At 38.4% G+C, this 109,486-nt stretch overlaps 14 protein-coding genes, 3 long non-coding RNA genes and 1 pseudogene across 22 annotated transcripts; 8 read left to right on the forward strand and 10 right to left on the reverse strand.

Moving 5' to 3' along the window:
- The first annotated feature begins 5,196 nt into the window (after window positions 1-5,196).
- LOC136266390 (peroxiredoxin-6-like) lies at window positions 5,197-7,037 on the forward strand. The gene is made up of 5 exons (XM_066061401.1): window positions 5,197-5,285; window positions 5,475-5,769; window positions 5,822-5,895; window positions 5,959-6,031; window positions 6,824-7,037. Exons 1-5 carry the CDS (start codon window positions 5,197-5,199, stop codon window positions 6,947-6,949), a joined length of 657 nt encoding a protein of 218 aa, XP_065917473.1. The 3' UTR covers window positions 6,950-7,037.
- A 5,851-nt stretch (window positions 7,038-12,888) lies between these two features.
- LOC136267187 (peroxiredoxin-6-like) lies at window positions 12,889-14,266 on the forward strand. Its single transcript, XM_066062275.1, has 5 exons — window positions 12,889-13,093; window positions 13,271-13,565; window positions 13,621-13,694; window positions 13,746-13,818; window positions 14,027-14,266. Exons 1-5 carry the CDS (start codon window positions 13,005-13,007, stop codon window positions 14,150-14,152), a joined length of 657 nt encoding a protein of 218 aa, XP_065918347.1. The 5' UTR covers window positions 12,889-13,004; the 3' UTR covers window positions 14,153-14,266.
- LOC136267185 (uncharacterized) lies at window positions 14,031-15,546 on the reverse strand. Its single transcript, XM_066062273.1, has 6 exons — window positions 15,295-15,546; window positions 14,879-14,951; window positions 14,797-14,825; window positions 14,689-14,746; window positions 14,535-14,637; window positions 14,031-14,483 (listed from the first exon to the last, which is right to left on the reverse strand). Exons 1-6 carry the CDS (start codon window positions 15,544-15,546, stop codon window positions 14,264-14,266), a joined length of 735 nt encoding a protein of 244 aa, XP_065918345.1. The 3' UTR covers window positions 14,031-14,263.
- Window positions 15,547-15,628: 82 nt separating this feature from the next.
- On the reverse strand, window positions 15,629-18,066 carry LOC136267183 (transcriptional adapter 1-like). Its single transcript, XM_066062271.1, has 8 exons — window positions 17,636-18,066; window positions 17,491-17,545; window positions 17,374-17,436; window positions 17,233-17,324; window positions 16,980-17,180; window positions 16,268-16,425; window positions 15,983-16,097; window positions 15,629-15,933 (listed from the first exon to the last, which is right to left on the reverse strand). The coding sequence occupies exons 1-8, from the start codon at window positions 17,735-17,737 to the stop codon at window positions 15,760-15,762; spliced, it is 960 nt and encodes a 319-aa protein (XP_065918343.1). The 5' UTR covers window positions 17,738-18,066; the 3' UTR covers window positions 15,629-15,759.
- Window positions 17,731-25,498, forward strand: LOC136267178 (axonemal dynein light chain domain-containing protein 1-like). Of its 2 annotated transcripts, none has more exons than XM_066062264.1 (29): window positions 17,731-18,090; window positions 18,165-18,271; window positions 18,320-18,386; window positions 18,429-18,523; window positions 18,781-18,837; window positions 19,031-19,067; window positions 19,127-19,279; window positions 19,428-19,522; window positions 19,584-19,676; window positions 19,726-19,830; window positions 19,902-19,963; window positions 20,011-20,069; window positions 20,151-20,264; window positions 20,315-20,410; window positions 20,550-20,605; window positions 20,652-20,733; window positions 20,783-20,863; window positions 22,687-22,880; window positions 23,031-23,093; window positions 23,144-23,251; window positions 23,410-23,503; window positions 23,588-23,669; window positions 23,720-23,825; window positions 23,943-24,033; window positions 24,087-24,218; window positions 24,538-24,690; window positions 24,738-24,798; window positions 25,055-25,136; window positions 25,184-25,498. In XM_066062264.1, the coding sequence occupies exons 1-29, from the start codon at window positions 17,833-17,835 to the stop codon at window positions 25,401-25,403; spliced, it is 3,003 nt and encodes a 1,000-aa protein (XP_065918336.1). In that variant the 5' UTR covers window positions 17,731-17,832; the 3' UTR covers window positions 25,404-25,498. The 2 variants fall into 2 exon arrangements, with proteins under 2 accessions (XP_065918336.1, XP_065918337.1); XM_066062265.1 differs by having other exon boundaries at window positions 24,541-24,690.
- On the reverse strand, window positions 25,448-26,638 carry LOC136267182 (lysophosphatidylserine lipase ABHD12-like). The gene has a single exon (XM_066062270.1). It carries the CDS (start codon window positions 26,599-26,601, stop codon window positions 25,558-25,560), a length of 1,044 nt encoding a protein of 347 aa, XP_065918342.1. The 5' UTR covers window positions 26,602-26,638; the 3' UTR covers window positions 25,448-25,557.
- LOC136267184 (surfeit locus protein 4-like) lies at window positions 26,619-27,953 on the forward strand. Its single transcript, XM_066062272.1, has 3 exons — window positions 26,619-27,036; window positions 27,088-27,131; window positions 27,394-27,953. The coding sequence occupies exons 1-3, from the start codon at window positions 26,719-26,721 to the stop codon at window positions 27,845-27,847; spliced, it is 816 nt and encodes a 271-aa protein (XP_065918344.1). The 5' UTR covers window positions 26,619-26,718; the 3' UTR covers window positions 27,848-27,953.
- On the reverse strand, window positions 27,949-29,495 carry LOC136267181 (peptidyl-prolyl cis-trans isomerase sig-7-like). The gene has a single exon (XM_066062269.1). It carries the CDS (start codon window positions 29,411-29,413, stop codon window positions 27,995-27,997), a length of 1,419 nt encoding a protein of 472 aa, XP_065918341.1. The 5' UTR covers window positions 29,414-29,495; the 3' UTR covers window positions 27,949-27,994.
- A 131-nt stretch (window positions 29,496-29,626) lies between these two features.
- On the reverse strand, window positions 29,627-31,829 carry LOC136267179 (serine-rich adhesin for platelets-like). Its single transcript, XM_066062266.1, has 3 exons — window positions 30,782-31,829; window positions 30,679-30,718; window positions 29,627-30,623 (listed from the first exon to the last, which is right to left on the reverse strand). Exons 1-3 carry the CDS (start codon window positions 31,738-31,740, stop codon window positions 29,631-29,633), a joined length of 1,992 nt encoding a protein of 663 aa, XP_065918338.1. The 5' UTR covers window positions 31,741-31,829; the 3' UTR covers window positions 29,627-29,630.
- Window positions 31,796-35,091, forward strand: LOC136267186 (surfeit locus protein 2-like). The gene is made up of 4 exons (XM_066062274.1): window positions 31,796-31,943; window positions 32,011-32,153; window positions 32,453-32,556; window positions 34,382-35,091. Exons 1-4 carry the CDS (start codon window positions 31,875-31,877, stop codon window positions 34,729-34,731), a joined length of 666 nt encoding a protein of 221 aa, XP_065918346.1. The 5' UTR covers window positions 31,796-31,874; the 3' UTR covers window positions 34,732-35,091.
- LOC136267180 (phosphatidylinositol polyphosphate 5-phosphatase type IV-like) lies at window positions 34,708-40,064 on the reverse strand. Of its 2 annotated transcripts, none has more exons than XM_066062267.1 (11): window positions 39,207-40,064; window positions 38,781-39,003; window positions 38,383-38,502; window positions 37,974-38,063; window positions 37,807-37,913; window positions 36,041-36,083; window positions 35,529-35,644; window positions 35,236-35,330; window positions 35,098-35,151; window positions 35,002-35,048; window positions 34,708-34,942 (listed from the first exon to the last, which is right to left on the reverse strand). In XM_066062267.1, exons 1-11 carry the CDS (start codon window positions 39,954-39,956, stop codon window positions 34,800-34,802), a joined length of 1,788 nt encoding a protein of 595 aa, XP_065918339.1. In that variant the 5' UTR covers window positions 39,957-40,064; the 3' UTR covers window positions 34,708-34,799. The 2 variants fall into 2 exon arrangements, with proteins under 2 accessions (XP_065918339.1, XP_065918340.1); XM_066062268.1 differs by lacking the exon at window positions 39,207-40,064 and adding an exon at window positions 39,065-39,205.
- Window positions 40,065-48,638: 8,574 nt separating this feature from the next.
- Window positions 48,639-51,132, forward strand: LOC136265566 (85/88 kDa calcium-independent phospholipase A2-like). The gene has a single exon (XM_066060440.1). The coding sequence runs from the start codon at window positions 48,660-48,662 to the stop codon at window positions 51,027-51,029; it is 2,370 nt and encodes a 789-aa protein (XP_065916512.1). The 5' UTR covers window positions 48,639-48,659; the 3' UTR covers window positions 51,030-51,132.
- Window positions 51,133-55,832: 4,700 nt separating this feature from the next.
- On the reverse strand, window positions 55,833-58,013 carry LOC136265570 (uncharacterized). Of its 4 annotated transcripts, none has more exons than XR_010705600.1 (5): window positions 57,586-58,013; window positions 56,913-57,537; window positions 56,671-56,853; window positions 56,528-56,617; window positions 55,833-56,129 (listed from the first exon to the last, which is right to left on the reverse strand). It is a non-coding gene; the product is annotated as an uncharacterized lncRNA (long non-coding RNA). The 4 variants fall into 4 exon arrangements; XR_010705602.1 differs by having other exon boundaries at window positions 56,913-57,210; window positions 57,259-58,007; XR_010705601.1 differs by having other exon boundaries at window positions 56,913-57,210; window positions 57,255-58,006.
- Window positions 58,014-63,648: 5,635 nt separating this feature from the next.
- On the reverse strand, window positions 63,649-64,042 carry LOC136265571 (uncharacterized). The gene is made up of 2 exons (XR_010705603.1): window positions 63,828-64,042; window positions 63,649-63,781 (listed from the first exon to the last, which is right to left on the reverse strand). It is a non-coding gene; the product is annotated as an uncharacterized lncRNA (long non-coding RNA).
- Window positions 64,043-66,044: 2,002 nt separating this feature from the next.
- LOC136265569 (cytochrome P450 3A24-like) lies at window positions 66,045-67,807 on the forward strand (annotated as a pseudogene).
- Window positions 67,808-68,251: 444 nt separating this feature from the next.
- LOC136265567 (85/88 kDa calcium-independent phospholipase A2-like) lies at window positions 68,252-70,801 on the reverse strand. The gene has a single exon (XM_066060441.1). The coding sequence runs from the start codon at window positions 70,646-70,648 to the stop codon at window positions 68,384-68,386; it is 2,265 nt and encodes a 754-aa protein (XP_065916513.1). The 5' UTR covers window positions 70,649-70,801; the 3' UTR covers window positions 68,252-68,383.
- A 47-nt stretch (window positions 70,802-70,848) lies between these two features.
- On the forward strand, window positions 70,849-78,666 carry LOC136265568 (prostaglandin G/H synthase 2-like). Its single transcript, XM_066060442.1, has 9 exons — window positions 70,849-70,945; window positions 71,009-71,122; window positions 73,558-73,701; window positions 75,160-75,303; window positions 76,312-76,574; window positions 76,978-77,224; window positions 77,321-77,607; window positions 77,954-78,098; window positions 78,157-78,666. Exons 1-9 carry the CDS (start codon window positions 70,891-70,893, stop codon window positions 78,528-78,530), a joined length of 1,773 nt encoding a protein of 590 aa, XP_065916514.1. The 5' UTR covers window positions 70,849-70,890; the 3' UTR covers window positions 78,531-78,666.
- A 10,636-nt stretch (window positions 78,667-89,302) lies between these two features.
- Window positions 89,303-90,153, reverse strand: LOC136265564 (uncharacterized). The gene is made up of 3 exons (XR_010705595.1): window positions 90,073-90,153; window positions 89,941-90,014; window positions 89,303-89,358 (listed from the first exon to the last, which is right to left on the reverse strand). It is a non-coding gene; the product is annotated as an uncharacterized lncRNA (long non-coding RNA).
- Window positions 90,154-109,486: the final 19,333 nt, after the last annotated feature.

The following is a 109,486-nucleotide window of genomic DNA, read 5'->3' on the forward strand; positions in this document are numbered from 1 at the left end:
GACATACACAGGCAGAGTTGTTAAATATTTGGGCTTTTATGTTAAGTGTGTATGGAAGTGTGATATTTTATAAGGATGTCGGTACATGAGTCTGATTGTATATCTTCTATATATCTACAAAAATTTATCATTAGCTAACTAGTCATCTTTATATACATATGTGGAGTGGTGAAGAGCTTATGATTCTGCTGCATGTCAGTGCGGAGATGTTCTCACTGAGAACAAGGAGATGCCGCCAAGTTGTTCTCTCAACATGTTGTGAAGGAGCTTTCCTATAGCTATATATAGCTCTGAGAATACATGAGATTCACACCACAGGACCAGTTAAAAAATCACAATATTCATAACTGCATCAGTGAAATCCCAGAATGCTATATAGTCTGCACATGATGCAGTATATCTGGTCATTGTATTTCTTATATATATATATATATAGGGCATATTTCTTATTGGGCAGCCCAGCACTATATAAATATGAGGCATTAGCTATGTAGATTTAGACAAGTAGGTTTAATCAGGTTTGTGAACCTTAGCCTTATGCTGGACAACCAATTAATCTTCCCCGGTAGACCCTCTCCAACATCCGGTCAAACCATAAAACTATATAACCATTAGCTATATATACTGGCATGGCCTGCAATGGCGGATCCAGGATGGGGCATTTGGGGCAAATGCCCCCCCCCCCCCCCCTTCAAGAAATTGCATACAAGATCGAGATACTCTAATAGAGCAGTCAATTACTTTAATAAAGCAGTCACAATGTTAATGAGGCAGTGTAGCTTACCTATGAAGCTATATATAGGATTTTATTTTACATAACAGACGTGATATATTTGGTAAAGGATAACTAGCTATTACTGTTGTGACCTTTTTTTTTTTTTTTTTTGGTCTTCAACTGTTTTTCAGCAAGGTGCCCCCCCTCTTTTCAAACTCTGGATCCGCCCCTGGCCTGCAGTACATTTCAATGCAAGGTCATAACCAGGATTGCTCAACAGTAGTTCAAGATTTTTAGTGTATATATATATATATGATGGGCCATAGGCGTCTCACTCAGTGGCACATGAGTGCAATTTTGAACATTACAATGCATGAGATTTTAAAATATAAATATACTTAATTGGTTCTCTTTCAGTCTGTTATGGCCTAAGGGTGGTCATGAGATATATGTATAACATGTCTGTGGAGATCTATATAGCTAGAGATCCATCCAAATTCATGATACAAGTACTTTAATTGGAAATGAGATATAGCTATAACCAACCTACATTTTATGCTCTTCTTAAGTGTTCTGCTCCCATTTAACTGAGTAGTCTCACATGCCTTTTTTCTCTTTATCATGGAGGAGGGGGGGGAAGGGGTGTTGTGTGTGTGTGTGTGTGTGTGCGTGTGTGTGTGTGTGACATAGCTTTGTTCAAGTTGATGAGGAAAGTTGTGATTATGCATCATAGCAGGGGCAGATCCAAGGTTTGGCAAGGGGGTTCACCACAGACAGTGGCAGGTATAGGGAGTAGGGGGTGCCCCCAGAAACTAAATGTAATTCAGGATTAAAATTTTTGACAAAGAGCAGTTTTATGCACAAACAACATTATGGTATAATAATCAATGCCAGTCGTAAGTAACATGAACCAATTGTCATATAGAATGGCTGTTAATGCATATGGTCTGGTGACTGTTCTATTAGAGTATTTGACTGATTCAGTGCTTTATCTGTTTTTTTGTTTTTTTTTGGGGGGGGGGCTCAGGGGCGGATCTAGGATTTCAGAAGGGGGGGTGCTAACATAATGGTTGGTTAGCTAAGAAAAGTGACAACTGGTTAATACAACTAGCTATAGTGTGCAAAGCACACTCAGCATGCAATGTGTACTCTATCTAGGGGGGGATCTGGGGGCATGCCCCCATAGAAAATTTTTGCAAATTTAGCCTTTTCAGTATTAAAATTTGGCAATATTTTTGACTGAAAAATGATGCCACTTTGTATAAGTGATTCATAATACTTTCACACTGCTTGTAAAGTATTGTGAGTCACCTAAGTGTAATAATGATGAAATGACACGGCTATTATTCCAGAACAGCTGTAATACTAGCTGTCATATAAGGGCACAGCCAGTAACTAAAAAATTTAATATTCTTTACATAAAAGTTATACATGATCAATACTTGTGATTAATTGTTTGAAATACTGTAATTTAGAGGTACATTAAATTTAGCAATTTTAGAGTTTGGTTTTTTGCTAATTGATTACATCAATTCACGAATTTAGCTATATGGTAAATTCATCAATATACAAGATCACTAAATTTAGTGTATTGCTTGGCTTAAGGTATAGCATGTGCTTTACAGTCTCTTGGCTCAAACTATAACATCCAAAAAGTAACGATGAAGAGAGGGCAAGTATACACTCACCATGCGGTGTGTGAGAGTATGCATACGTAGAATTTTCCAGATGCTTCCTCTGGAAATTTTTTGAATATAGCTATCACAAGATTGAATCTGGAAGCTATTTTTAACCAAGTATTCTATTGTACTGAAAGATTGTGGGGTACAAGATGGATGAGTTCAGTTGTAAGCAATTTTAGAAAAACAGAACAACACCTTTAAATGCTATTGGATTATAATTATTATTAAATAGTGTGCAGAACCTCTAAAGAGTGTGAGTGCACAACACAAATTACTACGATGCAGTGCATGGTGAGTGCAAAAATACAAAAGTGTGGTTACTTAAAATACAATTACAGTGCATGAATATGTAGTGTAATCTTAAACTGTTGTAAGGAAGATTTATTAACTAATTCATGATCTAAGCTGTTCCAAAGTTGAAGTGTTGATGGAAAAAATGAGCACAGATGGCTGTTTATTCTGGAGTAGGGTAGTTGATAGGTGAAATTGTGATGTCGTGTATTTGAGTTACTTGGGACGAGGTAATGGCTGGGAATAGATACTAAGTTATGAATTATTCTGTACATCATTATCACTTTTAGGGTAGATCTTCTTGACTGTAAACTCTGCCATTCTAAATCATTTATAAGACCAGTTACAGTTGTATGCCATGAATAGTCATTTTTAACAAATCTAGCTGTACGTCTTTGAACTTTTTCAATCTTGTCGATGTCTTTATGAGTATGCGGATCCCATACTGTGTATCCATATTCAATAACTGGTACCACTAAAGATTTATAACATGAGCTTTTGATATGAGGAGGGCAGTGTTTTAAATTTCTGATTATAAGGCAATGCATAATAGTGGATTGTCAAAGACTTGGATCTTAAGGTCATTGCCTAGAGATTTAAAATGCACACAAAAATAACTTCAACTTTGTGGTATATATAACCACAGACTGTTCTGTTACTATATCAATCAGACTTTTTTTTTAACCAGGCGCGCGCCCACAGCCGGCTGTGGGCGCGCGCCTGGTTTACTGAATAAAAAACGTGTGTGTGTATCTATGACCTATCTATCTACCTATCTATGTTTGTCCGTACGCACCCACGTGAGCAAAATCGTTACTGAAATAATGGTAACAGCAGCTTTTACGTAAGGAGTAAAAGCGAAATGAAGTCTGTATTAAACTTCTGTACAAGTCAACTTTGCTCTGAGGTGGTTTCTTTTCGGCGGACTGAAATACGGGTGTGGCGACTTTCCGCAGACTTTGTAAACTACCTTCCCTTTGAGGTTTTCAGGCGTTTAACAGCTAAAAAACAACGGTGCAGGCCTCGTACACTACCAGGAATAGCCTATCCATAGATATACTAACCCCAGGTACCTGGGGTTAGTATATCTATGGCCTATCGCTTCGAGTTGAAAGGGGGCGTATCCCTTACGTACGCGAACGAAAATGAAGAGTAGCTTTGAGGCTTTGTCAAGAGAATTTGAGGGAAAAAAACACGATAGTCAAACTATAAAACAGTTTAGAAGATACTTCTGTGCATAATATGTTGATAAATGCGGTTTGTTTAACAAGCGCTTCCTTAGCAATGCATAGCAACGTAATTGAACGAATTTCATGAATTACGAAATACGAGAATTAGCTAATAATATTGCACAACCCAAAATTACCCTATTGTAAAATGGTAATACATAGTTGGTTAATTCATAGTAGCATATACTATCTATAATCCCAGATGATTTAGCTAGCTGCATGGCGTCTGGTTTTTAGAAGTAGCACAACACCAACTTGTTCAACTATATATTATATAGTGGCCCCATCACCTTAATTATTATTTTTAAAACCAGAGTCAAAAGTCACTTACCAGTTTTTGGCCACAACTAACCTCCTTATAAAATGACAGCATAAAAGTTGTGATATCATTTGAGCTTATAAAGTTGAGCTTCAAGGGGTGTGGGAGTGCAAACCTTATATTAATTGTAGCTATGACATTAAATTTTATTAGCTTCAATTGATGCTAGATTCAGATAAATGCAGCATGGAACTTTGGTACTGATAAAGCAAAAACAAACAGTTCTCAGATGCTACAGCCTTGTTAACTGTATACACGCATGCTAAGAAATTAACTGCTTTACTTAAGTATGTTAACCCAAGCATCAATGTAGCAACAACTGAAAATATACCCATATAATATTAAACTATTTGACAAAAGTTGTTCTCAGAAAGTGATTAGTATTTGGCAGGATGTTTGGAGCAATGGTAAGATAGCAGTGCACAGGTCAAGAAAACACACTGTATGGCAACTTCTTGCAATTGAAAAAAAAACAATATATGATGGATGTTCTATTAGAGCATTTGACTGTTCTATTAGAGTATTTCGATTTTTAGCAGCTTTTAGGTTAAGTCTCACACCAAAAGTATAATTTTAAATAAAGATTAGCCATTCTCTCTTCTATTTCCATCTTTTCATTTCCCATGTAACATATAAGATGCAATTGCATCTATACTGCAACTTCTAGAAGCTTCCTAGCTTGCACATGGTAAACTTTTGGAGGGGGTGCTTCAGCGCCCCACTGAGCACCCCCCTAAATCCGCCCTTGGGCCGCTTAGATCCGCCACTGCATAGTGCTACTTGGACTGTTTTCCTACTGCTGCTACGAAAAACATACAAGACCCTGTGCTTTCAGATTTCATCAGAGATGCTAGCTGATTATATGAAGGATGTCGCATTACACCTGGATCACGTGATGCGACAGCTTGAAATTTCACAGTTAGCTTAGTACGCTAGTTGTGATCCTAGTGTGAAATTGCAATGTCGATTTGGTTGGGAGATTTCTTTCCAAACTTTGAATGCGATACTACAGAAGGGAGGCTAAGATTGCATGATTACTGGGGAAATGGGTGAGTCATTCAATGTCTTTCTTCTATATAGCTGCGCCAAACCATGGATCTATGGCCAAACTCAGATTGCTCCTACCCTCGGCTCCTACGTAGGGCTTTAGCTTGTCTTTATAACTTTGCATACATGCATAACTACTTCCATGCATCCTTTTGGATACTGCATGTGAGCTATTACATTTCCATGTGCAGGTGGGGTATGCTGTTCTCACATCCAGCTGATTTCACTCCAGTCTGCACCACTGAGCTGGGAGCATTAGCTGCACTCATCCCTGAGTTCACTAAGCGTAATGTGAAATGTATTGCTCTGTCCTGTGACCCAGTAGAATCCCACAAGGAATGGATTAAAGACATCCAAGCCTACAACGACATCTCAACTTTTGATTACCCAATAATTTCTGATCCAGAGAGAGACTATGTCATCAAGCTGGGAATACTGGACCCTGCTGAGAAAGACAGGATTGGACTGGCACAGACTGGCAGAGCAGTGGGTTAAAACCTGTTAGCTGTATAGTTGCATGTTTGTTGATAATATTCAGGTATTTATTGTGGGACCAGATAAATGCTTAAAGGCATCCTTCCTTTATCCAGGAACTACTGGACGCAATTTTAAGTGAGTGTCCTTCATGCATGATAGCTCTATAGCTAGGCTAGTTGTTGTTTTTGTGCTATGTAGTGAAATATTAAGAGTCATCGATTCTCTTCAACTGGCTGCTTGCAAGAAAGTGGCAACACCAGCAAATTGGAAGGTGCTATATTTGTCACCCTTACATGTTAATTGAAATATCTGTGAAGTAAAAGAGAGTGTGATGATACCATATATACCAAATGTTTCGTATCTCCATAAATCAAACAAGCATTGTCTTAGTGCAGTCCATGATTTGGCTTTTAAATGGTAGCTATATATAGGGAACAAGAGAGATATTGCTGTGTAACAGGAACCTTTGACAGAAGAAAGAGTTGTTGAAGACTGGCACTGACGAATCAGTACATGAACTTGTAAACCTTTAAACATTAAACTATCTACGCAAGCCCTTCAACACTATTAAATATGCTGTATAGAGATATAAGCAGTCTGGTGTTGAGTGAAGCACACCATACAGGGGTGGTTTTAGGGGGGTTTCTGGGGTTTCCAGAAACCCCCTATGAAATAGTGCGCTCCCCTACGATTCGTCTGGTTGATAAAAAATTACAAAGAGTTATACATACTGTATTATATTATGGCTTTTTCTATTGGCAAAACTTCATACTTTTGCCTTTGAAACTAGATCCACCCCCTGCCATACCTACTAGCCACTATGTGACTCATCAAATTTAAATTGTTGAAAGCTGATGGAGGAGGATCAGTATAATTATATAGTTTATTTCTGTCAAAATTTCCTGTACTGTGGTAGTATATATCTAAGGCCAATTTTTATAAGGTGGGTAGGACTATTACATGTACTATGAAAGTGCACAAAATAATGCCATAGATACAAGGGAATAATCTGAGGAGCATTCAGCTGTTTTGCATATAAATTAATATGATTTCTCTTACATAGAATGGTGAGGAGTGTATGGTTTTGGCAAGTGTCAGCAATGAAGATGCTGCCATGATGTTCCCCCAACATGTTGTAAAGGACATTCCTTCTGGGAAGAAATACATTAGGCTCACGCCACAACCTTGAGAAGGGCCAAGCCAAATATTAATTCATTATACACTCACTGACTGTACTATAATTGTCAATATGCACTGAAATACACATATTATCTTTTCTCAAGAATGAACCTTATATTATTTACTATTGGTATATGACATGCATGCATGTTTAGAGTTAAGAGAGAGAGTTTAAGTTCTTAGTTATACCTGACTATTGACAATACTATTGTCAGAGTCTCCTGAGCAATGTCACAAAGTTCCATCTACCTTCTTCTCTCTCACCATCTACCAATAAACACACATAATAATTATCACTAGTTACCATTTAAATTAAAAATTTTATTTTTTTTTCCCACTGCATATGACGACACGGATAACAGTCTCCTGGATGTTTTTTGCTGATATCATTGGTGAGACCCCCACTAAGAAGCCAACATCTCCACGGTCATTTACTAAGGACGTTGTTAAACACCTTGCTATAGTAACACCAACCTCAGGTATAGTTGATGGCCACAAAACCCTTAAGATTTAATAGCCAAACAGTACGAACTCTTGTATAATGAAGTGCACTGTAGTGGTAAGAAATTAAATTTCAGTAAATCTCTAAAACCTCTGAAGTGCTCATTGGTGAAAAATTATACATTGGATGTTGCAAGATGATGTTACAAATAACTGCATCTTGTAAGCTAGTGTGCCTGATATGTAGAGATGTTCTGCAGGGTCAGTATGTTAGATTGTAGAGGGTTTGCTTTGCTGAATAGAGTTGCAGCAGTAAATGAAACATAACAATAATTATATGTATACTATATACTACTGACTTTCATCATGCTGTGTCTGCATATATAGTAAATATATAAGCTAGTTGACATGATATATAGCTAATCGTGATTTTGAGCTTACCAATTTACCATGCATCTAGATAAATGCTACAACTTGTTAGATATTCAAATACAAATACACATATTATTATTAATGGTTTACAGTGACCAGCGCTGAAGGTCTGACAGCAACTTGCACAAAGGCCCAACAATTATTGAGCATCTGGAGGCTATATGTGCCAACCCATTTAACTTTTCTTAAGCTTGCTAACCCAACAGCAGCAGCAGTATAGACAACCCATGAGAATTAAAAGACAAAGATGGATATATGCAAATATATTTCTGTTGTAATTCTATTTGCACCAATGAATTTACTTTAGTGAAAAAAATCGTATTTAAGAAAACATAGCAACACTATAATTTATATAGCTGTATAGAATTCTAAGCAACACATCATGAAACTCTCAGCAGCTATAAAGTAGTCAACTATTTTTTACAATTCACAGTAACCCTCATACAATTGTAGGTATTAAGAGCATTAATTGATAAACTCAGGATCAGGTTTTCAGCTATACATTTACAGTATTAAAATATCTGTGTCTGCAAGCATTAGAAATGGAAAACCATGAAATTGAAAAAACTCAATGCACCAACAACAGAATTCCCTCCTTACTTAATTAGATGTTAAAGTATCCTTGACTGCTCTATTAGAACATCTCACTTTTAAAAACTTTGAGAGGGGTCATGTCCCCTCTCTAGATCCTTCCCTGAGTGAAGAGTGAATACTGGGCATGCAAGTTTCATATAAATTGCTGCGCTGTATGGTATTACTCACTATATACTTTTCTATATACCAAACTAAATGGTGTGTTCAGTTCTTGCAGTAAACTATATATAGCTAAGTAATCTATAGAACTTCAAAGGAGGTATCCTGACCCTTGGAGCCTACCTCCTTCCTATATAGTATGGTCAAAAATTGTGGTTTCATGACCAACCTCTGGCTAACAAAGTTTGATGGTTTAATATTTTACTTTAGGGTATTTTAAACAAAACGAGCTCCCACGCCACTTTTTTATAAAGTCCGGGGAAAGTTTAGTAGAGCCAAAAGTCTAAAATGGCTACTAGTTGACATGCACAAAAATTAATAAAGGTTCTTTTAGACTAATTTGGGGTCAAGGAATCCATTTCTGATGTTATTTTTGTGATTGGATGTTCCTATAACCAAGAAATCTAAGTTTGGTAGCTACCGGAACAAACAACTAGCTAGCTGTTTACAGTGATTAAGCCTTGTTCTTTCAGCTCCACAGTCAGTAGTACCTTTCTTGTACAGTGCACAACCTCCTTGACAGAGTTAGCTGACTAAAACTAGCTGACTGTCAATTCTTTGCAATGAGAAGCAATTAATGGCTGATACCAAAAATTGCCAACAACATTGGTCGAATTCAAGCTGCTCAAGTGAATAGAAAGCAACTCTCTCAAAGGCATGAGGAATATACTCCAACATGTATGCTCAGAGATGGACAAGCTGTACAAGATCTAACATCATGCTTAGCATTGGTTTCCATTTGATCCAGCATCACCTGCTCTAAGAACCTTACAATTATAGCTATTCCAGCTACACCTGAGCTCATTTGAGACTTCAAGAAGGCCAAGCAAGATGGAGAGACCCAGCCGATAAAACTTTTCATGGATGAGTGCATCTATTCTAAAGAAAAATCCATCCATGATCGCATAAAATGTAATTCGCATCTCACCTTTGCAGGGATTCAAGAAAAATCTCTGAAAAGACACTACTGTCTCTACCTGAGCTCATGAAACATCGTATATCTGAAGAATACCTAACCGGCACTGTTCAATCCCAATGGTACTTTCAGAAAGACTCAAAAGAGCAGAAGTTCACATTAGAGCCCTTTGATATAAGTCCTACACAACATGATGTAGCACCTAGCATCACCTACGGGTCAAGAGTGATGGGTCTCCATACATTTGGGGTGACTACACCAACAAAATAGGGTCTGTGATCCTTGCACAGCATGTCAGTGTTACCACCATCATCTGCATCAATGATCCCATGACTATATGCTGAGTCCATCAAAGATGATGCGTGTGTTGAATTGCGTATTCACAGTCGAGGTCCTATACCCAATTTATATGAAGCCAGCTGATCTGTTTCCCATGGCCTACAAATCCAAGACAATTCTCTGCACTGCTGGCAACAAGAAACACCTCCAGGCTCTCTCATCAGCTCTCAGAACTGTCTAAGTCTATCAGTCAGGAACTAATCTACTATGTGGGTGAGGACTGTGTGAGTCAGTCAATTGGTGACACCAAAGAAAGCCTGAGTTTTAGCCAGGGTGAGGTTGATACAATTATGCTACCTGTGTATGCAGCTATAAGATCGATATCACCTGGCTATAGCAATCTCATAGTAATTGATGCAGAAGACACAGATGTGTACATTCAGGCTGCAGCCATTTCACATGACACTCCAGGTATTATAATACCTCTAAGAAGCAATTTTTTTCTGCGGAGGCATGTGTACTGAAGATTTTGCCAAATCTCTTATACCTTTGCATGTCTTGACTGGCTGTGATGCCAACAGCTGTTTTTCTGGGCACAGCAAGATATCCCTTTATGAGAAATTGTCAAAAAGTACTGAGGCCTGTAGCAAGAGTTAATAATAAGAGAGGTCTCTTATTATTAACTCTTGCCTGTAGCCTTATCTTCAAAGTGTAGAAAAGGCCTTCTGCTGAGTGATGATGTCTTGAATGACCTAAAGTCCTTTGTTATCTGCTACATCGATGGAGACACACAAAATTCCTCGTAGAAAAGACTAAAGAAAAATCTTTGATGCGTTTGTTTCCTGATGATGACAGTCTTGACAGCATATCAAATGTGCCAAATTTTTAGCCTACATTCAGTGCCACCCTGACCTGAGAAAACATCCCTCTAGGTCATGGTTGGGAATTGGTGAATGGCTGTTGCAGACCAGTGCGCCACACAAATCTGCCCACTTCCAGTACCATCAGTGCAACAGGATGGCTATGACTCTGCAAATTCAAAGCTGTATTTGAAGCTGCATTTGAATCTGATTTTGATACTGAACCTGAATCATCAAATCAGTTGGAGTCATTGGATGAACCTTGAATTAGATCTAGACTTAACACACTATTTATATGCATTACATTGCACTTATTGAGCAAAATTCTTAAAATTTTACATTAACAGAACATCCATGCAATCACAAAAATAACATCAGAAATGGATTCCTTGACCCCAAATTAGTCTAAAAAGAAGCTTTATTTGAATTTTTATCATTTTATTTTTGCGCATATCAGCTAGTAGCCATTTTGGATTTTTGGCTCTACCAAATTTTCCCTGGACTTTAAAAGGCAGCATGGGAGCTCATTTTGTTTAAAATACCCTATAGTACAATATTAAACCATCAAACTTTGTTAGCCAGAGGTTGGTCACGAAACCACAATTTTTTTTATTTTTGCTGCCAGTGCTTGCAGTAACTGACTGTTTTATTAGGATATGTTTGTTAGAGTATCTCGATGCTTACGTTGAAGCCTTTCTGAACTAAAAGTGAGCTAGGGGCTACAATGGTCTATGATTGCTTGCACATTATATCCAGGAGTCTATACAACAGCTATATTATAGCACATTTTACTGCAAACGGTTTATCATGTTTTTCTAGTGTTGCAAAAGCACTGACCGAGGCACTGCATCTGTGAAAGATAACATTATAAATTAGCATAGCCTTAATATCAGTGTTGTTGACAATCAACAGATGGTTTCCCTCTATATAGCTATAGTGATCTCAATAATAGACTACACTTGTAATGTCTAACATAGTTTCAGTGCCGGCAAAGAAGGCAGAAGCCCTGAAAAGCACTAACTCAACTAGTTGTCACCTCATGTTATAGTGTAAAACGGCAAAATATGATTTCAGATTTCATAATCTAAATAGCAATTTCAGTGATGACAAAATAAGATCTGTGATATAGCCAGTCTCCTCAATAATTTCAAGAGACAATACACAGTATGCATGTCTCAAGCGTAATGCTGCGTGAGAGAGTTGAAGTGACTGAGCAAAGGCAAGATTTTTTTTTTCTGTGGAATCATTACCTTTGACACTATAGCTAGCCAATAATTGTAACTTACCTTCGCATTTTTATGTCGTTATAGCTTTAATATTTTGTAGTATATAGCTATCTAAGTAAGGCAAGGCACTAGTGACCTTCAATTTTTCCCTTTTAATCTAAATGTAGCTATATGTGTTAATTGATTGATCTGTATAATAAATTTAGTGTGGTGGTGCCAGTGGCTGGCGCCGCCAGTCTTAAGTTTTGTAATGTAAACTTATAGCTTACCAACGTTAGATCGGTGGAATCTCGTCACAGTTACACACACATGCAGTACTTGTATGTGTATACGTAGCCGCAGACCAGCGCTAGTCTCGTGCCCAGACCACTTTTTTCTTTTGTGTGTGTGGGCGGGGGGGGGGAGATCCCCCGCCCCCACACAAAAGAAAATAGTGGTTTCCGCCCCCACACAAAAGAAAAGTGGTCTGGGCACGAGACTAGACCAGCGCTCGAGAAGGGGTTATTGCATAAAGCGACCTTGTGGCCTATGGCCCTATGGCTTTATGGCCTTAGATCTTGATGATCATGAGAACATTAGTAGAGTGTGACCTCGAGTGTGACACAGCTACTATGCATTATTGTTGCCTCGCATAGGCTTGTGTTAGACTCCATGCCAGCATAGGCTTGTGTTAGATTCCATGCCAGCATAGAACCATAAGGGAGATCGATACTCTCTAATACAACAGTCACCTACATGTTTTTATAATAAATACTCAATAGAGCATTCGCAAATTAAGCGTGACATACAGACCATGTGATATTTCTAATAATATGGTTGGCCCAGCCTGCTTGTTTCATGGATCATTTGGTAGCTAGCTACAGAGCGTATATGGTATGTACATTGTGGAGCTTTTCTGAGGTTCAGTATAAGGTAGTCCACAGATTATATCATAGATATTAGAAGTCCTCCGTCCGGGATAGGAAACGACCGTATTTTAATATCTATGAACCCCTCGAGAACACGTGATCTACACACTGCAATTGAACACGTGATCTACACACTACTATTGAACACGTGATCGGTTGACCTTTTCTTTCGGAAATCAGTCAGTCATCTACTCGGTCTTCACCTCGATCTTCACCTCGGTCTTCACTGTGCACAGTTATCGTAGCTACAATGGGTATCAACTTGGGAGAAGTGTTTCCTAACTTGGAATGCGATACTACTGTGGGACACATTAAGTTGCACGATTATTGGGGCGACGGGTGAGTTTTAAGGACCTTTTACACGAGGCGCCTCCCATCGCTTGGCTTGCGACAGTTAAACATATTGCAACCCATCAATATTGACAGCTGCTTTTGCAGAAGTCGATGTGTGCATTGTAGCCTTGTGTATGTGTATTATTGTATTTAATATAATTAGCTACTACAAGTATTCCACAGGTGGGGTATTCTATTCTCACATCCAGCTGATTTCACTCCAGTCTGCACCACCGAGCTGGGAACAGTAGCTTCACTCATCCCGGAATTCACTAAGCGTAATGTGAAATGTATTGCCCTGTCTTGTGACCCAGTAGAATCCCACAATAACTGGATCAAGGACATCCAGGCCTACAGCAACATCAAAAGTTTTGGCTACCCAATAATTTCTGATCCCAACAGAGACTATGCAATCAAACTGGGCATGCTGGACCCTGCCGAGAAAGACAAGGCTGGCCTACCACTGACTGCTAGAGCTGTACGTGAACGTGTGGACTTTTTTTATTGTAACCTTTTGGTTGTATATGTTACAGGTGTTTATTGTGGGACCAGATAAGAAGTTGAAGCTGTCCTTACTGTACCCTGCTACCACTGGCCGCAACTTTAAGTGAGCATTTTTCTCCATCATAAATACTTGTTTGTTTAAATAACCATTTAGTGAAGTTTTGAGGGTGATTGACTCTCTTCAACTAACTGCTTACAAGAAGGTTGCCACACCTGCAGACTGGAAGGTATAGATATAAAAACTATGTTATATGATTAGGGCTTGGACCCTATCACCTATGAATGAGTTATAAGGTAGAGCTTTGTCCTAACCTTGTTAGGTTAGAGGTGAACTGATTATATAATGATAATGTAGACTTTTATGGGCATATTGTGACTTCCTGTGACACACCTTGTATTCTGTGGTTACTGGTGGTTTTTATATTGTTACAATAGAGTGGAGGAGACTGTATGGTTTTGCCAACTGTTAGCAAGGAGGATGCTGCCAAGCTGTTCCCTAAGCACGTTGTAAAGGATGTTCCCTCTGGAAAAGAATACATAAGGATCACACCACAGCCTTGAAAGGGACTGGAGTCAAGTTAAAAATTCCGATCTTTAACTGTGTAGGTATAGTAGTTGACTAGGCATGTAGTAATCTTTGATTTTATGAATTCAAAAAAAAATGTTTTCAGTTTATAGTGTTGGTTCAAGATGCCAGTCAGGATGAACAATAAAGTGTGATGGAGGAGGTACTCCTGTTCTGACATAGATGGCACCTTTGTTGCTAACTGGCTGCAAATTCTGATGATGTAGAATAAGCCCGTTAAGTAGCTGTGGAGACACATGGGATGAAACACTTGGTGGTCTCTTTCGTGCCCGTTCCTTGCTGTCTGGATAATGTCCTTCATAGTAGCTGCAAGATATAGAGTGGTCATTTGTGACTCTTAAAGTCAGAACTCACCACCTTTCAATGGTCTTCTTTAAGTTATTGTATTGGTCTTTACAAGGGTGAGCTACTATTTTGGGTTTTGGCTGAGGAGTTAGTGAGACTGAAGTAACACAAGGATCTGCATAGTTGAAAAAGCAACTTGCTGCCATCTTTTAGATTATAAACCTACCGACAGTCCGCGACAGCCATATTCGCTTTCTTTGTGGATCATGAAGTGGAGAAGTTGTCTAGAAAAGATGACGCATGAAAACTGCATACCCAAGTATCAGTTTCTTACCCTGGCTCTTCTTACATGTGAAGTTAAGGCTGTAATGTGATAGGTACAGATTGTATTATGTGAGGGAACGTATAGTACTTACCTCTGGGTACTATTGGAGGAAGGTGTTGACTTCTTTCATTATCCTTTAGTACTCTCCATTCTAGGAACTGAGCCTACAGGTTAATATTATACACAGTTAGGTAAATATTGTACTTCAATGTGAAACAGAAACAAAAATAATAGGTGTGCCTGGCCACAGTGAATTCCGATTGCATAACAATACCTAATGCTTGCTATCACCTGCAACATTATATTATCAGCAAGATTGATACTACATACAAGCAACATTATATGTACAAGGCAACAATTTAAATTACAATAAACAACTAAATAAAGTTCAGTTAATTAGACACCAGATGTTCAATTATTTTTGAAGTTACACCAATGAACCTTTTTTATATTTAGATCATATACAGTTGAGGTTTTGTTCATAGGTCTTTACTATTACAAACTTACTCCAATTGTGCTCATGTCTTTTGGCTTATTTTCTTCACCCAATACAAGTGACCATTGTGGTTCTGTACTACTGCTACTATAAGAAGCAATACTATAGCTGTCTTCATCTAGTCTGTTACTGGCAAGACAGTTGTTCCTCAGAATGGGGAAGATTCGGTTGTCAGACCGCTCATTTCCATGGTACATCTTCACATGTGCTTTGTAGTTACCGGGCAGGGAGAGAGCTGAATCACAGACCACGTTTCTGTACATGATGGACCCAAACTACACAGCAAGCTAGAACACAGTTATAACTAGATGTACTACTTGTAGAGTGAGATTTTGTCACTTCATCTGTGAAAAACAGTTGTCAAGTGATAATTTTTAGATAGTTTGACACATTAACAACTTTTAGCCCACACGCCAACTTCATGTACAGCAATGAAAAAAAATGTTCATTAAAAAAATTAAATTAAAAAAAAACTGCTATGTTGTGACAGAAGGTTTATTTTTCAAGTGTTTTTCTTTGTACTTGCATTCCCATTGGCTCACTGCAGTCATGTGATCCAAGTCTTGATGACTAGGGTGCCACATGGTACACAGAATTGTCTCCATTGCTGTAGCGTAGACTGTGTGTGACGGAATAACTTGCTGATTAAACTGGTAAAGAAAGACATGAATACATGTTAATAAGAGAAAGGTTACTAACCTGTAAAGTGTTACGTAGTTCAAATAGGTCAATTGGACGATCAGTAGTTATATCATTATTGACGGCTGCTGAAAATGCAACATCTGTCTCACTCAGAACAGCACTACTGTGTAGTCTGTAGGAGAAATGAACTGTAACACACTTCACAAAAATTGTAGAGAATAAAGTTATGTGTATTGGTTAAATGCCACAGCTACAATTAGCCTAACGTCAAAAATTGGTGCAGATATATTCAAGGGTGGCTACTATTCGAGGGCAGCGTACGTTTATAATAGTTCAAGGAACCTGTTTGGTGTTTCTGTGTGGCTGCTGCCTCCAGCACTGACTGAAACAAACTTGCTAGGTACAGCTCCGTGACCGAATGCATGTTTGAATCCTTTAACCCCTGTTTTGTAAGTCTTCCTTCTTTCAATAACAGCTGTAATGACATTCTTTAGCAGAAACTGCAAAACATGGTAAATGGAATTAAACAATGAACCATGCACATAAAAAAAGGTGTAGAAACACACATACCACACAAACACACACACACACAGTGTTAGGGCAAGTTACTTGGTCAATGTACACATTACTCTTTACTTCTGCAGTAATATAAGTTACAGCTACTTATTAAAAAGTACTTAATGCGTTACTCATATCCAACTAGCCAGCTACAGTAAAGTACCCTTCATGCTATAAACTGGGCTGACCTTTAGCTCAACTCTATAATGGCTAGACTGGGCTCGTAACGCATTCCTAACTTATAATATAACTATGAGCTCAGTAATATTGCTTTGTTGTGTAGTAATATTACTTTTAAAACTAGTAATGGCTTCTTCAAAAGTATAACCACTACACTATGAATATAGTAGAGCTAAAATGAATAGTTGTTATAGAGCTAAAATTTCATTGCTATTTTCATTGCTATTTTCATTGCTATTTTCATTGCTATTTGCTTAGAAGCCCAATGCATTATTCTTAACACTACAAGCACACACACACACACACACACACAAACCTCCACTGCAGTTGCCATTAACAACACAGTTTCTTCAGGAACAGTCTCTAGTCCTAACTCCCAACAGTTGATCAACATTCTAACATGTAATATGGGAACACTGGGTATCACATGATCCTTTGAACACAACACTAAACACTGATCCATTATTGGCTGTGCCTTAGCCACTCCATCAAATGGATTAGCACGAGAAAACTCTCGCTACAAAATTAAACACAAATTACACACACACACAAGCTATACTTGTACTCACAGGTGAAACCAGAGAGGAATCATATTTTCTCTTCTTAGCCTTAGGCTTCCCTGATAGTGTGAACTGAGTACTACTAACTGAATTGCGTCCACCTGGGAATAACAGTAAATATATTAAGTCTAAGAGTCGTTGCCCACTGACCTTGATATAGTCCAGTTTGACACTTGATCAGAATAGCAAACATGAAGTTATTGTGAAGGCATACTAAAAACATCAATTGTACATCATTTTGTTACAAAATCAACACTTTAATTATACCATTTCCACTGCCTAAGAGAATCTTTGCTTTCGCGTCAAAATCTTCTTTTGTAATCTGTAAAAGTAGTATGTTTATTGTTCTGCACTTACAAAATGTAAACAATGCGCATTAATTGGAATAAGTAAGATCACACGAAAAGCATACCTTTTTCCTGTACCAGTTCTTTATCAGTTCCCAGTAACGTGACGCTTTGTCACCTAACGCTTCAGCGATGCTTTTCTTAGCTTCCTGCACGTCTAACGCCATTTTCTATGTTGTCATAGCGATAGTAACTAGGGACGCGTCTAAGGAAAGAAATCTAATGTAGTGTTTAAACCTCTCTGTTATAACTGCAGATCACAATGTCTTCTGCTACCGATAGCATCGTGCCTGTAGCAGGAACAGTTAAAGCTGCAGGTAGCGGCTGTCTGCTGCCATTCATTGAGGGGACAAAGAAAGATGCGACAGCTACTACGAAAGGAGTACCAAACGATTTTATCCCTTCTGATTTGTTACTAAGTTTGAAGAGATTTACTGGTAGTGATCTGTCTACACCTCCAAAGGGGGCTACTGCCTTACCACCTTCAAGAAAGAACCCAACTCTACCTCCAACTAACACAGTGAGCCTAGCACATTCTCATAATAGTGGTGGATGTACAGGGCTACATGGTCACTAGTTACTGTTTCTTTGTAGTCTCCTATGCCTGTCAGACGTCCCGCTAACATGTGGAACTTTCCTAACCGACGGAGAAAGTTTAAACACCTCACGGGTAACACACCGTGTATTTGTGGTGCTGGAAAGTATGTCTAATTACTATGCTACTTGTAGAATTACACTTTCACTTTCAGGGATATTTCTTTTTTATACGACATCCAAGGTGAAGAGGACGATGATGTAGCCTCAAAGGATGATAATGTATGTAGGGTTAGAGGGTGTAATTATGTGGTCTTGTTGTAGTCTACACTAGCACAATCCATACCAGCTTCACTCATTCCTGAAGAATACCACATTGTTAAACATCCCGGTGTAATAGGACTTGAATTCCATGATGAGTAAGTTGTAAACCACGTGTTCTTTAAATTCTGAAGCAAACACACTTTATAGCAAGTGGAACTGTTATTTAAGGGCATATGTGATCAATTGTTTTTTGGTATTCTAATAGAAATTTCAATTACTCTAATAAAACAACCTTTTGTGATCCAGTCAGGTGTTTGGTTAATAACTTATATAATTAGGTTCCACTATAAATTAAGTACCCCCATATAACAAGTTGTTAAGCATACTGTGATGTCTCTGATGGTGTTTACAGCTCCTACTCATCAAGACCAGCGGATCATGATCATCACATGACTGTGTTCCCATCCATGTAAGTACTCTATTAGAGCAGCCAGTGATATACTGGAGTGCTTGTAAATGAACTAATTATATACATTGGGACCTGTTAATATGGACGCATGAAAATAGGACATTTAACATAGTCCAGACACTAAGGTCCTAAGGTGTCCCTAGAATCAGCAGCACTCTGGTTACTTTGCTGTATTATAAACTTTATTTGTTAGGAAGCCTTCAGGCCGACATGAAGTAGTAGCATTAAAGGTGAGAGCAGCTAAGCTGTCATAGACTACTCACTACTAACACTATTGCCCCACACACAGCACACCATGGATGCCATGTTGGAGAAGGCTGGTATAGGGAAGATGGCGTCAGATGAGGAACTCAGTGGACCCACCAGTATGCATAACTTGTTACAACTGGTACAAAAGGAACAAGATATCTATAATATCATATTTCATGAGCTCATCAGACAAGTACGTGTTGTAATTCACCTATACATCCATGCATGATAGCTCTCTTTTATACCGTAGTGTTTAGTGTGTGTGCGTGCGTGTGTGTGTGTGTGTAGTGTATAGTATATGCAACTATACATGCACATATAATACATTGTTATTCCCACAGGTTAGTGTGCATTGTGTTGAAAGAGGTGGGCTATTGTCAGAACTAAGGACAAGATACAGTAATCTGTTAGACCGGATACCACGCCAAGTGAAGGAGTAAGTAACACATCCACATCTCACCACATACACACACCAACTAACATATATAACCATGTAGTCTCCACAATGAAGTCACTGCACAGCGAGCACTGGACAGGCGACTCACTAGTGAATTGAAAAAATTTAAGACCACAATTACTTCTTTAACTCGGTATGTCTTAAGTGATCTAGTAGTCTTCATTGTAATTGTGGGCGTACAGGGAGTTAGCTGATGTGAAGGAGCATGACATGGCCATCACAGAAATGGCAGACACTGCCCAAGAAGAGTTAGCCACTGCTTTAGCTGACTCTCAGAGGAGTTCACGGTAAGGTTTAGTTAGCTAGCTTGTGTAACAACTTCTGTCACTTTGTGTCACTGAATGTGTCACTACTACAGTACCCTAACTGAGTACCATGAACTGTATGAGCTCCAAAGGAAGAGACTAGAGTCACAAGTTGGTAAGTGAAGGCATGGTGTTAGCCCTAAATATAAATTGTGTGTACAGCCACTCTGAACCAGGAGAGGAATGTATGGCAACAAACTGCATATGATCTGGCATACAGGGTAAGTAAACTGAGCATAATATTTTATCTATTACAGACATTACACAAACTATGCTATGCTATATTCTACACAACACTGCAGGTAGCAGAAGAACACAACTTACACAGTGTCAGGAAACTACAGTTGTACGAGAAGTCGTGGGTAAAGTTATCCACACACTTTTCACTAGTACTGAGCAGCAAGGAAACTCATCAGGTACCACCCTCACTACACTCCACAATCACTTGTATATCCACCTACTACAGTTAAATGAGCTACAGTACAGTGTAATGTTATGGAGAGATGACATCATAAAATTTTCTACTGAACTTGTGGACTTAGAGAGTACAATACGAAACAAGGTAAGATGAAAATCAGCACATAATGTAGTGGTAATTATAATGTGTATGTGTATATGTGCATGTTGCATGTGAGTGTATGTGTTCATGTGTGCGTGCGTGCGCACGTGTGTGTGTGTACATACCATAAAATGTATTACAGCTGATGATCATAAGGCAAAAACTACAAGGCTGGATAGCAGAATTTGAAACTATGATGTAAGTCTATACTTGTATAATTAATTGTCACGACAGTTCTATACAGGGATGAAGAGACAGGTATCTTTACTGCACCAGATGATAAAGTGGTCTTCCAATTGTGGAAAGACATACAGGGGTTTCAAGAGGTATTTAGTAATTACAAAATATAGTACTATATCCCTTGGTAATTCATAGACATTTAGCAAGGAAGGTGAGCATTTTGCTGGAGAAGTATTACTAAGCAAACAGGAGACAATTAAGTCATTAGCTGAACTGGTAAGCTATGAAACTCAGATGGTACACAATTATGCAACTTTTTTTTGTATCTGCATAAAAGTGATTGTTTTATTAGAGTACTTCAAAGGAAACACTGTATGGCTGTTGCTGAGGCAACAAATGGGACCAAAAGTGGTTTAGTAACAAAGTGGTCTTATTATTAATGAGTTATTGAAGTATGTCTTATTTGACCTTAGCAATTTATTTTTTATTATTTATTTATCAAGACACACAGTAGTGTGTCGTGACACACAGTAGTGTGTCGTGCGGCCCAAGAAGCCAGCGCACCACACCTTGGGTATATTGACAGGTAGAAAAAATCATGATTTTCACACATGTAGCTCTGTGATCCCTTAACCAATTGGAACCAATTTTGCTGTACACTTAATTTGAAGGAAATTGTCCCAGCCATTTCCGAGATGCAAACGGCCAAAGTTTCGGCTTTTTTTTCTTTTTGCATACTTTGCAAAATCCAACATAAAACACAAATGCGTACACCAACACGAAGATACAATGCATAAACAACAGTGTGTAACAATCACATGATCAAGTTTGTTAATAAAAAATGTTTAGCTGCCACACCTACTAGGCAAACAACTTATAATTATCGTAAAGTAACTTTTCATTGGTTTACAGGAATTCATAATAAAAAAATGCTGCGGACACCAATTACGTGTGTAACAAATGCTTAATAAAAAATACTCTAATAGTACAGTCACCCTATTAGTACATTCAGTAAGTAGCAAGTCTTCCTGTAGAGAGATCAGTGGGCTCTACAGGGTGACTTGTTTCTTGCTCCTAATCGATCTCTCTACACAGTAGCTTAACTCTCTACTGGGTAATTTGTTTGTAGCTGAACTCTCTACAGAATGACTTGTTTGTAGCTGAACTCTCTACAGAATGACTTGTTTGTAGCTGAACTCTCATTGTTGATTGTATGTAGTGAGCTCAGCTACATTTCAAGTCACCATGTAGAAAGTTCAGAAACAAGTTTCCCTGTAGAGAGTCCAGCTACAATAAAAGTCAACCTGTAGGAAGTTCAACTAAAACAAGTCATCTTGTAGAGAGAAACAAGTCACCCTGTAGAGAGTTCAGCAGCAAACAAGTTACCTTATAGAGTGTTCATCAGCTACAAAAAAAAAGTCAACCTGTAGAGAGTTCAGCTAGAAACAAGTTACCCTGTAGAGATCAGCTAGAAACAAGTCACCCTGTAGAGAGTTCAGCTGCAAAAATAACCTTGTAGAGTGGTAGAGACTTCAGTTCTGTTACCAGTCACCCTGTAGGGAGTTCAGCTACAAAAAGTCATCCTTTAGAGAGTTCAGCCACAAACAAAGAGAGTTCAGCTACAGTTCAGTTATGTAACAAGTTACCTTATTACCCATATGATAGTCATTTTATTTACGAATATGTAATTAGGTACAAAGGTATGCACATAAATACATAGAAAATTCTTTGTCTTGTTCAACAAATTACTGTATAGTACAGAAAAAAATGCAAAGCACCTTATGGCAAGCGATATATCTAATCCAAAACAGCCAAGCTGTATATAAAACAAGGGTGCAGCCTTATTCACCTGAATGGTCATTATAATTTTTGCCATTAACTTACCATCGCAGCCATTTCTTGGCCTCCACTTTGATTTTTCGCAACTTTTTTTAAGGGGGGGAGGTGCACCTTTCTTTTACAACTTGGCTGTTTAGTTTAGATAAATATTTACTTGTTACAGTGCAATGTTTTGACATAGTTACTAAATACATAAAGAGGTGACCACTAGTTTCACTGTACCCGTCTACATACTGTTACTTTAAAGTATATATATACAGGTTGAACGGTGGACAGATACAGCAATCAAGATGTTCTCAAGACATCGGATTGATTCGAATGCGGAGGAGTTTGAAATGATGCAAAATGTCAATGCAAATATTGATGAGCTGCTGGCTGAGTATGGCGTCAGGGTGAGCGGTGAGAATGGCATCGCGACCAGCTTCCTGCACCTCTTGACTCCCATGGAGACTTGGTATGGGTTGATTTGTCTGGATCTTATTGTTAATCTAAGCATGTCATCTTTTGATCTGTTGATTGCTCCTTTTATGTTATGATCTCATGTTGATTAGCACAAACATCCATTGATTTGTCTTGATTGCTGCTCCTTGATCTAACACTGTAGGGATACAAAACTGAATGCAGTGTTAAACAGTGGTAAAACACTACCGAATTCAGACTGGCTCAAGTATGTATGATGGTCTTTGTTTACACTGTGATGTATTTGGTGCTTTACAGGCTGCATGTTCTGATGGAGGAGTGGCTGGATAAGGTGGAAGACACAATTGGCTTGATCGGCAAGCCCACTCCCAGTAGCATGAGCATTTCCAGTATCACCAGCACTGCGTATGTTACAATGGAACCCCAAAAAATTTTGTAGACACCTTTTGTTCCTCATTTATTAAACATGTCAAGACAGCTCACTCATAAGTACATATTTAAGATGGCCTCAAAAATGATGGGGTACCAGTGTAGTATATAGAGTGATTGTGTGTATGGTGTAGTTTACCTGTGGAACAACTGACAAAAGATGTTGACAAGTGGAAGAACACACTGACAAACAGCATAGACTCTCAGAATGCTAAGATTGCAGAACAAGTGTGTAACGCTATCAGTTTGTACATGTAATTTAGTATTTAGCGTGCATTACATTGTAAGGATTATTACAAATTACGGTCCTAGGTTTTACAGACACACATGTCACTGGTGCAGTGGATGTCCAATGTACTACTGAGGCTAAGTCATGCCAAACACGTTGATCAAGGTGCGGCCTCTATGTACCGTGTAACACACTGTGATGATGTTTCACTACAGGAGTAGAGGAGGATGGTGAAGAGGATAAAATGAAGCTGTCTGATTATGTAACTGAGTGTGATGCCCTCACTAGCTCAATGGAAAAGTTTACCAAGCATCTCATCAGGTGATCAAGCTGTATTGCTCTTTACACCTGCCATTGTGTGCGTGTGCATGCAGATAAAGACTAGTGTGTGTTTGTGTGTACACATCAATACACTTGACTGTCTCCTATTCTCTGCAGTTGTTGTGAAGATGTAGTACCACCAACTGAAGATACAAGTGAGGAAGAGTCCACTACAGGTGAACCACAGAATGAGCTCAAAAGAATGATGGTACTAGCAACATTAGATAATTCAATAACACTGATATCTGTGTGTATTATTAGAGTGAATGTGAACAATGGATTAAGATGGCCAAGCTGTTACTACAAGAACTGGGTGCAGTCGACATCAATGTGAACAAGCAAGCTTCACCCACTACTGCAGCTAGTAAACAAGACTCTGGCAGTGCTGCTGGGGTAATTAACAGTATATATGTACAACACACACACACATACACACACAAATGGTTTGCAAGGGATCATCTGAACATTTCAAACAGTACACCCTGAAATTAACGACCTTGGAATCGGAATTTCCACCAAGGTGCCTGATTTTAGAGGTTCAATTGTACAATTTTCAGTGCCTTCTTGTTTATTTCTTTAAAACTCGAAGGACAATGAACGAATCCAGACATTTACTTTGTCCTTGTCATAGTTTTCTATAAAATTCATGGAGAGTCCTTAATAAGACATTCCATTGTACTAGTACCACATGTCACACTTGTTCACCTTTTAGCAGCAGAAGGATGATGACAATGCCACGACCACAAACAATGAGACAACAGAACAAAAGCCACCTGACGATTCGAGCAGCACTCGAGACAATGTACAAGTCTTGGGAGAAGATGAGAATGTACGAGCAAAGCCAATGGAAGAAATGATAACCAAGGTGATGCCTCCATTTTCTTTCTTTCTTACCATTTAGAATACACACAGACGTCAAGTGATATTGCAGCTGTGGCGTCTACAGCTAAACTAGAATTAGTAGAGGAAAATGGTAAGTCAGTTAACTGTACCCATTGCCTCCACAGAGTAACTTATTGTTAACTGACAAACATCAGAGCAAAATACAGAAGAAAAATTCACGGGCTTAAACATTCATTGCCTTGTGATGAGGTGAATTGTATTATATACAAAGATTTTGGTCCCTTGGTCCTAACATGTCTTGATGTTTCAATCTACTTTTGCACAAGTGATGTAACCCTATAAGTACTTTGTGTTGTCTTTCATCTCAAATGTCTACCTTTTCACAGAAATTCCAGCACACAGCCCTGTATTACAAGTGGATGCTGAGAAATTAGTTATGCAAGTTGATCAACTAGAAGCAACCGTCAAGTTAGTTTGATTTAATTTAAGAACTAATGATCCTTCCTTGCCTATAGACAACAAGAAAAGAGGGTACATGATGCTGAAGAACAAGCTAAGGAGTCGAAACAGCAACTCATGCTAGCTACAGATCGCATTAGTGAACTAGAAAATGAACTAGCCGAACTGAAAAGGTCGGCCGAGAAAGATGGTAGATCTAGCACTTCAGGTAAAACAAAAAAATCTGCTGTCCGAAGAACCACAAAACAAAATGAATCACCTCTGAAAAAAAGATGACAGTCTTATCATCATTTGTAAATTCATTACCGACATCAATGCCATTGAAATTTTATTTCTGATAGACCAATATTTATTAATAATCAGAACTATTACACTACTCCAACAAATAAATAAATAAATAAACACACGCACACAGAGAAAATAACCCACTTTAACTATTGTCAATAAAACTTGTTAGAGCATCTGGGAGAAGTGGAGAGAGGTAGTTTGTTCTATGCTGCTGAGGTCCACAGTCTAAAAACAATACGTCGCCATCTTCAGGTTTACGATTCTTTACTGCATGTTCGTACAATTTTTTGCCAAGCTCAAAAGGAATTATGATGTCTTGAGTACCATGGATGATCAGAATTTTACATGATACTCCAGAAATCTTATCAATTGTGGAAAATTTTTCCTTAAGGTGGGATATGCATGTGTACTGTAGGTATGAAACGATAGGCCAATAAGGTGCTGAAATAATGTGATTAACAGCAGCATCTTCCATTTTGGTGAATGGTGCATCCAGAATTAAGCCAGACGGTGGGTGGGGCTCACTGCAGGTATCCTGTAGCAAATGTGTAGCAGCAGCTGAGCCAAGGGAATGTCCCCACACAAACACTTTTGCATTAGGAGCATGTTTTCTGATCCATTTCCACACCAAATACCCATCTTCCTTCATTCCTAGCTCAGTAGCTGACCCATCCGAGTCCCCATAACCTCGATAGTCAAAGGTAACACAATGATACCCTCTCTTAACCAACATATTGTACATTCCAATACGATGCCTCATCGCTCTGGTACCTGTGTTCCCATGCATGTACAAAATGATAGGCCCACCATCGGATAGCATCTCCATATACTGCCTATCACTGATCGTGTCCATTTGGTGGTATTTATTGGATGCAATTTGCCATACACCAACACGCTCACCATGTTTGTGGTGGAGATAAAACGACCTTGTGGCATTTAGGCCTAGTTCTTGAGGAGTTGACAGATTAGTGAACAAAGGAATATCAATAAAGTTCACGTATATTAGTGCACTCTGTAATGGTCGTATGAATCTTATCGCAAATGGTATCGAAAAGTAACTGATCACCAGAAAAATCAACAGTTTTGATTTCCATCCAAATTTTCTTCTCATTGGCGAAGGTTTGTCTTGATCAGCTGATTCAGTGGCGTCACTAAGAGTACTTTTCTGCTGTTGTCTGTTTCTCATCGTCACACCTTCAAAACACCACGTGCTACCGTTCACGTGAGCATATTCTATTGTGTTCGGCGAAGAAAACATTTGTTGTGTTGTGTAAAACACGATCGTGTGCAACTTGGTGTAATCATGGCATCAGGTTACGAGAGGGCTGTCGGTCAAGCCGAGGATGTTGCAGACACTATTCTAAGACATTCCAAAGTTTATCTGCCGCATATAGCACGTCTCTGTCTAGTTGCGACCTTCATCGAAGATGGAATAAGGATGTGGTTTCAATGGGGCGAGCAAGCTGATTATATTAACATCACTTGGGGCTGCGGGGCCTTCCTTGCACACTTGTTCGTGGTTATCAATCTGGTTGGCCAATTGGGGGCGTGCGTTACTATCTTACTGAGAAAATTTGTACCACCTTCAGTTGGAGTTCTGTTTGGCATAATCCTGCTGCAGGTACAATTGTATACTAGTGATAGTGCATATGTCATGTTGTTTTATTTGTAGACTTTCGTGTACACAGTACTCTGGGATATGAGGTTCTTTTTGAGGTAATGGACTAACACGTGTATTGTATTTCAAGTTGGTATTTTGTCTCCATGTAAATAATGTTGTGGTAATATTTTATAATGTTTGCACCAACCCAAAATTGAAAGACCATTGTTACAACAATTGTTTATATTAACTTGTTGCGCTAAGGAAACAGTTGTCTACCACAAGAATTGCATTTTGAAATGAATTTACTTGATTTTCTGTCTAATTAGTCCCTTCATTTAACTTTTGTTAACATGTTGTGTAATTTTCTTGCTGTAGGAACCTCGCCCTTAGTGGAGGATTATTGTTATTATTTGCTGAAGCCACTGGCGAAGTGAAGACGATGTTTGCTGGGCTACCGTCCACAGGAATCAATACAACACAGAACTACATTCAGCTAGCTGGTCGTCTTTTGGTCATTTTCATGTTCTTGACCTTGTTCAATTTTGAGTTGTCATTTTTGCAATTACTGGAGCTCGTAATTGGTTCCGTGCTAATGGTTGGCGTAGCTGTGGGTTACCGTACCAAATTGTCTGCACTACTCCTTGTAGTTTGGTTGGCTGTTTTGAATTTCCTGATCAACGATTGGTGGAATGTGCCCACTAACCGTATCATGAGGGATTTCTTGAAGTATGATTTCTTCCAAACTCTTTCAGTTATCGGAGGACTGTTATTTGTTGTCGCACTCGGCCCTGGAGGTGTCAGTTGGGATGAACACAAGAAGAAATGGTAGACTCAATTAGATTGTATTGTAACATTAGGAACTAGATTATTACAACTTACTATTTGTGGAATTGTACATCTCATTACATTAGTCAATGGAAAGTTGCAACATTCAAGTTAGTATTATTACTAGTACAAGGTATAAGTATTATAAATATCAATGGTGTTGATGCTTTTTGTGTGTAGTATGATGCTGTCTGTGTGAACTAGTGTGGTGTGATTTCTTGATATGGTCACTGTCTCTATCATGTCGTCTTTGCTGTTCCCTCTCATCTCTGTAACGATGTCTGTCATGATCTTTGTTGTAGTCTCTGTGTTGTCTGTTGTAATCTTTGTCTGAATCTCTGTGATGGTGTCGGTCTCTTTCGTGTCTACCTCTGTGGTGGTTTCTGTCATGATCTCTGTCACTGTTATGTTCTTTGTCATGACGCTTGTCTGGTTGATTGTTGTTTCTGGACTTGTGATCTGTTTTTGATTTCTTACTACTTTTGATTTTTGTTGAGATGTCATTGTCATCATCAAACACCAGTTCATAGCCATCATCTCTCTTCTTACGTGGAACAACAACTACATCGTCTTCTGCTTGTGGCAGAGCACGTTTCCTAGCTCCACGCACTTTGGCTAGGGATTGACTGAAATCTACATGGATCCTGCGATCATCGATCAACACATTGTCCATCTTGAAGAAAGCACTGATGCAATCCTCTTCACGTTCAAACTCAATGAAAGCATATTGTAGTGAGTCATTAGTCTTCTGGTCCTTGATAACTTCACAGCTAACAATGGAGCCAAACCTGGAGAAAATGATTTCCAAGTCTTCTGCAGTTGTTACTGGATTTAATTTACAAACAAACAAAACATTTTCCGGTGGTCTACCATCTGCGTCAGGTATATCTCCAACCATCTCCAGAATTTGTGCATTTGATTTGCTGTCCCTACTCTCAATAATTTCTCTCACTTCTTCATGGGTTTTTCCCTCAAAGGGATTCACATCTTCATCGTATCCAATCCGATCACTGTCTGTGACTGCTGGTGGCTCAGGAGATTTATCAGGCACCTCTAGTCCCTTAGGATCGTCCAAAGGGTCGTCTAAAATGATTGTGTGGAGAATTCTTATATCTTTGTAAGGTCTGCCTTGTTTATCACAGTAAGCATCATTGATTTTCATCACAATGTCCATCCCTTCTGCTACCTCACCAAACACTGTGTTGTTTCCGTTAAGGTAGTCTAAATCATCTGAACAGGTTATGTAGAATTGTGAGCCATGTACCCCTGTGGTTCCACCCGCCATTGAAATTAACCCGCGTTTCGTGTGTTTGATCTTTGGCACCAATTCTGGTTGCATGAATCTCTTTTCTTCTCCTTCCAGAACACCGTGGATGGACTCCCCGCCATTTCCAGTGCCGCTCGGGTCTCCAGTTTGAACGATGAAGTTTCGTTGTACGTCGTGAAATAAGCAAAAGTTGTAGTACTTGATCTTACATAATTTGAGAAAATTCAGCGAGCAGTTTGGTCTCTCGTCTACATACAAATCGACAACAATGTCTCCAACGCTAGTTTCCAGTAACACGGACATGTTGAGTTCTCAATTCACTAGGACGTTTGTGCACGAAAACATTAGAAGAAAACTTTCTAATAGAACGTACGTGTGTACAGTTTTTTTTTGATTGTCAGATTGCTAAAAGAGGATTGGGTCAGTAATTACAATTGTACAATACCGTGAAACTACATTTACAAAAATGTGTAAAAAATATACATTCACAATTAGCTAAGAAATATACACTGGACATTGATCATGTAGAAGTCGTAGCATCTTGCAGAGCAGAAATACTTACGGTCGGTGATCCTTCCTGTTTTACACTCAATATTCCCTTAAGTTTCTCATTTATTTGGCCAATATAACTATCACTTGATTGTCGACTGCTTGCCATACTGGAATGGTGTCTCTTAGGCTTGGACAGTTTGCTAGCTAGAGCAATACACTGCTTTCTGCTTTGTTGGTGGTTTTGCTGTGTGTTGGCTTTCTGTAGCCTGCTACCATGGCTGGTGTTAATGCGTCTTTGCTTTGGTGAGGTTTGTCGATGAACAGCTGCTCCAGCAGTCTTTAATCTATTATGAATAGTATCCGGTTCTGTGGCATATGACTTGGAACGGTTGCGTGACTTTGTTTTAGAATTCCGTGCCTCTTCTTTGGTATAGTTCTCCTCAACATCTGCTAGTATTGGAGTGTATGAAGCATTACTGTATTCCTTACCTCGTCTACCAGCAGGTGAACTTTTTAGTCTAGTCATGGGAGGACTAGCAGATTCTACCTGTGGTGTGTCATTATTTATCACTCGGCCACTGGTCTTTGTTTTACTCCAGTTCTTTGACATCAGCCCCAATGCATGTGCTTTACTAGATAGCAACTGTTCACGAGTCATTCGATCATAAAGAGAGGGAGCCGGGACCTGAAAATGTGGGTAAGGATACATCCAAGAATCCTCATCTGTGTTTGCACGGTTGTCATCATTATGATGTGCACCCTCAAGCTTGTCAGACGACGATTTTGATTGTAAGTGTATAGAAGACGAAGATAGTAAACAGGGCTCTGACTCATTGCCAAGCTCATCTGGGAGATAGCTTCCAGTTTCTTCCTTGGCTGAAAACAACATTGGCCGGTGCTGATGTGATTTAATGTGAAGATAGTTAGCCAAAGAGATTGATGAATCGCTTGAGCTGTGATGAGTGCTGTTGATTGGTGGCAATTCAACACTATCATTTGCTGGTTTAACACAACTGGTCTCCTATTAATGAAAAACAATACTTAACACATTAAAGTACAGTAACGTAACAACCCACTTTGCTTTGATTATGCAAAACAACATCATCTTCTTTAGACCTACACAAACATGTAAAAACGGTCAAACTTAAACAACCATTATGCTGAAGTAGTGTTACTAACTTCTCGTTGCTGCCGGTACCGCACAATATTATACTTGAGCTTTCTTTGTTTACAATTGAGGGAGGAGTAGGTTTAGGGACAAGGGTGAATGGTTTTGAGGGAGACAATACACTTGCTCTTAAATTCAACCTGTTTTCCAATTCTGCTAACCTCAACGTGTGTGTACTAGAAAATATTTGCTGCTGGTATAGTCCATTTACTGGCCTGTCGGATGTAGTTCTTTGGTATTGCTCGTCTTTGTCAATGGTACGATAAACACCTTGAGCCTGAGTCTGTGGCCTTGTGGTAGGTCCTTTATCTTCCTGTTTAGTTGTTTCCTCCAGTTTAGGTCTTTCTTGTTTGTTTCTCCATCGGGAATGTCTCAGTGATGTATTCGACAAACTAGTTAGCATACAATGTTTACGATAGTACCTCATGTAGTCTGATATGTTCTCATAATGGTAGAAAATATATTCCTCACTTTGTTGTCTTCTAGTTCTGGTACTTTCCTTCACAGTTTTGCCACTTGAATATTCTGATTTTGACATGAAAATGCTGTTCCAATGCAAAGTTGGATCATTTTGCAGCCAACCATGGAAATCACCCTCCAGAGACTGCGAGCATCCCCTACACTGCAAGAGGCTTGACACTATACACTTCATATCCCTGCAAGTTCCTGAGTTCTCTATTGTAGCATAAGTGGAGGGCACTATGCCACGCCCACCTTCTTCTGCTTGCTGTTTCTCGCAGTAGTTACCACCAGTAGTCGCAACACGAGTAACATTAGTGTCTACCGTAGGCGTCCTGCGTCGTACTATCTTAGGCTTCGCCTTTACTGGTGTTGCAAGGTAAGCTGGCTCCGTCAGTGGTTTTCTGACATCGGCCCCGCTCGAGATCCCGCCTGTCGGCTGCGTGGCCTGGGGAGCGGGTAGGTCTCTCACAACACTTTCACTCGGACACCAAATATTTCTCGCTGACATTGCTGCTAAATAACGACATCTTGATCTTGCTAAATATCTGTAATTGGTAGCTAGGTGCGCATTGATTAGAACCTTGATAACTTATTTGTAATTACCACGTGCTGTCTAGTAAATACAACAAGAGTAAATACGAAATGGACGAAGGAATGAAGCGACTGTTAAAGCAGTACCCGGAGCTGGAATATATGAAAGACAAAGGAATTGTAAGAGTTTGTTAAAATGCAAGTTGTTTGGATGGTGAGATTTTAACCACGTGTATTTTTTACACAGATAAAGTGTAAATTGGGTGGTCACGAGATGCAGTGCAAAACCGAAGCCATAGAAAGCTACGTGAACGGAAAGAAATTCAAGAGATTACGGGACAACAATCAAGATAAGTTTCTGGAGCATCTCTCATCCAGCAAAATCCATCGGTACATATATATAGTGGCGTGTGTTTTTTCTGACAATACATCACCTATCAATTTCTGTGTTACTTTAGTGAGTTAATGTTTGTCACTTTTCTTCACTGTCAAAACTTATTTTGTATGCTCAGGGTTGAGGGTTCACTGGTTGCATGAGTGTTGCATATTATTTCTGTACCAATGCAATGACAATAATGTGAGGAAATAATTACCTACAGTGATGCAATTAATTATAGGAAAATTTTATCATGATACAGTGGAACCTGCCTATACATAAATGATGTTTGGCATTTCATTTACTCTTTTAGGGGCTTGTTATTTTGCTCTCTCACCAACTGTTACATCAACTGCTCATCCAGTAACATTGACAGACACATCACTGGAAGAAGATACCAGCGAGCACTTCAACAGTGTAAGTGGCATACCGTAGGCGGGGAAAGTTACGCGTGGGAAAAGTTTCGCGAATTGCACTCTACTTTGTATACTGGCGTAAAAGTTTCGCGATGCTGATTTTGCATACTAATTTATTACTGTACAAATACAAGCATGTAGAAACTAACTGGCGTAAGTTTCGCGATAGCTACTGCAATCGCGAAATTCGCGAAACTTTTCCCACGCGTAACTTTCCCCGCCTACGGTAATTATAATGCTTGTATCCCTTAATCTTCTAATAACAGCCTCAGATTAGGTATACATGTTAAGTTGAAATTAGAGAGTTGATTATCCGAATGTCGATTAACCAAGCAGTCAATTATCTGAGAAATGCAGAGCCCTACCCTTTACTCAGTCCCCATCTGTTAGTACAGTGGAGAGTTTGTAAAATTCATTTAGGCACTTGCCTAGGTTGCAAGCAGAAGCTACCTGTCTGGATCAAGTCACCACCTGGTCTGGGGTATTTTTCTGTTTTCAAGAGAGTTTTAGTAACAAGTTTCTGACTCGCTGCTTCATTGGTTTTCTGTAGCCTCTCTAGAAAGATAGTAACTACAGTGCAGAGCTCTGTTCAGTTGCACTAATAGAGTGTACACTTGTCAGTAATATACTAGTCATTTGGTGATAAGGTACTTTAACTTTAACCTGGAGTTTTGTTAAACATAGTGGCTATTGATACTATCAACCTGTGAGTAAGTGCTACTCTCCAGCTATTGATACTGACCAGAACATCAAGTACACTAGTTCCAACCTTGCAAAAGCTTACCTTGTGAAAGACATCATTATGTGTAACAGGCAAACCTCAGGGTTGGTTAGGGTCGGGATCAGCTTTGGCTTCTTAGGTTCCTTCTCCTTCTTCATGGTTTGCATTTATACAAAATTTTCATTTTACTCTACATGTTTTTCCTCCACCTGTGTCAATAGCTGTTGTGTGTGTGGTGTTACTGACACTGGTCAGTGTAAATAATCAATCGCTGGCTGTTATTTACCACTGTACCTGTTTGCTGGTGTCAATAGCAATGGCCTTTGTTAATGTCAAGAGTATATTATAATAGTAACCAAGGGTATCGAACGGGTGTATTACCTGTGATTAATGATTGCGTAAAGTAACACGAATATTTATCCCAATTCAGCCACTAAACCAAGTGAAAACATGATAGCATTAAACAGAAATGGCTAATGTTAAAGTTCTGGAACTGCCAAGTGGATACCCGAAGGTGCTTGTTTGTGCAATTTTTTTTTTTTAGTGAGCTGGAGTTATCTTGGGTCCTTTCTACACTTTCCTTGTACGATAGCTGTTAAATACTGGTTGAATAACACGGAAAACTGGTGAACAAATACCCGTTGCCACGTACGCATCGCATAAACAAACAAATACTGAAATATCTCTGTTATTTTATACACTCATTAACCACAGGGTAACACACCATTGACACTCTTGGTTTCTATTATATACTCTTGTTAATGAAAATGAGTAGTTGAATGGTGTATCAGTGTACCTTTTCAATCACACACTACTTTACTTTTTGTATAAATTACGTTCATAATTTTAAAGTTATAGTCTGAGTTATCAGAACACCAAAGTGGTCTCCAAGGGTTTGGTTAACGAGCCATTTTCCAGTGACTGTTCAATTAGAGTATTTTGTATTGTACATTCTATTAGAACAATAGCAAATGAACAGACTTCATTTGTTTGCTTATCTAAGCACTTTTGTAAACTTTGCTGTGTTGTTAAACTCTGGCACATATATATGCAGCAAGATATGTTGTTATAGTTACTATTTGATTATTTTACATGTTGTGGCCAGTCCAACAGGGTAGTTTAGAGCTATACAAAGAGCAACAGGATGATCAAGAAACAGCTGATCATGATCAACAACCAGCTAGTGATTCAGATATCAATCAAGATGTCTCCTTTCAAGATGATGATATAATTGATGATCAAGTTGACAGTAATCATGATAAAGATGATGTTCAAGATGGTGTTGATCATCAGGGTCATGATGATGATCAAGATAATGAGCATCAAGAAGGTAGTGATGGTCAAGGTGAAGTCAAGGTTGGGAGGTCATCATCAAGGGTTAAACAGAACAGAAAGCGTAAAGCTATTCGTAAACCCACCAGTAAACACAAATCAAAGAAAATAAGAATTCAATGATGATGAATATTTTACATAAATAAATTTATTTACACTTATCTCATTGTAATAAAAGTGATCGGGTTCCCTTACAATAGTATACAATATGCAGAGGATACTTGTCTGTGGCCAGTTGATGAGGTCGAAGATGATGGAGTTCTTGTACTATTGCTAGTTATTGTCTTTCGTAGCTCCTGTGACTGTTCAGCAGTGACCTTCCTTCGTCTATTGGCTATAGAAAATAGCACAAAGCTAGTACAGTGAAAACAAAGACATGTTGACTCAAAATACCTTTGTTGTAAATGTCAGCATTGAAACTGGTCACTATGTCATGTATCCTAATATTGAAATGATTATGTCATCTTGCATCACACGATGTCAACTCACCCGTCCACATCATTACAAGGCTTTAGACTAGCTTTGAAGTAGGCATAGACTGGTCTATAAGGAATTAGGAATAGCCATTAATTGTAAGAACATAACTGCACCACATGTAGAGCAAGTACACACACTACATACACATACCTGTGATCTGAGATACGAATGTTTTCACAACAGTGGTACCCATGACCTGTAACACTAGCACTCCTACTGTCTCTTGACTGGAACAGGATTCGATCCTACACAACACATTGGACAAACAAAATTACAAGCAACGTGCACTATATAAAGGCAATGTAGCCAGAGTTCAAAATAACTAATAACTGGTGGGCAAACTGTAGCACAAAACAGACTGTTGGGTGATTACCATGTTTTTAAAAATAATAATAGGTACTCAATTTTCCACCCTTTTATTTTGAACCCTGTAGTTCACTCACAGTCCATGAAGGTGTACGTCTCTTCTGGGATGTGTCATAAACATCAGAATCAAGATCAAATTTGTACGATGGGTTAAATGTGATTGGCTGTTCAGAGAAGTGATAAAATGTATTGCCTATTGAATGAAACAAATACATGACTGAGCTGTACTTTAAAAACTGTACAGTGGAACTCCAAGACACCTTGGAACCATGTCCCTATTAATAAGAGATGTCCTTATTTGTGTGTGTACACAAATAGAAATGGGACCATGGACAAGTGTCCTGATTATCAAGGTGTTCTGAAGTGTTCATATCTTAGGGTGTCCATTTTGGTGAGGTTCCACTGTATCTAGACAATCATCAAACCCATTTTCCATACACGATGAAAGTTTGGCGTGACTTAAGTAAGCATCCTAAGTACATTAGCAAATGAGTGAATTTACCATGCAGAATAGCTAATTGGCAAAGAAAGTCCTTCAAATTTGCCAAACTTTTGTCGTTTATGATAGTAGACCTGGTAATATACTTACCTGCTAGTATTTCTCTTGTGAGTTGATCATTGAGTAGTAATTCCTGTTAAATAAATAACATTTCATAAAGCATGCTGGCTATACATGCAAGTTCCATTTTTTTAGTGAATTGAAACTAAAGTCACTTATCTTTTCCTAACAGTTCTAATTATGTTTGTGTAGACAACATTATTGAAGTTTTTTGTGGTGTTCAAAAGATATACTATATTGGAATGACTGTTCTATTAGAGTATTTCGAGTGTATGTTTCATTAGAGTAATTCAAGTGTTGAATAGGCCCTCAGTAATGTGTTACTTTTATGTAACCGAGGTTCTACTCGTATTGCAAGCTTTTAGCCATAGACAATTACTGCTATTTCATTTAGCTAAGTCATTGTGTTGAAGTTTTGAATGCAGAGGAGGTTCCAGACCTGCAGAGGAGGTTCCAGACCTTGTGGCCCTTTTTGATGCATTCCATGTGGTGGATGTTGGTGGAAGAACAAGTCACCGCCTATAGTATGGTCACGTTGAGCTGAATCCTGAAAAACAGCTAAAAATTAAAAGTGGATTTTTTCTCAACAGAGTTAACATTTCAGCCAACCAGATGATTATTGGTAACAGCAAAGGTGTCAACAATAGACACGTACGGTTTGGCTCCATTACAAGTTCGGGAAAGGGCTATAATGGATACTGTACTTAAATGGCTTCCCCATAGGAAATGTATTGTGAAAATTTTGATTAGCCGTAAACATTATGTCAATCAATTGAATAACAAGATTTTGAAACATTTTTAGCGGGTCAAGCAGTACTACAAATGAGCCAAATTTCAAGATTGTGTGTAATTGCATCCATGAGTTATTAAATGTTTTTGAGGATCCAGCTCAACGTGAACATACTATATAGTCTGGGATATTTTTCTACTTTAAAATTCCTTTCCCTGTCTTCTTTTGTAATATGATTATGACCGGTTAATTTGTGCATATACCACATCAAAAGAAAGAATGGCTCCATAAAATAATTTAATAAATTTTGCTTCTAAACACACACCCCAACTATCAAGTACTGAAAAGTGTAGTGGTCATTACGTTTCATTTTCAGAGCTATTTTCAGCCCTTTACGCAACAAAGAACAGGACAAGTCAAGAAGCACCTCTGCAATCAATCCAGTACTATGGAAAATACAGATTTTAAATGTAATGGAAGCCAAAGAATGCTGCTGTGAATAGACACCTTGATGCTGTCAGTGAAAAAAAGGGATATAAAGGAGAACAAAGGCATGTGTGTACGGCAGCAAGCCAAAAAGCACCTGTTGGGCTGAAGTGATGTCTAACAGTGAAAAAATGCTTAGCCGTTATTGCTGTCTGGCAGGCAGACAGTTAGTCAGTAAAAAAATCTGTTACGGTAGCAACTTATTGGAAGTGTTTTTGGCCACTCTGAAGACACTATAGGGCTTGATTATACTTCACCAATACTGCCAAGGCACCATGAAAATTGGTTTCTGGTCGTTATATTTTGTGAGAAAGTACAAACTTCCATGATTCCTAATATAGTACTACTGTACTGTATGATGAGGTCATGAAGTACACCTTAGTTATGTTTAGGACCTACTTGACATGGTCGCGTTAATGAAGTCATGAAGTACACTTCCTTGTTGAGATAGCGACTATAACAAACTGGTTACTGTGGTCTTATCAAAGAGGTGTTTTACTATGTGAGGCTTAACAACACACACAACTACATTGAGTCCAGCAATTGGAAACACCAATTGGAAACACCAATGGACACTTACCAAAATATTTGAACGTGTTAGCAGTTCATTGCACTCTTCCCTGCTCAGCTCAACACGATAGTTCAAGTCCCCAAACCAGAACACATAATCATATTCCATCACTTCAGCTGAGTGGAATTAGAGGGATAAAGTATAATAGTGTACATGTGCTGGTTGGTTGTGAATACCTTTGTTCTTGGCGGGAGTATCAGGCAGAGCAAAGTAGGATGAAATTCTCTTATAGTCTGAGTTGCGTTCTTCGACTCTTTGTTGATGTGCTACAATTACAGTATTTGAAATCAGCTGTGTGCTGGACACACACACATATACCACACACACACCACACACACACACATGCAAGCATGCACAAGCACACACACACACACTACATGCACAACACAATACACACACACACTACACATGTATGCACATACACTTACACACCACACACACACACACACACACACACACACACACACACACACACACACACACACACACACACACACACACACACACACACACACACACACACACACACACACACACACACACACGCATGCATGCACACTATACTACATACACTACACAACTAACCAGACAGATGAGATGTAATGAAAAGGAATGACGTTCCAAACAGGTTAAACATCAAACCAACTGCTCCTTTTGTTTTGAACTGGCTCAAAGGTCTAGTGGCAAAGTTAGCTGATTTCACACCTATGAAATAATATTAGATAATACATAGGGTTTACGAAGTTGCTTTTAGCATTATGTGTTTGTACAGTTTACAGAAAACGCTTTATTCACATCCATAGTAGTTGCAGCAAACTTGTACAAGAGCTAGCAACCACTGGCATTCATTTAAATCAGTTATAGTATAGAGCAGACTTCCCCCAAAGTTTTGAATAATACAATTATAATTGTAACACAAAGGGTCAGACTTCGTACACTTTCTCATCCAAAATTTATGGCATTACACTCCACTTTTCACACACCTGAGCAGTACCACAACAGGTCTCGATGTATGAACAACACTAGATGAAGACTGCCGAGTGATGCTGACTGCAATAGTATGTGTGACGGGCCGATTGTCTGCTGAATGAGGATCTCCCATTCTTTCTTATTACTGCTCGTCTCTTGTGTACCAATGACATATAACTCAGGCATTGTATAGCTAGTCTGGGGGAGGAGAAGGTCGTCTATTGATGCCGGCAATTCCTATCAAATAATTATAACAGAGAGTACAATGTGGTACAGTAAGAGGTACAGTGAAACGTACTCGACTCAGGCCACTCTATCATAAGGCCACCTGTTTTACAAATTTCCAAAGGTGTCACTAGGAAATCTTGACCTAAAAATGACCAGTTTCACTGTACCAAAGTCCATGTGGTAATCCACACGACCTGTGCATTTTATTATACCTTTTCATTGTGCATGTTCCATGTGGCAATATAGATGGAAATCTGTTTGTCAGGAAATAAACTTTCTAGTTGTGATCTGCCATCAAAAGACCAGTCGGTGTCTGCAGATGGGATCCTACCACCTTTTCTAGCAGACGCCGTGAGCAGTGGTTGTAGCGGCCCTGAGGCATTGAAGTCTGGTGACAACAGAAGGCTTTGGTCGCCCATATGGCTAAGGGGGCTGTTGATAGAATGTAGTGGCTCGTAGCTAAATCCTGGCGTGCTGGCTGTAGTGTGTGACATAGCAATTGGGGGTAACTTTTTTTGGAGGTTGAATTGAGGCCATGTCCGTTGATCTAAGTTGGTGGGACTAGCTTCAAAAGCATTGTGAGGTGGAGGTATTTCAATTGGATGTACTTTATCACTCAGCTGCCTTAAACTGGCTTGTGGTTCTGTGTCTGAAAGGCCTTCATGTTTATAAGGTGCCACAGTGATTCGTTGAGCATCGCTGACGTTGATTTTAGTTACAGTATCTCGCACTACACCAAGTTTCTGAGATGACGTATCGTCCACTCCTCCTACGTTTCTACTGATAACTGTCCTAGTAGCGGTGACATCTTTAGAATAAACGGCTTCGTTGAACGGCACTTTACTTATGCTCCCTTCTAAATCGCTGTCCGAGCTGTTGACAGATACCTGGTGCCTTTTACCGTTAGCTCTGAGAATGACGCGCCTCTTTCTAAACGAAGGACCTGGTTGATCTGCCTCCATATCATCTATCCTTCATGTCTGGTCATCTCATTTCTCATTAAACTCTTTGGTGTCGATACCGTCATTGTCAGAAATTGTTTACTTCTCGCGTAACTAACGAGTATTTAATTTGTATTTCTAAATCTACTTCAAATACATTTTAAAATACAATTACTCATTCTCATTATTGAGGGCATAGGTAAGAAGGCAAAAGTCTGAGGTGATTGCTGTAATTATATTTTTCTTTGGCTAGCTAGGCTTTTTACTGCTAGGCCTTTTACTTAAGTAAAAAGCCCATATTTTGCCAATCCTATGGCCTTCAAAATCAGTTCTTTCAATGTGATTCGAGGCACAAAAGATGCCATACTACACCCATCTCATGAGCTGCAACAAGAATACAGACATCATCAAGCTTACTTGTATTATCTCATCTGAAGTATGCTTTGCCTGCATGGCATATTTCTGAGCATAGGCGGATCTGAGGGGGGGCCAAGGGGTGCTGTGCCCCCCCCCTGGCCCTTCTCTGGCCCCCCTTGGACCTACAGTACCATATGTATACCAGAAACTAGAATCATGCATTCACACTGCATTTAGAAGTATAGAAAGCCAATTGGCAAATAGAAGACAATGCTTATAAATGTGCCTAACATTTATAGTTAAACTGTACACCTTAAAGAAAGTGAGGCAAATAAATTTGAATTTTGTGCAAAGATCGAGATACTCTAATAGAGCAGTCACTACTCTAATAGAATAGTCGCAATTCTGATGTCATCAATTTACAAATTTTACAAATCGTAACAATGTTAGCTACTCCTTATTTTGATTTGGTATACACTTTACCATCAAACAGGTTATTTCAGATAGGCTAACCAATCTTTGTACGCATTGCAAATCATACACTTTTTAAGCTAAGCATTATCAAAAATGTTCTGAAATTCAAACCTGGGAGGTCTGATTTTTAAAATTTTCTCCAACTACAGTTTTACAAACTGTATGTCCATTGTTCATCCAGCTATATGCTGAATAAGGTTATGCAAATGAATATAACTTGTGTTCTAGAATTTCCCCATAGCTCATAGTAGAATAAACACTGTTGTGCACTAAAACTTCTTGCCCCCCCTTGGCCCCCCCTGACAGTGTCTCCTAGATCCGCCTATGTTTCTGAGTACTATTTTAAAGTTTCCTCACCTTATTATATTACTATATTTTATTACTGTGCAAGACCTCAAAATAGAGTATAAGAGCACACTATAGTTATAAATTAAGTAAGGATTTATAATGTTCTACACTTGATGAATTAATTACAGATTCCGGAAGATTGTTCCATTGTCGAATTGCTGAAGGAAAACAAGGAGTAGTGGTAGGAATTGACTCTGGTGGGAGGTATAGTAAAAATCTCACCTTATTCATCAGTAGCTAATTCAGTGCGCACTGGGAGTTCCACTTCACCTTCCAATTCAGTTTCATAATCAGATTGGGGACCAATTACCATAGCTACTAGAACCCCATCATATTTTGCCAATTCTAGTAGATGTCAGTTGACCTTTACGCAAAACTTTCTTTAGTTCAATGTGTCACAAGGTGGAATTCTTTTCCAGCTGACCTTATAGATCTGCATGCATTCCAATTTTTCAGTTTCTGAATTTTTTTGCTGTGCAAAATGTTGTTGTTGTTGTTGTGTGTGTGTGTGTGAGTGCATGCGTGCGTGTAGTGTAGTGTAGTGTGGTGTAGTGTAGTGTAGTGTGTGTGTGTGTGTGCGCAGTGGCGATTCTAGACCTGACCTACAGGGGGGGCCCAGTAGGGAACAGCATAACTATTGTTGTTTGGCTATAGTATAAAGTAGAATTTTCAGGGGGCCTGGGGGTGCACATGGGGGTGCAACCCCCAGAAGCTGCAGGATTTTTGCAATTTAAAGGCTTGAAAACAGCCTAAAATTTGTTCTAAAAACATGAAAAATGCTAAAAATAACAATGCCAATCTATACAGCAACTTTTCCCCAAGATTTTTTAAAAGTTATTTTTTAACAGGGGGGGCCATGGCCCCCCCTTAGAATCGCCTCTGTGTGTGTGTGTGTGTGTGTGTGTGTGTGTGTGTGTGTGTGTGTGTGTGTGTGTGTGTGTGTGTGTGTGTGTGTGTGTGTGTGTGTGTGTGTGTGTGTGTGTGTGTGTGTTTATGCTGTGCTTGTATTATGTTTACATGTACTTAAGTTTGGTTTTTGTATTACTCCAACAAGGCATTGTGCCAATTGTTGAGGGTTTAAAATAACGAATCGATCAATTCACAAAGTGACAGTCTTTCAACATAGCTGGCTATGATGAATTGTCAGCTCCTGTTATAACAATGTCTTTGTCTGCCACTATTAAAAGAAAGCAGTATATATACCTACTTCACTGATACATTTAATCTTTTGCGGAATGAGTGCTCAGCTGTACAGTAGACCCTCAGTTATCCAACCCTCATACTCGCGTTTATCCGAAATTTGAAATGATAGTTCTATCAGAGCATTTTGAGTTTTTATTAGAGTATTTCAGCAGTAAAAATGTATGGGCTTCAATTATCCAAACAATTCATTTATATCTGAACACTTTTACAATTGTCTGCAAACTTTGGGGTTCAGATAACTGAGGGTCCATTGTGTGTACATCAATTCTGAATGACTTATGTGCAAAACTGAACTCTCATTCAACAACATCGTACAGCCCTGTGTCCTAGCAAGACCTTTCACTGAGTAAGTACATTCTTTAGTTCTCATTTCACTTGTGCTATTAAAATCTCATCGAGTTTGATTTGGAACCCTTCTAAGACAGACACCATTGGGGAATTTGTTTCTGTCTTTTGTAAAGAGGTGTCCTCAGTTAAGGGTACTGGTATACTGTTAAATTGGGACCTATACAGATTTCCAACTTTATCAAAAGGTTCAGGGATGGTCAGTCTTTAAGAGGGGCTCCAATGCATGATGAAATTACAATGCATGGATGATAGCTACCCTTTTTTCTACTGTAGCTTTCAACACAAGCCGCATCTCAAATATATGGGTGGAGGAGTATTTAGTCACTTGAGATAATAAACACTGCAAGCTACAGTTGCTGTCACTGGCCTTGGTCACATGTATATTTCTATGAGGTAATGCTGAACATCATACTTAAAGATTTGTATAACTTGTAATGAACTTAGCACTGTTTTCTTATACCATAATTATATGCATGGTTGTCCCAGTTTACAAAATGTATTAGCTATGTGCTATACCCCTAGCTTATTTGCAGAAGATAATATCTTTCCATGCCTGTATTTGACCTACCAACCAATGACACTGAGCCACTAAAATTATACATATTCACTAATACGTGGTGAGATACGTACATACAAGATCACACCTCTTTAATATTGAGTTGGGTTGCATTCAAATTCATTGGAACTTGCTGGTCATTTGTTCTTACTTTTAGTTCAATATGTTACCGTATTTCCAACCTGTTCACTGACTGCTCTATTAGAGTAATTTATATATAACATGAGTGCCTATATATATATACATTTCATTAGAGGAATTGTATTGTGGTATAGCTAGCTAGATTGTTAAGAATATTTAGCTGATTTATGAACAAAAATTACATATAAAATTCTAGAATATGCCAGCAGGGATCACAATAGTTTGCATTTTCCCACCAAAACATATTGACCAGAAACAAGCCTCACAATTATTGCTTCCATTGCATCTGCTAAGTTAATACAAAATTACTGACTAACCAACTTACTCTTTAGTGGTGTCATGGGCTGACTGTAATTAGTAGTAAATCTAGAAGTTTTCATATAGGGTTTTTTTTAAGGTTAATGCTTGGGTAAACCGCATCATTTACAAAGTACACAGAGAATGCTCATGCTCCTTACAAGAAAAACTCTCATGAGATTGCATTTAGAAACTCATAATTGGCCCTTTTAGTTCCTGTGACTATATAACTATACCCAAGCACATGTCCCATTACATTGCCTTTGAGGTTTCTACAACAGAGCATCAATAATTTGTTCTAGACTACTGATGCAGGAGTATTTGACAGCTCATAAGCTCCTGACCAGACTAAACACTAATTAGTGTTTGGCACACGGTGCATGCTCAAACAAGAGCACCTGACATACAAGTTTATATCCTACTTTTTCTGATACAAGTAATAATAAACTAACTACTGAAATTTAAATAAACAAATTATTCTCAACTTCAAAATTTAATGAATAGCCACACCGCATCACTCTCATGTTTTCTGTTTTCTTTTTGTAGTGGGACGAGTTAGTTATAATAGCAACTTTATTCTCCCGGGCAGAGCCTTTTCCAAGCAGAGCCCTCTTCAGTGTAGGCAAACCTGTCTGGTCACTGGACTCTTGAAATCTGGGTAGGCCAATTGACATTTCTAACTGCAGTAGTTTTTTCATGTAATATTATAGTGTTTTCTCAAACTATGGATGGCCTACCTTGATTTCTGAATAATGTAATTGCAATTGCATTGCATCGCTTACATGTATAGTCATGGATTTTGGTTCAGATTCCTCAGACTTTTTAATGCGACAAATGATAAGGGTCTGGCATGTGAGACTACAGTGACAATCACTGATTGCTAGCATATAATATCGTGTAGTAACATAGGAAAATCTTGTATAGCTAGTAGCTACAACTACTGTGAGAGGTTCACACAATGCGAATGGTCAGCACTGCTAACTAATTTTATGCACAATGCATGCATACATTAACAGGTCTACAGACTGGTGCATATACCTGAGAACACTCCATGCCATGAGCGAAGTTTGGCACCATGCACATCCATCAGTTCATCTCACATCTAATCTCCACTCCACACTGCTTCTAAAATAACCTGAAGTACTGGTAGGTATGGACTGGGATACAGTCACTATTATTACTGCAACTACTAGCATTCATCTGAAAGAAAACAACTGCACATGTACACAAGGTCACAGTAGTAATGGAAACTTCACAGATCATTAATTTTTATGCTTTCTACTTACAAAGCATGGAATCTCTTATACTAATTAACACCAGCTGAGGCCACCAGGTACCCATTATACACCTAGGTAGACTGAGTTAAGTTTCTTGCTCAAGGAACAACAATAAAACCAGCATCAAACCTGAATTGTCAGGTTGGTGGCCTAACCACTTGGCTATGCTGCCTAATGCACACACTATAATATACACTAGCTACACACATGTACACTGAATCAGATGTACAATTGTAAAAATCCATAAAATGATAAGGCGACCTGTGTGCAGAAAAGGTCTGGCATGCAAGACTATAGCTCTAAGCTCTAGCATATGATAATTGCAACACTTTTAATAGCAGGTAGTTAAACAACTGAGTAGTCCATACATGCACACTTTGTTGCACACAATATCATTACTGGGCAGGCAGTTACTGATTAAACCCAGGAGGAAGAGAAATTTACAAGGGAGGGAGAATTTATAACACTACGTACACATTATTAGTTCCAAATGATTATTTTAAAATAGTTTCTTGTCAGCCATTTCAATATTGAAATTTTATAGTACTTGGAAAATAGCTGTTTTGATATGCTGTGGTTTTTATGTTTGGATATATAAAATGAAGTGGTGAGTGGTGGTGGCGAGTATGTCTGGTTGTCTTCAAGAAATGTTGGAGTATAACTATCTACTACACTAGATCCATGTAAACAGTATCATGAAAGAAGGACAGCCTTGCAACTTTACAATGCTCTCTAAAGTGACCCAGTTCAATGATTCTAACATGAAAGTTACACTACTATATGTGCTGTAATTCTAATATATAGTTACACTGCAGGGCAGGAGCCCAGAGATTTTGAGTGGTCCGGCCATGCATGGGCTAATGATTTGATTTGATTTTTATTAATTTGTGAAAATTCACAGGGGAGAGTAAAAGGCTAAAGAGCTAGCTACAATGGAGGTCATAAGCGTGCACACTATTAGAGATTATCTGTTTTCATGTGATAGCTCAACTGCATGTGCTAAGCACACACAACATGCCAAGCTAGAGGGGTCTGGGGCATGCTCCCCCAGGGAAATTTTTGAAAATAGATGTTCTGAAATGGCATCTGGAGGCTATATTTTACATGCAAAGTCTTTTGTTAACATCTTTAGTTCTTTGAGATACGATTGTAACTGCTAATGCATGACATATATGATCAATTAGCCCAATACAATGCCATGCACAGATGACTCACTGGAACTTTGAGTAATTTAAAGACAATCATACCAGAGATGAAATAGCTTACACAGCAGTGTAATTAGAACAGTGGCTATATTCTATACCGAATGCTTTATTAGAGTGTCACAATGACTGCTCTATTAGAGTATATTTGATGACTGCTCTATTAGAGTATCTAGATCTTTTTACAAATTCAAGTAGCTGAAAAGTGGTCCGGCCAACCATGGGCTCCGGCCCTGAATACGCTGTTAAAATGAAGTGTGTCTAACACACCAAAATTGTTAACAATATACACACCATTTGCACATGGTGTGTATATTGCGACATTTTTGGTGTGTCAGACACACTTTATTTATATAGGGTGAACATATGTTTTTTTCCTTGATTTTCAGACTTGATAGATTACGCTTCAAGAAATTTAGTAGGTAATACCCAAGTAAGTATGCTTGGTTCTAATTTCCAATTCGTGCCGATAGTTATATATACAATATTTGATGGGCTACACTTCATGATCACGCATTTATTAACAGACTTGTGCCCATTGAGTTAACTGGTCTAGACCTGATTGTAACTGGATGTGCATCAGCTTCTATACAAATTATTCTATAAAGTAAACAATCATCATGCAAAGAGACGTGTTGGAGATAACACCTGCTCGGAGATTTTATTAATATAAATGAGAAACATCAAATGGCCCTAGAACAATTCCTTGTGAAACACCTGACAAGGCAGAAGCAAGTGGAGAACACTCACCATCTACCACACATAGTGAATGGACTGGTCAACACTACCCACCAACCAATTCATGGATGCATGCATGCAGACTGATCCAGACCATGAGTGGAATTTGGCACTACATCGATCAGTCCATCTACAATGAGTGATCACTTCCATACCACCATTTGATACACTTGTGACTGGGATCAAGAGTTTTGATCATCGAAATATTGCTTGATTTCACCTATAAAAGAGCCTTAAATGATATTTGATTGTCAACTTAATAAATTCTTGTGTTGTTAGAAGTTCACTTTCAAAGGTGCTTGATAGCTACTTTTGCAGACATCCTGATTGCTTGATTTACTGTGCAAAGCCCCGTGATTGCTTGATTGAATCTTAATCTCAGTCATAAATGTTTCAACAGACAGTGACCACCCCTTGACCTCTCACCTGTAATCATCTTGACCCAGAATGAAAAGATTCATTATTTTTCTAACTTTGTGTGTGGCTTTTGTGTACTTAATTGACATGATATTATATGACAGGACATAGCTAACCTGTCATAATATTATATTTCCTTTTCAAAAGGTGGTCTTGTATTTAGTAGAAAATAACTGTCAGTTATGTCCCGTCATATGATATCATGTTCTTAAATTATTAAGGCTGCTATTTGGCAGAAAATTCCAAGTGTAGATCTAGAGTGAGGGAAGGCGTGTCATTACCATTATCCATATAGTACTTGCCACAATATAGCTACCGTATTGTCTCAAATAGTGGCCCAGGCATTTATTTCTTTCGAGAAACTTTCTTTCAGACCAAGTGGCCTGGGTGAAAAGCTACTTCAGTGAAATAAATGTGTAGGCAACTTTTACCCAGACCATTATTCGAGACCAGGCCACTACTCGATACCTGCCACTATTTGAGGCAATATGGTAGCTAGACTTATTTTCATAGCTACAATTTGCTAACTTAACTCAACATAGCTAGTTTGGCAACTATCCTCTTTAGATGTAGCTAGCTACATATAGTCGCCTTTGTCACGTGATCAGGTATCAACTTATTACTTGTAAACTTCCGTCATTGCATCAATCTTTCACATTCCCTTGGAAGGTAGCTACTGTATGAGTGGAAAATTGAGCTGCACATCCTCAATGTTTGGTTAATCAGGTGAAATAATGGGAAATATGTGTGGCAGTAAAAATACATTTGGGTGCTAATGAATAACAGAAAATCAATGGTGCCTACATTATTAACAGAAGTCTGTTAACTAGCTAGTTGCTGTTGAACCAGAGCTGTAGCCCGTGCCACAACAGGATTATAAATATCCTGGACTTGACATTGCAATGAATGGATTCTGCATGAGTGGAAGAACTGAATGGGTGATGCTGTACGGGTGGATGCTGTATGGGAATTTAATCCTCATCCTCATTGTCTTCTTGTTTCTGTAGGCATGCTGCTTCAAAACCAGAAACATGCTAATGCTCAACGTATTCACGAAGTGGAGCATGCTTCTTTCACCCTGCATGGTCATGTCTGCTTCTGAGGCACAGTCTGAGCCATGGTGTAACTATTTTTATCAACTGACACTTGGCTTCTTTGCTAAGTAGGGTGATGACTACTCTGTTGACATGGGCTGGCAAAGATGCTGTTTGTCTTTCTTCCTCAATACAGTGCAATATGGCATCTGTGGAGCCTGCTCTGCCGATTCACCTACTTTGAGACTCCCCCATGCAGTTATGGAGTTGATTAGGGAGGAGTCTCAGTTTACCGGCGCTTATAGATTAGAATTATAAGGGCATCATTCACCATGCCCTATTTTTCTTTTAAAATTGCTATATTGAGACTACCTAGGAGACTACGCGCATCGATCAGTGCAGATCGACTGCTATCTTCTGTTCGCACCAAGTTGATCACAGTGCCGTACGTTGCTCGAACCGTGGATGATCTGCCAAATTCACCACCTGCGCTGTGTATCAAAGGCGTCAAGTATCCACCGTCCGACGTCGACGTAGATGCAGAAAACGCTGTCACCTCAGAGATAGGCTTATGGGAAGTCAACACAAACGTTGGGGAATATTCCAGATCCTACTGGAAAAATTTATTCCGTTTCAAGAGGGACTACAACGTCATCCTACACCAATGCGACCCATATACTAAGGAAACTCGAACCTTTGTTCTATTTGAAAGTCCAGAATTTCAGGAAGCATCTGGTGCCTTCGACAACATTTGCAACACTCTGGAGCCACTGATCGATGACTGCACTTTAGTTTTAACTAGGGGCTTATTGCAAGGTGTTATTGTCCCATCTCCAACGGATCCCAATGATCTCAGCCACGATATTCTTGAGCTGATGCAAAGTAACAAAGATGCACATCCTGACTGGGTACGAGTCCTCAACGCACTTACTCTCGGCGCTCTGAAGAACGATGACGATGAAAAGGAAGTGGAATTGGATACGTTACTGAATCACATTGACTTTGGTGCCACAGATACGAAGGGAAACAACGCTTTACATTTAGCTGCTTCTGTGAAAAACATTGGAAAGGTAACAGCTAAAGCTACCGAGAAGATGACAGAAGAAGAAAGAAAGAAATTCATAAACAAAACTAACAAGCAGGGAAAAACAGCATTACACTCAGCTTTTGAAAAAGACAGTCCCGAAGCAGTTAGCACACTAATCAAGGCCGGAGCTGATGTATCAATGGAAACTGATAGTGGAAATGCTTTTCACTTGGCAGCACAGAGTGGGAGCTCCAGGAGTATTGGTGCAGCTCATTTTGGAAAGGATAACTTCCTAAAGAGAGAGTCATCTGATGAAAAAAAGCAACTGGTGAAGCAATTAAACATGCCTAATAAGGATGGGTATACACCACTGATGCTTTGTGCTCGTACCAAACAAATAAGTAGTGTTGTTACCTTCCTTCAAGCAGGAGCTGATCCAGATATAAAACATCCTGAAACTGGTAATACTGCTTTCCATTTTGCTGCTGAAAACAATGATACCCACATTGTAAAAGCCCTAATTGCATTTGGAGCTGAAATTGAGTTGCAAAACAACAAGAAACAAAAACCTATTGATTTAGTGACTGATAAAGACTGTGCGAAAGTTATCAGAGACACAGTCCAGAAAATGACTGAAGCCAGATCCAAGCTGTCAAATAAGTTTATTCCAAAAACCATTTCTGATGATTCCATATTCCTCCTTGCCATGGACGGGGGTGGTACTCGTGGGCTACTTCATACTCAAACGCTAATGGCAGTTTATAAAAGGATGAAAGAACTTCAACCAGACTGTGGTCCACTGTATAAATACTTTGACTACATTGCTGGAACAAGTGCAGGAGGTCTTGTTACATTGTCCCTGGCCTCTGATGCTACATTAGAGGCTACCAGAACATCACTGTTTAAAGTGGCCTGCGAAGTTTGTACAAGACCAATTACTTTTCCTGCTGATATAGTAACATATTCTGCAATGCAAGCATATGGGGATGATGCTGTGATGTCTGACCTTAAGGGTCCTCGAATAATTATCACTACCTCTCTTGGTGATCGAAACCCTCCAAAGCTTCATCTGATGACTAGTTATGGGGAAGCCAGAAATAATGAGAAAGGACCTAGTGAACTGAAGGTGTATGAAGCAAGCCTTGCTACAAGTGCTGCTCCATTCTATTTTCCATCCTTCCAGGACAAGTTTCTAGATGGCGGTTGCATGGCAAACAATCCAACTTTAGACGCCATGACAGAAATACTTGAACAAGCACAAAGAGAGAGCAAACCTGTCAAGATATCTATGGTGGTTTCCCTTGGCACTGGAGAAGTGCCAGTTACAAAAGCAGATAATGTTGGTGTCTTTGTTCCAAATCTTGCAAATGCTGCACAAACTCTTCCGAAACTTCCCAGCCTATTGTCATCAGCTGGAAACATCTTAAGCTTTTTCATAGTACAGTCCACTGCAGCATCTGGGCAAGAGATAAAGCGTGCTAGAGAATGGTGTAAATCTGTAGGAGCTTCTTACTTTCGGTTGTCAGTTGGCCTTAAAGGGAACATTGATTTGACAGAAAGTGACATGAAAATCCTTTCAGATATGCTGTATCAGTCCACAATGTACCTGCTGGAGAATGTGGAAGATATTGATACCATTGCTCAGAACTTACTTTCCCATGGAATTCGTAATTGAATGAGAACAATTAGTGACTATTCTAACTCAGCAGTAATTACACTTAATGCACAAACATTCATTTACATGTGTACTTATTGTATTACATAATTTTTTGTAGCCACACAGTTTACTTTTCTCCACAAGACCTGCATGGACAGGCCTCCTACAAGAGTCTAGTCCTGCATGCCCCAGGGAGGATTTGCCTGCACAAGACTTGAGTGTCTTGAGTGCTGCACAGGCACTCCAGCTAGTTTGCTGGGTTGCAATAGTTGTTTTGCCCTGAGCGCGTGCACACACACGCACTACTACTACTACTATATACACACACGTGTGCGACACACACACATACAAGCAAAGCCTCTGGCAGCTGTTTTATTTATTGCTTTACAATACCAAACAATGTATCAAGATTATAACAATTGTTGTGTACAAAAATAGGGGTGGTATTGAGGGTCAGATGGCCACATGTGCCATCTGCCCAAACTAATTACCTACGATTACTTACTACTGTGATACATGTAACAACATTCAAAGATGTTTACTTAGCTACAATAACATTGAAGTTAACAGGACAGGAGAGTTTAACAGTGTATATCAGCTTCTTTCAAATAGCTATAGTAGTTTCTGATAATGTACACAATATGTTGGACTGTTATCAGCTCCCTAAGATCCCATCCACTGTCACTGTGTGGTTCCATGCCATAGTGCAAAACAATGCGTGTATATAGCAGTAGCTGAACCTGTATAAATACATGTGTAACTACTGCAAAGTGCAAACACTTGTGTGTGTTTCGAGGGTCAGTCTTGTTATAGGTTGCGTCAGCCGTGCGGTGGTGACCCCTCTGGGCAGTGTTTATTTTCCAAAAGCTGGCTACTCTAAGGGTCTAGTTTCTTGTGGTTTCTGATATTGATTTAATCAGTGGCCACTTGAATCCTTGGAGCTGTGCACTACAGTGGTGTGGTGAGCTCTTTCATGAGTTTGCTTCAGACACTATGGCAAAGCACTCTGGCACTTTTAACTGCCAAAGGTTTTTTACATGTGGAATGCTGGAATGTTAGCAGCCTAGTAGAGATGGATGGTGGTACAAAGACTGCTACTGTTTGACCTAAGGGTCATTCAGTTTCTGTTGACAAGAAGATTAACTTACTGGTACAAGAACTGAATGACCAGAGGGATGACAATTCATTATGTTTAGAAATCATAGGTAAGATTTACCTCTTTGCAGCAACAAACCAGTCAGGTTGTTTCCTTCCACCCCTGGCCTCTCATTGCAGGTCTGCAACATGACCATTGTCAGCCTCCTCATTCTGTAGTTCAGTCACATGATGTACAAACTTCAGCACAAAGCAAGGGGCCAACATTAAATGCCCACATGATGTCCGTATCCAGAAAACTGGCTTAATGCAGTACAAACCAACCTATTATTAGCCCAACACTCAGCTGAACGACACACTGTAGCATCAGTGTGATTCCATCATTGTGAGTGGAGCATCAATATAGTCAATACAATGCCACATCTTGGTTCCTGGATACAAACCCATGCACCCCTTACTTCCATTCTTGATGAATCTGCATCTTCTCCACATCCAACTCTTGCATTAAAGTCTCCCATCACCATCAGGAGAGGTTGAACTGATCACAGTTTGCAGATCATCAAGGAACTGACTTAATTTCAACAGGTGCCTGATGGGTTGGGGCATAAACACTAATGATGGAAACATTCAATTTCTTACAGTAACCTAAACACAGTTGTAAACAGCATATATAATTCTACAGTAGACCAAATCCCTTCCAAATCCCTCATGCCATTTAAGGATCCAACACTGTAACAACTCCTTCACCACACTGGATGACATCACCAGAGTACAACCACTATAAATCTGCAAAGGCGGATTTAGGGAGGGTGCTTGGGGTGCTGAAGCACCTAGCACCTCCCCTCCAAAATTCTACCATGTGCAAGCTAGGAAGCTTTTGAAGTTGCAGTATAGATGCAATTGCACCTTATACGTATACATGGGCAATGAAAGAGAAGGGAGAATGGCTAACCTTTACTTAGAATTACTAAGAGGGGTTCAAATTATACTTTTGGTGTGAGACTTGATCTAAAAGCTGCTAAAAATCGAAATACTCTAATAGAACAGTCAACTACTCTAATAGAACATCCATCATAATGTTTTTTTCTCAAGAAGTTGCCAGTGTGTTTTCTTGACCTGTGCACTGCTATCTTACCATTGCTCCAAACATCCTGCCATATACTAACCACTTTCTGAGACTTCTGTCAAATAGTTTAATATTATAGTGGTCCGGGTATATTTTCAATTGTTGCTACATTGATGCTTGGGTTAACATACTTAAGTAAAACAGTTAATTTCTTAGCATATAATACAGTTAACAAGGCTGTATCTGAGAACTGTTTGTTTTTGCTTTATCAGTACCAAAGTCCCATGCTGCATTTATCTGCATCTAGTATCAATTGATTTAAGCTAATAAAATTTAATGTCATACAGGGTTTGCACTCTCAAACCCCTTGAAGCTCAACTTTATACCACAGCATTTATGCTGTCATGTTATAAGGGGTTAGTTGTGGCCAAAAAACTAGTTGTATATGTAAGTGACTTTCGACTCTGGTTGTAAAAAAATAATATGGTGATGGGGCCATAATAGTTCAAAAAGTCAGATTGAAATAGTAACAGAACAGTCTGTGGCTTAGCCACTATATATACTACAAAGTATAGAAGTTATTTTTGTGTGCATTTTAAATCTCACAGTGACCTTAAGATCCAATCCTGTGTATGTCTTTGACAATCCACTATTATGTATTGCTCTATAATCCAATAGCCTTTAAAGGTGTAGTTCTGTTTTTCTAAAATTGCTTTCAACTGAACTCATCCATCTTGTACCCCCACAATCTTTCAGTACAACAGAGTATTTGGTTAAAATAGCTTCCAGATTCAATCTTGTGATAGCTATATTCCAAACATTTCCAGAGGAAGCATCACCCCAGACCCCCCCCCCCCCCTAACTGGAAAATTCTACATAATTATGCATACTCTACACATTGCATGGTGAGTGTATACTTGCCTTCTCAAGCCCTCTCTGCATTGTTACTGTTTGGTCATTATAGTTTGAGCCATGAGGCTGTAAAGTACACTAGCTATATTACCTTAAGCCAAGCAATACACTAAATTTAGCGATCTTGTGTATTGATGAATTTACCATATAAATTTTATTTATTCGTGAATTGATGTAATCAATTAGCAAAAAACCAAACTCTAAAATTGCTAAATTTAATGTACCGCTAAATTGAGGTATTTCAAACACAAAATTAATGGCAAGTATTGATCATGTATAGCTGCATCCTTCTCCTTCCTGTTCTTTATGTAAAGATATTTTTAGTTACTGGCTGTGCCCTTATATGACAGCTAGTATTACAGCTGTTCTGGAATAATAGTGTCATTTCATAATCATTACACTTAGGTGACTCACAATACTTTACAAGCATTGTGAATCACTTAAACAAAGTGGCATCATTTTTCAGTCAAAAATATTGCCAAATTTTAATACTGAATAGGTTAAATTTGCAAAATTTTCTGTGGGGAAATGCCCCCAGATCCCCCCTAGATAGAGCATGCTCCGCATGCTGAGTGTGCTTCGCACACTATAGCTAGTTGTGTCACTTTTCTTACCTAACCAACCATTATGTTAGCATCCCCCTTCTGAAATCCTAGATCCGCCCCTGAATCTATATGTTTCATAGACATCATCACCACCAAATCACTTGGTCTCGCTTAATGCATACTACACCTTTATGGAAGCATTAGTGTTGACAGACAAAGGTATTTGTCTCGAAGCATTGTGTGGATAATGCTGTTTGATGTAGTAAGAACAAGTGGCTCCAGGAAAAGGCTCAGTCAATTCAAGATGTTTTAGCCCACAGTAGACCTAGTGCTGTGTGGCAGCTGGCAGGGTATTCAAACTATATTTGTAAATGTTGGACTGGTATTCAGTCAACCTGGTGTTGTGGTATTATAGCTGTGTGTTTGATCTGGAATACAGATCTACTGTGGGATTAGAAACTTTGTGTATATGGGGAGACCGAGCACTTTGAAGGGGTTTTAGATGTAATATGTTCCTTTGAGCAGATAGCACTTGATGATGTGGATCAGTTGCCATTGAGGAGTAAGCTAGCTGAGCCTCCTAGGGCTCTTGGATGTCTTGCTGTAGATAAGGCTGGTGGTATCAACGGTCTATTGTCTGATGTTCTGAAGTGTTGTGGTGGGCCTTATTAGACTATATTCTTAAGCTGTTTCAGACTGTTTAGGAAGAAAGATGCATGCCCTTAGAGTGGAGAGATGCTCTGCTGGTCCCTGTGCCAAAGAAAAGAGACTTGTGCTGCTGTGATAATTGGAAAGGCATTAGCCTCTTGGATGTGATGGGTAAACTATTTATGCATGTATCGTGTGAGAGTACAGGTAAGATCGAGCTTGGAAGAAATAAAGCCAAGCTAATATGTTTTACAAAATCAATAATCTTATCTTAGTATTCCACATGACCATCTTATCCAGTCATCTTCAACCACCCAAAGTCACAGTATGAGATACATACAGCTAGAAGCCAGAACAAACACATACACAGTTAAAAAAAGGTTCTTTATTAAACACCCCAAGTTATCTACAATTGTTGTCAGGCTCCCCCTTAGGGTGTCCCAGTACACCCTTAAAGGAGTTTCAGTAACACTCACCAACGGTGTTCCAATAAACTTTAAGGTGGTATACATAACACCCCTAGGTGTTTCAATAACGTCTTTAGCAGTGTTCAGTAGTCTTACAATTTTATTAGGGTGATATTAAAAGAACAAGCATTGAAAACTGCTATACATAATGTATAAACTTAAAATTCATAAGAGTTTATTGCTCTATACACATTTTCTCCAGATTGGAATAACAGTCTCCAGTTGCAACAGCTACTCATCTTTGAGATTAAACACTTAGTACTGGAATGGAACTAGTGATGGAAGACTCAGCTACCCTCATCTTCAGGATTGCGTCCGGTAATAACCAGAAATGGTTCTGACTGACAATTCGAAACTGCACAGAGTCTACATCGACATCACGTCACTGCAAATGAAAGAATAAAAATATATAACATATAACAAGCATGACAATAGGTACATATTTCAAGGAACTATAGTCTTGGCTGTATACCGCACAATACAAAATTTTGGTGATTTTACTCGAGAAGGAATTTGGTGGATAATATATTGGCGAATAGTTGTGTCATATTCAATTTTTGGCGAATCAAAATCATTTTGCCAAATTAGCCAAAATTTCTCCCACCGTACAGTAAGTAGTACTGGACTATTATTGATTTTGGATGCCAAGAAGCACTACAGCCTATCTAGAGTTGTGAATTTATATGCTAATACATAATTAATGCTTCATGCAGTGAAACTATTAGAGGTTTTATATGTCAACCAAACATAACTTTGTTGAAAGTACACTACAGGTAAACATACCTCAAAATTCTTAAGTAAAACACTATCCTTGCAAACCATCTTGGATGTAACAGATGACAAATCAGCTTCCAAGTACACAATCAGTAACATCTGAGAAAATAAGACCTTGTTACATACATTCAGTATTCTTAATTGTTATTTACCATCTGGGTGGACAAAAATCATTAGCTACATTCACCAAGAAGTCCCAATAGCTTCTTAAATTATGGCCTGATCTTATACTAAAATGTTGACATCAATTTTGTTCTCCACATAGGCCAGTTGATAAAAATGAAGTCCTTTATATTGTCGTCAATTGGAACAGTTGCTTTAAACTTGTTTTGTATCTATATACCAAAAGAAAACATAATTTTCAAACTATAACAAACTATTATGGTACACTTACCCAAGTACTTGAGTGCAAAGAGGGGAATTTTGATCAATGACCTCTGACAAAAGTGGACATTCAGTCACTATTAAAGCCAGGCGTTCAGTAGGGTTAAATCCACTTATCTTCGAATTGTACAGTTCCTTTGCTACCCTCTTTTAATAGTTACCCGTCATGGACTGAATAGTGTCCTCATACTCAGCCATCAGAAATTTCCAATCCATTGTCGTTGGACTCCATTCTCAAGTTTTTTAGTTGGTTCATTACTGATACTTTGATCAATTTGTTTGCTACACCCTCCTCTGAATTCTTAACTCTAAAATAAACCAGTATATCAAGGTTTTACACTGAACAACATACTGACACAAGTCCACTGTCCATTGTCATCCAGGATCTAGCTGGGTGCTGCTTTTGAACCAGTTCAAGTTCTGGCACACCACATTGTAAGCCTCTGACTTTGGATGTGCAATGATGCATGTTCTTGGCATCTGAGCTATCTCCTGTCTGCCCTGCCAGTTGTCAAACCAGTGGAAATGGCCTCTAACATTGTCACGAGAATGTATAAAGTTCTACTGAAGATACCAGTCTCATTACGCTGTTCAGAAGTGAACACTTCTAATCGTCGCCAGTTCTTTCTTCACAGCTATAGATCATGTTTTATTCACGTCAAAGTTGCCAGGCCGTTACTCACATTTTCCCACTCTGGGCGCCCAAGCACTGACAGCCGCTGCAGCCGGGTACAAATCGTCTTCCACGTTCCCGCCGTCGATGCTGTTAAATTTTGGTACATTTCTTTACTATCGAAAGCTGCTCGCACGTTATCGTCTCAACTGCTTCTTTCGGTGGCCATATTACTGATATTGTGCACCTGGTCTCGCACCTGGTACACGCTATATAGTGCGCACTGCCGTTCAAAAGCTGGGCATTCAATGGAACACAATTGGATCGTCAAGTCATCACTTATTTCTTGGTATATTTTGACGTTCTGGAAGGTATGCGTGCCAACACACGGGCCTAGGACTGCAGGGAGTGTAGCTCAGTATCCGCTTGAATTGTCCATTGGCCTTGTCACAAACAACTTTCATTAGTGAACATGTGTTGACATCCATTAGTTCTTGCAATTTTAAAGGTCGGATCAAGTGTATGAACAATCTCGATAGCTGAGCTTGATGTATAAATTGAACTCACAAACAGGCATTTTGAATCACGTCACAGTGTATGATGATGACCACAAGGCTACCCGCCAGCATCACAAAGGAAAATTGCCTTCCATTTTGAACATGATATGGAGTCTCTTAATGATATTATTACATGCCCAGCTGACGACTGGAGTGATTGAAAATCTGATTATGAAGTAGCATTTAATGTGTAGCCTTGTATCAACACTGACATTACCATGCTTATATAATGGATTGCAATCGTATGGCTGACAAATTAGTACGGCACACAAAATTATTTACTTTATCGACTGCACGTATATTCATGCTCATATCTGTGACCTCTGCCTTTTTCACAGTGTACAATTTATTTTAGATGTCTATAATTGTACGGAATTGAATTATTATTAATGCACACTAAAATCAAATATACAGAATGTACAAATACTATTAGTACTTGTAAAAGCAGTTATTGACATGTACAATCTAGCAAGCTACAGTATGTTGATGGATTGAGCGTGGATATAGTATTGCTGATCTGTTCGTCTGCATGCTGAGCTCAGTGTAACATTGTTTGGGCTTCACTGTTGCACTTAACTAAATCAGCAACACTGTATGAGCTTATAATCCTATAGCATCACTGTATGGTGTGTAGACTCATTCCTACATAAAAAGAAATTCATTTCAAATGTATCAGTATAGAGTGTACAATAACACCTTTAATACACCCCAAAGGTGCTTCACTACACCTATTACAATCCAATAACATTATAGGCGTAATATAACACTCCTGGGTGTATATGTACACTTTTAAAGGTGTAGGTGTTCCATAAACACCTTTGTCAGGGTGTAACTGAACACCTCTGTTTTAACAGTGTATGAGTCTGCACTTCTTCCCATCCACCATCAAACTATGGAACTCCTTCTCAGAAGAAATTGTTAGCTTACTGAACAACTACACTTTTAGAAAATCATCCATATATTCAATCAATTGTATCTGTACGTGTACGCTATACTCAATTCTGAGTCCTGTACATTAAAAATAAATAATAAGTGAACTACTGAAATTTCAGTGCAATGGACCTGTAGTGATCTGAACCCCAATGTTCATGGACAATTGTAAAAGTGTTCAGATGAGTTAACTCTTCAGATAACTTAAGCCCATACATGCTCTGCTAAAATACTCTAATAGAAATTCAAAATACTCTAATAGAATAATCATTTCTAATTTCGGATATACAAGGTATGGATAACTGAAGGTCTATTGTACTAAAAGTTGTATAATGAAAAAGTTGACTTTCTCTATCTACATGACATCTAGGTAACATGCAATCTTGTAACATAGTGTTGGAAGGTGCTTGACATAATTAAGTACTGCTGTAAATAAAGCTACTGCAGAAATTTTACCAAACAACTTTTGCAAGGAGACATATGAGGATTCAGTGCACAGAACCAACATTTAAAAAAAGCTTTTAATACCATGTACTTATTATTAAAAACCATATCATGTAATAGCAGAAAGCAGCATACCTGGAACCGTGTAGCTTGTTACATGGTACATTATTTTTATGTTTATGGATATAGTCAACAAAGCTAAACTACAACTACAAATAGCTATGGACACCACCATGACAGATCTGTGTATATACTTTTAGGTCAGTACATAGTATATGAAAGTCGCAAATACCATCACCAGCTACAGTGACAACAGATCCGTCTTGCATAACTCTTTAACTATTGATTACAGTGTAGGTGTGACCATGCAATGCAGCAGTGTATTAGCAATGTTAATTGAGAAGATGAAACTGCATGTCATAACATGTAGAAGAGTAGATACACATGCACACACACATGCACACACACACTATGCACATATGCACGCACACGCGAGACAGACAGACACACACTGTATGCATTCTTCACAGCAACTATATAGGGTACAAAATGTTTCATAGTTTTATAGTTATAATTGGCAGACCCACTGTAAAATCTGTTTGCACTTACAATAATGATATAGTGGAACCCTTCTAAGATGGACACCATTGGGGAAATTCATTTTTGTCCTCTGTAAAGAGGTGTCCTTAGTTAAGGGGTGTACAAACTACTAGTACTATTTAGTTGGGACTTGGACAAATGTCCACTATAAAGAGATTGTCCCATGATTCAGGGGTGTCCTTTAAAAGGGGTTCCACTGTATGATATCAATGTACAAAGCTTAGTTATCAATATTCACAATTAAAAGTTGACTATGTACCATACATGCGGTTTACTATATACCACCATCAGTGCACATCATGACAAAACATTGTAGTGATTTGGCTTTGCTCCTTCAGCATTATTTGTTATCAAGTGAGTTGTGTGTCTAGTTTTTCAGTGCACTTTTGTAAGGAATAAAGAGAACAGGATATATGTCAGTTACAGCACACTTTCAAGCATAACTTGCAGGGATATATAGAGAAGTCTAACATTTTTAATGGATGTTGAGATTCTGCATGCATTTATAGTTTGACAAGAGTGACACCATCAATTTGTGCTGGTTTGATGGTTGTACAAATTACCCGTACAAGCACTGCACAACTACAGTAACCATTACTCACATAACATAGTAGCAAGACTGGATAAAGCTAGGGCGATCCTCTCAGTCTCAAATCAGTTAAACATTCATTTTGATACATTTTTAGCACCACAAGTAAAACTAAGGGATCGTACAATGACCCTTCAGATGTTTGGAAGTGCTAAGTGCTATCCCACTAGAGACCTATCAGAGGGTTATATGGTAAATTCAAGGAATCAGAAACACTCTGAAACCCAGTGTCGGCTTTATCCTCCAAACATGCAGTCTAGGCATGTGCTAAACAAGCTACAACAGATGGGGTCTATTTTTTCTGCCGTATTCAACCTAAAATGGTTATATTATGCATGCCTTGAATACAACCATAGTGAAGTCATCCTACAGCATGCATGTTATCTTATTGGTTGTATTGCTATTGTTCTTATGGGTCCTTATGGGATGTAAGCCAGTATAGAGTGTAACATTTACTGGCCATAAGAAGAAACCTATACACTTTGTCCTACATCATAAGGGGTCTTGGGGCATGCATCCCGGAAAAATGTTCAAAAATACAATTAATCTGGATGTATATTTATTCAATAATCACAGTAGCAGCCAAGAAAAAAGGCACCTGATTGTTCGTTCTAATAGAGTATATCTCATTTACAATACCCCATTCCATTCTAATTAAGTCATCTACAAAGAATTTATCCAAAAGAATCATCCAGTTTGATTGCTATAGGGCTGACGTTGGGGTTGTTGGGTTGAAACATGGCCAAGGAGGGTAAAGGTTCTCAAGTACAAATACGTTTGAAGCCATCCTACAGCGTGTCCTTATTAGACGAGTTCTGGGATACAGAGACAACTTAATTATTAGTTTCTTGTCCCTGTCCTTTCCTTACTGCATCAAGGATTTTTTGGAAGAGTGCAGCTATCCAGTCAATAAAAATAAATGAATAAAAATCTGCTCTCCCACACTTGTATTTTGAGTACTGGAGGATGATAAACTAATAATTGAAGTTAAGTACACAGTATCATTATGCTAGTAAACTATTGCTCAGGAATCCCTCTCCATGCAGGATGAAATAGAAAGTTAAACCATGCATATAATAAATAGCCAATTATAGAACATACTTAACACATCAGGGTGATGTAGTAAAGATTCCCATGGTCACAATGGTGTTCATTAGCTAATACCAATTTACGCCACTAATCAAAGGAAATCAAAGTTGAAGAATATTAGCAGTGTTAATGGCACATGATGTTACTGAAAATTTCATGCAAAGAATTCATAGCTACATCAAATGTGTGTGCAGTATTGATCATGAAACCTCACAAAGATGCTAACCAATTTAAAAAAAATCAAAGTACCATGTTTGAGGTCATTTATATATAGACCATGTGTGATCTCAGGTGTGGTCCGGTAACAGCCAGGAATAATTATATCCAAGTAAGGTAAGCCAAATTAGGCACACTTCATATATACACTTAGACTACTACCTAAACAATTAACAGTATCAATATTATACCTGTACTGTCATGCAGATTATACCTGTACTGTCATGCAGATTATACCTGTACTGTCATGCAGATTATACCTGTACTGTCATGCAGATTATACCTGTACTGTCATGCAGATTATACCTGTACTGTCATGCAGATTATACAGTGGTGTTGTGTACTTCCATACATTTACATGAAACTGACAATATTCTGACTGCCTGGCAGACTCCTGTAAGTGTTCGAGCGTAAATCGGATAACTGCAGGTTCAAAGCTGCAGGCCCAGTCATGGATTTTTTTCTCCATTCTTCTGCAACTTTTCAAACACATTCAATGTAACATTTTAACAGGCTGTAGGTGTCCTACAGACCTTCAGCACTTGTGTTGTAAATCCTTAATAACTAAAAATAAAAATGATTTTTTCTACATAATGTAAAAACAAAAGTCACAATACTGGTTGAAAACTAACTCTATAGATCTACCACTACAAGCTATACATACTACAAGCTATACATCATGTGTATACAACATTGTAGGTTACACCTGTCACATTACACACCTCATGAAGTGTGTACAAACTGGCCACATCAACAAACTAATCATACTTGAAATATAGGTTAGATATTATGTAAGGATGTGAAATCTGAATTTCAGGCACAATTGAAAGTTCTCAAAGAAATTTATCTACCTACTCAAATACAACTGATACTCAGTGCATATGTAACAAATGTGCAGACAAGTGCTGCCCATACATACCCTACCAATAATATAACAGTTCCAAGGTAGTCTATAGCTACCAACATTGAAAAACTATATGACCATGCATACTGAGAAGTTAGTATATAAAAATAATTGTACACAGAGGAAGAAAAGTTCTCACGTGAGCAGAACTTGAGTGTATTATAATATATATTTTTATTTTTGTAATGTTATCTGCATGCCGTATGGTGTGTGTAACTATTAGATCTTGCATCAGTTCACGTTGCTGCGAATCCATCGTTTTCTGTACTTCTTCACTAATAGACACTCTATTCTTTTATGGCACTACTTTTATTAGGCATATTTGATCCAGCCATGCACAGTATCAGATATAACAACGGAATCGTCTATTATGGTCTATGCGTCTTACCTGCATGATCTAAATTAATTACGGCGCGCGCAGGTACACCGAAGCGATTCCGCACATGCGTAAGTGTTAACGCTTGTACTGTACAGGGCAAATGCAATAAGTCGAGGTAATGCCACAATGGTGAAAATAAAAGGCTGCTGTCACCACAACGATTCAGTATCCATTACCATAGATAGTATATTCTACGTAGAATACAGTACTGTCATTACACCGATTTTCTTTGTTCTCTCAACCATAGATTTATAGTGGCGTATCTAGACTTCTTACTTCACCCGGGCACTGGGTGGGCAAGCCACTCAGCCACATGAGCATACACATGCCCATCTTCATATGGACATCAATATAACATCTAAAATGTGTTGTGCATCACTATCTATGTGCTATACCTACACTAACTGCATGCAAAATAGCTAAGATCACTAGACACAAACATTGACTACTATCGTCTTCTTCACACATACAATACAGCAATGCATAATACTCGAGACTTGGATTTAAAGCACCAGGCACTTATACGATCACGTGACAACTGTGGACCAAGTAGTCAACCTACAAATAGAATAAATGAAAACAATGACTAAACAAGTACTTATACCTTTGGACTAGTCAGTAGCTAGTTATCATCTACCAAGGCATCACACAGCCATACGGGGTGCATGTCTCAAAACTTGCTCGCGTCTGTTCACATCTGAATTTTGAAATTGCCTTAGATCTAATCTTAATTGAATGGGCGCTATTCACCACACTATGAAACATTCATTCAGTCCTTGTCACGATGCTGCAGTTGGTAGTCACATGATCTTCTTTCTATTAAGTGCCTTACATTGGAAATACCACAATCGAAACCAATTCAAGATCGCCGTTTCTCCTCTGCAAAGAAAAGCTTGATTTTACGTGGATCAGCGTAGCGTAGGTATTCTTTACGATCATTAATATTCAACACTGATGGTGAAAAGCATTTACCAGGGCACAAGTCAAATTAACCAGGGCCCAGGCAGGCCCGGGTGTAGATACGCCACTGGATTTATAAACCCCAGGTAACTGGGGTTTATAAATCTGTGTCGCAACAGTGTTTCCTGAAATGTTTCCACGCATGCGTAAGTGTTAACGCGTACACAGGGCAAATAATATGGCGTCTGATGCAACAGCCCGAGGCAATAGTGCAATGATGAAAAAGCTGCTGTCCGGCAACGACGATTCAGTAACCATTTCCTCGGCTGGTAGTTGTATTAGACGCCATATTTGCCCTGTACTGCAGTTTTCCAAGTTCTTGTAATGTAAAGGCCACTCCAAATAAATTCTCTGTTTCCCGTCCACCGCCCGCATCTGGTTACTGCCAGCTCTAAATATTCCATAATTCCGTTATTCTTCCATTATTTTCCGGTTATTCTTGCATACTGATAGACTCACTTGAAACAGTGTCAGCAGTGCTATCAAGTCAGCACAAACGTCGCGTTTGTGTTATTTTTGCAACTTACTAAGGAAGGAACAAGCGTAAGCTTGCTTTTATGCAGCCTTTTTGGCTGTTCCAGGCAAATAATGGCTAGTCTCGCGTGGCCAGACCGCTTTTTTCCGTATATTGGGTGGGGAAAAAAGGGTCTGGTGCAACTCCAATAGCTGTTTACTTCTGAGCCGTCCCCACATTCCGGGGACGCTAATTGAATAACATTGGTCACAAAGGAGGTGCCATGACGTCAGTAAGTTAACTAGAGATCTGTTTATCCTTTAAACGAATCTTAATTTGCTCCGATGTCTCTTTTATAGCGTCTTGAAAGTGAAAGTTAATCCCCATCGTGTAACAAGACTCACAACCGGAGCAGGAGTGTAGGAATAATTCGTAGTTTTACTGACGTCTTGGCACCTCCTTTGTGACCAATGTTATTCAATTAGCGTCCCCGGAATGTGGGGACGGCTCAGAAGTAAACAGCTATTTGGAGTTGCACCAGACCCTTTTTTTCCCACCCAATATACGGAAAAAAAGCGGTCTGGCCACGCGAGACTAAATAATGGCTTGAAAGGCTAGCCAATCTTATAATGAAATAATGGAAATGGACCGCCCGCCCGCATGCGAATATGCCAGTGTCCAGGACGGGAAACAGAGAATTTATTTGGAGTGGCCAAAGCATCATGCACTATACAAACATACGTGCGCGGTTGTTTCACATGCAGCGGATTTTCAGTGACGACTACTGCCTCACAGGACTTCAAGCATGCCTACGCATACAAATCGACAGCCTCAGAACACTACAGGTGTAGTTAAAGAACTGCGCATAGTCGCATATACTGACACAATATTAACGCATGACGCTTTGCATTGCAAGAGCTTGAAAAACCGCAGTACTGTACACTCGCTATACAGAGGTTTTGAGGTTGCTTGATAACGATTTCTTCGCGCATGTGCAGTGAACAACCAATGAAATTCGAGGGCATGATTGAATTCCACGGAGTGTAAATTCCATTGGCTGGATCAGTTGCACATGCGCAATTCGATAGTACAAATACTGATCAAGCAACCTCAAAACCTCTGTAACACGTATACGCATCATATAACGCATGCGTGGAATCGCTTCAGGAACACTGTTGCAAGAACAAAGAAAACCGGTGTACCTGGGCTTGTAGTTGTATCAGACGCCAACACTTACTCATGCGTGCAGACGCTTTAGGAACACTTGCAAGAATGATGAAAACCTGTGTACTACTGCAATCTTACATGACCGTCACTTTACGGGGATTAAGGCGGCGCCCGGGAGGTCATTGCAGTCTTTTGAAGCCATGCAATGCATGTAGCTAGACTATGCATGACCACAAAATTGGTGGTTGTTTTTTTCAGGACAGCTTGTTAGACGGGCACTGACATATAGCTAATCTGGTCGGTGAATTGTCAACTATCTGGCTTAGTATAGATCAGTGAACGCGAATAGCTATATGTTGCTGCTGCTAGTGACGTTATTGCTTTGTTCCTTCATTGCTTGGTTGTTTTACGTACATTATTACAAGCCTTACTACGTCATAAGGAAGACACTACGGCTATCTGGACCACCACCGTTCCTGTTCTACGGCAATTACAAGGAAGCAGTTAGCTTGGGATACCTGGAGAGTAGAAAGAAGTGGGTGTCCAAGTATGGCACAACGTTTCTGAACTACCTGGGAATAAAACCAGTTGTGGTGACTCAAGATTTGGAGATCATCAGATCAGTGCTGGTGAAGAATTTTGACCAATTCATAAACAGGGCCTACAATCCACCATTGTTGAAGAGGCAAAATGAAGAGACTGTACCAGGTCTATTGTTCGCACGTGGAGAGGTTTGGCGGAGAATGCGGCATATACTAACTCCAATGTTTAGCAGTAAGAAGATTAAAATGATGTCACCACTGATCCAAGAAAGATGTGAGAGTCTTAAAGAGATGTCATCAGCTAGCATCAGTGGAAAAGGTGTAGATGTGTGGAAATGGTTTGGGCAGTTTACTATAGAAGTGATTTTAGTAACTCTATTTGGTACAGATTTTGACACCCAAAGAGGCGATGATAATCCCTTTGTCAAAGCTGTTTCTTCTGTATTTCAAAATACAGCCAATGAAGCAACACTTGAAAAGGTACAAATGATATTATCACATTTTCCCTGGATGGAATGGGCATTGAAAAAAATCGGAAGGCAATCTCCAGCAGCCAGAAGTTATGATTATATGGAGGACACATCTTTGAAGATAATGGAAGATCGCAGAAAGAGGATGCCATTTGATAGTCCACCTCAAGACTTGTTGCAATTACTACTAGAAGCACACAAGGAAAATGAAACAGGAAGGAAAAGTCCCCTGAGTAATGAGGAGATCATAATGACCATTATCACCATCTTATTAGCTGGATCCGAGGCAACAAGTTGTGCATTGGGTTTTACACTGCTTATCTACTAGCACTTAATCCAGATGTACAGGATAAGCTTACTAGAGAAATACAAGACTATTTTGATGCTAATCCAGATGCCTCTCTGTATGATGTAGCAGAAAACGTGGACTATCTTACAATGGTACTTTACGAGTCATTGAGGTTTTACCCACCTGCTCCTAGAACCAATCGGGACTGTGACCAGACATGTGCTGTATCTGATAACCTGGTGATACTAGAGGGAGTGAATGTAAGCTTTCCAATCTTTTTAATCCACCGCAATCCCAATTACTGGCCTAATCCAGACAAGTTTGATCCAGAGAGGTTCAAACCAGGTGAAGAGTCCTATCCTCCTTTTGCCTTTTTACCATTTGGAGAGGGACCACGTGGTTGTCTTGGGAAACAACTTGCATTACTGGAGGCAAAGATGGCTCTGGTGTCCATCTTAAGAGATTTCCGATTCAGGAAGACAGTGGACACTGAAGTTCCTCTTAGTCTGGGTGTTGGATTTTCAATGTTTCCCAAGAATGGAATTGTACTAAACATTGTATCAAAGTAAATGAAATTTGTAGTTTTGTAATTAGATTTCCTTTGTTGTTGTACTCGCATACTCTTTGTTGTATAGGCCAAAGTTAGCTACCAAGTCGCTATGATATTACGTTATTGTTGCACATGAAAGTTAGAAAATTATGTTGGTCACCATGTAATACATTTCATTGTTACATCGGGCAGTGAACTCCTCAGTAGTATTACACCCCAAAAGGTAATTAGTTATAGTTTTGTGTATAGGTGGTACATATATGGCTTGCAGCATCAATTGTACCATGCACTTTCATGTTTTGCTTGCCAGCCCCTAGTCAGGTTTGTTTAATGTACATCTCTTATATAACTGGTAAGATTCAAGCAGGTTGATCATTGTGGCATATATATGAACCAAGGCAGCAGTATGCCTGCTATATGGAATGAGCATGCAGCTATTAGCCAGTCATGTGATGCAATATAAGAATATTCCTCAAGTTTATTCTTTGAGACATAGTATTCACTGGGACTTATTATGTATATATACTCAACAAAAGTTAGGGTTCTAGTGCTGGTTATCTAGCCAGTGTATGCCTCATATATAGACTTGCAGTGAGTAGTTTCAACACCTGCTCTATGAAATAATTACAACAAAACATGTAGCTATACAGAGCATGAAATTATATACTGTACATGTGTACATGATTAATGATTGCTACAGTCAGGTAAGATCATTACTAAAGTCATTACTAATTACGTATTCCATGGGAAAGCAAGTTCGAAGCAATGGTATCGATATCTTCCACATTCTCCAGCAGGTACATTGTGGACTGGTACAGCATATCAGCAAGAATTTTCATGTCACTTTCTGTCAAATCGATGTTTTCTCTAAGGTCAACTGACAGCCGGAAATAAGTGGCTCCTATAGATTTGCACCATTCTCTAGCACGCTTTACCTCTTGCCCAGATGTTACAGTGGACTGTGCTATGAAAAAGCTCAAGATGTTTCCAGCTGATGACAACAGACTAGGAAGCTTTAGAAGAGCTTGTGCAGCATTTGCAAGATTTGGAACAAAGACACCAACATTATCAGCTGTAGTAACTGGAACTTCTCCAGTGCCAAGGGAAACCACCATAGATATCTTGACAGGTTTTTTCTCTCTTTGTGCTTGTTCAAGTATTTCTGTCATGGCATCTAAAGTTGGATTGTTTGCCATGCAACCGCCATCTAGAAACTTTCCGTTGAAGGATGGAAAATAGAATGGAGCAGCACTTGTAGCAAGACTTGCTTCATATGCCTTCATTTCACTAGGTCCCTTCTCATTGTCTCTGGCTTCCCCATAACTAGTCATCAGATGAAGCTTTGGAGGGTTGCGATCACCAAGAGAGGTAGTGATAATTATTCGAGGACCCTTAAGGTCGGACATCACAGCATCCTCCCCATATGCTTGCATTGCTGAATATGTTACTATATCAGCAGGAAAGGTAATTGGTCTTGTACAAACTTCACAGGCCACTTTAAACAGTGATGCTCTGGTAGCCTCTAATGTAGCATCAGAGGCCAAGGACAATGTAACAAGACCTCCTGCACTTGTTCCAGCAATGTAGTCAAAGTATTTATACAGTGGACCACAGTCTGGTTGAAGTTCTTTCATCCTTTTATAAACTGCCATCAACGTTTGAGTATGAAGTAGCCCACGAGTGCCACCCCCATCCATGGCAAGGAGGAAAATGGAATCATCAGAAATGGTTTTTGGAATATAATTATTTGACAGCTTGGATCTAGCCTCATTCATTTTCTGAACTGTATCTCTGACAACTTTCGCACAGTCTTTATCTGTCACTAAATCAATAGGTTTTTGTTTCTTCTTGTCTTGCAAACCAATTTCAGCTCCAAATGAGATTAGAGCTTTTATAATGTGGGTATCATTGTTTTCAGCAGCAAAATGGAAAGCAGTTTTACCAGTTTCAGGATGTTTTATATCTGGATCAGCTCCTGCTTGAAGGAAGGTAACCACACTACTTATTTGTTTAGTACGAGTGCAAAGCATCAGTGGTGTATACCCATCCTTATTAGACATGTTTAATTGTTTCACCAGTTGCTTTTTTTCATCAGATGACTCTCTCTTTAGGAAGTTATCTTTTCCAAAATGAGCTGCACCAATACTTCTGGAGCTCCCACTCTGTGCTGCCAAGTGAAAAGCATTTCCACTATCAGTTTCCATTGATACATCAGCTCCGGCCTTTAACAGTATGCTAACTGCTTCGGGACTGTCTTTTTCAAAAGCTGAGTGTAATGCTGTTTTTCCCTGCTTGTTAGTTTTGTTTATGAATTTCTTTCTTTCTTCTTCTGTCATCTTCTCAGTAGCTTTAGCTGTTACCTTTCCAATGTTTTTCGCAGAAGCAGCTAAATGCAACGCGTTGTTTCCCTTCGTATCTGTGGCACCAAAGTCAATGTGATCGAGTAGCGTATCCAATGCCGCTTCCTTTATATCGTCATCATTCTTCAGAGCGCCTAGAGTAAGCGCATTGAGGACTCGTACCCAGTCAGGATGTGCGTCCTCGTCACTTTGCATCAGCTCAAGAATATCGTGACTGATATCAGTAGGATCCGTTGGAGAGGGGACAATAACACCTTGCAACAAGTCCCTAGTTAACACTAAAGTGCAGTCATCGATCAGTGGCTCCAGGGTGCTGCAAATGTTGTCGAAGGCACCAGATGCTTCTTGGAATTCTGGGCTTTCAAATAGAACGAAGGTTCCAGTTTCCTTAGTATATGGGTCGCATTGGTGTAGGATGACGTTGTAGTCCTTCTTGAAATTGAAGAAACTTTTCCAGTAGGAAAAGCTGAGGTATCCTCCAACGTTTGTATTAACTTCCCATAAGCCTATCTCTGAGGTGACAGCGTCTTCTGTATCTACGTCGACGTCGGACGGTGGATATTTGACACCTTTGATACACTGTGCAGGTGGTGAATTTGGTAGCTCATCCACGGTTCGAGCAACGTACGGCATTTTTAAAATTAATCAACTTTGTGAACAGAAGTTAGCAGTCCGACCTACCTATACGCATGGACCTTAGGGTCCATCCAACTGATGAACCAAATTACAATGATAGCTACAAATAACCGGCATCCACGCGCATTCCTATAGCTAATTAGCGCGCAATCGGCTAAACTTGGCTTTTTGTGGTTATACAAATTCGGTAAGCGAGTGTAAACATGCATATAAACGATGACGTCACAGAATGACCAAGGATGAAACTGCTTGGGATCACGGTGTTTGTCTCGCTGTGCTTTTCGATTTCTGCTTGTAAGTACCTAGCTAAAATGTGCTAACTGCACGTTGCGTTTAAGTACCGCTTCTCATTTGCAGATAACCCGTGCTGTTCCTTTCCTTGTCAGCACAATGGAGTGTGTGTTGGTGATGGAGACGAGTACTCTTGTGATTGTACTAGGACAGGCTACTACGGGAAAAACTGTGAAACACGTAAGAATTATTACGAATTAGCTATATAGCTAGCTATAGTGGCTAGCTGTAATTACATCGTGAACTTGTCTTTGTGTATGTGACGTGCAGCCCGGATACAGTAGCTCAGTATAGCTATACGCAGTGCCTGCAATATAGCCATGCGCGTAATCTAAATTTCGATGTTTGAAGTATATTGCTTGAAATCGTCACGTGTCACTGTCTCATAGCTAGCTACATCCGACTTTTTCTGTTGTGCTGCCTGAGAGTGAGTGCTACTTCTATCAGTTATAGCTATGTCTTATTATAACATCACATGGTGCATGCCAGTGTTCAAGTTAAACTCATAAAGCTGAAGGGTCCATGCATCCTTTGTTGCCAATGCAGCAATGCCGGTGATTTTTGAATCGGCAGTGCATGTTGGTTCATCATATCCAGTTCATCATGTCCAGTTCATCATATCCAGAAATATGGTGATGTTGGTCTATTAGATCATCTCCACCACAGTGTAAGAAAACCCATATAGGTTTGTACATGGCTATTAAAGCTCATTACTTAATGAACATATAAGTGTACCAGTATTCATACACCAATGCATATGTTGTTAGATATTGCAAATTGTCACGTAATGGACTTGCATGTCTAGTGAAAATACTGCAAGTATACCATTAGAAATCCTATGCCACTTGAGGCATGAATTACATCATGTGGTATTTATTAGCCACCAACTAAATTTTTGCATCCTAACGAGTATGCAGTCCATGATCAATTTCGTTTTGAACTTGCCGTACATTTACAGAAGCATATGTTGTTTTCCTTTCTAAATTAATAATTTGGATGGATACATACATCCACAAAAATGTATACCCACTGTCTGAATTGCCTTCATAAATTTTTAGCTTAGCTAATACCTATGGTTCCATTTATCCACAAGTTGTACATCAAGGAAAAATCGCACTTTGTTATAACGTGATGCCAGACTTCACAACTTGTTATAAGCATTATATATGTCATTATGCCCAAGAAGCTGGTGCATCACACCCGAGGGGTAGCTAACGTCTTGGGACTCTTGTACACTATCTGAGAAATCCATTTATAAATACATATAAATACATGAAATATTTATTGAAATAATGCAGAAATATGTGTTGAAACACTTAAATATTGGGACTCTCGTACACCATGTTGGGTTTTTGTGTGGGCGCTGGCTACCCCTCGATCACACCAGTGTGTTATTGACAGGAAGAACAATAATGCAATTTTCATGGATATGATGCCTTTATGAAACAAGACAAGTTTTGCTATGGAAATGCCCTCCACCTTCATTACTCCACATACCAAATTTAAGCAAAATCATTTCTGAAATATGAGCCTTCAAAACTAGGCTTAATTTCTTCTTTTCTGAAGAGAACTTTGGTGTGAAGTTTGGGTTGAGTATGATAATCAGTCACAGTATTGTAAAATAAAACCGACCTACATGTTGTCGCTCCTATATTGTAAATTGTTCATGGGAAGAAGTTGAAATTCCATACAAGGATATAGGGTAACTATTAAACCTCAAACCTTTCATAGTTTGGAAGAAATTAAGAAAAAGACCAGCATGAAAATTAACAACTGCACAATTGAGTTTAGTTAATAAAAAACCATTACTTTCCATACCTACCATATGCAGGCAAACTGCTTAAAGGAATAAGTCAAAAGCTGGTATAATTACCACAGTAAGGCCTTGCAATGCAGTGGTTTTAGAAGAATTGGGTTTTAAAATGCTGAGTTTGTAGGGTCCATAGCAGCACAATCATCAAAAGAGTAACGACAATGCAAGGTTACCTGTATGATAGGCGGTTTAAAATCCTGCCATAGAACTTCAAATAGTGGCAATAAATTATGGTGAAATTTGTGGTATTGTTTGTGTTGCTATGGAAATGAAAGAATTCTGTAATGTGAATCTATGTGTAGCAAGTGCACAATCAAGATACTCTAATAATGCAGTCATCCTATTAGAGCAGTCAGTTACTTACACCTATTAGAGCAGTCAGCTGTTTAGAAGTCACCTTGTACAGAGTTCAGCAGATATCAAGTCAGCCTGAAAAGAGTTCAGCTATACACATCTATTTTGCATGAATCCATATATCGTATTAGTAAACCTATGAAAACGAAAATCCAACGCACTTCAGTGTTTGGTGTCAGAGCATACGTGTAGCTAGTGTGTGTGTGTGTGTGCGTGCGTGCATGCATGCATGTGTGTGTGTGTGTGTGCGTGCGTGCGTGCGTGCATGCATGCATGTGTGTGTGTATTGTTGATGTGAGAAACTCAAGACAGCAGCTTGCTTAAAATTTATAATCGAGCTTTAAATGATTGACAAAAATTTTTCACTTTTCCAGCTCCTGTTCATACAGTTAGACTATTCATGTATTGTTACTGCTATTGTTAACCTATACTATTATTGACTACACAGCATACTGGGGCACATGGTTACGAGGGCTGATCAAACCTAGTCAGGAGACTGCCAACTATATCATGACACACTTCTCTTGGTTGTGGTATTTTGCAAACAACATTGGCTTCTTGCAAGACATGGCTATGAGTTATGCCTACCATTGTGAGTGAATTATAAGTAGCTTTAGTTTATCCAATCATACAGTAATGTAGTATTGTATATTAGGGGTTTACACTTTCTCACAAAGAAATATTGACCTGAAACCAGCCTCACAATACCTGCATGGCACCTTGGCAGTATTGGTTACATATAACAGAGCCCAAAAGTGCCTTCAGTACAACCAGAATTGCAGTTTTTTATTATTATTTATGACTAACTGACTGACTAATTCACTCACTCACTCACTTAATTAGCATGCTACAGGCTTGATCTTTTACTGCAAGATGTTGTTTCAGCATGACAGGTGCCTTTTGGCATGTTGTAGTACATACAATGCATGTATCATGGGCTTACCTTTGTCACTCCTTTTTATTCCATTTCTCTTAGCTAACACTGCAAGGTGTCGATTTGCAATAGCATGTTCCTATGCTTGTAACTATAATGACTGGATTGATTACAGAGGTGCTTCTTGTATTATTCTTCATTTTTAACACTACTGAACATAGCTGAAAATGAAGTGTAATGGCCACCTTTAATTGTTGAGGTGCACAATCAGATGAACAGTGAGTCTGGTGACATTTTTTTTTCTTTTGATGTGGTATCTGCAGGTTCAAAATTAGGAGTTTTAATTTTGATTATATCATAGAAATAAAGGTAGAGAAACAAGGGAGGTCATTTACATCTTAAGATATACTAGTGAACATTTAATCCCTAATTCAGTATAATCATGTTATCTATTTTTGTCTACTCTTTGAATTTTCACTACTTCTCTAGCAAGAATATTTGGCTACATCTACTTAGCTCACATTTTTATTAATCACTTACACTTTGTGGTTTAGTGCTTAACTTAACACTTCATACTTGCTACATTTCACACCTCACCAACTATGCTTTGTAAAATTGGTTGATCTGTGTTCTTTATTCCAAGGTATGCAGTTAAGTTTATGGCTTCTCTGGGGTATTTTGTTTTAACTGCTAAAACCATGTTTCCAATGGCTCCTATGTATTTTAGCCTTCTCTTTCTACACATGTTACTCAGCATGTGGTGCACAGAATTAGTGACTACTACAGAGCTTCATGAACTTTAAAGTGCCTATAACCTCACAAAAGAACTGTCATCTCACCTGTTTTAACAGTTAAAAACAACAGGCACACAGATGATATCATAAATAAGTTATCAGCATTACTGCATGACTATTATAGTGGTCCCAGTACTATCCAACAAAGATCAATTATAATAGAGTGGTTCTATATAATTTATGAAGGAGCTTCTAAAATTCTGAATCACTAATTGCTATGCCAAAGTAGCTATGGAGAATTAACAACTAATCAAAAGTTTTCAAAATATAAAAGAGCCTATGAAAAACAGGCTTTCATGGTTAACTTGGAAAACTACACAAAATGCCGATAGTGTACTTGCATGCATACTGGAAAATTAACTTGTTTTATTTATGTCAACAGCTCGGATCAACTACATTCGTATACCTCATGTCCACACCAGTGATCACGAGTATGCCACAATGGAGGCGCACTACAACAGATCCTACTATGCCAGGACTCTGCCTCCAGTACCTAAAGGTTGTCCCACTCCTTTTGGAGTGGCTGGTAAGAAATGTTTGGTTTGGTATGAACACATGCCTGTTGATTCTGTACATCAGCGTGCTGTTGATACTGTACATCAGCGTGGTACATCAGCCTGCTGTTGATACTGTACATCAGCCTGCTGTTGATACTGTACATCAGCCTGCTGTTGATACTGTACATCAGCCTGCTGTTGATACTGTACATCAGCATGGTACATCAGCCTGCTGTTGATACTGTACATCAGCCACATCAGCCTGCTGTTGATACTGTACATCAGCGTGTGTACATCAGCCTGCTGTTGATACTGTACATCAGCCTGCTGTTGATACTGTACATCAGCCTGCTGTTGATACTGTACATCAGCCTGCTGTTGATACTGTACATCAGCCTGCTGTTGATACTGTACATCAGCCTGCTGTTGATACTGTACATCAGCCTGCTGTTGATACTGTACATCAACCTGCTGTTGATACTGTACATCAGCTTGCAGTAATCCAATATAGTTAATAATATTAGGCCACCTATATGTTATATTTCAGGTCCCCCACCCGCATTGCTATGTCTCATTGCTTAAATTTGGTCATTATCATGCAGGGTTTCACCATTATTTTAACATCTCTATGTTTATGCTTGTATCAAAGTAATAAACTAACTTGATTACATAACTATAACTTGGCATAGAGGAAGGTAGGTAAGATGTGCTGAAGACTCAGCTTAATGTCAGTAAGGAGTTAATTAACCCTTTCATTTCTTAAGACAGTAGGATAGTGATCAATAATATTCTAATAGAGCATTCAGTTAACTAGTAAAACTGTCAGGTGCATGTAAGATTGCAATGAATAATGAGCCACCCTCCCACATTGTGATCTGAAACATAAAATGAACATTAAGTGGCCTTATATTGTACTAAGGAATTTGTTTGTTATGAAGTCCAAAACGGTTATGATTTATTTAAAGAAAGTTGATAATTGAAGAACACCATGACTGTTGTAACACAACAAGATAGTATATACTTTGCTATGATTTCAGGAAAGAAAGTTCCACCTTCTGCTGAAGAATTAGCTGAGAAATTTCTCAAGCGAACCGAGTTCATCACTGATCCCCAGAACACTTCTTTGCTCTTCACTTTCTTTGCCCAACACTTCACTCATTGTTTCTTTAAGACTGAATACCATAGACATCCTGGGATGACATGGGGACAACATGGTGTGGACTCTTCACACATATATGGTCAGGGTGGGGAGAGAGAGAGCAAATTGAGAACTTTAAAAGATGGAAAAATGAAATCTCAGGTAATACCACACACACACGCACGCATGCATGCACGCATGCACACACACGCACACACACACTCATGGGTAATACTTGACTACTCAAATGGTATTAGCTGACTAGAAAGTATTGATGACAAGATACTTCGGAAAAGTATCCTTATAAGATTTTGGCAAAAAGAAGTTGGTTATTAGATATAACTAACAGGTTTGTTTTCTTTTTGAATGGAAAAAAACTGATGGATTTCAGTTTGGCAAGACCATTGGTCTGCCATATATATTCTTGCCATAGACATAGTAATTCATTTGTACAAAACTAAAGTTGGTTTGGTTATTAATGTGGTTTTGAATTTGGGACTTGGAAATTAAACCTAGAAACCATTCAAATGTTTGTGATGAGAAAAGACATTGTATTTATGACTAGATAATTAATGGAGAGGAATGGCCACCATCTGTAAAAGATGCTGATGTGTTTATGCAGTATCCAGAGGGTGTACCAAATGAGAAGAAGTTTGCTTTGGGTCATCCGTTCTATAGCATGCTCCCTGGGCTATTTATGTATGCTACAGTTTGGTTGAGAGAACACAATCGAGTGGTCACCATTTTGAAGAAAATACACCCTAAATGGGATGATGAGCAATTGTTTCAGACTGGAAAAAATATCATAACAGGTGCGTGTGTGTATGTGTGTGTGTGTGTGTGTGTGTGTGTGTGTGTGTGTGTGTGTATGTATCACTGTTAGTCTATGATTACTTCTGTACTGGCAGCTGAGCTGATTAAAATTGTGATAGAAGATTACGTCAACCATTTGGCTAACTACCATTTACGTATCATCTACAAACCAGAGATCCTTTTTGGTGAAAGCTTTCCATATGACAACCGCATTCATCTAGAGTTCAACCATGTATACCACTGGCATCCATTCAGTTCGGATGAGTTTAACATTAGTGGAACAATCTACACAATGGATGAAAGTCTGGGTCATCCTGAAATTGTAGTGAAGCATGGAATGAAGGGTTTTGTTGATTCATTCTCAAGAAGTTTGGCGGGAAAGGTATTAGTAATGGGATTTTATAGCTCTATTTGTATATATTTTAGTACAATGAAACCTCATTAATATAAGGCCACCTTAGGGACCAAAAATTTGGCCTCAATAACAAACTGGCCTTATTAATGAGGTCATAAAGCAAATAAACTGTGTTTGGGACTTACTAGGGGTGGTTGCCATAATGAGGTGATCTTTTTGCTGCTAAGTGAGATTTCTCTGTACAAAGGATTTTGATGCAACTGATTCACATCTTGCTTGTTTTCTCTGCCAGTGAAATAGCTCACTCATATTTGTACGTACACAATAAGTTGTACGTGTCCATAGTTTTTGCCATTCAGTATTATCTGTTTAGATGTCCCATCATAACCATGGTGAAAGAACACGAAAAGTTAGTGTTGCAGTCATCAAACACCAACGAGAGCTCCGTCTTCAATCTTACAACAACTATCGTAAGAGATTTGATTTACACCCTTTTACTTCTTTTGAAGAAATGACCGGTTAGCTAGCAGTTTATATTTTATTTTATGCAGATATAATAATAATAATTGATTATAGGAGATAAGGAGATGACTAAAGAATTGGAGGAGATGTATGGAGATGTTGATGCAGTGGATCTATACATGGGAATGTTCCTTGAAAAGAATTTAGATACTGGTCCGTTTCCCATTACACTTTTAGCTATGGGCGCTCCATACTCTATTAGAGGACTGTTAGCCAATCCTATATCTAGTCCTGAGTACTACAAGCCATCTACTTTTGGTGGAGAAGTTGGTTTTGAAATTGCCCAGACAGCTAGCCTGGAGAAATTGTTTTGTCAAAACATCAAAGGAGAATGTCCTCTGGTCAAGTTCCGTGTTCCTACAGACCTTGCTCGTGAAGCTAGAAAGAACTTGGAGCAGGCAAAAAAACCTCGCCATGATGAACTGTAACTTATGTAGACAGAGCGAATCAACATACTTTACTGATATCAGCTCATTGTACTATTTAGAGTAGGTGTTAGGCAATAACTATAAATGTGTTACAAAAATGCTGTGATTATTCAAACTCAAACAAATTAAACCAGTGAACAAAGAATCTATAATTTTTTGGTATAGAAATCTTAATCACACAAATTACAGTGTGGCCTGCACGCCGGTCAATAGAAAGACAACAGGGTTGTAACTCAAATGGATCTGGATGTGTTTATGGGGGACATAGTGTGGTTTATTAAAGCAGTGAATATGCATGATAATACCCATACTGAAACTTAGTATGCATGAACACTATACAGCCAATCAGTAGGTAGCTGGATGCATTGGAAATCATTCACGGAAGAAAATAGGTGCATTCATGAATATTTTCTTCCCTATCATAACTATCTTTTGTAAAAAATCTACCATGAATGGAAGAACTTTCAACCATGTATTTTACAAATAATTTTTACTTTACTACTTTTACAGAGTAACTTCACTTAGTGACCACCTCTTTAATAAGACCACCTTGTTAGTAGATAGCTTATGTACTTGATGACCTAATAAGGTCAACCCCAGGGGTGGCTCTACTAATGAGGTTTCACTGTAATTCAATCTGATTATTTACCTTTTTGTACTACAGTTGATTTACTTTCACACTAGAACATACAGGTGGTATTGTTATATAATTGAATAGCTTAATTGGTCATGCATAATGGCACAAAATTCCTAGAAGGGGTTTGTGTTTTACCCTATTTAGCTATATTACATGTGGCTATTGTATATAAACAGCTTGCATACAGTTTTTTGATCTTTATTTCTAAGCCATTTTGTAGTGCAAGTCATGAAAATAATTTATTGAGAGTTACTTATTTATACAGTGATCATAGAAAACATTAATTTTACTACTATAGTCATAAAAGTCTGGTTTTGTGGCTTCCATGTTTTAACTCCTGACATTAAGGTACGTACTTAAACACCAAACTATACTGTGCTTTGGAAATTAGCTAGGACAAATAAACAGGCAGTTTATTCATTTATACTGATGTCATATGATCAACATATTAGCTATATACATCTCTGATATCAATTTACATTAAGGTATGTATGTATTATTGTCATCTGCATAATGTGTCAAAGTACATTATATTATCACAGATCCTCTAACTTGTGTGGCAGTGGGTAAGGCATTAGCATTCTAGTATAGTACTAAGCCAAACAGTACATGAGTACCCCTTAAAACCATTTTAAACAATCATATATGCATACCAGCAATTAATGATTCTAACCATTTGTCACGTGATAAAAGAATCAAAGACATAGTATTTCATAGTAAAACATGAATAGTGTATCCATCATAGTTCAGTAGGTGCTAGCTGTAGGCTGTGAACATGTGTTTTAGATCTGCTACAGTACTTGTGAGCTCTTGGTTTCAGGCATGCAAGCATGAGGATCTTGGTAGATTTTAAAACTAGCAGTAAGGCTGACGTGTCATTCTACATGGTCTCTCTAACTAGTTTATTACATGGCTTGGAACTTATCTGTGAAATCATGTAGTTTAAATTAATTACTAAGCATACCAGCAGCTATAAGCATACAAGAACTCACACCAACCCTGGAGTTGTTAAGTAACAAGAAAAGCATCTGGTAGTGGCAGGATGTTGTGACAAGTAAAATGTACAATGGTTAAATATTTTTATTTTGATTACATTGTGATGGCTTTAGTAATTACACCCTACAACATTCTCCCACCTTTCCCAACACAACATCTTGTGTGATGAGCAACATGGCTTTCGCCATGGTTGATCTTGTGAGACACAACTTCTACTTACTATCAATGACTTTGCCGAATCCTTAAACAACAATGGACAAACTGATGCAATTCTTTTAGATTTCTCTAAGGCTTTCGATAAGGTATCACACCAACATCTCTACCATAAACTACATCATTTTGGTATCTGGGGCACCACTTTGGAATGGTTGAAAGATTTTCTTACTGGAAGACGACAACAGGTATTAGTTAACGGTGAGCAAAGTGACGTAACTCAAGTGACATCAGGAGTTCCACAAGGAACCGTTCTTGCTCCGTTATTGTTCTTATGCTTCATAAATGATTTACCAAAAAAACATAATATCGACAGTAAGATTATATGCAGATGACGTCATTCTATACACCCCTATTAACTCAAAAGAAGACTGTTACCAACTTCAGAAAGATCTAACTATTTTGGAAAGATGGACAAATAAATGGAAAATGACATTTAATGTTAAGAAATGTAAATTCATCAGAATAACATACAAGAAAAAGCCTATATTTTACCATTACACTTTGTATGACACTGTTGTGCAGGAGGTGACGCACACCAAGTACCTAGGTCTTACTATTGACTCGAAGCTATCCTGGTCTGAACACATTAGACAAATAACTAACAAAGCTAACAGTATCAAAGGATTTTTACAACGTAACCTTCATAGCTGCCCAATCTCGGTCAAAGTGAGTTGTTACAAGTCACTTATTAAACCAATCCTAGAGTATGCCTGTGTGGCCTGGGACCCTTATACACAAAAGGACATCTTAGCTATTGAATCAGTTCAAAGACGGTGTGCGAGGTTTGTGTACAATAATTATTCTTCATATGCAAGTGTCACAGATATGTTGCAAAATTTGAATTGGCCACCTCTGGCTCACTGTAGAAACCAGCTGAAAGCGATCACAATGTTTAAGATCATGCACCAATTAATAGATATACTGACTGATACCATACTCATACCAGCTCCATCTAACTACTCTCTACGAGGTCATTCAATGAGGCTGTTACAGCCAAACACAAGAGTAAACTCATACCTTAACTCATTCTTCCCTTCAAGTATAAAGATTTGGAATAATTTACCCAACGACCTCATCACCTGTTCAAGTTTAGACCAATTTAAAGCAAGGCTAGCTGAACATCAATTAATCACATAATTAATTTTGCTGATTTATTATCTGTGTTTGTATATACTCTTTGTAAGAGGTTTTACACAGTAAACAATAATAATAATAATAATAATAACATGCATAGCTATACACCCTACAACATGTATATATATACATCCTTGGTGAATTTAGTAATTACTACCAATACAGAGATACCCTAATAGAGCAGTCACTCTAATACAACAGTCAAATAGTGTTGTGATAAACTGCTGAAAAAACTCACAGATTCAGGTCTATTTCCTGACATGTCCCCCCCAAAAGATCCCATACTTCAACATGTTAGTAGAGTTAATCCCTCCCCATATTATTAAACTCTTGCTATTATTATTACTATTACCTAGCTAGAGTGCAGTAGCTAGGGCTCTGGCATCACCAAAAGTCTGGCTACGCTTCTGATGTAAAAAGTAGTATAAAATCCAATCTCAGAGCTTCTAAATTTCAAAATTTTCTGTAAGCATGTCTTCAGATGCTTATTCCTTATCTATAATGCATTGTATAATGTGCCATGAAGACACTTAACTTCAAAGGCAAATTTCACAGTACATATATATTTTATAAACCCTGGCTGGCTGGGATGGGCTGGCTATGATACATTAAAGTTATACCATGGCTGGTTGTGGTACATGTAAATGTACCATGGCCTTGATGTGGGAGTAGTATCGCCAGTTTCTATTCATAAAAACTCAAGCCAAAGCTGATTGTGGAAGTTTATTATTGCTCACATGATGAAAGCCACACAGTAAATTCAAATCAATCAATTCAACTTCCATGGGTAAATTTAAACTACAGAAAGTTTTGTTAAAATGACCATCTAAAAGTGGTTGTAACATGCAGAGTAGGCATTTGAACTAAATCAGTCAAATAACTAGGGTAGGTCAATATAACTGTTCACTTAGGAAGTTGAAATCACATATTTTGGTAATTTCAGCGTGTATTGTCAAGTCTACTATGGTAAAGTTTAGATGACCAGCTACATGGTTAAAATTACAGTACACTGGCCATTATAACATTTGTGTTACATCCCACAATCATGGAGAACATAGGTTTTATATACAATTTGAAAACTCTATAAGATCAGGTATGTTTAAAGTATTAAGATACAGTATGTAACAATTATTGTGAATATGTGTCATAGATAGATTAATGTATGTTATTACTAATGATGACTGACTTGTTAATTAATGTAAACAAACAAACAAATATTTTGTGATGTGAGTTAATTTTACCACAGACGCTTAGGCTCCTAGGCTATGTGTAAACACCTCGAACAGGCTCTGCCTTCTGTGTACACCCTCCAGTGCCTAACTGGTAAAGTAGATAATAACAACAATAACATGGTTAAAATGACCATGAGGTTATTTCAAACACTTGATTCGAGGTTGAAAACACTATAGGGCATCTGGGTAATATGACTAAAGTTAAAATAAACAAGTACATCCTTGGGTCATTACAACCAAAAAATCTAGTACTATAACATATTCACAAGCAGTTCACCACATTTTCGGTCCGCCATGTCCACTTTTCAAAAAACATAAGATAACCACTCTAGTGAAGCTTCCCTCTCTAGATGTTTAGTAAATTTTGTAAAAAGTCTTTAAATGATGCAGCAGCTTTCCTGAAAACGCTTACAAAATCATGATTGCTTAATTGAACTTTTCTGTGATACCTGTAGTATATTCCCATTATACATGTTAACAAATGTAGTTACAATGTTAGTTGCAGCCAATCCTTAATCATATTTTACAAGTTTACTGTTACTCTATAAATTCAGTGGCTGGTTTCATGTTGGCATGGGTGATTATTTCCCCACCACAGGCTATTAGCCTGCAATTGGTATGGTATATATCAGTAGTATCACGTCATTTGCCTGATATGTACACCTATGCCCTCCGACCTGCAGCCTTTGGGCTTGGGCGAACATATCAGGCAAATATCACTTGGGCCCATGATACATGCAACTAATACTTTCAGAACCCTCTTTTTTTTAAAATCCTATACCCATCACTGGTCATATGTTGGAGGCTGAAATCATGTAAATAATAGTGAAACTGATATCAAATGTGTAATGGAGAAATGTGACATCACTTCATATCATTAAGTGTACCTTTGGTGTGCTGTATACAAAAATACATTTTAGAAAGTAGCATAACTAGAATGACTCTCAATTGCTCAACTAGATTTTTACATAATGACGTGGCTGAGAAAAACAATAATCCATAAAAAGTTTCAATACTGCTATCAAAATACTCAAAATGAAACCCACAATAGAAGCATCATGAGTGTGACAAGTAATGATATCGTAGTATTTGAGTAGCCAATCACATTTGCTATTCATTCAAGTGCATAGCCAATTTGATACAAAAGCCATTTAAATGCTCTATGAATGATGATAGAACTAAATGGCCACATGCACAGAACAGGATGAATTTTCCATTGAAGCCAGAGGAGTAGTCACTATGTGATTAGCAAGCAATCACATGAATTTTTGTGCCTAATTGTACACACACAATAGTCAAGATTTCACTTAGCTTTGTCATGTACAATTGCTTGACTGTGCATGCATGCATGTTTTCTCCTGGTACGTAGCTGCAATTATACTCTCAAATTGCTCTCAAATGTGTGTGATTATTATGATAATGGGGTGCATTAATATATCATGATGTAAAAATTGCTACACATTATCCAACAGTTCTATACACTGCTTGAAGTTTCTTGGTTTACTAGAGTGGTATATCCCCAGTATATGGAACAGTTAATTGTTTGTTATTTTAGTAGTTTTTCAGTAAACCTTCATTCACTGATGTTTTACTGAGGGTTTAAAACTTAGTAAAACAGTTATGTTCCATATACTTAAAGTTACTGAAATTTTACTATCAGTATAACTGGGTACAACTACAGTAAAGCAGCTTAACAAATTAGTAAACTAAGAATCTTCAAGCAGTGATACTCAATAACATTTTGTGTCTTACAATTTTCCAGCTCTCTTGCTGTTTACCTTATGTAACTGGATTACTAACTTATTTAGTGAACCCTTGTACCTAATATTTTTGTTGTTAGCCTATAAATTCTGAATCTCACATACATCATGTAGCTACACAATGACATCTTAATGGATGACTGTTCTAATAGGAAAATTTGTATTTATTATGTACACATTTGGCCCATAAACAATGATTACTTAGTTGTATGAAATCCTTACAAATGCAAATAGAATTTTGAGGAAGGCATCTTAAAAGTCATTTCTCAAAAATTTTCAGGGCATGATTTATATGTTGCCAATTGCAATATTCTAATGGACCATGCAATATCCGATAGTTATGATTCTTTGTCCTGGATTAGATATATAACTCTAATAGAACATTAAATAACAACCACAATTTCAGGTAATGAATCTTACTATTATGCCACACTACACAAAAGACTCTACTATGCTTGGGCACTACCTCCCATGCCATAGGATTAAATTGCCCCACTCATTTAGAATAGAAGGTAAGTTTGAGATAGCTACATTATGTCAATTTAAGCACAATGAATCAAAGCTGAAGCTATGAATTTGATTTGGTTTCCTTTCTTTGGCCCATTTTCTGTTTCACTTTATTAGCTGTGACTGCTATTGTCAAAATCTTTAATCCCTGTTTACTATGTAGGTTAGGTAACTCAAGGGCTACACCACAAGTTGCTGTCAGACCTTCAGTGCTGGCACTGTAAAGCAGTAATAATAAATACTTAGGCTTAAAGGAAGAAAAATCCATCCCTCCAGAGGAGCTGAGTGTGCATGGCGCTCAACTAGACATTGGGTTGCCTGAAGTCCAAATCCTGGGGTTGGAGGGATTTTTTTCCATTTCTGTTTCACCTTATTAGCAGTGCTAAGTAATGTCAAAGTATCTAATTCCTGTTTACTAGGTTAGGTAACTCAAAGGCTGCAGCACAAGTTGCTGTCAGACTTTCAGTGCTGGACACTGCAAAGCAGTAATAATAATAATCTTGTTTTGCTAGTAAAGCTAAACAGAACTCGAAAACATGTCTCACTAGGATGAGCTATAACTTCTGTATATAGAGCAATTTGATTATGTATGAAGATAACTGATTTCAAACCACTGTACTATAGAAGTACCTATTAGTAATTGTATGTATACATTATAAAAAGTGGATCAAGTCACTAACTGGTGGACATGGGGGATTTTTTTGCACTAGACAGAGATACATTTCCAAGCTTTAGTCATCCCTAGAGGGATAGCAATTATCAAAGTGCTGTGTTCACAAGGAATTAAAACCAGAACAAGCCAGGAATCTAACATGTCATGTTGGTAGCTACTGTATATGATCAGTAGAACTGCACACCTTGAGACCAACAGAAATTTTATTATCTTTATAGTAGTGGTTAAATGTATAGCCAGTGTCTTTATTTGAAAGGTAATGATTATTGAAAGGTAATGATTATTGAAAGGTAATGATTCAATCTTGAGTGTAAAAGTAGCCCTGCTGTAGTCCAGTATTAGCTACAAAGTGCTCTAATAGAACACACACCGAAATCTCCATCACATTGGCTAATTGTGTAGCTTATACAGGCAGTGTAATGGTGGTTTCAAATGGAAGTGTTTTGTTGAGTTTAGAACTGATGTGCTTTAATTAAAACAGTGAAGCAACTAAATTATATTAAATGATCACTCAAACTTTATAGTCAGTATGCAACAATAAGTGGGATAATTGCTAATCCACAAAGGAGAGTTAATCATTTATTTTTAAAATGCCAATTGATTTAAAATCAACAATTTCATTATTATTTTTTGAATTGGCAAAGCCTACCAGGGGCAACACACTATAATTTCTAGCTATTACAATTACATGCGATATCAATCAAATTATTCTTAAAAGTATCAATGTCAATCATGTCGATGTCAGAGATAGGTAGCTATGTAGTTGACTCTGCTTTAATAATTGTAGAAAAAGTACTTGTAAACATTGATTTATGTTTGTAGGTGAATAAGCTGAGGGATCAGGGGCGGATCCGGAAAGAGGGGGGGCACCTTGCTAAAAAAAAGTTGAAGAGCAAAAAAAAAAAAAAAAAAGGTCACAACAATAATAGCTAGTTATCCTTTACCAAATATATTATATCACGTATGTTATGTAAAATAAAATCCTATTTATAGCTTCCTAAGTAAGCTACACTTCCCCATGAACACTGTGACTGCTTTATTAGAGTGATTGGTGATTGACTGCTCTATTAGAGTATCTCGATCTTATATACATTTTTTAAGGGAGGGGCACGTGCCCCCTGTGCCCCCCCCCCCCCCCCCTGGATCCGCCACTGGGGATGGTGGGAACAAGTGTGGGCTGGTAAAAGGTAGACAATGGTCAGGTATGACCATTAACTTTCTTAAGATTTTGAATAGTAAGCCATTGTCCTTTGGTCTTGAAGACCAGGCCATGCATGTAAGGTACATCAGCATGTCTGCTAATACATTGTCATGCTATCGGTGACTATCAGAGCCTAGGTTGTTAGAACACCTTTACTGCAACAATTTGAAAGTTAAGTGCCAAAATGTTAGTCAAACATGATGGTACAATAAAACCACAGTTATTTGTCAATCTGGGCTTCAGTGTATACTACTTACTTTCGGCAAATAATTTCATGATAAAAGTTTTCATGTTAAATATTTTCGTATGATTTACATAAATGACTGCTCTATTAGAGTATCTTGTAATTTTTGTGCAAGTTTTTGTGAAAAGTAGGAAGTTTAAGTGTTGTTAATCAACTATTGCAAAATACTCTAATAGAATTCACACCAAAGCCACCATTACAAGAATGTTTCTTTGAGTATGGCATAACAACAACCAAATGTCCTTTGATTATAACACACACTATAGAAAAATTTGAGTAGGGTAACTGACTGTACATGCAGTCAACTGCAAGGAAATGAAATGCTTGTTGGGAAAGGATAAAGCACAAATATCCTTTTTAGCTCCTATATCAAAGTCAAAATTATGTTTGTCTTTAAGGAAATTCTATGTGCACTCATGTATCAGGGCAATATGGTGTATACACATATATAATATGTTGTGTAACTAACATTCTATACACTTACATATAGACTTAATGCATGACAGAGGTACATGTTGAGGTTAAGAAAAATCATTTCTATAGCTCTGCATGCATTTAAGAACCCAACAAACTGGACTACAATGTATACTTCAAAGAAAAGTAGTAAAGCAGTTGGCATGACAGCCACAGGGAAGACATATCATGTTATTGTGAGTAGATATATTCCGTTGTCAGCAAAAAAGAACTGGGACACAAAGGAAGACAAAGGTAAGTCCATGATGCATGTACTGTACATACTGTGGTTGTTGAAAAGGCATGCCGGGGTCTTGGGACAAAGTGACATTGAACAGGAAAGAAATCAGACCTGTATAGCCTTATCCAGTGTTGAGTCATGCTTGGCTGGAAGTGTCAGCTGTCAGTTGGTCATACAGGCAAGGCAGGCAGGCAGACAGGCAGTAAGTCAGTTAGTAGAAAATTCATACTTTTATAGAAACTTGTTGTAAGGTTAGACATTTTTGGGCTTGGTCATGCCTAACTACAGTATAGTAAAAAACTTTGGCGGTAAAAAAACTTTGGCAAATAGCATTCAATCAAGTTTTTTTTGCCAATTATTTTAGATGTACATCGAGTAACTAGAACTGGAGACTGATGAAGGTTAGCTCACTGTTTGTATCACCATGCAATAAAGATCAAGCTGACTTTAGGAGATCTTCCTAGGAATGTGTCCCACAGTTGTAAGCACTCCTTGGGATAGCATTTCCAACTGGCTTCCCATTCGCACATCAGCTAGTTCATCGTCTCGCAATGGATTTGGCCAAATACTTTGATATACATGATAACCTCTGTTACTGGAGTTCACCAAAAAAGTAAATACGGTTGTGTGTATATATATATATATATATATGGCAGTGGTTAGCTATTGAACAGACAGTCACGTGACACTTACTAAAGTTAACAGTTAACTTTTACTGGCCGATGAGAAGGGCCAACTAATTCTAAACAGCAAATCAAACAGTAGAATGGGTGATTATCGAATCTGGTCTGCTTTAATAATCACATGATTCATGCACTTTACAACTTGTGGGATACCAACGCGTGTTGAAGCGGGATGTTGAAGAATGGTGGAACCATGGATGGCCATGAATTACCAAGAGTTGGCAACAATAATATTATTGTGAAAGTTGAGACGTAGTGAGTCAAGCAGGCTGCCCACTGAAAGGGTTTGTCACTGATCAGAGACTCTAGGGTGATCTCCAGGACTAAGTGGATAACTCCAAGGGTAATGGGAAATACTCAAGAACAGCCTAATAGTAGTGGAAAAGGCTCAAGAACAGCCTAAATACATGCTGGTTGGGAATTGTCCCTGTGTTCATGTTGGCAAAGAGCCAAACAGCTGGTACTACCTACCCACAACAAAATGTAAGTATTTTGACTTTTGTGTACCGACACATGTACAGTGAGATCACTTATATAATGTATTATATTGCCAGTACAGTGGATGATAATTTTACTGTGCATAGTAAACTGGCCGCTGGAAAACAACCCTCTGGTGGTTCTTTGCAATGTGTATAGGTCCACTAGTAAGTATTAGGTGAAAAGGAAACAGTATGTGTATTTCAGACAAAACTGAAATTTGCCAGTTTGTTCATATTATTATTCATATTCATATTATTATTATTACTAGGACCACGTCACATACAACCAAGTACATACACCAACGTTGCAACCTACCCATTGGGCAAGTATAAACAGTGCCATAGGAAATACTCAGAGCAGTGTGCGTGTACCTGTGGAAATGATACATATGCATACGTACACAGGCAAGGGAGTTTAACTGGCATCAGAAAACCACAATACTAAAACACAACCTACACAAAAAACCAAGCTATGTTGAAAGTAACTATATATTGTAGGTGTGACGTGTCTCTGAAGATGACTCAGCAGTGAAGTGAGGCTATGCAGAATAAGGGATATGGTGAAGGCACAATTAGCAATTGATCCCAATCAAGCCAATATGGCACAACAGACTCTGTTGTAACCAGAGGCCACTGGTGATGTACCTGTATATCAGCGGTGTGGCATTGGCACAGTGATCACAGTCTATAATATTATGCATACAGCCATGCACAACATACAGGAGATAGTTATACATTGTTGTATATGCAGCACTGCATCGGCTTCTTGTTTAGCTATTACAGACTCACAGTAGACTAGTACTTAAGCCGAGTGGAAAATAATTCCAGCCGTCAGCAAGCCAGATGAAGGTGCCGGTATAATGAAAATAATTCCAGCCGCTAGCAAGCCAGATGAAGGATGAAGATGTAGACCTATAATACAACTACGGGTACAAGTATTACATTACTCATTACCTTGCTGTTCCAGCTGGTTGTTTATGAGCGCTCATCAGCTGGTCCTTCACTGCATGACGCCTGGAGCGCATATCCTGCACACAAAATACACAGTTACAAACATTTAAACATAGTTGTAATGTTGTTGCTTACCAGTAAAGTGGCGCCTGGCCTCTCCGTGGACGTTTACTAATCTTCTCGTTCGAGCAATCTGTAATTAAACAAGGGCGTGGTGCTGGGCGTTATATAGAATTACACATACGGTATAAAGTCATCAGCACGAACAGGCGTACTTATTATATGGTTGTGCCTTCATTCACAGGCGAATCTATCCCCGCTTAGTTAATGTCTCTAGGCCTCGTAGTTTTCTCAAACATTATTTATTTATTTATTCATTCATTATTAATGACATAATTTTAACCGCATTTTGTATTATTCTTACTACTTGGTTGTATAACTAGGACCGGGTCACACATAACCAAGTAAATTTGTTAATGTATAAAACAACTTGTATTTGCCTGTCTAACTGTGATGTATAATAAGTATTGTAGGACCTCCATTATCCAAACATCTGTTTCAGTTCAATGTTAAAAGCATTCAATTAAGTGAATTTGTTCAAATAAATGAAGCCCATTTGTTTATGGAGTGCCAGTTTAATCATTAAGATGTGTTCAGATAAGAGAAATTGTGTGAATAAATGAAGTCTGTCAGTATATGCACTTTAAGGTAGCCTCCCTACCTTGTACCTGTAGCTCTGATGATGTCACAAAATTGTAGATGTAGTGTCAGTTTGTACACCACCAGAGCAAGTCATAGCTTACAAGTAGGGCAGATTGTTCTTGTCTCTAATAGAACATACATAGAACGTTCACCTAATGAGAGCAGTAACTTCTAAACGACAAGTAATGGAGAGTTAAGATAGTCGAGATCCTACTGCATCAGTTGATTGTGTCATAATTGCATTGCACTTTATGGTGTCCCTATATATCCCTGATGATGCTATAAACATGTAGTATCAGTTTGTAATGCCATCGGAGCAATTCTAGACAGATATACCAATTATTCGTCGTGGGTCATACATATACACATGTAAATTCATCAATGTAGCAATCTGTAATTATCTGTATAACTGAAATAAATAGAAGAATCTGTATATTCCTTAAGAGTTAAGAGTGTATATATTTTTGTCGTGAGCTGACACTGCTTTTACTGAGACTGTCAGTATGCTAGAAAAACTGGAAAACAATGGAAGAATACAGAATAATGGAATATTTAGAGTGACAGTAACCAGATGCGGGCAGTGGACAAATTCTCTGTATATGTAGTATACAAAAAGTCCCAAGGCTGAAACATGGAACAGGCATGTAACTGAACACTTGCATCATATCACAGTTGCATGCCAATCATTTCTTTAGTGTCAACACTTTTCCATTACTACTGCTGGGTTGACTTAACTAATGGCAAAACAAACAGTAGATGTGTTTCCAGGACCCCATCAGTAATCATAAAAAAAAACTACTGGCCAGACTATTGCTACCACAAAATCGTCGCCACCCACTAAACTATGTACACACACACACACACACACACACACACACACGCCCACACACACACACACCCATCTACACACAAGCAAAACATGTAGACAAACACTTTCAAAAGAAGTACCCACATGTGTTTTGTGTATGCGCGTGTATTTAAAAGGTATATAGGCCCAAATCATAGGGGTAGAAAATAGCTGTTGGAGCAGTGGCAGAGGAGGTAGTTGATATGAGAGGGGGCTAACCAGAGTATAGAATTTCTGGCAGCAGGGATCTGGGGGGCACAGCCCCCCCCCCCAGAAGTTGTAGCCATTATAGCTTTCACAAAATAAATTTCTAGGGTACAATTTGAAGCTTTAAAACTAAAACACCAACTTTTAATCAAAACAATTTGAGGTTACGGTATAATCACAGGCAATCATTCAAAAATTTTAATGCCTATCAATACTTGTTGAGAAGGTCCTAAAACCAGTCTACTGAGTCAAGCAGTGTGAAAGGTTTAAAATGAACACAAAGCCCTTCATATTTAATGTTTTTACGTCATTACAGTACAGTGTAGTTTGAGGCAGGTGGAACACTACAAGTTGTTGTAGCAAGACATGTAAGCCAGCCCGTACATTGCTCAGCTCCAGCTATCACTACCATGTTTTCCATTGCCAAAGCTGTAGGCTCTATATATGGGCAGTTCTGGGGCATGGTGATGCTGTATACAACAGATATGTTGGTGATTTGGATGTTTGCCCCCAAATTTTCATAGTTTAGAAGCCCAGAGAGCCTATACAATTTCACTGTTATTAACTAATACTTAAGAGAGAGAACCATCAATGATGATGAAAATAGTGCATATGTATCTTATACAGTAACTGAGAGTGTGGTGTGTCCTCAGGCACACATGACCACAACATGGAAGACCATAGGTGGGTATGGCAAGGAGTGAAATTTCAACAAAACATACAAAACCTGCTAGCTTTTTAAAGGAGCTGTAAAGGTGACTATTTTATTAGAGTAGCTGACTGCTCTATTAGAGTATCTCAATCTTGCAAGCATTGTCCAATGGCCCCACCATCTATATGGTTCCATTAACTAAATAATTAACAAATTTTCGTGTTTGACATCATCCTGTGCCTACCTTTTAGGCCCCACCCTTTTAGGTAATAACAAAAGTTGCCCGGTTAACCTAGGGGCAACGGTTTAAAAGAAATTTACACAGTCTATGTACAAAACCTTCTACTCCAGCCTGTTGTTTCCGCATAAGTCGCTCGTGTATTCTTCCTTTGTTTGGTCGAGTATTTCTCACACCAGTATCTCGATCTTTCTACAGAGTACGCTACTCTAGTTCCACCCGGTGAGTTCTCATGTCGAAGCGTCGAGTCGAATTTTGTAGTATCCAATGCTTAGTTTAATGCGCAGCGCATATGAACTGGTTGCTATGCGGTCGTAGCTACTCGAGTCAAACAGGTTATATGAGTTGAACGCCTAGTAACTAATGCGTGGTGTGTTTCAACCGGTTGTCAAGAACTGGAAAGGACGGCGTCTATTAGAAAACCTAACTCATTTACGAAAGCACTTGGGAAAAAAACCTATAGTTAATTTTGGCGTTCTTGTATCGTCTAACACAACCCCAGTGAGTATTCGTTTGTGCACTTCGTAGTTAGTCCTGTACATTAATTAATTATTTATTTATGACGTAATTTCTTATTATTCTTATTACTTGTTTATGTAATTACTAGGACCGCGTCACATACAACCAAGTACACACACCAATGTGATAGCCCCCTGGTGAGGCTATTAGGTGGTGACGGCACAATCCCCACATCAACTCAATATGTCACAGTAGTGACAGATACAACACAATAGTGACATCGTAACTAAAGGCCACCAGTAGTAGCTAAGTGCCAGTACATCATTGGTGTGGTAATGGCACAGTGATGTGTACACAGAATATGCATACACAACCTACAGGAGATGCACAATACTGTAGGAGTATACAAGCCAGGTGAACCAGATTATTATTGGTAATACTGTGCAGACCTCTATTAGAGTATATGCACAGGTCACAACATACATACAAGTATACAAATTAAATAATTGCTAGTTTTTGTTTGAACTGATCAATATCATTGGAGTCAATCACATTTTGGGGTAGATCATTCCAGATTTCGATTGGTGAAGGGAAAAAGGAGTACATATAAGAATCAATCCGTGTCATTGGTTGCATAAATCTCATGTTATGACCTCTGGTACTATGTACAGTGGATATGGGTGCCAGAAACGGATTTACTGGGATGTCAACAAGGTGGTTAATTATTTTAAACATCATTATGGCTTTCAGTTCATCTCTGCATCATGCAAGTGTAGGCCAATTAAGGTCTGTAAGCATTTGCGTGACACTAGTGTAACGGGAGTAGTTGCTGGTCACAAATCTAGCTGCTTGTCGTTGTGTTCTCTCAATCATATCAATATCCCTCTTAGTATGAGGTGCCCAGACAACAGCTGCATACTCTATAATTGGCTTAACCATTGCTTTGTACAACCTATCTTTAATTGTTGGCTTACAATTGTGGAGGTTACGCTGAAGAAAACCTTTAGTTCTGTTAGCCTTGGAAGTTATTTGTTTTATGTGTTCTGACCAGGATAGATTTTGGCTTATTGTTACACCCAAGTATTTGGCATGGTTGACTTCCTTGATTTTATTTTGAATATTATACTGAGCTAGTATTGTGTGTTTCTTGTTAGCTATCCTCGCATTTTTGTGGGTTAAACACCATTTTCCAATCGTCTGCCCATTTTCCCAGTGCATCTAAATCCTTCTGCAACTGATTGCAGTCCTGTTCTGTGCGAATGGTGGCATAAAGTAACACATCGTCAGCGTATAACTTGATTTTGGATGATATGTTATTTGATAAATCATTTATGAAACAGAGCTAGCTAGAGAAACAAAAGTGGAGCAAGGACAGTACCTTGAGGAACACAAGAGGTAACTGCTGTTAAGATAAAGGAAGCCAGCCAGAGCCTAGTAAGCTAGGTAAAGGAAAAATGTACAATAATACAAGACGAAAACATTTAAAACATACCACACTCTTTACAATACATTAGTACAAACAGACAACCAAACCAACCAGAGCCTAGCAAGCCAGAAAAATATAGTAAAATACAAGACATATGTACATTACAATACAAACAAACATACCTGTCCTTGTGCAGCTGGCATCATCAGTGTCCTGCAGCCAGATACACGGAGCGCATCCACTGGCAGCTGGCATGGCGACTTGAGACTTAGTGTGCCAGCTGGAAACACTTTCAAACACAATTGAACAGCAATTCGCTCGTCTAAATAGCCATTTGAATCTGCTCAATTGGTAGTGGGTATATCACGTGCTGTTTTGATTGGCATTGAATAGAATTGTCGTACGTTTCTATCACCTCCACGGAAACATTCACCCATCATGTTATACGATTATCTCTTCATACAACATGGATTCTATTCCCGGTGAGTGCGAAGCCTTAGGCCTTATAGTTTTCTCAAACATTATTTATTATTAATTATTTATTTATTTATTCATTCATTCATTATTAATGACGTAATTTTAACCGCGTTTCGTATTATTCTTAGTACTTGGTTGTATAATTATTTCACAGGCATAGCGAAGTTTACTAGGAGAATCCTGGGATAAAAAGTAGCAAGGCTTGCTGAATGGATCATTGTGCGTGTCCATGACCATTTCGTTTTAGGATGGAAACTGCCCAAACCGGGCCGTTTCTTCTTGCCAAAACGCCATTACTATCGAGAAGCCATACAAGGTCGTGCTCAAAGAAAGGTTTTTTTGGTGAGCGCTGCTTGTGGCTACTAGAATCTGTCTTTATTAAACTCAGTATAGGCCAGGAAGCTTAATCTGGGCTGATGACTTTGTTGCGAGGTGGTTTTTTCGCTCCGTAATTATTGTACGTGGGCGGGTTATCCAAATTAAATACTCTAATAGAGCGGTCATGTAAATATTCTAATAATGCAGTCAAGTGTATAACAACAATCCTTGCACTGAATTTGACAGCTATTAAAGGCACCAGTAATGTAAATTCTAGCTCATATTAGGAGACTCTCAGTCTGTATGTACATTGCAATTTGATCAGTTTCATGTGTGTACTGAAACATTGACGGCGTTACTATGCAGAATGCAAAATTATCAATCAAAGAAATTCATGTTAATTTGTACACGTGATATTGTAGTCAATAGCATGAGAAGATATTGCTGAGGAGAAGATAGTTATGTTCCAACAACTTGCAGTCAATGATATAGGTCTATAGTTCGATGGATTAGTACGCGGGCCTGTCTTGTATACTGGTGTTACATATGCCCTCTTCCAGTCTGAAGGGAGTTCACCCTGATGTATAATGCAGTCAAGTGTATAACAACAATCCTTGCACTGAATTTGACAGCTATTAAAGGCACCAGTAATGTAAATTGTAGCTCAAATTAGGAGACTCTTAGTCTGTATGCACATTGCAATTTGATCAGTTTCATGTGTGTACTGAAATGTTGACGGCATTACTGTGCAGAATGCAAAATTACACTATTCACAACAGTCTTTATTATCAATAAAAGAAATCTCATGATCCATTACTGGATTAATAAAAAGTACACAAACTAGATGAATAAAAAATTGGAAATTTTAAAATGGGAATAGGGATCACTGAAAAAAGCCATGAAACAAGAAGGGATCGCTGGGGTGGTAATGTAAACCACAAATCCCTATTTTGACTCTCTTGTCGGTGGTAATGTAAATCACAAATCCCTAGTTTGACTCACTTCAAAATGACAGAGTATGTAACTAAAGATTTGATAGAGAGTCAAAATAGGGATTTGTGGTTTACATTACCACCCCAGCGATCCCTTCTTGTTTTGTGGCTTTTTCAGCGATCCCTATTCCCATTTTAAAATTTCCAATTTTTTATTCATCTTTATTATTCATAATATTATTACTAGGCCCGGGGCAAATACAACCTAGTACAATCACCAACGGGACAACCTACCAATAAGGCAGTGCATGACCAGTACAGTGTGTGCCAGTGTGTTAGCACAAATGCAATTATAATCAGATGCTATAAATATATAGCAGGCCCTAAGAATTCATACTGACCAACAAATGCTTAATTAAGTCTAGGATATTAATTTATGTACAATTTGTGTCCTCCTCATGTGATACCAGTTGTTTAATTGAGGATGGATTAAGACATGGCTGGAGTTGCTAAGGGCAGACCACAGTGATATCTGGGACAAAAGAAGCCGAGTATTTCCACTATGTGTCACACACAACCATTATCTGACTCATCTGCTGAGTTACATTTTTAAGTATGAGATGAGCTGATAGTGTCAAAAAATGGTCACATGGTGTCTTGGATACACTGCAAGATGAAATAAAATGTGCAGCAGATCGGTGTGAAAGGTGGCAGCGCCTTCAAAGGAATACTAATGGATATGGCACATTAGTGGTGTGCGGACACTGAATGGTAGCTACAGTAGTGATTGGCACTTCACAGCTACAGAGACAATATTTTATTTATTGTTACTGGGTAGCTATAGTTAGATACAAACACAGTACAAACAAACAATGCAAACAATATTACAACATTGCGGATGGTCGCTCGTGGTCAATAATCTTTTCCTGGCCTTTGGAATGATGGGTGTGGTGCTGGGCATTATATAGAATTACACGTTCGTTCAAGTCGTCAGCACGAACAGGCGTAATTATTATACGTTTGTGCCTTTGTTCACCGGTGAGTCGAACCTAGTCTCGCGTGGCCAGACCCTTTCCGCGCGGCCGCTTATCGATTAGAGATTATAAGCGGCGCGCTACAAGACCTAGTCTCGCGTGGCCAGACCCTTTCCGCGTGGCCGCTTATCGATTAGAGATTATAAGCGACGCGCTACACACGAACCCTGGTAACAGGTTAGTGCAAGTTCATAGGCCTTGTAGTTTTCCCAAACACTACAAGATTCCTGAATTTTTGTAGCTAACTAATCAGTTTAATTATAGTGTATGTATGTACGTAGCTAAGTCTTGTTATTAGGCTACTGGTACGAGTTAGCTACCAGCATAGGCGGCGGAAGGGGCTAGGGGGCTGAAGCCCCCTCTCAGAATGATATCACACCGAAATTATCTTTCTTGGAGTGGGGCTGAAAACCGTGATAAAGATCGAGATACTCTAATAGAGCAGTCACTCTAATAAAGTAGTCAGTGTGTATAACGAGCTATGTAAGGATTTTTATGTAGTTTATCAGCTAGAAATGGTAGCTGGTGAGGTGGAAAGCTCTTGTCAGTTGGTTGTGACCTTTTTTTTTTTTTGGTCTCACCTTACCAAACTATAGAAATAAGTCTGGGTCAGCCCAGCCCGGCCCCCTCATATCAACTACTTCCTCCGCCGCTGGCTACCAGCAGACCCTTGGTAGTTCTCTACCATAAAGTTTAAATAAATAAATAATTTAATTTATTAATTATTTCATTCATTCATTCATTCAGTATTATTATTATGACGTAATTTTAGCCGCATTTCGTATTATTCTTGTACTTGGTTGTATAATTATTATTTTGTTTCACTCGTGTAGTCTACAGCCCAAAGCTTCCATTTTTTCGCGATAAAAACTACACAGCCTTACTCACTGAGTCCTTCCACGTGTCCATGACCCATTAATTAACCCGTACTCCACAGATCGCTAACCGGCCTCCACCTCGATAAATTTCTAAGTTCTTCGCCATTGCCTGCTGTTCCGTATACGGAAGAAGCCGTAGAAGAACAAAATTACGGGATCTTGTGTGCTCAGGGGTGCGTATAGGCATAACGTTTAGATGGCAGATTGAAGCTGTGCAGCACTCTTTTACCTTACAAGATCGCCATAATAGGGTCTCTAGTGAGCTGCCCGTCTTCGCTACGAGAAGCCGTTCAAGCGCGCATGCAAGGCATCCACTTTATTCTTCTTCCTAGCCATCACAGTGAGTGCTTTGTTTGTCCATTAGGCCATACCTATTTGATCTTATGTTGTGCGGGCAAAATTATTTTAAATTTGAGTAGCTAGGTAGGTCGGTTTGAAAATGAAAATGATAAAAATTTTAAACACAAGCATACAAAATGCAAATAATGAATGTAGCTATAATAGTACATACACAGTTAAAAATCTAGGTTTCATACTCTTCTAGTAGCATCAGATATCTCCAAAAGAGCTTTATTATATTATATTGCATTGTGGAACTCAGATTGAGTATTATATGTACAAATTTACAATGTTGTTCTTAAATTGATTAAAAGATTCAGCTTTAACCACCGGTGATGGTAAACTGTTCCACATAGTAATAGTTGATGGAAAAAATGAGAATTTGTAGGAGTCAACTCTGGTTGCTGGCTGAGAAAGCTTGTAAGAGTGACCACGGAGGGTACTGTGTAAGTTTGAATATGTTAGGGGTAAGCTATGCTGCACATAATTATGATTATGATTATGATTATGATGTGATTTGGGTTGAGGCTTAGAAGCCTGTACACCCATTCAATTACATACATATACATACATAAATTAGATGCAATGAACAAAAATTAACTATGAATATAATTATTACATTAACATAAATCTATAGTCATAAAAGTAATTATCTACAGCTGATTTAAAATTATTTAATAAAGAATTTCCTACTATCACTCGTAAGATTGTTCCAATCATTAATTACTCTAGTACCAAAATAGTTGACCCGACATGAAAGGTGGGCAGGGGGCTTAAGTAATTTATATGCATGACCTCTAGTTTGTGTATTGTGGGAGAAAGTAAAAAGTTGGAGTGATCCAGATTGAAGTAATCGTTCAACATCTTGAAAAGAAATATTAAGTCACCACGTCTGTGCCTGTACAAAAGAGATGGTAAATTCATTGATGTCAGTCGATCTATGTAAGACTTGTCTCTTAAAGATGGTACTAGTTTTGTAGCACGCCGTTGCACACCCTCAAGTTTACGTTGATCTAATACATAATGGGGTCCCCAAATTACATTTCCGTATTCTAATATTGGTCGAACCATTGATTTATACAACCGTGATAGTACAAATTCATTCAAATCGATAAAGCTTCTTTTCATACAAGCCAATACCCTGTTCGCTTTCATAGCTACTTCAGAAGCGTGTTGGTGGAACTTTAAATTCGCATCAAATATAATACCCAAGTCCTTATGACAATTAACTGAGTCCAATGAGACACCATTAAGATAGTAGCCTCCAAAGCTGTGTGTGGCTCGACCAAAGTGAATCAATTTACATTTAGTAACATTGAACTTCAGTTGCCACACATCACACCATTTGGCTAGATTATCTAAATCAGTTTGGAGTTGTACATGGTCTGCCAAAGTAGAAATGGTTCGTATAAGCTTGGTATCATCTGCAAATAAAAACACATGACTTGAGATGGATTTCGGCATATCATTAACGTAAATAAGGAAGAGAAGAGGTCCTAGAATTGATCCTTGTGGAACACCACTCTTCACATCTTGCCAACATGATTTTCCCCGTTTAAAACAACGCGCTGTCTCCTATTGGATAGAAATCCATCAATCTATCTAAGAAGGTTGCCTGTAATTCCATAGTGTTCAATCTTATACAATAAACGTTTATGTGGCACACTATCAAAAGCTTTCTGCAGATCCATGTAAATAACATCAACAGGTACTCCACGATCAAGTGATTTTGTTAAAATATCCATAACATGAAGTAATTGGGTAGTGCATGAATGGCCCTCTAAAAAGCCAAACTGGTGGGATGTCAACAAGTTATTGGAGTTCAGATGTTCTAGTATATTAGTTTTAATAATGGATTCCATAACCTTAACTACTGTAGATGTAAGACTGACAGGTCTATAATTACATGCAAGATGTTTACTTCCTTTCTTATGAATAGGGGTAACAAAAGCAATTTTCCATTCCGATGGCAGAACACCAGACTGGAAAGACTTATTAAATAAAATGGACAGTGGAACTGATAGTTGGTCAGAAAATTCTTTGAATATACGTGGAGGCCAACCCTCTGGACCTGGAGATTTATCTGTTTTTAGCCTATTCAATTCATCAAATACTAATGAAGCAGTTATTGTTATGTTTTCCAACTTTGGTACCGAAGCTCCCGGATCTAGGGCTGGAAAATTGGTTAAATTTTCATTAGTGAAAACACTCGCAAAATATGAATTTAATAATTCAGCCTTCTCTGGGTCAGAAGTAGCTGTAGAACCATCAGGACGTTGGATACTATCAATACCAGATCTTGTTTTCATATTTGAGTTTACATAATGCCAAAAACTTTTAGGGCTTCTTCCAATGTTAGAGACTAGATGTTGTTCGTGATTAATCCTTAAATTTCTTGTTAAACGCCGAAGCTTATTTCTAGCTTCCTTAAAAGCTTTGTAGTCATGATCAGCTTTAGACAAGGTATAATTTTTCCACAATTTCCGCTTTAATTTCTTCATTCTGAATGCCTCAGGAGACATGTAAATATTTCTTTTCTTCCTTACTCCTGTTGTTAGTGGTACAAATTTATCAATAATATCTTGAAGTACTGTCTTGAAAAATCCCCATGCTTCTTGAGTATTCATAGACTCCATGATGTCAGGCCAATCGATGGTATGAAATGCTGCACGTATACTGTCAAAGTCAGCTCTGTTAACATTGTATCTAGGGGTGTGGTTTGGTTTGATGGTAGAATAGCAAGATAGGTGAAAACGAATGCATACATGATCACTATTTCCCAAGCCTGGAAGATAGTCGATGTGATTAATCATATCAGCTTCATTTGTAAACACAAGGTCAAGCAAACTAGGAGTAGTGCCTGGTCTAAAACGAGTTGGTTCTTGAATGTGCTGGAATAAAAAAAGATCTTGAATAGTGTCTATGAAGGATTCAACATAAGTACTCCTTGGGTTCACTGACATGTTAGACCAAACAATATCTTTCATATTAAAATCCCCACATATCAATAAATGAGTAAAATCATTCAATTCTTCCAGTAAAGTACAGAATCTAGATATCACCATTGCAATGCTGCGTGTACGTATAAACTTGTTGACAAATGCCTGATGGTATTATCCCAGTTTCCGTCTCTTATCCATGTTATAATCACCATTAATCACCATCGCCGTATGCGTATCACTTCTCCACAGCTACCAGACATACTCAGTAGCTGTCAGAAGCTAAAGTACCTTAGGTACACTCAAAAGGACTCTTGTATGCAATTCCTGTCACCAACTCTCATGCATAACTTAGAACAGATATACATTAAGTCAAAGAATACTGATCTTTCTGACACATTTTTAAGTACGTTATCAGCTCATGGTGGACTGGTACATGTAGTACTGTATGTGAGGTCAGTGACTACTGAAGGTGTCTCTGTACTTGTAAAGAATTCTCCCAAGTTGATGGGATTTCATGCTACTTTGTATGGCAATGTAAACGTTGACAGTATATATCAATTGCTAGGTGTAAAGGAATTTTGTAACAGGCAACTCTGTTTGATGGGAAATTTTACAGTATTCAAAAATCATGGATGGCGTTGTAGTCAATGGATACCAAGGACAGATGAAAATGAACAACATCAGTGTATCACAAAATTGTCTTCATTGTGGTAATGAAGTATATATAATTATATTTACTCACTGTCAGAATCAATTTTTGCTAACACTGTAGTATTGTTTAATTGTGTTGCTTGTAAACTTAAATCATTAAGGATAAGCATATATACTTATTTTCAAGGATATATTTACTCATCAGTAGGCAGGGGGTGTATCGTACAGCCAGCAAGTGCACCCACTTGGCCTCCCTACTCTTAACTCTACAATGCACATAAGACTGATAAGAGCACACAATACTTGAACATAATAATTCAATCAAAGCAACTCAGTGATAGATGGGGGAGGGAATTTTCCCACTCCCCACCCGTACTCAAACCAGATATGTATTATATATTCATACAAGATACTCTAATAGAACAGTCATGGCAAGCAATTATAGTAAATTCTTCAAGTGTTTTCTAATATATATTTAGGAAACTGATGCATACATGGTATGGTGCTGCAAATGCTATAATTTATATATACTAAGCATTGGCTGTCCTTGTAATAGCTATACAACACTTAAAGTCTCCAATGTCTGTTTATTATTAGGTTAGGATATTCAAAGGCTGCAGCTGTAGATCTTCAGTGCTGGTCACCTCTAATAACAATAACACAGAACACTTGAGTGTCGTATTATACTGTGTGTGAACTATACCCATGCATGTACTATTGTTGTTTATCTCTATAACTCATTTTTAATGAAGACCATGCACCCAGAAAGCATAATTTAGTGTAATATACATACTTATTTGTATACAAAAACTACTCTGTACAAACAAAAAATTCAGTATACCAACTTTATAGCTTCTGGGAGGCTGTCCCCTGTATATATATATACCTAACCACTATTCTGGTGCCATGCACCTTTTCCCAAACCCTGTATCCGCCCCTGAGTAGGAGTATAGAGAGACTGCTGCATGCATAGTATCTTAACCTATAAATTCCTCAATGCTATAATATGGATGAGGTAATTAACCTTTGGAGCATTTCCCTTCGTGAAAATAGTATAGATGCACCTAACTTTAGACCTGACAACATGTGATGTGTATGATGATGTGTACATAAAGCAATATACAGTAAAAACAAACCAGTGAAGGTCACTACTAAATGTAGTGAAGGTCACTACTAATATCTGCCACAATACTCACTAATTTTGTGTAGTGACGTTCACTACTAAGTTTGTAGTGACCATCACTACCATGCAGTGACGTTCACTACTAAGTTTGTAGTGACCATCACTACCATGCAGTGACGTTCACTACTATGTAGTGAAGGTCACTACAAAAGTTGTGAACATCACTACACAAAAGTAGTGAGTATTGTGGCAGAAATTAGTAGTGACCTTCACTAGTTTGTATTTACTGTGATATGTACATACCATGTACATGTACATTTAAAAGGTGGTTAAATACGTTATTTTTAGAACACCAAGGCTACATGTATACGTATTTCTAAACCTTATATAGGAATCACTTGCACTGAAATAAACTGATCAAATGCATGGAGTAACTAACTATAGCTATACATATAAACTGATGTAATTGCTTCCAGAAAGTGCAACAAATACACTATATATGGCATGCACTACTACACTGAATGGTTGCATTCTTAGCATACATATATAGGTGCACCTTTGCTACAGCCAAACTGTTTCTTTTTCCTACAGCACTCCAGTAAATAGTTGCATGTACGTATATGAAGCATCATCTGTTTGACAGTTTACACCACAATGATCAGTGCACGTGCAAACCAGCATCTCAATAGGCATCTCTATATATGCATCTCTCTATATAGGCATCTCGAAAAGAGCTGCCATTTAGTGAATACTTATAGCTATAGCTATAGATCAAGAGGAAATCTCAATTAAGTGAATTGCTTAAAATAATCATCTCCACCATAATTATGTGAGCTAGCATTTTGTGCAACATGATTCAGCATGAAGAGTGTGACTGTGAAATCCCTTATGATTATAACACCTTTTAAAACTGAATCATTCATTACGGTATGCTTGTTCATTTGTCTACTTTTTATTCACATAATTATGTATTTCTTGCTACAGACTTTTGGTAGCTATTCAATCTGTTTGAGTTTGTAGTAATCTGTGTGACTTATTTTTATAGCCATGCAGGCATGGCAATAAGTTCTTCTGGTAATAGGATAGTAGCTGCAGGGACAGACTTAATGAGGTATTCTTGACTCCCTCCAATTTTTTTGTCATGTGCTGCAAATGATAAATATCTTATTCAATGATGTGTGCATTTTTATCTTTCTATTTGTGCTATACAAATGTTATTGAGCATCGCCAATCTTTATATATTGTGTGATTGCTGTAGTTCCAATTGTAGGAGGTAAGTTCATGTGCTTAGCTAGTATTAATAATTTTTGAGTGCTCTATATACAAGCAGTGACTGCTGTGTACATGCACACACCGAAAACTTTTAAAAACTTCTTCAGTATTCAGAGCTTGCCAACAGCTTCATGTGAGCTTATTGGGCACTACTGGAATCATGCACACTATCACCATGATATAACTATATGACAATCCTCCATGCACAATAATGTTATATTTCATGGGTATAGCTTAAATTTATTCATGATATGCATGGATAAAGTAATCTACCTATGAATTTATGGGTTTGTATGCATGAACAACCCATGGAAAACCTGTGAAGTCATATCTACGAAAAACCTGTGGAAAACTTATTCATGGGTTTGACATCCAAGCTCATAATTCTAGCTTGTGCCTCAACTTGGCTATAATATTATATTGCAATGCATGCAACAACTTGAGACTAATAAAGCTTCAAATTGCTATCTTGTGCACAAGGCTGTGGGGAAATTAAGTTACCGTTATGAGTTGAGTCATACATAAAGGCTATAAGACTGGGTCACATTTTCACATCAAAATTGTAATCAATACCATGACTGAAAGACCACGCTTCTGAAAGTGGGAGCGTTCAAGCATTAATCGGATGGCTGCAGGTTTGAAGCTGCCCAGGTCCAGTCGGATTTTCTCCACCTTTTCAAACTCACTTTCTGTAACAACTTTAGATAGGCTGTAGGACCAGGTGTCCTACAGACCTTCAGCACTTGTGCTGTAAAGCCTTAATAAATAAATAAAGCTCTGAGGATACACTCCCAAAATTATATATACCCACATTCTTGTCAAGTATAAAAACTACATCTTCATAATCAAAGTTGGTCCTTTCACTCTTCACCACCCATGGTAACTACTTACATATTTGCTGGCAGTGACCAGAGCCGCACAAGTCATAATTTAAATCAAATCCATGGTATCTGTACCAATTAGAGACCTTCAGAATGACCACCCAAGGTGAATATTGTGCCATTCCTCAGCTCTTTAAAATAGCACAGGTATTTGGATTTGTGTAATAATTATTGCTATCAGTTTCTATACAGGTCACTCCCCCTGGCTGCTATCACCTAGCAACCAAGTGGTAGATATTAGTAGAATAAACAAATCACCTAACAGGTAAGCAGCAACCTTAATGCTCCCTCTTCATGCCTTCATAACCCAAACTTCATTAATAGACTACAAGCCATGTGACTATAATTTGGGTTGCCCAGACAACACTGATAGGTGCCTGGATAATAGAAGTCCAGATAAGGGAAGCTCCACTGTATTGATGGTTTAAAATACATCACAGCCAACTAAAGTATACACCATTTCTTTAAATTCCAAACTTACAAACTTTAGAATAACCATGAACAAAATCAAGAGTTACATCCCTTGAGGGGTGCTCCTGCATGGTGAAGAAATCTTCAACCTATATTGCTCAGCTTTTTGTGTCATTATTTAAAATATTACAGACCCAGATCCCTTGATTTACAGATTTATGGCATTTTCACTACTACAGAGATTGATGATGATCCTTGTCTTTGAAAAAAGTGATTCATAGCAGACAAATTCAATTTCAGAGGCTTAATTTTCAAAACCATTGTTTTGGTGGGAGCATGTCCCCAGACTCCCCTACGGGCTAAAACAAACCATTCAAATAGTTCGTTATTCGTTCTAAATCAAATATTAGGGAAAGAAATTTTGGCCGGAAGATGACCACCTAAGACAGGCTCCACCAAGGGAGTGACCCATATCTGCTAAACTTGCACATATTAATATAAGTCCAATTGTAAGCTTCTATGGTTAGTGTTATGGAGTTGTCCATTTATTACACTGGCAGTACCATAATTGTGACTGCTCAGCTAAACAGAAAATATCATTATTTAGAAACCTGTTAATCAGGACACTTGAAAATGAGGACACCTGTGTAATCTGCACACTTGATATTGGTCCCAAAGTATCCATTAAAATGTAAAATTACCTGGAAAATAAGCCAAAGTATCCTTAATACACAGGTTTCACTTTGTAGCAAAACATAGTACGTTTAGTGTCTTAGAGAGCACCAGACGGAGTAACTGAATTGTAGCACTGCCTAACCACAATTCAAACACATGTGATGATGACATGTTTGGCTAATGGAACACAGTAATATGTAGTCACCCATCCATACCATTCACCTTGACAATCCCACATTTGTCATTAGTGTACATAGTGACCTACTATAATGCAGACAACATGTACAGTTACTAATAAGCACAACAGCCACAGGTAGTATATTAAATGTAAAAAATGTTCTTGCGATATTGTAACTGTGTATGTCACCAAATTGTAAAAAGCATTCATTCCAACCTCTTCATACAGACGCATAATGTATTTAGCTTTTAGATGACAGTGCTGTGCTAACATGCATCAACCCATCACTAATAAAGGCCTACTTGAATGTTCCTGTCTCAGACCAGCTTCAAATTCTGTCAAGTTGGGCTTATCATTGTCGCCATAAATGTCATCATACAAGAGAGCATATAAAGTCATCAACTTTGGAGAGTTCCTTACAAGTGCAGTGACACCTTCGCTGGTCACTGATTTCACATGTAACATTACATGTACCAGTACACCATGAGCTGATATTGTACTCATAAAACATGTAGGCAGATTAATATGACTTGCACAAATACGCAACTGTTCTAAATTATTGTTGTGTATCGGTAAGAAGAGATGCTCAGACCAGTTTGTTTGTGTATAATTTACACACTTGAGTTTCTTACAACCAGTCAGCGAATCCTGTAAATACAGTACATCCTGTTTTGTAGTGGTAGAGTGATGGAAACAGATGTCAACTATACATTTGGTAAGCGATGGGAAAAGGGACAACATTAATTGGCGCTTGTCAAAGTTGTTACACATGACACAATATTCAGTTGTGCACAATAACTCTTGTAGTTTTGAATATGTCTGAAATAATGTAATTAATTTTTGCTTGTTTTTTTCTGGTTGGTGACAGAACACACAGATGTACCACTAGATGGGTCAATTTCATGCCAGTCAATATTTCCCACAATTGTGTCTCATCTTCCACCTCTGTGACTGGTATACCCATCAGGTTTAGTCCCTGTAGGTTGTGACAGTAACTAGCAGTGGCACGTAGCCCTTGTAAATCTTTCAGACAATGTTTGCTATCTTGTAAGTTAAGTCGATGAAGGTTGGGACACACAACAGCTAATTGCTGCAGATGTTCAGAAAGAAATGATTCACTAAATGAGACAGAAAATTCAGTCACAAATTTCAGATTACTGGTCAACAGATTACTGGTCAACTGATTACTGGTACTCTTCAACTGATTTTCAACCACTAAATAAGAATGATCATTGTTTAGCGATGCCTTGTGTACAACATCACCACGAAGAGTACCATCTGTTAATAATAACAAATCTTCCTTTACATATGGCAAGCCGAATCTGCTGGCTCTCACAAAAGGTAGGGTAATGCTTTGACCAAAGTCTAGTTGGAATTCAGGGAAGACAGGAGAAAAATTTAGTGGAACCTTTAACTGACTGTATAGTTTAACAAACCCACTATAACCAGCTGGTGACTTAGGGTTTAAACTAAATAACCCAAGCACACATCAATTCGTCAATACAATCATGGTAAAGGTTTGTAACAAGGTTAATTTTCTGTGGTACAAAATTGTTTGACATCCAATGGCTTATCCACTCACTTACAGAGTAACTGATATCACGATCAGCCCTAATCATAAGTTCCATCAGATTCATACCAACTAGCGCAAGAAGTTGCTTGATCTCTTTTTCCATCCACCGAACGTCCAGCCTCTGTAGGTGTTGCATATGTAGCAAAATATTCTCCACATCCTTACATTGTAGCTCAGTTGTTGGTAGACTAAATTCTATCACATTACTACAGTACTCTAATACATTTCATTAGATTTGGAGGTGGCACATGATTGGGGAAGACTAGTCGCTGGACGTGTTCACCATACACTTTTAAGGTGTTGTTGACACAACCTTCATCACCAGTGTGGTAATAAGGCCACACAAACTCCCTTTAGATTTAAGATTTAAGATTAGGTACTGGGCAGTCAGCTCAGCTGGTTTGCCCAGGGGGTGAAAACCCCAAATGGTACAATCAAATACATACATACATACATACATACATACAATTTGATAATTAATTACAGTAGTGAAGGTTAAGTACGTAAATAAATTCATCCAAGTTTCTTGATTCTATTATATTAATTGGCAACTCATTCCAGTCTTTAACAGTTCTAGGATAATAACTATATTTATAGGTGTTGAGGGTTGGCTTGTGGCAGAATGAAATGATTGGGGTGATGTTGCCTGGTACAAAATTGAATTCTTTGATAATGTGAGGGGATGGAGATTGGTAGTGTATTATTAATTATTTTATAGAATAGTGTTAATCTTGATGACTGACGGCGTTGTTGTAATGTAGGTATACTAAGAGAGGACAATAATGATGTAACACTATTTCTGGAGTAATCTGATAAAATCCATCGAGCAGCTCTTCTTTGCACCTTTTCTAACTTATAAATGTCAGTGTTATAATACGGATCCCAAACTGGGGCGGCATATTCCATAATTGGTCGAATCAATGTTAAATACTCTGTGTTCTTTTAGTATCAGATGGGCAGTTGTTTAGGTTTCGTTTAATAAAATTTAGCACTTTGGTTGCTCTGTTACTTACTGTTTGTATATGTGATGACCATGACATAGTGTTATCAATCGCTACACCTAAGTATGTATGGCACTTCTTTATATCGACATTATGACCTGATAAAGTATACGTATATTGTATGGGGTTCAGGGAACGAGTACACTCAAAGTACTACATGATTTATTAATTATACCGAACTGTTATCTCCCATTTAAATCTACTGTATTACGGACCCGACACTCACACTCCTAGTACCTTACCAACCAAGAATTGATGTATATAAATATTCCTTCCTCCCAAGAACTGTACCAGAATGGAATAGATTAGATGATGAGATTATTGAGACTGACT

This window comes from Dysidea avara, chromosome 9, assembly GCF_963678975.1.
Source record: "Dysidea avara chromosome 9, odDysAvar1.4, whole genome shotgun sequence".
NCBI lineage: Eukaryota > Metazoa > Porifera > Demospongiae > Dictyoceratida > Dysideidae > Dysidea > Dysidea avara.

Coding starts and splice junctions, on each gene's coding strand:
- LOC136266390 (XM_066061401.1), top strand. CDS start 5,197: ATGTCGATTTGGTTGGGAGATTTCTTTCCAAACTTTGAATGCGATACT. Junction 5,286..5,474: donor CATGATTACTGGGGAAATGG/GTGAGTCATTCA, acceptor TTCCATGTGCAG/GTGGGGTATGCTGTTCTCAC. Junction 6,032..6,823: donor CAACACCAGCAAATTGGAAG/GTGCTATATTTG, acceptor TCTCTTACATAG/AATGGTGAGGAGTGTATGGT.
- LOC136267187 (XM_066062275.1), top strand. CDS start 13,005: ATGGGTATCAACTTGGGAGAAGTGTTTCCTAACTTGGAATGCGATACT. Junction 13,566..13,620: donor TACCACTGACTGCTAGAGCT/GTACGTGAACGT, acceptor TATATGTTACAG/GTGTTTATTGTGGGACCAGA. Junction 13,695..13,745: donor ACCACTGGCCGCAACTTTAA/GTGAGCATTTTT, acceptor ATAACCATTTAG/TGAAGTTTTGAGGGTGATTG.
- LOC136267185 (XM_066062273.1), bottom strand. CDS start 15,546: ATGTACAGAAACGTGGTCTGTGATTCAGCTCTCTCCCTGCCCGGTAAC. Junction 14,952..15,294: donor AAGACATGAGCACAATTGGA/GTAAGTTTGTAA, acceptor ATTAACCTGTAG/GCTCAGTTCCTAGAATGGAG. Junction 14,826..14,878: donor TCCTCCAATAGTACCCAGAG/GTAAGTACTATA, acceptor ATCACATTACAG/CCTTAACTTCACATGTAAGA.
- LOC136267183 (XM_066062271.1), bottom strand. CDS start 17,737: ATGGCGTTAGACGTGCAGGAAGCTAAGAAAAGCATCGCTGAAGCGTTA. Junction 17,437..17,490: donor TCTCTTAGGCAGTGGAAATG/GTATAATTAAAG, acceptor TGATGTTTTTAG/TATGCCTTCACAATAACTTC. Junction 17,181..17,232: donor ATTCCTCTCTGGTTTCACCT/GTGAGTACAAGT, acceptor TTAATTTTGTAG/CGAGAGTTTTCTCGTGCTAA.
- LOC136267178 (XM_066062264.1), top strand. CDS start 17,833: ATGTCTTCTGCTACCGATAGCATCGTGCCTGTAGCAGGAACAGTTAAA. Junction 20,411..20,549: donor AGAGTACAATACGAAACAAG/GTAAGATGAAAA, acceptor AATGTATTACAG/CTGATGATCATAAGGCAAAA. Junction 24,034..24,086: donor ATGAGCTCAAAAGAATGATG/GTACTAGCAACA, acceptor GTGTATTATTAG/AGTGAATGTGAACAATGGAT.
- LOC136267182 (XM_066062270.1), bottom strand. CDS start 26,601: ATGAGAAACAGACAACAGCAGAAAAGTACTCTTAGTGACGCCACTGAA.
- LOC136267184 (XM_066062272.1), top strand. CDS start 26,719: ATGGCATCAGGTTACGAGAGGGCTGTCGGTCAAGCCGAGGATGTTGCA. Junction 27,037..27,087: donor TTGGCATAATCCTGCTGCAG/GTACAATTGTAT, acceptor TTTTATTTGTAG/ACTTTCGTGTACACAGTACT. Junction 27,132..27,393: donor GATATGAGGTTCTTTTTGAG/GTAATGGACTAA, acceptor TTCTTGCTGTAG/GAACCTCGCCCTTAGTGGAG.
- LOC136267181 (XM_066062269.1), bottom strand. CDS start 29,413: ATGTCCGTGTTACTGGAAACTAGCGTTGGAGACATTGTTGTCGATTTG.
- LOC136267179 (XM_066062266.1), bottom strand. CDS start 31,740: ATGTCAGCGAGAAATATTTGGTGTCCGAGTGAAAGTGTTGTGAGAGAC. Junction 30,719..30,781: donor GGTACCGGCAGCAACGAGAA/GTTAGTAACACT, acceptor ATGTTTGTGTAG/GTCTAAAGAAGATGATGTTG. Junction 30,624..30,678: donor TTTTGCATAATCAAAGCAAA/GTGGGTTGTTAC, acceptor TTTCATTAATAG/GAGACCAGTTGTGTTAAACC.
- LOC136267186 (XM_066062274.1), top strand. CDS start 31,875: ATGGACGAAGGAATGAAGCGACTGTTAAAGCAGTACCCGGAGCTGGAA. Junction 31,944..32,010: donor ATATGAAAGACAAAGGAATT/GTAAGAGTTTGT, acceptor TTTTTTACACAG/ATAAAGTGTAAATTGGGTGG. Junction 32,557..34,381: donor CCAGCGAGCACTTCAACAGT/GTAAGTGGCATA, acceptor TGTTGTGGCCAG/TCCAACAGGGTAGTTTAGAG.
- LOC136267180 (XM_066062267.1), bottom strand. CDS start 39,956: ATGGAGGCAGATCAACCAGGTCCTTCGTTTAGAAAGAGGCGCGTCATT. Junction 38,503..38,780: donor CCTGTTGTGGTACTGCTCAG/GTGTGTGAAAAG, acceptor ATTATTTCATAG/GTGTGAAATCAGCTAACTTT. Junction 35,645..36,040: donor CACAAGAGAAATACTAGCAG/GTAAGTATATTA, acceptor TTCATTCAATAG/GCAATACATTTTATCACTTC.
- LOC136265566 (XM_066060440.1), top strand. CDS start 48,660: ATGCCCTATTTTTCTTTTAAAATTGCTATATTGAGACTACCTAGGAGA.
- LOC136265567 (XM_066060441.1), bottom strand. CDS start 70,648: ATGCCGTACGTTGCTCGAACCGTGGATGAGCTACCAAATTCACCACCT.
- LOC136265568 (XM_066060442.1), top strand. CDS start 70,891: ATGAAACTGCTTGGGATCACGGTGTTTGTCTCGCTGTGCTTTTCGATT. Junction 70,946..71,008: donor GTGCTTTTCGATTTCTGCTT/GTAAGTACCTAG, acceptor TCTCATTTGCAG/ATAACCCGTGCTGTTCCTTT. Junction 75,304..76,311: donor CACTCCTTTTGGAGTGGCTG/GTAAGAAATGTT, acceptor CTATGATTTCAG/GAAAGAAAGTTCCACCTTCT.